Below are 144,179 nucleotides of genomic sequence, written 5' to 3'. Positions count from 1 at the left end.
ACCACTGTAGAGGACCTTGGCTTTAGAGTCAAAGACAGCTGGTTTTGTCTCAGTCTCTTACTGGCTGGGTGACCTGAGACGACTTACTGTCTTAGCTTCCATTTCTTCATTTGTAGAGTAGAGATAAAAATAAAATCAAGTAGGGTTTTTGTAAGGAACTAGTAAGACAATACATGTAAAGTGCTTAGGTTAGTATCTAGCATAATAAATGCTAAAAATTTATAGCCAGAATTTCTGTTACAGGGTCAGCCATCATGGAAAAGGCTTAAGGAGGTTTAGTGATAAAAAGTGTAAAGAGCAAGCATACATCTGTCTTCAAGGTACACCTAATAAAAGGAGTCAGATACGTGTGAAAAACCTACAGCACAATAGACTACTAAACTAATAAGACTTCGGCAAAGCTGCCAGATACAAATTCAACTTACACTATCAATAACCACCAAGAAACTGTAATAGAAATTGAAATGGCATTCACAATATCAGGAATCTCTAAACTTTCCAGGAATAGAAATAACAAGGAATGACAAAATTTTATGGATAAATCTTTCAAATTCTATTAAAAGACATAGAAGACATAAATAATGAATGAAGTGGAATTAGTTGATATTATAAATTTGTCAGTTCTCCCCTAAATTAATGTATATATCTAACATGTTCCAATATAAACTTTAGCTGAAATTTTTGAAAAAGTTGACAAACTGATTTTAAAGTCTATATTGAAGAATTAGGTTTCACAAAGAGTTGTCAATTTTGTGTGTGCATGTGTGGGCACACAAACACATATATACACACACACTCACATACAAAGAGTGGAGAGAGAATAGTATATAACAGCACAGCAGCAGACAAAATATGGAACAGATAAGAATGCCCAGCAACAGAGCACATGTGTAAAGAAATGGAATATAATAGAGGTGGGGAATAGATAAATTGTTTAGTAGATGGTGTTAAGAAAGCTGGCTCATTTATGAGAAATAAATATATACATTCTTATTTCATGCCATGTATACAATGAACTCCAGATGGCTTAAAGCCCAAAATATAAAAGTGAAACTTTAAAGCTAATAGGAGAAAACATGACCTCAGGGTGGAAAAAGTTTTTTTTAAACAAGACTGTATAAACACAAATTATGAGGTAGAAAATTGTTGGATCTGACTACACAAACATTAAAGATTTCTATTCAACTTGGGCCTAATAGGAAGTGTTAACAGATGTGTACCACACCTAGAGAAGAATTTGCAACGTTTAAAATCAATGGGATTTATACATTATAAAAATAATTCCTATTAATCATTGAAAAAATAGAAAATGAGTAAAAGATATGAATACAATGCACAAAAGGAGAAACCTGAATGACAAAGTTAAAGAGATTCTCACCCTTACCTGTAATAAGAGATATAAAAATTAAAACAACAATATTATGTCACTTAATACCCACTTAATTAATGTCACTTATGACATATTAATTATGTCACTTAATAAGAGATATAAAAATTAAAACAACACTTAATTGAAAAAATATTAAAACTTAGAGGACTCCAAGTTTTCAGCAAGTTGGGAGAAACAGGAATCCACATGCCTAGCTGGTGGGAATGGGAACTAACACAGTCTTCTTGGAAAGTTATCTGGCAGCTCTGAGGGGAATTAGAAAGTCTATGCACCCTACAATACAGCAGTCTCTCTCCTGAGAATATGCCTGAGAAAGTCTCACACAAGCCCATGAGGCACCATGTAGAAAAATATACACAGCAGCATTATTTGTAGCAGCAAATAGCTCTCCATGATTAGATGGAATATTATGCAGCCATCAAAAGCAATTAACTAGTGGGTATACATTAGAATATAATATTGAGTAAAAAGGTAAGAAATACAATGAGACACCCTTATGGAAGCTGAAAGCATGTACATACACAAAACATCACCACATATTTTCTGCAGATACATACATATCAAGAACGTATATTAAACATCATAAAGGAGGTGACTTCTCAATGGTAAGGAATAGTAATAGGAAATGGGAGATGCAGGGAAAACTAAAATAAAATAATAAAGGGACCTTGTGGGATCAAACATAATAGTGTGTTCTGAATTAAGAAAGGTGTTTGATTAAATCAAAGCTCTGCACCTAAAATCCAAAAAGTTAACAAGGAGAGGGAAAAAGGTACATGCAACGTGGAACAGAGTGTTACCAAAGGCACGCTTGGTTCCCCGTATGTGCTTTACCTAAGCACATGGAAACACTTGAAACCCTCAGGAGAGAAAAATGAGGATTGAGACTCTGTTTAATCATGAACTGTGGTTCTCCCAGACTGGTCTTCGATCCCTTGACGTTCCTTTCAATTCTGCTATATTTGTGATGATGAGCCAAGTGGGAAGCAGAGGGCTTGGTTTCTCTAACCTGAGAAGCTGGTGACAAAGCTATCTCCTGGTTGAGGTATCCTAGAAACGCTCAACTGTGTTCTTGCCTGAGCAGTGTTTTCCATGTTTCTCCTGTACCGCTGGCAGTAGCAAATGTCTTTACCATGGCTGCCGTCCAGAGAATTTGAAGCCAGAGCTTTGCTCTGGGCTAGCATCCAGAAGAGTAATTTGGATTCCAAGGCTGAAGAGCCCCAAATTTTAAGGAGGACTCAGAGGCTACACTGACTGCCTCTTCAAGCCTTTGTAAGCAAGAGGGGAAAAGGCTGGAAGCGCTCAGTCACTCTCAAGTCTGTGTGCCGGCCTTACTTTGAGTTTTGTTCTTGTGCCAGGAGGCCCAGATATGTGGTGTTTCAAGAGCAAGAGGTGAAGCGTTACCAGGATAGGTATATGTTTGTATTTTAGACCTTGCCTCACCTCCACCCTGGATCTGAAGATCAGTTGGGTAACATTTTCCTTATGGGTGCTGTGTTTGTGAAAAGACTGAAGTGTGATTATCTTTTCAGTGTGTCAACATTCATTGACAAAGCAAGCATGTTCCCACACAGGGTGATAAGAGACATCTGAAAGTTCTTCTAGTCTCACATCAAATGTCTTCCAACAAGCTGAAAGTCTCATTATGTTTATTAATGGTAACTATCATTTAAAATATGTATAGTGTTGTAAGATGTTTATAAACGAAGTCTCATTTTATAATTTTAACAAAACTGCTAATGCTCTTATCATTCCTAGTTTACTAGTAAAAATGGTGTCAGAGAGGCTCCTGCCTCACCCAAAGTGACACAGCTAGGATACAGCAGATCCAAAATGCAACCCAGGTCTACATGGGTCCATGTGTACAGTCTCACACCATCTCAGTATCGGTATTAAAAGCTTCTGTTGAGATATAGATATATTTTATGCAGCAAATTGGAAACTAAGTCATCCTCAACATTCAGTATTATTGATTGGTTAAAATTAGGCAGATGTGGACTCAAAAACAGGACTTTGAAAGAATGAAGCACAGAAAACATAAAAAGCTTCCAAGCTTGGGACCACTCATCACCTAAGGAGAACCAAATAGTGCATCACATAGGAGAGGCCCAATCAACACAAATTCCCTTCCCTTTTTGTCTTGCATGAGGTACACAGTGGAGTGTTAGAGACAGAAGCCTGGACACCAGAGATCCTGGATTATAGGAGAGGGGGTCGACAAAAACTGAGAGTTCTCTGAAAGGGTGATAAGAGATTCTCCAAGGCAAACAGAACCCATTTTTTCCAAACACACCAAAGGTCAGTCCTCTCTAATCACACAAGGGCTGTTCCCTATGCCATCTTCTAGCTAAGGCTGATGGTCCCAAAGCACAGGACAGGTTTTGATTCTTTCTCATTACCTCTAAGTCTACCTGAGGACTCTGCTGATAAGGAGCCTATAGGTTGTCATTGTTATATGTCAGGCTTACTGACTTTCATTTGATAGCCAAAATGCCCAGTGATTACAGGTAATAATAATCATAGCTGCAGTGATAGCAAACTCTAGTTAAGCACTTAGTACGTGTTAGATGCAGTGGCAAATGCTATGTGTGTACATATATATATAATATATATGTATATATGTACAAAATATATGCATATATATTATATATGTATATAGTCTCATTTGATACTCTAACAGTCCTCAAAATTTAATATCATTACTCCTATTTTATATAATTAAAACAGAATGGAAAGGTCAATTAATTTGCCTGTGACCACCCAGCTAGCGCGTGGTGGTGTAGAAACAATTTATTTCAGGCTCCAAATGCCATACTCTTGACCCTTACATTATACTCTTTGCAGCTATTACCCTGATCATCTATGATCTGGGGAAACTGAAACACAGAGTATAAATTCATTAGGGTAACAGTTTGTGATATATTTGTGACCTAAAAACATATTTTACTTCTTAATTGTCCAGCCATTTATTTTACTAATATTTACAGTGAGAAATAATTAATTAATATAATTAACATCTGCAGTAAAGTATAATTGAACGTGGTAAATATATTACTAGTAAATGAAAAAAAGTAAACATTAAATGCCATCATAAGTGTTATTTCCGCCACAATTTATTGTCTTCAACTCAAAAGGCTTCTTTAATTTCCTCTAAACCAGGGATTCTTAATCTTGGGTCCCAAAGGATTCATGGATAGAATTCCGGGGTGGAAAAGGGAGGATGTACAAAGATTTAGAGAGGAAAAAAATGGCATTTTTGTTTCACTGACCTCTAATTGAAATGCAATATGTTTTTCAATGACAAATACTGCCAACAAAGTACTGCAGTATTTATGAATATCTAATTGATGACTGTCATCAATAGAAATTGCATATTTTTAAATATTATTGTACAGGTGTGACAGATACTTGAAATATCATTTGTGCATATCTCTACTTAGAAATTGAAGTAGTTATTAGACCTACTGCTAAATCTAATACTTCCATAAAGATACAAATATAATTACTATATAAAAATATTTTAATATTTTGATAAGTGCATTTCAATATAATTTGTCTCTTTTGTAGTCCAATGTAATTGATATATTTAATAACATTATTGAGAAGAGTACATGGGCTTTACCATAGAAAAGTTTGAGAACCTCTCCTTGAAGCTACACATTAGAGGTAACTTCTCTTGCAAGTGGGACAGAGAAGGTAACTGAACCTGACCTCTGCAGAGAATGGGGGTCCTGAACATAAGGCGCCCTCTGAAAAACTCCTTCTATCCCACCTTGCTCAGACCAGTGAATGTGCAGATAGAGGTCTCTCTTTGGTTAGCTTATTTCTTCACGTTCCTGGAAAGCAGCATGTCCTCATAGACAGAAAGCTCAGCAATTGGTGTCTCTCCAAATATTGACTAGGCAGGGTCTGCAGTGCTGGCGCGTACTTCAGGAGTTTGGTGCTGACACCCGGGTCCTGCTGGACCTTCCTATTTGATTCTGGGCAAGGACTTCAAGACTCTGAACCTCAAGTTTGTCTCATCTAAAGTCAGGATAACAAGGCTTGATATTTGTAAAGCACCTTACAACTTTCAATCTCCCTTTACATTAACACTTCAGCCGTCACAACAGCTTTGAGGTACTGGATAAGCATTATCACCTTTGTGCCACATGTGACAGGACAGGGTAGAGCTGGGACCAGCACCCTTAGCCAACTACCACTTCCTCAACACAGATGCCCCCGCACTGTTTCCCTGCAGAAGTAGCTTCTGGGCACCTCTCGCCTGTGGCTTTCATCTTTAAAGACACTCTTCCTCCAATGACTCATTTCTTCCCATGATGATCCCTCTCTACCCTGCCCTATGTAGCACCTGACAGCCTACCTCTCATGAATCCATCTTAAATAGTAATATTCTTGTGTGCTCAGGTCTGAATCTCATAACAAATGTCAGTCCACAAATTTATGGACTGGATGAGTCATTTAAGCTGCCTGAGCCTTATTTTCTTATCTATAAACAGGGTATTACTGATTTGAGGTTTGTCATGAAAATAAATGATGTATGAAGATACTTTTGTAGAATCATACAATACTTTATAAAATGTCACTTGACGCTATCAACAACCAAAGTAAAGACAGACTGGGTCCCAGCTATCATTTTTCAATGATTAATAGGAATTATTTTTATAATGTATAAATCCCATTGATTTTAAACATTGCAAATTCTTCTCTAGGTGTGGTACATATCTGTTAACACTTCCTATTAGGCCTGCTGCTCTATCTTAAATAAACAATAGCAATCTTCTCTTGACTCATTCATTTAACTTATATATATATTGAAATTCTGCTACTGTACCCAGGAGTTGGGTTTAAAAAAGGAATAATGCTTTATTGGTTCTCTTGGGTGTATTATTTCTTCAAATTTTCCTCCATAGAGAGGGTAAAACTCATCTTGGTCTATAACAAAGGTAAAAGGTCTAAGGAAGGCTTTTCAAGGGAGAGGCTGTCTTAGTTCTCACTAATCCTGGACTGATCTGAGTGGAGAGGGGGCCTCCCAGGAGAGATGGGACATGAGCACTGAGTCACCTGTGGCCAAGCACAGAAGGAATACGGGACAACACATCTTGCATGTAGGAAGGCAGCTAATGTTTTTTAACAAATTTAGAGGACAAGTGTAAGCTACTGTGAAGGAAGGAACCCCTGGGAGCCAGAGACACTAAGTCCGTATTCATCCACTTGGAGATTCTTCCCTCTGGACATCTACTGGGTGCTCATGGTAGGTCTGAAGTTAGGGCTAGGGACCGACCCAAGGGAGCATCCATGGATGGTGCAGGCCAGTTGCACATAAAGCATGAAACATCACCCACACCCTCTCCTCTAATGAACAAAAACCTGCAGTTGCTTGTGAGAAGGCAGCTAACTCTGTCACCCCTGGGTCAAAATTGAAGATCCAGGGCTTCCCTGGTAGCACAGTGGTTGAGAGTCCGCCTGCCGATGCAGGGGACACGGGTTCGTGCCCCGGTCTGGGAGGATCCCACATGCCGCGGAGCGGCTGGGCCTGTGAGCCATGGCCGCTGAGCCTGCGCATCCAGAGCCTGTGCATCCAGAGCCTGTGCTCCGCAACGGGAGAGGCCACAGCAGTGAGAGGTCCACGTACCGCAAAAAAAAAAAAAAAAAAAAAAAAAATTGAAGACCCATTGGGGCTGGGAGAAAGCAAAAGAAAAGAAAAAACACTAGCCCCAGGGTAAGGGGATGGAAATCTCCCTGGGCCAGTTTTTATACGAATTCCACTGCTGAGAGTAGGGCAGGACCAAAGAGAAAGACCCATGCTAGCAACCTGAGACCCAGGGCATGCCTAGAGCAGATTAGCAAGCCCCTAGCAACAATCAGCAACAGTCTAGTGCTGGGAATCAGGAGGAAGCAAGGAATGAGATGCTCTCAATCACAAGGGCACAGGAAAGCAGGTTTGGGTGGTGCAGGAACACTGAGGAAGACTTTCAGGCTGCCAACTGTCACCAAAGATGATGCTAGAAGAATCCGGAGCTGGTGGTGCACTGAAGGTAACAAAAGCTAAAGTCTGATTGGGGTACATTTGGGCTTTCTGAAACTAAAGGTTCATATCAACCGTCAATTCTTTAAAATAGTGTTGCCTTTTCTCCACTTTCATTCCTGAACTCTGATTAGACCTAAGTTAGTCATCTAGTCTCTATGGTCCATACTCCTCATGTTTCCCATCTCATTGTTTCCCTGTGCTACATCCTGGCTTATTTCTGCAAATTGATGCTTTCAGGTCACTTATCGTTTCAGCTGTGTCTAATCTGTTGCTCAGCCTACTCAATGAGTTTGTAAATTTCAAGTATACTTTCTTTTATAGGAGCTATATTTGATCTTATTTGACTCTGCTTTGTCACTTTTGTAGTCTCTTATTTCTTGCTCATACTTTTGGCACTTTTTTTTTTTTTTTTTGCGGTACGCGGGCCTCTCACTGTTGTGGCCTCTCCCGTCGCGGAGCACAGGCTCCGGACGCGCAGGCTCAGCGGCCATAGCTCACGGGCCCAGCCGCACTGCGGTATGTAGGATCTTCCCGGACCGGGGCACGAACCCGTGTCCTCTGCATCGGCAAGCGGACTCTCAACCACTGCGCCACCAGGGAAGACCCTGGCACTTTTTAAAATGTATTTAAACTAGGAATTCTCTGGAGGTCCAGTGGTTAGGACTCCGCACTTTCAATGCCGAGGGGCGAGGTTTAATTCCTGGCCAGGGAACTCAGATCCCACAAGCTGCACAGCGCGGGCAAAATTTTTTAAAATGTATTTAAACATTTTAAATATACACACTTTATATACCACAACTAACAAATCCAATATCTGAAATCCTCATGCATCTGATTCTACAACCTGTTTGCTTCTGCTGGTTCTCATCCATGATACCCTGTTTTTTCCATGCTTTTTGATTATATTCTTGTTTGATTTAACTTTATGTGGAAAAGGGTCCTGGTGAAGCTATATTCTTCCATAAAGAAATTGTGTTTTGTTTAGCCAGATGATAGGGGGCTACAGATGGAATACAATCTAAAAATAAAGTTTTAACTTGCAGTTTTTTTAAACTAAATAGGTAATATGAATTTGGCAAGAAATCCCAAGAGGGCCAATGTTCAGTTAAGATTTCTTATTTCGGGGAATAATACTTTTTTTCCTCTCCATCTGTGGCCAAGTTTAAAGCGGCAATTTTCCTTGTGGGCCCTATTTGTGTGTGTGTGTGTGTGTGTGTGTGTGTGTTTTCTTTCTTGTAACTTAGTCTATTCTTTTGTGAAGAGTAGATGGTCTTTAGGGTTCCGGCTTTCCTTACCCTCTCTGATTTGCATGGACTCCTACAACATGGGTGGTCACCCAGATCACCAAGAATTAGCTGATATCTCCAAGACAGCCAGTGGTTTAACTCTTACTCTCCTTTCGGATTCCTGCTTTTTCTTTGTTTGTATCAAGTTGGAATCACTTATAAAAAATAAAGGAGGGGGGACCTTGAAGATGGCGGAAGAGTAAGACGCGGAGATCGCCTTCCTCCCCACGGATACACCAGAAATACATCCACACGTGGAACAACTCCTACAGAACTCCTACTGAAGGCTGGCAGAAGACCTCAGACCTCCCAAAAGGCAAGAAACTCCCCACGTAACTGGGTAGGGCAAAAGAAAAAAACAGAGACAAAAGAATAAGGACGGCACCTGCACCAGTGGGAGGGAGCTGTGAAGGAGGAAAAGTTTCCACACACTAGGAAGCCCCTCCGCGGGCGGAGACTGCGGGAGGCAGAGGGGGGAGTTTCGGGACCGCGGAGTAGTGCACAGCGACGGGTGCGGAGGGCAAAGCGGGGAGATTCCTGCACAGAAGATCGGTGCCGACCAGCACTCACCAACCCGAGAGGCTTGCTGCTCACCCACCGGGGCGGGCGGGGCTGCGAGCTGAGGCTAGGGTTTTGGTTTTGGACGGAGCTCAGGGAGAGGACTGGGGTTGGCGGCTTGAACATAGCCTGAAGGGGTTAGTGCACCACGACTAGCCGGGAGGGAGTTCGGGGAAAAGCCTGCACCGGCCGAAGAGGCAAGAGACTTTTTCTTCCCTCTTTGTTTCCTGGTGCGCGAGGAGAGGGGTTTAAGAGCGCTGCTTAAAGGAACTCCAGAGACGGGCGCGAGCCGCGGCTGAGGGCGCGAGCCCCCGAGACGGGCGCGAGCCGCGGCTGAAAGCGCAAACCCCAGAGACGGGCGCGAGCCGCGGCTAAAAACCGCGGACCCCAGAGACGGGCAGGAGACGCTAAGGCTGCTGCTGCCGCCACCAAGGGGCCTGTGTGCGAGCACAGGTCACTCTCCACACCCCTCTTCCGCGGAGCCTGTGCAGCCCGCCACTGCCAGGTTCCCGGGATCCAGGGACAACTTCCCCGGGAGTATGCACGGCGGGTCTCAGGCTGGTGCAACATCACGCCGGCCTCTGCCGCAACGTCACGCTGCCTCTGCAGCCGCAGGCCCGCCCCGCACGTAGTGCCCCTCCTACCCCCATCCCCCAACCCCCGGCCTGAGTGAGCCGGAGGCCCCGAATCAGCGGCTCCTTTAACCCCGTCCTGTCTGAGCGAAAAAACAGACGCCCTCCAGCGACCTACACGCAGAGGCAGGGCCAAATCCAAAGCTGAGCTCCTGTGAGCTGTGAGAACAAAGAAGAGAAAGGGAAATCTCTCCCAGCAGCCACAGAAGCAGCGGATTAAAGCTCCACAATCAACTTGATATACCCTGCATCTGTGGAATACCTGAATAGACAAGGAATGATCCCAAATTGAAGAGGTGGAATTTAGGAGCGAGATCTATGATTTTTTTCCCTTTTCCTCTTTTTGTGAATGTGTACGTGTATGCTTCTGTGTGAGATCCTGTCTGTATACTCTTGCTTCCACCATTTGTCCTAGGGCTCTATCCGTCCATGACTTTTTTTTAAAATTCTTTTTCTTAATAATTAAGTTTAATTGTAATAACTTTATTATACTTTACCTTCGTTCTTTCTTTCTTTCCTTCCTTCCTTCCCTCCTTTAGACAACGAATCACCCCAAATTGAGGAGGTGGTCGCAGGGAGCAGGATTTATGATTTTTCCCCCTTTACCTCTTTTTGTGAAGGTGTATGTGTATGCTTCTGTGTAAGATTTTCTCTGTATAGCTTTGCTTCCAACATTTGTCCTAAGGTTCTATCCGTCCCTTTTTTTTTTTTTTTCTAAATATTTTTTAATTCAATAACTATATTATACTTTATTTTATTTTTACTGTATCATCTTTCTTTCTGTCTTTTTTCCTTCTTTCCCTCCTTCCTTCCTTCCTCCCTCCCTCCCTCCCTCCCTCCTTTCTTTCCTTCTTTGCTTCTTTCTTCCTTCCTTCCTTTCCTCCTTTCCTTCTTTCTTACTCATACTTCTACTAATTCTCCCTACTTTTTCTCCCTTTTATTCTGAGCTGTGTGGATGAAAGGCTCTTAGTGCTCCAGCCAGGAGTCAGGGCTCTGCCTCTGAGGTAGGAGAGCCAACTTCAGGACACTGGTCAACAAGAGACCTCCCAGCTCCACATAATATTACATGGTGGAAATATCCCAGAGACCTCCATCTTAACACCAGCACCCAGCTTCACTCAACGACCAGCAAGCCACAGTGCTGGACAACCTATGCCAAACAACTAGCAAAACAGGAACACAACCCCACCCTTTAGCAGAGAGGCTGCCTAAAATCATAATAAGGCCACAGACACCCCAAAACACACCACCAGACGTGAACCTGCCCACTAGAGAGACAAGATCCAGCCTCATCCAGCACAACACAGGCACTAGTCCCCTCCACCAGGAAGCCTACACAACCCACTGAAACAACATTAGCCACTGGAGACAGACATCAAAAACAACGGGAACTACGAAAGTGCAGCCTGCAAAAAGGAGACCCCAAACACAGTAAGATAAGCAAAATGAGAAGACAGAAAAACACACAGCAGATGAAGGAGCAGGATAAAAACCCACCAGACCTAACAAATGAAGAGGAAATAGGCAATCTACCTGAAAAAGAATTCAGAATAATGATAGTAAGGATGATCCGAAATCTTGGAAGTAGAATGGACAAAATGCAAGAAACAGTTAACAAGGACCTACAAGAACTAAAGATGAAACAAGCAACGATGAACAATGCAATAAATGAAATTAAAATCACTCTAGATAGGATCAATAGCAGAATAACTGAGGCAGAAGAACGGATAAGTGACCTGGAAGATAAAGTAGTGGAAATAACTACTGCAGAGCAGAATAAAGGAAAAAGAATGAAAAGAACTGAGGACAGTCTCAGAGACCTCTGGGACAACATGAAACGCACCAACATTCGAATTATAGGGGTTCCAGAAGAAGAAGAAAGAAAGAAAGGGACTGAGAAAATATTTGAAGAGATTATAGTTGAAAACTTCCCTAATATGGGAAAGGAAATAGTTAATCAAGTCCAGGAAGCACAGAGGGTCCCATACAGGATAAATACAAGGAGAAACACGCCAAGACACATATTAATCAAACTGTCAAAAATTAAATACAAAGAAAGCATATTAAAAGCAGCAAGGGAAAAACAACAAATAACACACAAGGGAATCCCCATAAGGTTAACAGCTGATCTCTCAGCAGAAACCCTACAAGCCAGAAGGGAGTGGCAGGACATACTGAAAGTGCTGAAGGAGAATAGCCTGCAACCAAGACTACTCTACCCAGCAAGGATCTCATTCAGATTTGATGGAGAAATTAAAACCTTTACAGACAAGCAAAAGCTGAGAGAGTTCAGCACCACCAAACCAGCTTTACAACAAATGCTAAAGGAACTTCTCTAGACACGAAACACAAGAGAAGGAAATGACCTATAGTAGCGAACCCAAAACAATATATAAAATGGAAATAGGAACATACATATCGATAATTACCTTAAATGTAAATGGACTAAATGCTCCCACCAAAAGACACAGATTGGCTGAATGGATACAAAAAACAAGACCCTTATATATGCTGTCTACAAGAGACCCACTTCAGAACTAGAGACACATACAGACTGAAAGTAAGGGGATGGAAAAAGATATTCCATGCAAATGGAAACCAAAAGAAAGCTGGAGTAGCAATTCTCATATCAGACAAAATAGACTTTAAAATAAGGACTATTAAAAGGGACAAAGAAGGACACTACATAATGATCAAGGGATCGATCCAAGAAGAAGATATAACAATTGTAAATATTTATGCACCCAACATAGGAGCACCTCAATACATAAGGCAAATACTAACAACCATAAAAGGGGAGATCAACAGTAACACATTCATAGTAGGGGACTTTAACACCCCACTTTCACCCATGGACAGATCATCCAAAATGAAAATAAATAAGGAAACACAAGCTTTAAATGATACATTAAACAAGATGGACTTAATTGATATTTATAGGACACTCCATCCAAAAACAACAGAATACACATTTTTCTCAAGTGCTCATGGAACATTCTCCAGGATAGATCATATCTTGGGTCACAAATCAAGCCTTGGTAAATTTAAGAAAACTGAAATTGTATCAAGTATCTTTTCCGACCACAACGCCATGAGACTAGATATCAATTACAGGAAAAGATCTGTAAAAAATACAAACACATGGAGGCTAAACAATACACTACTTAATAACGAAGTGATCACTGAAGAAATCAAAGAGGAAATAAAAAAATACCTAGAAACAAATGACAATGGAGACACAACGACCCAAAACCTATGGGATGCAGCAAAAGCAGTTCTAAGGGGGAAGTTTATAGCAATACAAGCCCACCTTAAGAAGCAGGAAACATCTCGAATAAACAACCTAACCTTGCACCTCAAGCAATTAGAGAAAGAAGAACAAAAAAACCCAAAGCTAGCAGAAGGAAAGAAATCATAAAAATCAGATCAGAAATAAATGAAAAAGAAATGAAGGAAACAATAGCAAAGATCAATAAAACTAAAAGCTGGTTCTTTGAGAAGATAAACAAAATAGATAAACCACTAGCCAGACTCATCAAGAAAAAAAGGGAGAAGACTCAAATCAATAGAATTAGAAATGAAAAAGGAGAAGTAACAACTGACACTGCAGAAATAAAAAAAATCATGAGAGATTACTACAAGCAACTCTATGCCAATAAAATGGACAATCTGGAAGAAATGGACAAATTCTTAGAAATGCACAACCTGCCAAGACTGAATCAGGAAGAAATAGAAAATATGAACAGACCAATCACAAGCACTGAAATTGAAACTGTGATTAAAAACCTTCCAACAAACAAAAGCCCAGGACCAGATGGCTTCACAGGTGAATTCTATCAAACGTTTAGAGAAGAGCTAACACCTATCCTTCTCAAACTCTTCCAAAATATAGCAGAGGGAGGAACACTCCCAAATTCCTTCTACGGAGCCACCATCACCTTGATACCAAAACCAGACAAGGATGTCACAAAGAAAGAAAACTACAGGCCAATATCACTGATGAACATAGATGCAAAAATCCTCAACAAAATACTAGCAAACAGAATCCAACAGCACATTAAAAGGATCATACACCATGATCAAGTGGGGTTTATTCCAGGAATGCAGGGATTCTTCAATATACGCAAATCTATCAATGTGATAAACTATATTAACAAATTGAAGGAGAAAAACCATATGATCATCTCAATAGATGCAGAGAAAGCTTTCGACAAAATTCAACACCCATTTATGATAAAAACCCTCCAGAAAGTAGGCATAGAGGGAACTTTCCTAAACATAATAAAAGCCATATATGACAAACCCACAGCAAACATCATCCTCAATGGTGAAAAACTGAAAGCATTTCCACTAAGATCAGGAACAAGACAAGGTTGCCCACTCAAACCACTCTTTTTTTTTTTTTTTTTTTTTTTAACATCTTTATTGGGGTATAATTGCTTTACAATGGTGTGTTAGTTTCTGCTTTACAACAAAGTGAATCAGCTATACATATACATATGTTCCCATATGTCTTCCCTCTTGCGTCTCCCTCCCTCCCACTCTCCCCATCCCACCCTTCCAGGCTGTCACAAAGCACCGAGCTAATATCCCTGTGCCTTGCGGCTGCTTCCCCCCAGCTATCTACCTTACTACGTTTGTTAGTGTGTATATGTCCATGACTCTCTCTCGCCCTGTCAAAACTCACCCTTCCCCCTCCCCATATCCTTAAGTCCGTTCTCCAGTAGGTCTGCGTCTTTATTCCTATCTTACCCCTAGGTTCTTCATGACATTTTTTTCCCTTAAATTCCATATATATGTGTTAGCATACGGTATTTGTCTTTTTCTTTCTGACTTACTTCACTCTGTATGACAGATTCTAGGTCTATCCATCTCATTACAAATAGCTCAATTTCATTTCTTTTTAAGGCTGAGTAATATTCCATTGTGTATATGTGCCACATCTTCTTTATCCATTCATCCGATGATGGGCGCTTAGGTTGTTTCCATGTCCTGGCTATTGTAAATAGAGCTGCAATGAACATTTTGGTACATGACTCTCTTTGAATTTTGGTTTTCTCAGGGTATATGCCAAGTAGTGGGATTGCTGGGTCATATGGTAATTCTATTTGTAGTTTTTTAAGGAACCTCCATACTGTTCTCCACAGTGGCTGAACCAATTCACATTCCCACCAGCAGTGCAAGAGTGTCCCCTTTTCTCCACACCCTCTCCAGCATTTATTGTTTCTTGATTTTTTGATGATGGCCATTCTGACTGGTGTGAGATGATATCTCATTGTAGTTTTGATTTGCATTTCTCTAATGATTAATGATGTTGAGCATTCTTTCATGTGTTTGTTGGCATTCTGTATATCTTCTTTGGAGAAATGTCTATTTAGGTCTTCTGCCCATTTTTGGATGGGGTTGTTTGTTTTTTGTTATTGAGCTGCATGAGCTGCTTGTAAATTTTGGAGATTAATCCTTTGTCAGTTGCTTCATTTGCAAATGTTTTCTCCCATTCTGAGGGTTGTCTTTTGGTCTTGGTTATGGTTTCCTTTGCTGTGCAAAAGCTTTGAAGTTTCATTAGGTCCCATTTGTTTATTTTTGTTTTTATTTCCATTACTCTAGGAGGTGGGTCAGAAAGGATCTTGCTGTGATTTATGTCATAGAGTGTTCTTCCTATGTTTTCTTCTAAGAGTTTGATAGTTTCTGGCCTTACATTTAGGTCTTTAATCCATTTTGAGCTTATTTTTGTGTATGGTGTTAGGGAGTGATCTAATCTCATACTTTTACATGTACCTGTCCAGTTTTCCCAGCACCATTTATTGAAGAGGCTGTCCTTTCTCCACTGTACATTCCTGCCTCCTTTATCAAAGATAAGGTGTCCATATGTGCGTGGGTTTATCTCTGGGCTTTCTATCCTGTTCCACTGATCTATCTTTCTGTTTTTGTGCCAGTACCATACTGTCTTGATTACTGTTGCTTTGTAATATAGTCTGAAGTCAGGGAGCCTTATTCCTCCAGCTCCTTTTTTCGTTCTAAAGATTGCTTTGGCTATTCGGGGTCTTTTGTGTTTCCATACAAATTGCAAAATTTTTTGTTCTAGTTCTGTGAAAAATGCCAGTGGTAGCTTGATAGGGATTGCATTGAATCTGTAGATTGCTTTGGGTAGTAGAGTCATTTTCACAATGTTGATTCTTCCCATCCAAGAACATGGTATATCTCTCCATCTATTTGTATCATCTTTAATTTCTTTCATCAGTGTCTTATAATTTTCTGCATACAGGTCTTTGGTATCCTTAGGTAGGTTTATTCCTAGATATTTTATTCTTTTTGTTGCAATGGTAAATGGGAGTGTTTTCTTGATTTCACTTTCAGATTTTTCATCATTAGTATATAGGAATGCCAGAGATTTCTGTGCATTAATTTTGTATCCTGCTACTTTACCAAATTCATTGATTAGCTCTAGTAGTTTTCTGGTAGCATCTTTAGGATTCTCTATGTATAGTATCATGTCATCTGCAAACAGTGACAGCTTTACTTCTTCTTTTCCAATTTGGATTCCTTTTATTTCCTTTTCTTCTCTGATTGCTGTGGCTAAAACTTCCAAAACTATGTTGAATAAGAGTGGTGAGAGTGGGCAACCTTGTCGTGTTCCTGATTTTAGTGGAAATGCTTTCAGTTTTTCACCATTGAGGATGATGTTTGCTGTGGGCTTGTCATATATGGCTTTTATTATGTTTAGGAAAGTTCCCTCTATGCCTACTTTCTGGAGGGTTTTTATCATAAATGGGTGTTGAATTTTGTCGAAAGCTTTCTCTGCATCTATTGAGATGATCATATGGTTTTTCTCCTTCAATTTGTTAATATAGTTTATCACATTGATAGATTTGCGTATATTGAAGAATCCTTGCATTCCTGGAATAAACCCCACTTGATCATGGTGTATGACCCTTTTAATGTGCTGTTGGATTCTGTTTGCTAGTATTTTGTTGAGGATTTTGCATCTATGTTCATCAGTGATATTGGCCTGTAGTTTTCTTTCTTTGTGACATCCTTGTCTGGTTTTGGTATCAAGGTGATGGTGGCTTCGTAGAAGGAATTTGGGAGTGTTCCTCCCTCTGCTATATTTTGGAAGAGTTTGAGAAGGATAGGTGTTAGCTCTTCTCTAAACGTTTGATAGAATTCACCTGTGAAGCCATCTGGTCCTGGGCTTTTGTTTGTTGGAAGGTTTTTAATCACAGTTTCAATTTCAGTGCTTGTGATTGGTCTGTTAATATTTTCTATTTCTTCCTGATTCAGTCTTGGCAGGTTGTGCATTTCTAAAAATTTGTCCATTTCTTCCAGATTGTCCATTTTATTGGCATAGAGTTGCTTGTAGTAATCTCTCATGATTTTTTTTATTTCTGCAGTGTCAGTTGTTACTTCTCCTTTTTCATTTCTAATTCTATTGATTTGAGTCTTCTCCCTTTTTTTCTTGATGAGTCTGGCTAGTGGTTTATCTATTTTGTTTATCTTCTCAAAGAACCAGCTTTTAGTTTTATTGATCTTTGCTATTGTTTCCTTCATTTCTTTTTCATTTATTTCTGATCTGATTTTTATGATTTCTTTCCTTCTGCTAGCTTTGGGGTTTTTTTGTTCTTCTTTCTCTAATTGCTTGAGGTGCAAGGTTAGGTTGTTTATTCGAGATGTTTCCTGCTTCTTAAGGTGGGCTTGTATTGCTATAAACTTCCCCCTTAGAACTGCTTTTGCTGCATCCCATAGGTTTTGGGTCGTTGTGTCTCCATTGTCATTTGTTTCTAGGTATTTTTTTATTTCCTCTTTGATTTCTTCAGTGATCACTTCGTTATTAAGTAGTGTATTGTTTAGCCTCCATGTGTTTGTATTTTTTACAGATCTTTTCCTGTAATTGATATCTAGTCTCATGGCGTTGTGGTCGGAAAAGATACTTGATACAATTTCAGTTTTCTTAAATTTACCAAGGCTTGATTTGTGACCCAAGATATGATCTATCCTGGAGAATGTTCCATGAGCACTTGAGAAAAATGTGTATTCTGTTGTTTTTGGATGGAGTGTCCTATAAATATCAATTAAGTCCATCTTGTTTAATGTATCATTTAAAGCTTGTGTTTCCTTATTTATTTTCATTTTGGATGATCTGTCCATGGGTGAAAGTGGGGTGTTAAAGTCCCCTACTATGAATGTGTTACTGTTGATCTCCCCTTTTATGGTTGTTAGTATTTGCCTTATGTATTGAGGTGCTCCTATGTTGGGTGCATAAATATTTACAATTGTTATATCTTCTTCTTGGATCGATCCCTTGATCATTATGTAGTGTCCTTCTTTGTCCCTTTTAATAGTCCTTATTTTAAAGTCTATTTTGTCTGATATGAGAATTGCTACTCCAGCTTTCTTTTGGTTTCCATTTGCATGGAATATCTTTTTCCATCCCCTTACTTTCAGTCTGTATGTGTCTCTAGTTCTGAAGTGGGTCTCTTGTAGACAGCATATATAAGGGTCTTGTTTTTGTATCCATTCAGCCAATCTGTGTCTTTTGGTGGGAGCATTTAGTCCATTTACATTTAAGGTAATTATTGATATGTATGTTCCTATTTCCATTTTATATATTGTTTTGGGTTTGCTACTATAGGTCATTTCCTTCTCTTGTGTTTCGTGTCTAGAGAAGTTCCTTTAGCATTTGTTGTAAAGCTGGTTTGGTGGTGCTGAACTCTCTCAGCTTTTGCTTGTCTGTAAAGGTTTTAATTTCTCCATCAAATGTGAATGAGATCCTTGCTGGGTAGAGTAGTCTTGGTTTCAGGCTATTCTCCTTCATCACTTTCAGTATGTCCTGCCACTCCCTTCTGGCTTGTAGGGTTTCTGCTGAGAGATCAGCTGTTAACCTTATGGGGATTCCCTTGTGTGTTATTTGTTGTTTTTCCCTTGCTGCTTTTAATATGCTTTCTTTGTATTTAATTTTTGACAGTTTGATTAATATGTGTCTTGGCGTGTTTCTCCTTGTATTTATCCTGTATGGGACCCTCTGTGCTTCCTGGACTTGATTAACTATTTCCTTTCCCATATTAGGGAAGTTTTCAACTATGATCTCTTCAAATATTTTCTCAGTCCCTTTCTTTCTTTCTTCTTCTTCTGGAACCCCTATAATTCGAATGTTGGTGCGTTTCATGTTGTCCCAGAGGTCTCTGAGACTGTCCTCAGTTCTTTTCATTCTTTTTTCTTTATTCTGCTCTGCAGTAGTTATTTCCACTACTTTATCTTCCAGGTCACTTATCCGTTCTTCTGCCTCAGTTATTCTGCTATTGATCCTATCTAGAGTGATTTTAATTTCATTTATTGCATTGTTCATCGTTGCTTGTTTCATCTTTAGTTCTTGTAGGTCCTTGTTAACTGTTTCTTGCATTTTGTCCATTCTACTTCCAAGATTTCGGATCATCCTTACTATCATTATTCTGAATTCTTTTTCAGGTAGATTGCCTATTTCCTCTTCATTTGTTAGGTCTGGTGGGTTTTTATCTTGCTCCTTCATCTGCTGTGTGTTTTTCTGTCTTCTCATTTTGCTTATCTTACTGTGTTTGGGGTCTCCTTTTTGCAGGCTGCACTTTCGTAGTTCCCGTTGTTTTTGATGTCTGTCTCCAGTGGCTAAGGTTGTTTCAGTGGGTTGTGTAGGCTTCCTGGTGGAGGGGACTAGTGCCTGTGTTGTGCTGGATGAGGCTGGATCTTGTCTCTCTAGTGGGCAGGTTCACGTCTGGTGGTGTGTTTTGGGGTGTCTGTGGCCTTATTATGATTTTAGGCAGCCTCTCTGCTAATGGGTGGGGTTGTGTTCCTGTTTTGCTAGTTGTTTGGCATAGGTTGTCCAGCACTGTGGCTTGCTGGTCGTTGAGTGAAGCTGGGTGCTGGTGTTAAGATGGAGGTCTCTGGGATATTTCCACCGTTTAATATTATGTGGAGCTGGGAGGTCTCTTGTTGACCAGTGTCCTGAAGTTGGCTCTCCTACCTCAGAGGCAGAGCCCTGACTCCTGGCTGGAGCACCAAGAGCCTTTCATCCACACAGCTCAGAATAAAAGGGAGAAAAAGTAGGGAGAATTAGTAGAAGTATGAGTAAAGAAAGAAGGAAAGGAGGAAAGGAAGGAAGGAAGAAAGAAGCAAAGAAGGAAAGAAAGGAGGGAGGGAGGGAGGGAGGGAGGAAGGAAGGAAGGAGGGAAAGAAGGAAAAAAGACAGAAAGAAAGATGATACAGTAAAAATAAAATAAAGTATAATATAGTTATTGAATTAAAAAATATTTAGAAAAAAAAAAAAAAGGGACGGATAGAACCTTAGGACAAATGTTGGAAGCAAAGCTATACAGAGAAAATCTTACACAGAAGCATACACATACACCTTCACAAAAAGAGGTAAAGGGGGAAAAATCATAAATCCTGCTCCCTGAGACCACCTCCTCAATTTGGGGTGATTCGTTGTCTAAAGGAGGGAGGGAAGGAAGGAAAGAAAGAAAGAACGAAGGTAAAGTATAATAAAGTTATTACAATTAAACTTAATTATTAAGAAAAAGAATTTTTAAAAAAAAGTCATGGACGGATAGAGCCCTAGGACAAATGGTGGAAGCTAGAGTATACAGACTAGATGTCACACAGGAGCATACACGTACACCTTCACAAAAAGAGGAAAAGGGAAAAAAATCATAGATTTCGCTCCTAAATTCCACCTCTTCAATTTGGGATCATTCCTTGTCTATTCAGGTATTCCACAGATGCAGGGTATATCAAGTTGATTGTGGAGCTTTAATCCGCTGCTTCTGTGGCTGCTGGGAGAGATTTCCCTTTCTCTTCTTTGTTTTCACAGCTCACAGGAGCTCAGCTTTGGATTTGGCCCTGCCTCTGCGTGTAGGTCGCTGGAGGGCGTCTGTTTTTTCGCTCAGACAGGACGGGGTTAAAGGAGCCGCTGATTCGGGGCCTCCGGCTCACTCAGGCCGGGGGTTGGGGGATGGGGGAAGGAGGGGCACTGCGTGCGGGGCCGGCCTGCGGCGGCAGAGGCAGCGTGACGTTGCGGCAGAGGCCAGCGTGACGTTGCACCAGCCTGAGACCCGCCGTGCGCTGTCCCGGGGAAGTTGTCCCTGGATCCCGGGAACCTGGCAGTGGCGGGCTGCACAGGCTCCGCGGAAGAGGGGTGTGGAGAGTGACCTGTGCTCGCACACAGGCCCCTTGGTGGCGGCAGCAGCAGCCTTAGCGTCTCCCGCCCGTCTCTGGGGTCCGCGGTTTTAGCCGCGGCTCGCGCCCGTCTCTGGGGTTTGCGCTTTCAGCCGCGGCTTGCGCCCGTCTCGGGGGCTTGCGCCCTCAGCCGCGGCTCGCGCCCGTCTCTGGGGTTTGTGCTTTCAGCCGCGGCTCGCGCCCGTCTCGGGGGCTCGCGCCCTCAGCCGCGGCTCGCGCCCGTCTCTGGGGTTCGCGCTTTTAGCCGCGGCTCGCGCCCGTCTCTGGAGTTCCTTTAAGCAGCGCTCTTAGACCCCTCTCCTCGCGCACCAGGAGACAAAGAGGGAAGAAAAAGTCTCTTGCCTCTTCGGCCGGTGCAGGCTTTTCCCCGAACTCCCTCCCGGCTAGTCGTGGTGCACTAACCCCTTCAGGCTATGTTCAAGCCGCCAACCCCAGTCCTCTCCCTGAGCTCCGTCCAAAACCAAAACCCTAGCCTCAGCTCGCAGCCCCGCCCGCCCCGGTGGGTGAGCAGACAAGCCACTCGGGCTGGTGAGTGCCGGTCAGCACCGATCGTCTGTGCAGGAATCTCCCCGCTTTGCCCTCCGCACCCGTCGCTGTGCACTACTCCGCGGTCCCGAAACTCCCCCCTCTGCCTCCCGCAGTCTCCGCCCGCGGAGGGGCTTCCTAGTGTGTGGAAACTTTTCCTCCTTCACAGCTCCCTCCCACTGGTGCAGGTGCCGTCCTTATTCTTTTGTCTCTGTTTTTTTCTTTTGCCCTACCCAGTTACGTGGGGAGTTTCTTGCCTTTTGGGAGGTCTGAGGTCTTCTGCCAGCCTTCAGTAGGAGTTCTATAGGAGTTGTTCCACGTGTGGATGTATTTCTGGTGTATCCGTGGGGAGGAAGGCGATCTCCGCGTCTTACTCTTCCGCCATCTTCAAGGTCCCCCCCTCACCACTCTTATTCAATATAGTTTTGGAGGTTTTAGCCACAGCAATCAGAGAAGAAAAGGAAATAAAAGGAATCCAAATCGGAAAAGAAGAAGTAAAGCTGTCACTGTTTGCAGATGACATGATACTATACATAGAGAATCCTAAAGATGCTACCAGAAAACTACTAGAGCTAATCAATGAATTTGGTAAAGTAGCAGGATACAAAATTAATGCACAGAAATCTCTGGCATTCCTATATACTAATGATGAAAAATCTGAAAGTGAAATCAAGAAAACACTCCCATTTACCATTGCAACAAAAAGAATAAAATATCTAGGAATAAACCTACCTAAGGATACCAAAGACCTGTATGCAGAAAATTATAAGACACTGATGAAAGAAATTAAAGATGATACAAATAGATGGAGAGATATACCATGTTCTTGGATGGGAAGAATCAACATTGTGAAAATGACTCTACTACCCAAAGCAATCTACAGATTCAATGCAATCCCTATCAAACTACCACTGGCATTTTTCACAGAACTAGAACAAAAAATTTCGCAATTTGTATGGAAACACAAAAGACCCCGAATAGCCAAAGCAATCTTGAGAACGAAAAAAGGAGCTGGAGGAATAAGGCTCCCTGACTTCAGACTATATTACAAAGCAACAGTAATCAAGACAGTATGGTACTGGCACAAAAACAGAAAGATAGATCAGTGGAACAGGATAGAAAGCCCAGAGATAAACCCACGCACATATGGACACCTTATCTTTGATAAAGGAGGCAAGAATGTACAGTGGAGAAAGGACAGCCTCTTCAATAAATGGTGCTGGGAAAACTGGACAGGTACATGTAAAAGTATGAGATTAGATCACTCCCTAACACCATACACAAAAATAAGCTCAAAATGGATTAAAGACCTAAATGTAAGGCCAGAAACTATCAAACTCTTAGAAGAAAACATAGGAAGAACACTCTATGACATAAATCACAGCAAGATCCTTTCTGACCCACCTCCTAGAGTAATGGAAATAAAAACAAAAATAAACAAATGGGACCTAATGAAACTTCAAAGCTTTTGCACAGCAAAGGAAACCATAACCAAGACCAAAAGACAACCCTCAGAATGGGAGAAAACATTTGCAAATGAAGCAACTGACAAAGGATTAATCTCCAAAATTTACAAGCAGCTCATGCAGCTCAATAACAAAAAAACAAACAACCCCATCCAAAAATGGGCAGAAGACCTAAATAGACATTTCTCCAAAGAAGATATACAGAATGCCAACAAACACATGAAAGAATGCTCAACATCATTAATCATTAGAGAAATGCAAATCAAAACTACAATGAGATATCATCTCACACCAGTCAGAATGGCCATCATCAAAAAATCTAGAAACAATAAATGCTGGAGAGGGTGTGGAGAAAAGGGGACACTCTTGCACTGCTGGTGGGAATGTGAATTGGTTCAGCCACTGTGGAGAACAGTATGGAGGTTCCTTAAAAAACTACAAATAGAATTACCATATGACCCAGCAATCCCACTACTTGGCATATACCCTGAGAAAACCAAAATTCAAAAAGAGTCAGGTACCAAAATGTTCATTGCAGCTCTATTTACAATAGCCAGGACATGGAAACAACCTAAGCGCCCATCATCGGATGAATGGATAAAGAAGATGTGGCACATATACACAATGGAATATTACTCAGCCTTAAAAAGAAATGAAATTGAGCTATTTGTAATGAGATGGATAGACCTAGAGTCTGTCATACAGAGTGAAGTAAGTCAGAAAGAAAAAGACAAATACCGTATGCTAACACATATATATGGAATTTAAGGGAAAAAAATGTCATGAAGAACCTAGGGGTAAGATAGGAATAAAGACGCAGACCTACTGGAGAACGGACTTGAGGGTATGGGGAGGGGGAGGGGTGAGTTTTGACAGGGCGAGAGAGAGTCATGGACATATACACACTAACAAACGTAGTAAGGTAGATAGCTGGGGGGAAGCAGCCGCAAGGCACAGGGATATTAGCTCGGTGCTTTGTGACATCCTGGAAGGGTGGGATGGGGAGAATGGGAGGGAGGGAGCCGCAAGAGGGAAGACATATGGGAACATATGTATATGTATAGCTGATTCACTTTGTTATAAAGCAGAAACTAACACACCATTGTAAAGCAATTATACCCCAATAAAGATGTTTTAAAAAAATAAATAAATAAATAAAAAAAAATAAAGGAGCAGAATGTCCTAGTGATGCTTGTTAGTCTATTCTCGGGTTTGAATCCCAGGTCCGCTATCTTAATCTTTATGCAAACTTAGGTAATCTATTTGCTTTTCTGAATTAGTTTTATCATTTTTTAAACATAACTAAGAATACTTATCTACATATCTGACTCTCAATAAGATTCAAGATAATGACTGCAAAGTGCCTAGAACCAAAGACCTTGCCTGTCTATTAAACTGTGGCAACCATTACAAGTTTTATTAGTAGGCTCCCTTGAGATAAATGCCCTGAAATCTTAAAAAACTCCAAATTGGCCACGTCAAGGCACGTCTGCTGCTCACTTAGCCCAGAGTGATAGTAACACAGGAGAGACCCGGTTTGGAGTCCACACACTATTATACTATGGGTGAGGGGAGTCGTAAAGGAAATTTATTTTTTTCTCCATCTGTGTCTCAATAAGAAATGACCTGGCAGCATAAATGGCACATCCATGTATGAATGATTGCCTCTTAAAGAAATAATAAACAGGATAGGACTCTCAATCAAGAGACCAAGTTTTATTATTTATACAGGCTCTTGAAGAGTAACAAGGAGTCTGATTTCAGTGGTATTTGCGCTGTGACGCAAACATTTTCCATCTGCCAGGGTGATGGTCTTAATGATTACATACACAACATCCAAAGGGTAATTTAATTCACAAGTTCCTGATCCACTTACACCAATCTAATTTGAACTTGGCCTGATAGACACCGATAGACATGACAATAAGATTGCCCTCTCTCCTTTTGGTTAATTTGGCCAGAGGAAAATTAATGCTAACTTAACGTCCATTTGAAAATTCTTAGGTCTATTGGATTTTACACATGGCAAAACACCATTACTTTTAAAGGTTTTTAAAAGTCTTTTGATGAAGAGTTATGTGTTTATGGCCGCTTTGGACTTTTTGTTTGCTGTGCTCTGCAGCAATCATTTAAATGTCTGTCTTTCAAAGAAATAATAAATTACGACAGCAACGTTAATTGGAGGCTGTCCTATATCTTAGGAAATGTTTGCCTATAAAACTATAGAAAGTGGCCATGGTTTCCATTCTTTCCCATCTCTGGAGGGATGTTTATACTAAATTGAATTGATTTTACTGGCAGCTCTACCCCCTTCCAGTGTTCACTCAGACTTCCACAAATATTATTTGAACCCTACCATGAGTATCTTTTTGGGTTGGGCTCCCTAGGAAACAGATTTTGCTGGCAGGTCTATTGACAAATGCTTTTGGCTACGACACCTGTAAGTGAGGGAGGAAGGCAGGACTGGGAAAAAGTAGAAGTTGAATTTTGACCCAGTATCAACGAAGGCCTCAGCTAGTCATACAGAGAGTTCTGGAGCTGAGGATGGCCCTTCAGAGTTGTCTTAATTGAGGCAAGGGCCCCAGGCCTTTGTACCACTGTACTGACCAGCCATTGGTCTGCGACCGTAGAGGGGATAAAGCCTTGGGCAAGGAACTTTCTTCTACCAGGGGCAACGCCTGAGAAGGCACTCAGCTGTGAACCATCAGCAGCCAGCATTCCCAGCAGCTAGGGAAAGTCTATGCTTCCATCCTGAAGGTGGGACATGGGCAATGCATTACAGTGTCCCCTAACCTGGGGATACACCGGTGAGCAAATCAAACATAGTTTCCTGCTTCAATGTTTCTCTATTTCCTTTACCTTGACCTCCAAAGGTCACACGCATCCTGTGCTTGGTAGCCCTGCTCCACTCTACCTTCATTTACTTGTTTGGGCTTCCTTTCACTCGAGGACCTTGGAGACAATTATGACCATCGTTAGCAATGTTTGAGTCAGCATTGGGCCCCTTCTTGCTTGAGGAAAGAGTTCTATTAGCCCAGTGCTGTGTTCCCAGTGGTTTAGTTCTATCCATGATCTGAAATCACAGCTATAACATGAAGGCATATTTAGGATTGATCCAGGGAATGGGCACTCTCCAACATCTCCTTTCCTCCAGTGTCTTTTAGATACGGCTCTACACTAGCTGGTCTCAAACTATTGAGCATCAGAACTTCTGGAGGCTGTTTTTAATGATGCAGAGGTATCTGGCCCCAGAGGTTCTGATTTAGCAGGTCCAGGTAGGGTACTGGTACCTGTAATTATAGAAAGATTCTGAATTGGTTCTTATGCATTTCAGATTTGAGAAGCACTTCTCTACTCCATGTGCTTTGTGATTCTGGGAGTCTCTTCCCCTCACCCAGACTTACATTCCTGACTTGAATATTTGTCTCCTCTGGCTAAATTCTGTTCCCCTTTGAAAACTGGGCTCAAGTGTCACCACTGCATTTAAGGGCAAAATAGCACCATGATTGAGTAGGGTTTCTGCAACCAGACAGGTGAAATCAAATCTCAACTTATTTTATTGACAACATACAGAACTAAGTTTGCTTATGTAATCTCCCTGAGCTTCAGTTTCTTCATCTGTTACATGAGAATCATAAACTATTATCTCATACGGCTCTCAGGGTTGTGGTGAGGATTAAATGATATAATATTCAATACATGTAAAGTGTTGAGTACACCACCAGGCACACACTAAGTATGCAACTGTCACTTCCTGGTGGGAAGGTAGCACAGCACCGTACTGCCAAGTGCAGGTTCTTCGTCCGTATGTGGTCAGAAGCGGGACCTTATACAGTGTACTTAATGTCTCTGAGCCTTAGTTTCTTCGTTTTAAAATTGGAGTAATACTAACCTCCATCTCAAAAGATTGTTGTGAGTATTTGAGACAATACTACCTGTAAAGTACTGTGTACTTTCCTGGCACTTAGGAAGGATCTCAGCAAATATCTGTTATCATTATTCTATGAAGATATCCTGTCTTTTCACTCACGTTGCAGAATTTACTTTTCCTCTTTGGCATTTCCATAAAACTGTTCATACCCTTATGAAAGTACTCATATTACTTAACAATTATCCCGGAGAGACCTTCAAGACGGCAGAGGAGTAAGACATGGAGATCACCTTCCTCCCCACAAATACATCAGAAATACATCTACATGTGGAACAACTCCTACGGAACACCTACTGAACACTGGCAGAAGACCTCAGACCTCCCAAAAGGCAAGAAACCCCCCCACGTACCTGGGTAGGGCAAAAGAAAAAACAGAGACAAAAGGAGAGGGACGGGACCTGCACCAGTGGGAGGGAGCTGTGAAGGAGGAAAGGTTTCCACACACTAGGAAACCCTTTCACTGGTTGAAACGGGGGGTGGCGTGGGGGGAAGCTTCGGAGCCATGGAGGAGAGCACAGCAACAGGGGTGCGGAGGGCAAAGCGGAGAGATTCCCACACACAGGATCAGGGCCGACCAGCACTCACCAGCCCGAGAGGCTTGTCTGCTCACTCACCGGGGCGGGCGGGGCTGGGAGCTGAGGCTCGGGCTTCGGTAGGATCCCAGGGAGAGGACTGGGGCTGGCAGCGTGAACACAACCTGCAGGGGTTAGTGTGCCAAGGCTAGCCGGGAGGGAGTCCGGGAAAATGTCTGAACCTGCCTAAGAGGCAAGAGACCATTGTTTCGGGGTGCGCGACTAGAGGGGATTCAGAGTTCCGCCTAAATGAGCTCCAAAGACTGGCACGAGCCACGGCTATCAGCGCAGATATAAGCGTGGACCCCAGAGACGGGCATGAAATGATATGGCTGCTGCTGCCGCCACCAAGAAGCCTGTGTGCGAGCACAGGTCACTATCCACACCTCCCCTCCCGGAAGCCTGTGCAGCCCGCCACTGCCAGGGTTCTGTGATCCAGGGACAACTTTCCCGGGAAAACACAAGGTGTGCCTCAGGCTGTTGCAACGTCACACTGGTCTCTGTGCTGCAGGCTCGCCCCGCATTCTGTACCCCTCCCTCCAGCCTGAGTGAGCCACAGCCCCCTACTCAGCCGCTACTTTAACCGCGTCCTGTCTGAGCAGGGAACAGACGCCCTCAGGCGACGTACAGGAAGAGGCGGGGCCAATCTAAATCTGAACCCCAGGAGCTGTGCAAACAAAGAAGAGAAAGGGAAATTTCTCCCAGCAGCCTCAGGAGCAGTGGATTAAATCTCCACAGTCAACTTGATGTACCCTGCATCTGTGGAATACATGAATAGACAACGAATCATCCCAAATTGAGGAGGTGGACTTTGGGAGCAACAGTAGACTTGGGGTTTGCTTTCTACATCTAATTGGTTTCTGGTCTTATGTTTATCTTAGTTTAGTATTTAGAGTTTATTATCATTGGTAGATTTGTTTATTGATCTGGTTGCTCTCTTCTTTCTTTTTTAATTTTTAATATTTTTTATTTTTAATAATTTCTTAATTTTAATAACTTTTCTCTTCCTTCTTCCTTCCTTCCTTCCTTCTTCCTTCCTTTCTTTCTTTCTTTCTTTCTTTCTTCCTTTCTTCCTTTTTTTCTCCCTTTTCTTCTGAGCTGTGTGACTGACAGGGTCTTGGTGATCCGAATGAGTGTGAGGCCGGTGCCTCTGAGGTGGGAAAGCTGAGTTCAGATATTGGTCGACCAGAGACCTCCCAGGTCCATGTAATATCAAACAGCGAAAGCTCTCCCAGAGATCTCCATCTCAGCGCTAAGACCGAGCTCCACTCAATGACAGGCAATCTACAGTGCTGGACACCCTATGCCAAACAACTAGCAAGACAGAAACACAACCCCACCCATTAGCAGAGAGGCTACTTAAAATCATAATAAGGTCACAGAGACCCCAAAACACACCACTGGACATGGTCCTGCCCACCAGAAAGACAAGATCCAGCCTCATCCATCAGAACATAGGCACTAGTTGCCTCCACCAGGAAGCCTACACAATCCACTGAAACAACCTTAGCCACTGGGGACAGACACCAAAAACAATGGGATTTATGAACACGCAGCCTGTGAAAAGTAGATCCCAAACAAAGTAAGTTAAGCAAAATGAGAGGACATAGAAACACACAGCAGATGAAGGAGCAAGGTAAAAACCCACCAGACCAAACAAACGAAGAGGAAATAGGCAGTCTAGCTGAAAAAGAATTCAGAGTCATGATAGTAAAGATGATCCAAAATCTTGGAAACAGAATGGAGAAAATACAAGAAACGTTTAACAAGGACTTAAAAGAAACAAAGAGCAAACAAACAATGATGAACAACACAATAAATGAAATTAAAAATTCTCTAGAAGGAATCAATCACAGAATAACTGAGGCAGAAGAACAGATAAGTGACCTGGAAGATAAACTAGTGGAAATAACTACTGCAGAGCAGAATAAAGAAAAAAGAATGAAAAGAATTGAGGACAGTCTCAGAGACCTCTGGGACACATTAAATGCACCAACATTCGAATTATAGGGGTCCCAGAAGAAGAAGAGAAAAAGAAAGGGACTGAGAAAATATTTGAAGAATTTATAGTTGAAAACTTCCATAATATGAGAAAGGAAACAGTCAATCAAGTCCAGGAAGCGCAGAGAGTCCCATACAGGATAAATCTAAGGAGAAACACACCAAGACACATATTAATCAAGCTACCAAAAATTAAATACAAAGAAAAAATATTAAAAGCAGCAAGGGAAAAACAACAAATAACATACAAGGGAATCCCCATAAGGTTAACAGCTGATATTTCAGCAGAAACTCTGCAAGACAGAAGGTAGTGGCAGGACATATTTAAAGTGATGAAAGGGAAATAACTACAACCAAGATTACTCTACCCAGCAAGGGTATCATTCAGATTCGACAGAGAATTTAAAACCTTTAGAGACAAGCAAAAGCTAAGAGAATTCAGCACCACCAAACCAGCTTTACAAAAAACACTAAAGGAACTTCTCTTAGCAGGAAACACAAGAGGAGGAAAAGACTTACAATAACAAACCCAAAACAGTTAAGAAAATGGTAATATGAGCATACATATCAATAACTACCTTAAATGTAAATAGATTAAATGCTCCAAAAAAAAGACATACTTTGGCTGAGTGGATACAAAAACAAGACCCATATATATGTTGTCTAAAGGAAACCACTTCAGACCTAGGGACACATACAGATTGAAAGTGAGGGGATGGAAAAAGATATTCCATGCAAATGGAAATCAAAAGAAAACTGGTGTAGCAATTCTTATATCAGACAAAATAGACTTTAAAATAAAGTCTCTTACAAGAGACAAAGGAGGAAACTACATAATGATCAAGGGATCAATCCAAGAAGAAGATGTAACAATTGTAAATATTTATACACCCAACATAGGAGCACCTCAATACATAAGGCAAACACTAACAGTAATAAAAGGGGAAATCAGGAGAGTGGCACAGAGAGAGAAGACTCAAATCAACAGAATTAGAAATGAAAGGAGAAGTAACAACTGAGACCATAGAAATAGAAAGGATCACGAGAGATTACTACAAGCAACTATATGCTAATAAAATGGACAACCTAGAAGAAATGTACAAATTCTTAGAAAAGCACAACCTTCTGAGACTGAACCAGGAAGAAATAGAAAATATAAACAGACCAATCACAAGCACTGAAATTGAGACTGTGATCAAAAATCTTCCAACAAACAAAAACCCAGGACCAGATGGCTTCACAGGCAAATTCTATCAAACGTTTAGAGAAGAGATAACACTTATCCTTCTCAAACTCTTCCAAAATATAGCAGAGGAATGAATACTCCTAAACTCATTCTGTGAGGCCACCATCACCCTGATACCAAAACCAGACAAAGATGTTACAAAGAAAGAAAACTACAGGCCAATATCACTGATGAACATAGATGCAAAAATCCTCAACAAAATACTAGCAAACAGAATCCAACAGCACATTAAAAGGATCATACACCATGATCAAGTGGGGTTTATCCCAGGAATGTAAGGATTCTTCAATATACACAAATGAAATCAATCAATGTGATAAACCATATAAAAAATTGAAGGAGAAAAACCATAAGATCATCTCAATAGATGCAGAAAAACTTTTGACAAAATTCAACACCAATTCATGATAAGAACCCTCCAGAAAGTAGGCATAGAGGGAACTTACCTCAACATAATAAAGGTCATGTAACACAAACCCACAGCCAACATCATTCTCAATGGTGAAAAACTGAAACCATTTCCTCTAACATCAGGAGCAAGACAAGGTTGTCCACTCTCATCATTATTATTCGACATAGTTTTGGAAGTTTTAGCCCCAGAAATCAGAGAAGAAAAAGAAATAAGAGGAATCCAAATCAGAAAAGAAGAAATAAAGCTGTCACTCTTTGCAAATGACATGATACTATACAAAGAGAATCCTAAAGATGCTACCAGAAAGCTACCAGAGCTAATCAATGAATGTGGTAAAGTAGCACGATACAAAAGTAATGCACAGAAATCTCTTGCATTCCTATACACTAATGATGAAAAATTTGAAAGAGAAATTAAGGAAACACTCCCATTTACAACTGCAACAAAAAGAATAAAATACCTAGGAATAAACCTACCTAAGGAGACAAAAGAGCTGTATACAGAAAACTATGAGACACTGATGAAAGAAATTAAAGATGATACAAAAAGATGGAGAGATATACCATGTTCTTGGATTGGAAGAATCAACATTGTGAAAATGACTCTACTACCCAAAGCAGTCTACAGATTCAATGCAATCACTATCAAACAACCACTGGCATTTCTCACAGAACTAGAACAAAAAATATCACAATTTGTATGGAAACACAAAAGACCCCAAATTGCCAAAGCAATCTTGAGAACGAAAAACAGAGCTGGAGGAATCAGGCTCCTGGACTTCAGACTATACTACAAAGCTACAGTAATCAAGACAGTATGGTACTGGCACAGAAACAGAAATATAGCTCAATGGGACAGGATAGAAATCCCAGAGATAAACCCACACACATGTGGTCACCTTATCTTTGATAAAGAAGGCAAGAATATAAAATGGAGAAAAGACAGTCTCTTCAATAAGTGGTACTGGGAAAACTGGACAGCTACATGTAGAAGAATGAAATTAGAACACTCCCTAACACCATACACAAAAATAAACTCAAAATGGATTAAAGACCTAAATGTAAGGCCAGTCACTATAAAACTCTTAGAGGAAAACATAGGCAGAACACTCTGTGACATACATCGCAGCAAGATCCTTTTTGACCCACCTCCTAGAGAAATGGAAATAAAAACAAAAATAAACAAATGGGACCTAATGAAAGTCAAAAGCTTTTGCACAGCAAAGGAAACCATAAACAAGACAAAAAGACAACCCTCAGAATGGGAGAAAATATTTGCAAATGAAGCAACTGACAGAGGATTAATCTTCAAAATTTACAAGCAGCTCGTGCAGTTCAATATCAAAAAAACAAACAACCCAATCCAAAAATGGGCATAATACCTAAATAGACATTTCTCCAAAGATGATATACAGATTGCCAACAAACACATGAAAGTATGTTCAACATCACTAATCATTAGAGAAATGCAAATCAAAACTACAATGAGGTATCTCCTCACACCAGTCAGAATGGCCATCATCAAAATATCTACAAACAATAAATGCTGGAGAGGGTGCAGAGGAAAGGGAACCCTCTTGCACTGTTGGTGGGAATGTAAATTGATACAGCCACTATGGAGAACTGTATGGAGCTTCCTTAAAAAACTAAAAATAGAACTATCATACGACCTAGGAATCCCACTACTGGGCATATACCCTGAGAAAACTGTAATTCAAAAAGAGTCATGTACCACAATGTTCATTACAGCTCTATTTACAATAGTCAGGATATGGAAGAAACCTAAATGTCCATCAACAGATGAATGGATAAAGAAGATGTGGCACATATATACAATGGAATATTAGCCATAAAAAGGAACGAAATTGAGTTATTTGTAGTGAGGTAGACAGAGTTTGTCATACAGAGTGAAGTAAGTCAGAAAAAGAAAAACAAATACCGTATGCTAACATATATATATATATATATATATATATATGGCATCTAAAAAAAAAAGGTTCTGAAGAACCTAGGGGCAGGACAGGAATAAAGGCGCAGACATAGAGAATGGACTTGAGGACACAGGGAGGGGGAAGTGTAAGCTGGGATGAAGTGACAGAGTGGCATGGACATATATACACTACCAAATGTAAAATAAATAAGTAGTGGGAAGCAGCTGCATAACACAGGGAGATCACTCAGCGCTTTATGACCACCTAGAGGGGTGGGATAGGAAGGATGGGAGGGAGGTGCAAGATGGAGGAGATATGAGGATATATGTATATGTATAGCTGATTCACTTTGTTATAAAGCAGAAAATAACACACTATTGTAAAGCAATTTTACCCCAATAAAATTTTTTAAAAATTATCCCCATGTTTCTTCATTAGGCCTTGTTATATTATATTATATCAATTATATTATATTATATTTACTTTATATTATATATATATACACATATAAAACTACCACCACCTCATAGGTGTTCAATAAATGTTAATGAATCCCTGAAGCAACCCAAAATCATTAGGTAAGTTTTTTTATTAGATCAACAAGAGGTTCTTTGAATTGGTCCTTAAAATGGCCAGAAAATCTGGCTTATATGTGACCTGATTTATTTCTGGATAACTAACAACATCCCAGACTCATCATGTGTTTAATGAGAGGCAGGAAGTGCGTTGCTTTCCTGGAACAGCTTAATAAAGTCCTCAGTGTATGATGCTAAAAGGGAAGATGAGAAAACGAATAAATAAATGCTTGCCAAGTGCAAGAAGCTCTGGAGAAAAAAGAAGTTGCATAATAATATAATGGCTGTGGGTCATGCATGGACAGAATTTTTCTCCTTTAGTCATTGAGGGAACTCAATCTTTGCCAGTAAACAGGTACACTATCTCTACAGCTTTTGTGAGATTGAATTAGGCAGGAGACTCAGATTATTTCCATTCTGCAGATGGGGAAACTGAGCCATGACATAGGCATAGATTTTTCCCTATGCCACATACCAATGAAGTGGTGCATATAATAAAAATAGCTACTGGTTGTGAAGAATCTACTGTGTCCCCTCACTCTTAGGTTTATTATAAACATTATCGCTAATTTTCACATCTACCCTGGGAGGTAAATATTAGCAAATTGAAGTTCAGAGGGGTTAAGTGACTCGCCTAAGGTCACAGAGTGATTAAGATTTGGGATCATCCTGTATGATTCCAGAGACCACGCTATTTGCACTACATCAAGACCAGGCATTCTGATCTCTAGCCTAGAAGATTGCACTGTGGGATAGGGAAAAGGTACTGGCTTTTGAAAAACCTGTGATTAAGTTTCAGGATTTCAGAGAGCAGTGCACAGGACATGGTTGAAGGTGAATTTAGCCTCAGGTGAAAGCTGCTGCAAAGCCAGGTGTTCCTGGTTTAACGAATGTGATTAAGTTGCAGTGGGAAGTGGGTTCGAGAGGAAGAGTTTCAGGACCCTGCTCTGGCTCAGTGGAATAAATAGTGCAGGGATCCAGCCCTCAGCTGGAAAGAGGAGCCTCTCGCTTGAGTGTCCTGCAGAGAGGAGCAGGAGAGAGAGGCTGTAAGCTAGTGTGGTCTCGGGGAAAGCGTGGACTGCACAGCCAGACCGGCTAGGTTTCAGCCTTCTTTTTCTGACATTCTCTAGGGTGTGCCTCGGGTATGTTCCTTCACCTAGCTGAGCCACTGCTTCCCAGTTGGGAAATCAGAGACGTTCTGATCATTTTCACAGCAAGGTGATGATGATTACAAGAACTTACGATTAAGAGGCCAATCTCAGAGCAGGTAGTTTGACCTTCCAGCTCTGGGATGGCTGGGACTCAGAAAGCAATCAGAAAGCCAAGCTGCTTCACTGGGGGATGAGGTGACCCAGGGCAGCCCAGGCTGGTCTGTAGTTACCAGCATAGGCCAGACCTTGCCTTTACTGCCCTACAGGAAGGAATAGGTCATGGTTCCGGTTCACTAGCTGGTACGAGGTAGTTTCTACCAGGCTAGCGTAGAAGAATGAAGCAGTGAGAACAGGAATTGCTCAAGGCGAGATTATGTCCCGGGAAAACAGCACCAGGCCGCCTTGCTCAGCCCAGAAAGCAGCAACCTGCAAGTTGGAGCTACAGAGTCCCCGGGTATGGGAAGGGGTAGGAGAGAAATTGTCTACTTCTCAAGGCCACTTTCGGGCCTCTGATACATCACCCACACCTTTGAGCAGAGTGTGAAAATGGCACCCAGCCCTGCCAGATCCCCCTTCTTGTATTTTGACTGCTGAACAGCAGGCTCTCAGGGGCACAGCTTTAGAAGAGTGAGAGTTTTCCAAGTCCAGACTAAATGGAGCCGACATGGCACCAGGGCCTTGGCATTTATTATTCCTGGGGAGACTTGAGCTCTCCTGTAATTTGCAGTTAATATGGTGAACTGTTTCTCACTTGTCAGCAACCTTGACTGAGTGCCTGCTCTCTGCAGAGCACAGCTGCACAGACGGACTTAGAGTCCTGACTTTGAAGCACACAGTAGGGAATGGGAGCCTGAGCCAGGGCTTACTAACTGAAGGGCTTTGAACTCCCTGAATTTCAATTGCCCCATCTGTAAAATGGGAATAGTGTTAATATAACCTGATGCAAATGAACAAATGCATTTTCAGATACTTTCTCTAATGCCTGGCACTTGTTAGATGCTCCATAAATGCTACCAATACAGTGAATAGTAGAATAGTTGTATTCTCAATGTGGTCACACTGAAAAGCAAAGGAAATAATGATAGAATGAAATGCACAGATTGCATGACTAGAAAGAAACATGGGCTGCAGAATTATGGAGAATGACCTTAAAAGCATTTTTTTCAGACAGATGGCCACACTGTCACTGATGAAAGTCAGTCAGCTCTAAGGGGGCCTCGGCTTTAGAACTGCATTTTATATGAGAAGGATTTTTAACTTAGTTATCATATGGCTCAGGGGTGTGGGTGATAATTTCGTTCATTCCACAGATATTTTTACTGCCTCCCATGTACAAAGTTTTCAAAGTAAAACAACTGCCACATCCAGACTAGAGTGATTGGAATTATTTGGGTCAAAACTGAAAAGAAGGTAGTTTTCCCTGTGCATTTTCAACTGGTTCTTTCAGCATTCCCTTTCCGCCGGGTGTCTTCTCCCCCAGCACATCCCATCTCAGCACAAGTGTCCTTAGTCATCTCTTAGGGTCTCCCTCTCTTCCGGATGTCAGTCAGAACTTACCTGTCCTTGCTCACTGTCTTTGGTTTTTTCGGACCCAGCCTCGGCTAACTATGAGAAATTGAACTGGGAGACCACATTTCACATCATATTAATGATTACAATCCCATTATAGTCTTAACCATCTGAGAAATATTTACAGCATAAACAGGGACGGGTTGGGGACTGTACACACTGGCCCAAGGAACAGAATCTAATAGGACTTCAGACACTGCAACAGGAAGAGGAGGTATGTACAGATATTTTTGCTTCCTACTCTGTCATTTTTTTTGCCAAAAGATGGGAAGAAGGAAGCAAAACATTTGCAGAAAGAACAATGGGCCAGATGCTGACTTGGGCTTTGGAAATATGTAAATGAATAAGACAGTCTGAACACGTTTTAAGTAGAAAAAAGGATGTGATTTGGAAGGTGCTAAGATACCTTATACTTTTTTCCTCCCAATAGAGCTTTTAGCCATTGTTATGCTTGTCACCTCTCACCACCCAGCTAACTCATTTCCTGTTTGACCTCTTGGATCAATCCTTAAAATGCTCCAGGTCACAAAGTAGACATTTAAAAGGGAATTTGTGATTGTACTGACACAGTGCTTCTGCTAAGTGGTCAACCCTTAAGTTTGTTTTCCTGGCATTTTAATAAAATGGTCACATCAGGGTGGTTCCTTCAATCAGGACTATAATAAGGCTTCACAGGTGAATATTAGTTCTTATCAAAATGTGATTATTTGTTTATATTTACAGTCTAGGGTCAATTATTTTTTCCTGGGGAAATACCTTTGAAATAATAATTCAAGTAGAAAGTCTGGTTCATTAAGAAAATTTACTTCTATTTACAAATAGACAGAAAGGAACCTAAGGCTTATTTGAAGTTGTTTGATTAAAATGTTATAATACTGTATGGGTTAAAATTCAGAAAATATCAGATTTAAAAATTTTTAACCTGATACTCTCTAGAATATTGAATTTAAAATTAGGTCTTTGAAGGCAGAAGCAGTGCCCTGTGGTTTATCCTCTCTTGGTAGCAATTCATAGTCATAAAATATTAGGAAAGAATCCTTTGGAGCAGGGACCCATGGTCTGTGGTTGGATTCAAGGTGTCCATAACGTCCCTGAAAATGTATGTTAAAAGTCTAATGTATGCACTTTCTTCTGGAAGGAAGGTTTAGTGTTTTCATCAGATTCTCAAAGTTGTCTATGATCTTTAGAATGCTAAGAATCACAATCTTGGAGATAAGCTACGCCGACCTCCTCATTTTACCGGTTGGGAAACTGCCCACTCCCTCCCAAACTTGTACGGTTAAGCAACTTGCCTGACAGTCTGCATGAGCGCAAGGCAGATCCCAGGCATAGACGAAAGTCTGTGGACTTCAGGAGCATAAGAATTAGAACCATCTGCACTAACACCAGTATCTTCTGGACCTTTTAGGCAAACGAAAGATACTAAGTTTAGTTTTCAAAAATATTATTTTTCACCGTAATTGTAAATGGCTCATTAACATTGAGGAGCTGGAATTGTATCAGTGAAACCCTGCATCACTTAGGTTTACTGGCATCCAGTTTGGCTCTGATTTAGGACAGGGGCTGCATGTGTGCTGGAATAAACACCCCCTCCCTCCCTTTCTCCTGCACTGCATCCTGCTCGCATGTTTGGTGCCGGTGGCAAGTATTTGATCTCTTCTGATGAAGCCCTGGAGTTGAGGGATGCTGTCTGCTTTTGTTCCATGGAAAATTACTGCCATATCTTGCCCTGATATCTGAAACCTCATACCATGGTTCTCATCCAACAGGTCTGTCAGGTGTGAGGTGTTTGCACAACAGTTTCTTGGACTATAAGGAGAAGATAAAATTTCCCAGACGAGGAGGAAGTGATATGAGTGGAAACCTGCAGAGCTTTAATTCCCATCTCTCCTCTCCTCACCTCGTCCCCACCTCTCTCAGAGTCTGTCAGTACAATGCTATCTGCATACATACTACAAGCTGTACAGGGTCCATAAATCGTAGCTGTAAGTGATCCACCATTTAATATTTATTCTACTCAGTGTGTCAACTGATTTGTCTTTAGCTGAGTGAGAGTAAATAAAGTTGAATTTGAAAAGTTAAACTGTCAGGAGTTGGGCTTCCCTGGTGGCGCAGTGGTTGAGAGTCCGCCTGCCGATGCAGGGGACGCGGGTTCGTGCCCCGGTCCGGGAAGATCTCCACGTGCTGCGGAGAGGCTGGGCCCGTGAGCCATGGCTGCTGAGTCTGCGGGTCGTGCTCCGCAACGGGAGAGGCCACAACAGTGAGAGGCCCGTGTACAGAAGGAAAAAAATTAAAAAACTGTCAGGAGTTGAGTGACCTTGATTCCCTTTCCTGGCCAACCTGGGAAAAATTGCCCAATTCATCGATCTCGATGCTCTCCAAATAAGTTGTTTAATATCATTACTCATATTTTTCTCAGTGATTTTTCCTGTAAAATGGAATTTTTACTTGTGTGTTTCAATCACTTCTCACCCTCAATCAATTTCCTGACCACCCATGTCAGGGCGACTGTTAAGTTTGGTTTGTTTCTTACCGTTTTAGTTGTTGCTGGGGAGACACGGCACCTCTCTTCCTAGGTACCATGTTTGGCAGAAGGAGTTTTCTGTTTTAATTCATCATTTCAGTTCAGCTCAACAATGGCTTTTGAGCCTTTACTACGTACCCACACTGACTCTGAGGAACTCATGGCTGAAACAAGCAGTCCTTGTCTTCAAGAAGCACACAACTTTGTGTGGGAGTCTCGTGTAAGCTGCTAATTTTAACACATGGCAGCATGACAATTTCATGCTAAAAAGAAATACGGGCAATGTGTTATGGCAGCTCAAAGCAATGACATCTGAGTTGTGTGATCAGAAAACTCTTCAGAGAGGAGGCTGCATGTGAGTTGAGCTTTTTTTTTGCCTAAAATAGTCAACGGGTTATCTTTTGTTGAATGCTTACTATGAAGCATTGTGCATTTTCTCCTTTCATACTCACAACAACCTATGAAGTAGATACTATTATCCCTACATTACAACTGGGCAAACACAAACGTAGAGTTCAAATAACCAACTGCCAAAGGCAGTTCTCCTTGCTGACTCCAGAATCCCTCACCTCACCACTCTACCATGCACCTGCTTATTTGTGTAAGTTCTCTAATCAGCAGGAGTTGAAAGCATCCCAGGCTGCACCTCTATGTCTACTGGGTGAGCAGTGGAAATGGAGTGTCAGAAGACAGGACTGTGCAGCCTCGAAAAGAGGATAGGGATTGTCCTCAACTCCTGAGTGGTTCCTCTGAGCCAGGCACTGCCTGAGCACTTCACAGACTCAATTATCATCTCATCCTCATAATATATTTGAGAACTGGATATTATTATGCCAATTTTTATAACTGAGGAGACTCAGAGAGTTATGTTTACTTACTTGAGGCTTCAAGGAATACTGGAGGGCAGAGATTTGATCTCAAGTCCTGATGATTCCTTTCCAACCTCTCTAATCCACTAGGGGAAGAGTAGGCTCCACAAAACTGATCAGAGACTCCTGGGCTTTTGACCATAAGTATACCTTCACCTACCTTTCTCCAACCCAGGACTAGAAAGCAAGTGAAAAAAAAAAAAAAAAAAAGCCTAGATTCCTTTCATCAAATTGCCTTCCTTTTGTGAGCTGGATTATAAATTGGCAATTAGGAAGAAAAAGGAGTAGATTAATTCTCACCATAATCTCCCAAGATGAATACTGATTACCTTATTTTACAATGAAAGAATTTGTACTCAGAGAGTGAAGAAACTTTGTCATGTCGATGAAAATTCAATTGGCTATCAAGAAGAAAAAGAGAGAATTTTATTCCAGTCAAACTGAGGATTATAACCGGGGAGGCAAATTCTCAGAAAGCTCTGAGAACTGTCCCGCTTGTTAGAAGTCAAAGGCATAGTCATGTACATTTTTGAGACGAAGGATCATACATCAAAATGACATACTGACATTTTACATAAAGTTTACCAAGGATATACAGTCCAGGTAAGTACGTACAAAGCAAGCGGCAAGTCACCATGACCCCCTACAGAGCTGGGAAAGAACACTATTCTTTGGAGAAGTTCCATTGCTAGTGTGAGAAGAAAGAAAAAAAAAATTGATCTTTATGGCTGAACAGGCACTCCTATCTTTGAGGAGCTGTGGTTAAGGTGTAATGCAGATCCACACTCTACATCAGGGAGGGAGGAGGCCCAAATAAACACACAGAGAGAATTTTATGTTTAATTTTCTCTTGTCCTGCCTTAAAATGGAAACTTTATTTCATCAGTCAAAATTAGATAGCAATTATTAGAAGCAGGAGGGATGAATGCATCATTGTTTGATATTTATGGAGATTATCAAGATGTAAAACAATTTGTATTCAGATATTTATCCCTGGCCTTTTCTGGACTATTCTTTTAAAGGACTCAAAGTCAAAATTTGTAGATGGATCTCCTTCCTCAAAGTTTGTATTTGGGGTATTCTAGTCCTTGTGGGGTTTGAGGAGCTTTGCACTGGTTTACCATAAATGTTGACAAATTCTCCTTCGCCTTTCTCTCATGAAGTCTTCTTGGAGCAGACCCCATCAGAGGCCACTTTCACAGATCTGGATTATCTCTCCAAAGGAGGTAAGGGAGAATCCCAAGATTCCAGCATCCTAGGGAGACTGTGAAATGTACTTCCCATTCCAGAAAAGTAAAAATAGCGTGTTTCTCAGATGGTCATAGGGTAAGTACTCAAATGCCTTTGGGTAGCCTAACCATGCTGGTGATTTATGGAGCAGCTCTCCATGATAATGGGCACTTAGAAGAGCTGACTGACAATGACAAATGTGAAAATGTTACTCAGAGGTACTAAATTGTTACTAAACTGTTGAAGATTGTAGATGGCTCAGAGTTTACAATTCTATCATAGCAGCAATAAATATTTATCAAGCATCGATTATGGGCCAGAAACTCCATTAGAAATAGGATGTAAGGGTGAACAACATAGAATTTCTATCTTCAGGGATCTTACAATCTAGAGAAAGTTTCTAAAAAATAAATAGGTAAGCACACCAGTTTGGGAGGTGGTATAATAGGGGCACTTAAACAGGAATGCACAGGTGAACACTAGCCAGATGGGAGGGTCAGGGAAGGCTTCCCAGGAGAGGTACTGTCTCAGTGGAAGTCTGCATGTGGGTTGAGGTGAGCCCAGTGAAAGGGGAAGAGGCCCTGGAAAGTGTCCTGCACTGTTGGAAGATCACGCAAAGGCCAGGAAGTAAGAAAATCATGATATTTCTAGACATCTGAAGGTAATATGGCTCTGGTGAAGAAGCAGGGGGTAGACTATGAGAGGACAGCTCCTAAACTTTCTCAATGATCGATTCTTTTCCAGAACCAATAATTTAATAGTGACTTTGAGGTTTCAGAGACAGAAGCTTTGACAACACTAAAAAGAGTATCTTTTTTCAAGAATATATTTTAAATATAGAATTACTAAATGTTAGAGATGGAAAGGGCCCCTCATCTGATGCAATCCCCTTGTTTTAACAAATGAGGCTCAGAGAGGTTTGATGACTTATCCAAGGTCTCAGCAAGCTTTAATAAATGATTTTGCTTTAATAAATGCACAAGTATATTACATTCCTGGATGGGAAGAAAGTACTGTCAAAGTGAAGTTTTCCCAATTCAGATATGTCATTCATACAGCTCCAATTAGAGTGGCAAAAGGATTATTGACAAACAATCCAACAAAATCATTCTAGAAATCAGTGACACTTAAATGTTCAAGCCTTTCAGGGTAATTGTCTATTCCATAGTACAGTCTACACAGAAGGGTAGAATGGAAGAGATAAGAACCCTTTCCTTCTAACACACAAGGTACTTTCATATGTTATACCCTCTTTCAATGAGTCCAAGTACATTTTAAGAGAACACTTCCAGGGGAAACGTTCTTGTCCTTACTACTGTCCTGCAACCTGACAGCTAGCCAGCAAGCTGATGCACAGGTAAGCCCTGTGATGACGCCTTCAACGAAAGGGGCAGCAAAGGCATCATAAGTCATCCCTGAGTCAAAGCCTTCCATTCCAGCCCTTAAAAATATTTACTGTATTAGTTCTTCTTCCTTCCAACTGCAATAAGAATTAACGCTTATATAATGTCTCTCATCCCAGGAGCTTTAAGGGATTGACTAACATAATGGTGCTTAGTACCTTTCTGATTAGCCATGGGAAAATGTCAGTTTTCATTGCTCAGGAAAATTATTGCTCTTCCTTGTAACTGCCCCCCACCCCCGACAGCCTAATTCATCATTCTCAGGCCAGGAGAGCAGAGTCCCTGCACTGGAAGAGCAGACTGAGACCGGAACAAGGGAGGGACTTGCCTCAGGGATTGGGAGGCTGTTTCTGAGGGGTGGTGTTTACACAGGGCTCCAACTCCCAACGTGAGCAGTGCTTTGGGAGTTCCATGGTTTAGGGAGCCTCACCCTCCCTGCTGCTCTCCGTGGCTCACGGCAGCGCGCCTCACTACTGTGGTTTAAAACCATGCGCTTCCTGTAAGCCACCTTTTTGTCTCATGGATTTGTTTCTGATGCCAAAAGCTCTGTGTGTGTGTGTATGTGTGTGTGTGTGTGTGTGTGTATGTGTGTGTGGTTCCTAATTAACAGGGCAAAGGTTGCAGCATATGGACGACCTCCTTTCAGAACTATGCAATCTCACTTGCCCAGTATCCAAGTACTTAGAAGAAACACATTACTCCTATGGGGATACTAGTACTTTACACTCTACTCCTTCAGTACTTTTCCATCATTGTACTACAGATGTATTATATGTATATGTAACAATCCACATAATCTAGCAGATAGAAAGAAAAAAATTCATTCAGAAAACACTTAAGTGGTGTCATTCCAAGTCAAATTTCCTAATTTGAAATCGGCCTTTTAAATGCTTAAAGCTATGTATATAATCCACATGATCTAGCAGGTAGTAGGCACTCAGTAAATATTTAGTCTCTTCCATTGGCAGGGCTATAGCATGAATAAGTTCATCCTTGAGTTGATTGGAGGAGGTAAAGCTGGCCTTATTATTTCCACTTTACCAGTTTGGAAATATGGAAAGAAAAATGTTCCTTTCAGTTGTGTCATATTCCCATATTTCATACCAGTTTGGAAATATGGAAAGAAAAATGTTCCTTTCAGTTGTGTCAAATTCCCACCTTTGCAACTTGTTCCATTCAGGAAGTCAAAGGTAAATCTTGTCCAGAAAACAGATTGGGAATCCCTTTGACTTGTCCTGATGTATGTGAGTCAGGCTTCTCCACTAGGCCATGCAATCTCTGTCCCTGGAGATCTTCCTGAGCAAAGAAAACTGACGTCTCACAGACCTGCACACTTACATCAGTAGGTCTGACTGTGGCACACACTTTTATACTCATGATTTTGAATGTCATGTTTACATTCTTTGAAGGACAACTTTTCCCAGTTTTTCAAAGGGGGTGACTGATGCTGAGAAAGAAACTTGCCCGAGGTCACTCAGCCGGTGCAGATAATCTGTTTTAAAGTCTGGTGGAACACAAAGCTTTGCTCTCTCCACAAATGGAACAAGTTGCAGCCGTGGGCATTTGGATGGAGTGATATGAGCGCTGAGGGTAGAAGGTTGGTGGGGAGAAGTGGGGCTGGCTTCACATTGAAGAAGGAACCACATTGACGCTTCCCAACATCCCGCAACTGAAAGGAACATTTTTCTCCCACTGGGTAGCTAAGGGCCACAAGCAACTGGAGACAGATGTCCAGTGCTGAGGACAGTCACCATGTTTCAAAGTTGCCCTTGTATTGAATCCAGGCGCTTATCATTTATATCAGCCAGGTCCCGGCAAGAAACAGGTACATATTCAAGAGGGATGACTGGAGAGAATAAATGAAAGAACCATGTGCAAAGGTGTGAGCAGGATTAAAGGTGAACACCCAGGTCAGCTACACTAGAAACAGTTGAAATACTGCCCCCAGGCCTGAAGGGGCAGGGAAAGGGTGATGTTACTGGAACCTAGTCTTAGAAGAGGGGACAACCAACAGAAGCTGAGGCTTCATGGAGAGAAACCCAGTCACTGCCTACCAGGGCTTGGCAGGGAAATTACTATTTTGCCCCTTTCTTCTCATCCTTTAATATTCCCCTGGTGCCTCCCACTGGCCAAGCCTAATGAGGACCTGAGGGCGGAGGGCACTTTCACGCAGTGCATTACGCTTCTCAGGGCCCAGGGCAGGAAAGAGAAGTACTCTGGAAAGTAAAATGAAGAATAGCCGTCACATCACCTTGCAAAACCATAACTCATTATTTTTTTTAATACCAGCCTCTCTTCAAGCACTTTCTACACACTGTCTCATTTAATTTTGTGTAGATTAAAAGTAAAGTATGTGCATATATGTATGAGTGCATGAATGTGGGCACACCCGTGCATATGCACACAGATACACACACGCGCACACACACTCACACACACACACACACACAGCCTGCATGGCTTTGGCAACTCGATCAGTGCTTCTGCTTAGGTGAAGCAACCCCACTGTCCAAGAGGGTTGAATTATTTTGGTAGATGTTAATATTGCAGCATTTTAAAAAGCTGGGTTAGAAAATAGCAGTCATTAGCGTCCAGCGTGCTTGGCTCCAGGCTGTTGACAGGGAGGGGAGGAAGGTTGGGCTGCAGCCTTTGCTGTGGTTCTCAGTTCTTCTCTGTCACTGTCTGCACGAGCGGTGTGTGAGCAGGAAGCCAGGGTGGGCTCCGTGAAAACAGGATTATAGTGCAAAGCCCTCACCGCAGCCCGCGTGCCACGGAGCCAGGGACACACCTGGACCCGGACCAGCAGCTGGGTAGTTGGCAGAGGAGCCTTGCGTGGTTCTGCCTCACTCACTCGGGGAACGATATGAAATCAGATTCATTCTCAGTGAATGAACATGCACCTAACCCTGTGGTTCTAGACTTTGTTATGCATGAAAGTCACAGTGGGAGTGGGGGTGGGGGAGCTCATTAAAAACACAGATTCCAGGGCCCCGTCCCCAGGGATTGCACTTCAGTAGGGTTGGTGGGGCCCCAGGAATCTGCCTTTAGCACATTTTTCTGTGAATATGATGCAGGTGGTCTGTGGACCTCACTTTGAGAAATGCTGATTTGGAGTGGTCATGTGTTTTTAGAGTTGGGAGAGACAATAGGCTTCCTAGGTGACCAAGTCCATCATTGAAGGCCAGAAAGGTTAAGTGAGTGTACAACCCCAAAGGAAGTACCAGTGCGTCCCTGCGGGAATGGGAGCAAGAGGGTGAATCTTAGTTAAGGTAGTCAGGCAAGATCAGAGGAAGCGGCAGACAGACAGCACTGGGGAAGCAACTGGCAGAGACAATGGAAATACTGTCTCCCTGGAGAGGAAAGTCATCTTCAGGGAGGCTCCTGCCCCTGCCTGCTGCAGAATGGTCAGAGGCAAGGGATTGTTAAATGTGCATGAGCTACAGGACACATTCGTCGAGTCTCACGATGCCAAGTCCTCCACACCCCTGAGAAACCCGGCAGGGGTGATGGGACCGACTGTCAGAGCAATGTGGGGTGCTTCAGACCCTCAATTTGGAAGTGGGAGACATGGGTTGATATCCAGACCCTGTCACCCAATATGTCTGTAAGTTGGGCCATTACTTCTCAAGGCCTCCATTTCCAAACTGGTAAAGTGGAAATAATAAGGCCAGCTTTCCCGCCTCCAATCAACGCAAGGATGAACTGTTTCATGCTACAGCCCTGCCAATGGAAGAGACTAAATATTTACTGAGTGCTTACTAGCTGCTAGATCATGTGGATTATATACATAGCTTTAAGCATTTAAAAGGCCGATTTCAAATTAGAAAATTTGACTTGGAATGACACCACTTCAGTGCTTTCTGAATGAATTATTTTCTTTTTTTCCTCATCTGTATCCATATCTTTCCAACGGGACATTCCTTTCAGCAGTGTTCTCTAGCAGATCATAAGCTCTTGATTACATGTATTCTGATTTCAACATGTTGTTTCACTTACAAGCACATAATCTATTTACTGAAGTGATATTTCCAACAGCCTCCATGTCTCTGGGCTTCATTCATCCTCACAGATCCTCAAATACTAATTCGGCACTTAGACCTACCAGCTTCCTTCCATGAGCGTCTCAGAACAAACATGGCTTGGCTCTCCCTTCACAATCTTGGTTCCAGTGCACGTGAAGGCCTCCTTCTCCACCACGAAGGCACTTCCTCCTGCCTGCTGCTTCCGGAACTCCTAAATTCTCCTCCCTCACTCTCTGCCTTCATTGCTCAGCCCTGAAACTCACCCTCAGTGACCTCTGCCATCCACACTCATCACAATGGACTAACGGAGCCCCTGAGGGTGGTGAAATAACACCCTCCCGGTTTTGCTCATTCCCAGGCTAATTCCGCCAGTCACATCTCTGCACAAGGATACTCAGCTGCCTGCAGAGCCCTGGGCTGCTCATCACACCGATTTGCCTAAGGATCCCCTCCACTCCAGTGTCTAGTGTTTCTCTGAGGTGATAATGACAACCTACGTTTGTGTCCAGCATTGTAATTTACAAAGGTTTACAAAGGCTTTGCCAGACCACAATTGGATATGATTCCCGCAGTCATCTCACGGTGGCTATTATCTCTCATTTCACAGATAATAACACAGGTTTGTCTAACTCAGTGGTTCTCAACCAGAGATGATTTGATTCCCCAGGGAATGTGTGGCAATGTCTGGAGGTATTTTTGGTTATCACATTTTGGAGAGGGGAGACCTACTGGCATCTAGTGGATAGAGGCCAGGGATGCTGTTAAACATCCTATAATGTACAGGACAGTCTCCACAACAAGGAATTATCTGGCTCAAAGTATCAATAGTGCCAAGCAAGATATTCTGGTCTAATGTCATTTCATTTACTTGTTGAACCAGGATTCTAACCCAGATATTTGGAGTCCAGGAGCCCCTGCTCTTTTTAGCGTCATGTGCCACGGCTTTCAGGTCCTGCCACTACCTTGGTTAATATCATCTCCTCATTAAGAGAAAAAGACTGATGAGCTCCATGAAGTTCCCTTGGTGATTTGTGCTAGCTTTGAAAATTATGGTTGTTATTAATTCTCTCTGAACCTAATTTTCCTCAACCATAAAATGGTTAGCCTAGAACTATTGGAAGATGAACTGGTCTGTCACACGTAAAGCACATGGTTGAGTATCCAGCACACAGTAGGTGCACTTTATTCTCCCCCTCCCAATCTTCTCTCCTCTCTCTTCTTAACTTCAGCTCTTCCTGAACTTCTTTAACTTTCTCTGCTGCCCGCAGTGTGAGCATTTTTAACATTTAACATTTTAGCTCTCAAGCTCTCATTTAGCTTCAAATGGCAAAAATGTGGGTTCCATCATAGGAAAGAAAAGGATCACACAAAGAGAGGCAAGCTTGAGGAAGAGGAGGACAGACTGGGTATACCAGGGCTATTCAAGATGTTCCTCAGCTAAACGGTGAAGCTGGCAAATATTCTTGTTTGGGGGAAAATATGAACAGTTCAGCAGACACTTGCCATCTTTCCTGAGAGTACATATATAAAGACCCTGTATTTTGGCCACATAGCTCTGCAGCCAAATCCTAATTATACACAGAAGTTAAAAGGGAAAAAAGAAAGTGCCCCCAAATGGAATCCTCCAATAATTTCCAGTCAATATTTTAGGTTAAGTATCTGTTCATCTGGGGCTACCACCTTCTCCCAGGCACCAGGATGAGCCATGCCTTCTGCCTTTCCAATAGCTTGTCCACGGAGCCAACAGGTCTTATCCAGGTTGCTCTAGTAGATGTAGATCTGCTCTAGAGTGACATCGTGAGTATATACTGTTTTAACTAGCAATGTACAACAGGATCTGCCCCAATCCTAAAGTAACTCGCTCAGAGGGATGTGTTGATTCGAAGGCCTTTGTGGAGGCTCCCCATTGAAATCAGGCCAAACAGCATATTCAGAATTTCTCAAGAAGGGATTATATGCCTGAGGAGGCTTCCAGGTAGGAGTGGATCCAGGTTCTAAAAAGTCTCACCAGAGCAGCTGTGGCTTTCCATAGCTTTCCGAAGAACTTAGGCCTAATAGCAAGTATGGGTGAGGATGTAGAGAAATTGAAACACTCACACCCAGCTGGTAGGAATGTAGAACGGTGCAGCTGCTTTGGAAAGCAGCCTAGCAGTTCCTCAAAAAGTTAAAAACAGAGTTACCATATAGGTCCAAAACTCCACTCTTAGGTACACATCCAAGGGCAATGAAAACATAAGGCCACACAAAAACTTGCATGTAAATGTTCATAGCAACATTGTTCATAGCCAAAAGGTGGAAACAACTCAAATGTCCATCAGTTTATGATGGATAAATATCATGCAGTATGTCCATACAGTGGAATATTGTTTGGCAATAAAATAAATGAAGTACTGACACCTGCTATAACATGGAAGAACCTTGAAAAAATGCTAACTAAAAAAACCATCACAAAAGGCCACATACTGAATGATTCCTTTTGTATGAAATATCCAGAATAGACAAATCCATAGAGACAGAAAGTAATTTTGTGGTTACCTAGGGCTAAAGGTTGAGGGAAAATGGAGAGTGATTGCTAATGGGTACAGAATTTCTTGTTGGATGATAAAAATGTTCTAAAATTGATTGTGGTGATGCCGGTAGAACTCTATGAATATAGCAAAAGTCATCGAATTATATACCTTCAATGGTGAATTGTATGGTGTATGAAGTATATCTCAATAAAGCTATTAGAAGGAGGAGAAGGAGAAGAAAGAAAAGGAGACAAAAAGGAAAAGGAAGAAGAATCATCAAGGCATTGGGATACTCATTGGCAGAGTCTCTCCAAAACATCTCAAGTTCATTACTACTAGGAAGTGAGACAGTCCAGTGATTATGCTGTGGGCTCTGGAATAAGTATGATTGAGCTGGGGTCAGTTAGGCGTTAGCATGACTGTGTTACTCCTTACCAAGTGACTCCTGAAATTTAGGTAGAGTTTTCTGATATAACTTGTGTGTAGTGGTTCTACAGCATGCATCAGGTCACCTGGAGGGCTTGTAAAAATGAATATTGCTGGGCGGCACCCCAGAATGCCTGATTCAGTAGGTCTGGGGTCGGGCCAGAGAATTTGAGTTTCTAACAAGTTCTCAGGTGATGCTGATGCTGCGGGCCCTAGAACCACACTTTGAAAACTACTGATCTAATACTGAGTTCTTGACGTTCCCCAGGGCCTACTGAGCATACTTTGCCAACAACAGCAGAAATTCATAGTGCAAATTAATTAGTATGTGTGATTTAATATTAATAACTTTATCAATATTTTATTTGGCGATTATTATTATATCTTTTTTTTGGCAGTACACGGGCCTCTCACTGTGTGACCTCTTCCGTTGCGGAGCACAGGCTCCGGACGCACAGGCTCAGCGGCCATGGCTTACAGGCCCAGCCGCTCCGCGGCATGTGGGACCTTCCCAGACCAGGGCACGAACCCGTGTCCCCTGCATCGGCAGGCGGACTCTCAACCACTGTGCCACCAGGGAAGCCCGGCAATTATTTCTAAATGTTGATATATAATTAGTGGACTGCAGTTTTGATGAAATGATGAAAGGAATCACAGTCTAGGAATCAGAAGACCTGGGGGTCATGCCCTTCCGGCCCTAGGAATTTGAACCAAAAAAGTTCCTGACCACAGTTTCCTCACCTGTGAAAAACAAATCCCAATAATGCCTCACTAATATATACAAGGCTGTGGGAAAGATAATATGATAACCCAGTTGAAAATGCATGGCAAATTGCATATGCGTTAAACGTACATTCTTAATGTCTGTTCAGGACAACCAGTCTCTGGGAAACCTCCAGCAATGGGCTGCAAGTCCTCAGTTTCTAGAATCCCCTGAGACACTGGATGAGTTAGGATGCTATCAACTCTAAGTAACAAGAATCTATACCCAAACTAGACTAAGCTCTAAAGATGTTTACTTTAGGGGGTCTAGCCATGGAAGCTGTAAACTGTAAGATAAAAGAGGTCTGCAGAGAATGGGGAAGAGGAAGGGCCTGGAAATTGTTGGGAAATGAGTGTGTGATAAAGATGAGTGCTTACAATGATTTGCATTGTCTCTTGGAGCTCTTTAAATCTTAAGACATATCCAGAATGCAGGATATAACTCATGAGCATCAGAACGATCCGTTTTAAAACCTCTACAGTAGTGGTTCTCAACCTTGGCTGTACATGCAAATCATACAGGAAGGTTTTAAAGGATACTCTTGTCTGGGCCTGGTTCAAAAGCTTCTGATCTGATGGATCTGGGGTGAGGTTCAGACACTGGTGTCTTTCAAAAGTTCCCCAGGTAATTCTTAAGTGCTGACAGGGTTGAGAATAATTGCTCCAGCGTATCATAAACCCAAGTGGTTGCCCTGAGCTTAGAGGACTCCAGTTGCCAGCACTGGGGAGTTACTTAGGGATAGGAGTGATAGGACAGTGGTCCCTAATCTTTTTGGCACCAGGGACCGGTTTCAAGGAAGGCAGGTTTTCCACGGACCGGCGGGGGAGGGGAGCGGGGGAGCTGGGAATGGTTTCGGGATGATTCAAGTGCTTTATATTTATTGTGTACTTTATTTCTATTATTATTACATTGTAATATATAATGAAATAAGTATACAACTCACCATAATGCTGACAGGAGGTGGAGCTCAGGTGGTAATGAGAGCAATGAGAAGCAGCTGTAAACACAGATGAATCTTCGCTCACTCACCCGCCATTCACCTCCTGCTGTGTGGCCAGGTTCCTAACAGGCTGCAGACCAGTACAGTCCGCAGCCCAGGGGTTGGGGACCCCTGTTATTGGAGAAGGTGGTACTAAAACAAACTGGGACTCATGCCTATTCAGCCCAGAGCCTCTTCCCCTCCCTTTGATAACTACATCCTCAGAGCAAATTACACGCTCGACACACACACAAATATACACACATGTTTGCTTTCCTCCCATGTGTAACTTTCTCCTTCAAGGTTACCTTAATTTAGCCTGAATGCCATCTGGTAAATATGCTATAAATTGACAAGGGGTGGACTCTATAGTGTGATTTTTTTCCCCTGGATCCACATTCCTTTAGGAAAGTGGTGCTTAAACTTTGGTGTGAATAAGAATCACGTGGAAGCATTTTTTAGTGTAGATACCTGGGCATCACCTGTGAGGTTATGATTTAATAGGTCTGGAGCCCAGGAATCTGCATTTTAACAATCTTCACAGGAGCTTGAGAAATCATTGGTCTACAACCACAATTTTAAGAAACTTCCTGAGGGACAGCCCTGATGAAAAATGGGAAATACTACCCACTTAGGAGATGCCCAAAGGACTCAAGAAATTTGAACAGCTAAATCACCAAAGAAAACAGACAGATGACCAATAAACACATGAAAAGATGTTCAAAATCATTAGTCATTATGGAAATGCAAATCAAAACCTCACTGAAATACTACTGGAAACCTAGTAACTTGTTAAAATGGTTAAAATAAAAGAAACTGCAATTTTTCTGGGAGGGATGCACTATAGTTCAGCACTTGAGAAATCAGGTAGTTTCTTACAAAGTTAAATATACACTTAATCCAGTACTCTCACTCCTAGGTATTTGCCCAAATGAAATAAAAATTTCTTCTCACAAAAACCTATTCATGGACGTTTATAGTAGTTTTATTCATAACTACCAAACACTGGGAAAAAAAAACAAATGTCTTTCAACTGGTAAATGTATAAGCAGTCTGTAGTAGAGTCATACCATAGAATACCACTCAACAGTGTAAAGGAATGAACTATTGACACTAACACACAACAATATGGATGGATCCAGAAAGCATTTTTCCTAGTGAAAGGAGTCAGACAAAAGGCAACATATTGTATGATTCCATCCATTTGACATCCTGGAAAAGGCAAAACTACAGTGACGGAAAGTAGATCAGTGGTTACCAGGGGCTGGGTATTGGGAAGGATTTGACTACCAAAGGGCATAAGGGGACTAGAGGGTTGAGGGAACTGTTCTGTGTCTTGATTATGGTACTGGTTGAACGACTGTATGCTGAACATTAGAAGAGATGAATTTTATTATATGTAAGTTATACCTCATTAAAAAGAAAACTCAACACAGAGGGGAAAACCACCAAAGGATAAAAAGTGGCTTTATTCAAATTAAACTCATGACGTATTTGTCAGCCCAGCACGGTTTCTAGGTGTAGATGGGTCCAATTTCAGCAGCTCAGAAGGATGTTTAAATGTAGCGATAATGCCCAACTTTTCTCTCCAGGGGCCCATAGTACTTCCCTATGTGACTTAAAAATTCTCAGAGTAGCCTGCAAACTGGCGTTCCATGCTCATAACTCAGGGTTAAAAGATGTTGGGCTGAGAACTTAAAGTAGGTATCTAGCCTTGCAGAAATGTGAATAACTCTGACCCTTCAACCTATTATTTTGGTGTTTTGAAATCACTTTCTGCGTATTTGTGTGGTCCTGGAAGGCTGGTTTGGAGAACAAATACAGGGGTTTGCTAGTGGTGGGGTTGGGGGGGGGTAGGGAAGAGAGAAGTGAAGTGCCAAGAGATGAGGGACAAATTTGCTCCTTTTTTCAAGTGAATGTTTCTGAGGTGTGTGAAGCCATTTGCTTTTATAATCTATCTGCTAAGTTGTTCCTCCTCTAGGGAGTTTCTTCCATTTGCATGTTCCTTACGTTTTCTTAGAATTCCACCTTAAAACAAACTGAATGTACTTATGGCCAATATCTCGGCGCTGAAAAGTTTTGCTTAAACGATGACACACTGCAGTTGGAGCCTGCTTGCTCGCCCACATCTGGAAGCCACATGTCAGCAGCAGCTGTATAAAACCAGCAGCCCAGCAGACATAGGGTGACATTTTTTGCCAGAAACCCAGACAGCATGGACCTCACTCTTCTGTGGGTGCTTCTGCCACTGGTCACTGTGACCTGGGGACAGTATGGAGACTACGGGTACCCATATCAGCAGTACCAAGATTATAGTGATGATGGGTGGGTGAATTTGAACCGGCAGGGCTTCAGCTACCAGTGTCCCCATGGGCAGGTGGTGGTGGCCGTGAGGAGCATCTTCAACAAGAAGGAAGGTTCTGACAGACAGTGGAACTACGCCTGCATGCCCACGCCTCAGAGCCTGGGGGAGCCTACAGAATGCTGGTGGGAGGAGATCAACAGGGCTGGAATGGAATGGTAAGAGCCAGCGGGCAGCACATGGCCGGTATTATTGCAGCATATCCCTCTCACTGGGGGATGCTTGATGCTCAGGGAATAGCACTTACTAGAGTCTGGGCAAGTTCTACCAGGAACCTTTCCATTGCATGCTCCGGGTGGGGCAGGGTCACTGCTGAGCAGACCGCATTACAGGACAAAAACCCAGAATGGGAGGGTGTCCATGGCAGATGGACTCTTCTGTGGTTCTGTTCCTTCCAGAAGCAGCCCTACTCTCAGTTTGGTCCAGGACTAGTAGGGGTCTGCGAAACGTTTACCAGTTCGCCAAAAGTTAAGTACAGAAATTCAAAGTATTTATGGAACTTTATAGCAATTTAACATTATTGTGACATCCAAGTGACATTTTAGTTTGGTAATAATTTATTTTGACTGTTTTACAAAAGTATTGGTACCCAATAGTTTGGGGAAAATAAACAATGGGACGTTCACCACAGACAGTTTGAGAAATATTGATATAGAGCAAACGAATGGGGAGAGGGGTCAAAGAAGCTTAGGCAAAGAGAAGTGAAATTAAATAGCTCTCTCCTGCCCCGATTAAATGTGCTCTCTCAGTTTTGAGTACCAAGGTCCTTCTCTCTGTCTGAATTTAAAATGGGTTTCACTGCTGGGAAATAGTTTACTAAAGTCTTTTGGGGAGAAGCACTGTTCTCTTCTGACTGGACTCTGCCATGGTTAATGACATGGAAATGGTCTGAGCCTGTGTCTTCACTGTGGGGTGTGACTGTCTCACCCTAGTACTTGGTCAGAACCCATCCTAGGAGCTATGGTCTGTGAGGCCAGTTAATCACAGCAGCCAGGATGAAAGCAGCACCACTGGGTGGGTCGGGGGAATGGGTGGAAGCAGACCCTGTGGAAGGCTGGCCTGGGGAAGAGGAAGCCCAACTGGCAGGCTGCTGTTATGGTAACTGTAGAGAGAAGATTCTTTGAGGACTCCCAGCATGCATGTGGTGTAATGGGGGTTAGGGATGGTCAAGCACAAAACTCTGAGGATCACTCCAGCAGCACACAGAACAATGATGGGAGATCAAGAGGAAAAGACTGATGGGTGGAGGGGACCTCTCAGTAATAAAAACAGCGGCCATTGATTGAGTGCTTACCCTGAGCAAGCACCATGCTGGGTGATTTCTATGGACTATCTCATTTAATGCTCAAAACAAATCTCTAAGTCATTTTATAGGTAGATAGAATGCAGTCTAGAGATCAGGGGTTTCCTCAGCTGGGAAGTGGTAGAGCAAGGATTTGGATTCAGTGAGTCTCAGCTCCAAAGTGTATGTGCTTAGCCCTGGTGATGGGTGAGACAGACTTGAGAGTCTGCTCCCTCTGCCCATTGTGGGCTCAGTCAGCACAGCCAGGGCCACAGGACTGGACTCAGGGCAGTTCTTCATCCTGAGGATGGAGGGCTCTGCAAATCACAGCAGAAGCCAGCCCTGGAGGGATTGGACGAACTTGTTTACTACCATGACTGAGGAGGGGCTCAGCCAGCCTGTGGAAGGGATGGGGATAGGGTCACACAGGCAGCTTCAGGTCAGGGGTCCCATTATTGGACCTTTCTCATCCCCCTCACTGCCTCTAGTGAGCAGATTTAATTATCCAAACCCCCTTCTGACAGATGGCTGACTCCGAATCCAGCCTCACCTCAATGACTGACAGTCTCCAGTGGTTCTCTGTAGCCAGGCCAGTTGCCTGGCACAGAGCATGGGGATGCCCAAATTACAACTGTCTGTCTAGTCCTCCAACTCAGGGGGCTATTATATGGGTGGGGCCCCTTTCTAATGTTCCCCTTGTAGAGCCACAGCAAAACACACTCAGATGATTTCTTAAGCCCCAAAGGAAGAGCCCTGGGCTCTGAATCAGGAGGCCTGGATTTAGATCCTGGTTCTAAAGACAACTTGCTGGGTGACCTTGAACCACGGGTTCAGCTCTCTAGGCTCCCACCACATTTGGAAAGCGAGCAGTCAGACTGCATGATCTCACAAGGTTCCATGGCTCCAGTTCTCTTTCCTCTGCTTGGCTCTGAAAAGACAGTTGGATTTTTCTTTCATTCTGTTGATTCTTGTGTTTACCCCTGCTAGGGAGAGAAGGCAAATTATGTTTAGTTTCAAACTTGCCAGAGTGTGACTGGTTTGTCATTAACTCCCAAACTGTTTGAAGAAAAGTATGAGAGGGAGTAGAAAGTATATGATTTTGTTTGACCAATGCAAGTCAAATGAGAAACTGACAGGCACGATCTCTCTTCCACCTTCTCTTCTTCCACATTTTTGAGTATGCAGAGTCAAGTAATATTTTTTTCTTTCTCCCTTTCCACCCTCTGTTTTCTCATCTCCTCCTCCATTAATCACAGAGTAAAAAATGTACAAACATGAAAAACAGTAGGACTCAGCTGTCCCAGGACTGATCTCAATTATTCCAGAGGCATTTTTGTTGGATGATTATTGCTTTGAGTTTAGACTCCAGTCTCAGTGAAAAATCTGGAAGGAAAGAAATGGCTCATAAACTGGGGAACAGTTATATCTTCCCGTTGGCTGCAGGGTCTTAATCTGTTCCGGAGGAAGAGTTGACAGTTTTGTGCAATTTGGCTGCCTTGTATAACTACATTAGTTGCAGGCTTATTTTAAAAGGGGACGAGGAATCTTGAACACTGATGTGACAACAGTACATAGGGTCTGCTAAAGACACTTGCTAATTGGAGCACAGTCTTTAAAAAGTGCTTCCGCCGTGGCTGAGTGACTTGTAACACTGCTGTTTGGCTAGGGTTTCTCTGTTGAAAATCACTTCTTCAGTTGGCAGATTCTGAAGTGTGCATGCTTGTCCCTCACTAACAACTGCTTGGAGGCTTTACCTGGGTTCCATGAGTGGCATTTTGCCATCTCAGAGCATGCCTCAGTTTTTCTTGGGGAGTCTTCTCAAACCTGGGTTGGCCCAGGCTGCAGGACATGTGGGTCCTGTGTGGAATAGGATGAAACTGGAATTTTGTAGTGAGGCTGAGCTGGAGTGTGGTGGAAGGGGCTCTGGTCTTAGAATCAGGAAACTTTGACTTGCAGCTCCTGTTTCTATCATATCTGAGCTCTGTGGTCTTGGGCATTCAGTTTCTCATTCTGGAAAAAAAGAAAAGAGTGTGACACCCACCTCACAAGCTGTTAGAGGGTGTTACCGTGATGCTTACAGGAGAAAGTGTAGGAGAACTCTAAAACAAATCTAAATCTAAAACAAATTCTTGGCACATCATGGACAGTCAATAAAGATTTTGTGAATCTGAAATTTGACGAGGCTAATTTGAGGCAAACCAGCTTTACATGGAGTCTGAATTCAGAAGAAGAGCATTCAGTATATTGGCATCTGCTTTTTCCCCAGGGCTTCAAAGAATTCCCAAGAAGATATTTCAAAATGGTAGCTTGTTTTAGAGCTAATTATTTGAATTTATGAATTTACCAAAGATAAGTCACATGATAGAGAAGAGGAAGCCATGTTACTTCCACAACATTCCAAAATCATGAGCTACTCCAAATTTTGGCAGTTTTATCCTTGGCTAAGGTGCAAGCCCACATAAGAGCATATAATTCAGCCTGTTAGGCTGAAGTAGCCATAGATGAAGGTACTGCCTCAACAATATCAAAAGAAGTTGCAATAGCATACTCGGCACAACATTTGCCATTGTCACCTTTTAAATAAGAACTACTAGTGAACCATGAATAGTCAACATGCCCCAAAGAATTTCCTACAGATCATTTACAAGGAGTCAGTAGGTGATCCATCAGTGTTAAGCAGTCAAGAGGAACTTCATCAGTGACAGAGGGGAGAAGAGTAGCAGAATTAAGATTATTACAGCATAAAAGAGTGATGTGAGGAACAGCTAACAAGAGGACTTCTTATGAAGTGAGGCAGCTGAGAAATGTTGAGTGTGATGAGAATTTTCAGGAGAGCTTCTACTGAAATGGTGAAATGGTCCTGGACAAACCTCAACTCTAAGTCCTTAGGTTTTCTCACCAGTAAAATAAGAGCATTACAGGGACTAGTTAAGGGACAGTGAGGCCTTGAGCCTTGTAATCTTCTAAGATGGTTTTTATGCCTTGAAGGGCTTCTTTACTTACAGGATGTTGATTAATTCTGGGAAAAGGTTTTAAGAGATCTATCTGAGTCTTGATGGGAGGTGGCCTGTGAATTTTGCCAATATCAGCTGTAGATTTTGCCCATGAGGAGGGTGGTAGTTGATTCAATAGGGGTAGATGATCAGTGTTTCCAGAATAAACTCTAGTACCATCAAAAACAAAGCAAATAAAAGATGTCAAAGAGTCATTTAACTCACCTGGTTGGCTGCTTGGATAACTACTGTCAATTCTAGAATTGCTTTCTCCTTTTGGGAGAAAGAAAGTTCTATATACTTCTCTAAGAAGTCTTGACCTAATAAATGGATGGGCAGAGAAACTAAGGAGAAAGGGGTATGTGTCTTTCAAAGGGCCTAAACAAAAGGGAATACGTCCAAGGACAGAAACCTCTTGAGGTTTATTAGAGATCCCTACTATTTGAATTGTTTTAGCGCTACAAGGCAAGGGGTGATTGACAGTAGAGGGGTTGAGTAGCAGGAGTGTGGCTCCAGTGTCAGTGAGGTCTGGAAGAGATTTATCCCCGATCTGGAGAAACGTTCTTCAAGTCGGTTAAGAGGGAGGATTGGGAAGAGCTCCTATAGTTCCCAGGAGCTTAGTCACTGAGAACCGGGCGGATGTTGGAAAAGGCTGATTAGAGGGCTGAAGGCACCTAAAGCACTTAAATTTGTAGCAAATTCTTTTCCAATGTCCTGGCTTTTTGCAATAATAGCAGAAACTCGGGGCGGGTGGAGGATCATTTAGGGGCCTTCACTTGCTGGAGTTGAAGGTTAAGAATTTTGTCAGTCTTCCTTTTAGGTGACTCATTTAAAGTATGAGAGACCTGGTTTATCAGATTAACTAAACCTGGAGTGGACAAATTTTCCTGTTCTGTCCTGGTCCTTTTTACCAGAAGGGAGATGTTCTGGGTCAGCCTATGACTAAACATATAGTTACAAGCTATATGGGTGGAATCAACATCTGAAGAAAGACCAGAATTTGCTTTAAAAATAATATGAAATCTATTGTAATAGTCATAAACAGGTTCATCAGATTTTTGTGTGCAAGCCTGAATTTTGTTCCATTCAACGCAACAGTCTTTGGAAAAGCCCTAGGAATTCCTCAACGAAGTCACTTATTGATTGCCTGAGTCTGATCATATAATAAGTTAGTGGGCTGGTCTCATGATTGTAATTCTAGAGAACTGTCGGGCTTTCCTCTACTAACAGTTTTCATTCAATGCTGGGCCTGGCCTTCATCTACAAGCATATGAACAAGCTGATGTTAAGTCTTAGAAACCAGGTTGATAAATCTGAATGACTATATTAATTCAGCAAATCTGTGAGGATCTCCAGTTACTTTGGGAGAATCTCTGACCTTGACTCGCAGTTCAGCACTCGTCCAGGAAATATAAGAAGTTAAGGGTTTGTCCTCTGGATCCCCCAAAGGCTTAATTTTAAAGGGATAGGTTCTGATAAGTTCAGAGGAAAAGGGAGTGGGGAGAGTTTCAGAGAAAAGGGGAAGTCTGGCAAGAGAATTAGTATTGGGGAACTGGGGATGTAAGGGAGCTGTAGGCAGGCAAAAAGAAGGGAAGGGGGAAGCTGGCACTGGAGGTGGGACTTGAGCAGGAGGAGGAGTGAGACAAGATGGTGCTGGAGATGGAGCCTGAGACAGAGAAGCCAAGGAAGAAGAGCCTGAGACTTTGGGAGCCATGTTACCTTTCTTTAATTGTTTACCTTAGTTCATCTTAAAATCTTATTTTGCAAAGATCCAATTTTAGGCTGCTGATAATGTTTGGAAGCCTAAAAATACCAATCGAAATAGGCATTCCATTTAGTTTTGGAAATTTTAGAGCTATGGTTGTCCAATTTGGTTTTAAGAAAAGAACGTTTAGGGATTTCAAAATTCCTCATAATGGTCATTGATATTCTAAATTGCTGTCAGTTAGGTCAGTCCAGTTTGGTTAGACATGCACATGAAGAAGGACCTTGGTTTTCAAACATAAAATGGGCCAGGATCCCTGTAGGAAAGGGGTACCCTCAAAATATTTAGATAACTGGGATCCTATTTCTCAGAGCTTTTTCTGTAGAGTAAAATAATTCTTTTCAAACAACTTAAGCAGCTCAAATAGCTCAAACAGCCTGCAGGCCTAATAGCAGCCAGTTCTAAGGGAACAGTCTAGTCCTGGAAGAGCCAGGCAGGAAGCTGCTCAGCACAGTTCCAATAGAACAGCCCCTATTCCTGAAGGAATGGGCTGGTGGCTAGCCAGTTCAAGCTGGATAAGTCTGATTTCAAAAATCAGGCCAAAGTGCCAAATGAGTAGACGCATACAGAACAAGGTCTTAACCAAAAAAGATGAAACCTTAAAACAGATCCCAAATAAAACCTGGAGAGCTTCAAAATGCAAAGAGGATGAAGCTCAGATCCAGGAGAAAGACTTGCCCTCAAACCCCAGGGTAAGTTAGAAAAGCAGTGAGCAACAATGAGCTCAATGTAGTACCACACCTGTTTGCTTACAAGCCTCAGAGTAATCAGGGGTCTTCACTGGACCCACATATGGAACAACAAAATGTTGACCTAAAACAAATAGACAGCCAGTTATAACTCCAGAAAAAAATGGGTTTATTTGGAGGAGCAAAGAATTGCAATTTAGGTTCTACAACTATAGTGAGGCATGCACAAATCCCCCACAAAATGGAGAGGAGAAAACTCTTTTATAGAGGGGAAAAGGAAGTTGGGGGGCCTATATTAAACAAAGTTCATGGCTTTTCATTGGTTGCGTTATGACGATCTCTCATGGGCTGAGCGCTTGCCAGGCAAGAAGAGGAAATCTTTCTCTTCTATTGGGCTCTGCTATGTTTGAAGGGTATGAGAGCACCCCTTTCTGGTCTCCTGACTCTAATTGAGGTTTCTGCTTATTAATTTTTTACAGTAGGAACTCAGTTTTCCATAATCTGATTCTAACTGAGACCAAGGTTCTGTCTAGAGCAATCCGTCCTGATTCATTATTCTGATCATTCAGTAAACACAGTGCTCACCTCTTCAGAGAAGTTTTCCCAGACCACCTCCTCTAAACCAACGTCTCTCACACTCTACTCCCCAAACTGCGTTACGTTTCCCGCAGTGCTCTTCTCATTACATGATTTGTATTTATAGTTTGTCCCCTTCAGATTATAAGCTTCATGAATGTAGGGACTTTGTCTCATTCACCACTGTATAGAATATTGCCCAGCACTAGAATAATGCTGGCACATAGTGGGCCCCACTAAATATGTAGCAAAAGACCAAGTAAGACTAGTTAGTGCATCGAGCAGCTCACGGTGCCCTCAACAAAGAAGCCTGAGATCTTCCTGCAAGGGAAACCATTTTGCTTACATTTTTTAATTTAATTTTTTTATTTTATATTGGAGTACAGTTGATTTACAATATTGTGTTAGTCTCAGGTGTACAGCAAAGTGATTCAATTATACATATACATATACATATATCCATTCTTTTTCAAATTCTTTTCCTATATAGGTTATTACAGAATGTTGAGTAGAGTTCCTTGTGCTGTATAGTAAGTCCTTGTTGATTATTTTCCATATAGTAGTGTGTATATGTTAATCCCAAACTCCTAATTTATCCCTCTCCCCCAGTACATATATACAGGGGAATACTACTGAGTCATAAAAATGAATGAAATAATGCCATTGGCAGCAACATGGATGGACCTAGAGATTATCATACTAAGTGAAATAAGACAGAGAAAGACAAATACCATATGATATCACTGATATGTGGAATCTATTGATACAAATGAATTTATTTACAAACAGACTCACAGACTTCAAAAACAAACTTATGCTTACATTTTTGATTCTCAATATTCCAGTGTCTATAATATGGGGCTCAATTTTATTGTACACATCTCATTTTGGCTTCTTGCATTCACCACCATGCAGGATGGTCTTTTTTGACTTCCTGAAGTTCTCTAAACCATGTGCAGAGGATGGCTGACACACTTGTTAGCTCAGGATAAATTCTTTATTAGGTTTCCATTATCCCACAAATCTTAATGTCCCAATATGCTTTTAAAAATACAATAGCAAAACTTTTTATTGCAAAAGCCACACAGGCTAAATGCTACATGGTATCCTGGTTTGGATCCTGTAACAGAAAAAGTACATTAATGGAAAACCTGGTAAAACCTAAATGAAGTCTGGAGTTTAGTGATGTACAATGTTAATTTCTTAGTGTTCATAAAGGCACCAGAGTGATGAAAGGTAACTTTAGGGTAATCTAGGTGAAGGGCATACATGAATCCTATGTATTATCTTTACAAATCTTCTGTATCTCAAAAATTATTTCAGAATTAAAAGATTAAAAAATAAGGGTGCAGGCTGGTAGAGTACATATTGGGAGTTTAAAAGGCAGAGTGTAACCGAATCACAAAATCTCAGCACTGGGAGGGATCTCATGTAAAATCCAGAACAACCTCCCTACATCATAGATTAGGAATTAAAGCCAAGAGTGAAGCAATTGAAAAAGCAGTGAAACAAGTACATTAAGTATAAGTGCTATTATCTTAATCCTAATTGATATGGTGCTTTATAGTTTATAAAGTATTCCTCAGTCATACATTCATTTGCTTATTCATTCACTACCAATGTTTATTATCACAAACTTTGCCAGACTCCAAGATTATGAAGATAAATAACATACAGTCTATGCCCTTGTGCTACTCATGGTCTAATCTTATTTGATCTTCACAATAATACTGCAAGGCAGCATTACTATTTCCCCCATTTTATACATGAAGGAACGTGGTTCAGAAGCATTAGGAGACTTGCCTGTTCATAGCTAGTGCAGAGGTGGAACCCAAGCCACAGTGCTGATGCCACAGTGCTGCTGGTGAATATTAAATGTTGGTGGTATTTTTGGTCTTGAATAAAGTTGTAGTCAGTTCTGGGCTAAAGAAGATATCACACCTATGTAAGATTGACCTCTGAGGGAAACAAGGTTGAGTGTGGGAGAATAGAGTTATAGCAGATCTAGGATTCTTGCCAACTTTCCATCTTGGTCATTGTCCTGAGATCTAGGAATCAGTTGTCTGAGGGAACTTGGGCTTTGCAAAATGGCTCTTGGCTGTGCTCATAGGATGGTAAACGTTCACTCCTCCCAGATTTGCTTCTGTCTGCATACCTGTCAGACATAATATTCCTAATGAATAAGAGGTTTCCACAGAATTAGGATACCTTTCTCTCTCCTCTCTCTCTCTGTGTATGTGTGTGTTTCTTCAAGGTATCTTGAAGTAATTGAAAGAATATGGACTTTGGAGACAAACAGAACAGTTCTCAAAATGCAGCCCCACTACTAACTTTAGGCAAGTCATGTCAACTTTCTAAGCCTCAGCTTCTACTTCTACAAAGACAATGCCCCAGAATTGTTGTGAGAATTAAATGAGATAATATATATGTATTATTGGCTGTGTGTCCTTTGGGGAATTACTTAACCTCTCTAAACCTGAGTTTCCTTATCCATCAAATGGCGGTGGTGGTGGGGAACTGATTATCCAAGCCCATTTCACGGGATTGTTTTCATGATTAAAATAAATAATGCAGGTATAGTGCTTAACACAATGGCTGGCACATGGTAAGTCCTATATAAGAGTTATTTATCCTTACTATAATGACTACTCCCTGGAAACTGAAACTCAAAGAGATAAACGTCACACAGTTGGTAAATTATAAAGCTGGAGTTGAAATATACAAATTGCTAGATTACAAAGACCACTGATAGGTAACATTTCGTTTTGGGAACATATAATTCAGTATACATATTAAGTGTACAATATGAGTGTCAAATATTTTTCACATTTCAGATAACACAGTGGTAGTATTAGATCTCTTGGTTAACAAATATTGTAAATAATTGACTTCAGGAGCTCCTGTGGTTAATTAAGCCTGAAATCCCTGCGTGACCTGGAACTGTTCTCAGGCCAAAAGTGATCTCAGGACACAAATGCATCTCATAATATAACCTGGATCTTCTCAGAGGCCTTTGGGTTAGCCTCTACTGCTTGTATTTTTCTAAAACAGGGCAGGAGTTTGTGTTTTGGGAAGAATTTCTATTTCTCCCTTGTCCTGTCCTATGGCTTTCTATCCAGAGAAGCTGTTCAGCAGTTCATTTCTGATTCACCATCTTGAAACCTGCTATATACTAGCAGAATTAAAACCCGACATGGAGAAGATAGCAGAACTCTTACCCAGATGTGGGCAGGAAGAGAGCAGACAGCATATAACTCAGCATTATTTAAAGAGACTGTTCATATCCCCATCATTGTGGCAGGGGGACCAGTAATCAGTGGTACAGTGTTTACCTTCAAAACCCGTGCACTATCCCACGATGAGATGGTTCAGAGATAGTACATGTTAGGTGAAATGTGTGATGGTGACATCAATGTATCATGAGGAAGAAAAATCAGCAAGAGTTACAATTGTCAAGAAAGGAAGATTTCTTGGAGCAGGTGAGCTTCAAATTATGTTTTATCATCTACTTTCTGAGGCTAATCTTACTGCCCCACTGGAAGGGTTCAACCTTGATAATTCCTAATGTAGGCTCCAACAGAAAGTGTTTTGTGGAGACTAAAATGTAGCTTCTTTCCATTTAATTGCAAATATTTATGATAATAGTGATAATAACAACTACTACCTTTCCTGCCTTCCTGCATTTTTTTTCAAACATCTTTATTAGAGTATAATTGCTTTACACTGTTGTGTTAGTTTCTGCTGTATAACAAAGTGAACCAGCTATATGTATATGTATACCCAATATCCCCTCCCTCTTGTATCTCCCTCCCACCATTCCTATCCCACCCCTCTAGGTAGTCACAAAGCACCGAGCTGATCTCCCTGTGCTATGATAGCTTCCCACTGGCTATCTATTTTACATTTGGTAGTGTATATACGTCCATGCCACTCTCTCACTTTGTCCCAGCTTACCATCCCCCTCTCCGTGTCCTCAAGTCCATTTTCTACATCGAATCTTTATTCCTGTCCTGCCCCTAGGTTCATCAGAACCAATTTTTTAAAGATTCCATATATATGTGTTAGCATACAGTATTTCTTTTCTCTTTCTGACTTACTTCACTCTGTATGACAGGCTCCATCCACCTCACTACAAATAACTCAATTTCGGTTCTTTTTATGGCTGAGTAATATTTCTTTGTATATATGTGTCACGTCATATTTATCCATTCATCTGTCGATGGACACTAAGGTTGGGTCCATGTCCTGGCTATTGTAAATAGTGCTAAAATGAACATTGTGGTACATGACTCTTTTTGAATTATGGTTTTCTCAGGGTATATGCCCACTAGTGGAATTTCTGGACCAAAGAGTAGTTCTATTTTTAGTTTTTTAAGGAAACTCCATACTGTTCTCCATAGTGGCTGTACCAATTTACATTCCCACCAACAATGCAACAGGGTTGCCTTTTCTCCACACCCTCTCCAGCATTTATTGTTTGTAGGTTTTTTGATCATGGCCATTCTGACCACTGTGAGGTGATACCTCATTGTAGTTTTGATTTGCATTTCTCTAATGATTAGTGATGTTGAACATACTTTCATGTGTTTGTTGGCAATCTGTATATCATCTTTGGAGAAATGTCTATTTAGGTATTATGCCCATTTTTGGATTGGGTTGTTTGTTTTTTTGATATTGAACTGCACGAGCTGCTTGTAAATTTTGAAGATTAATCCTCTGTCAGTTGCTTCATTTGCAAATATTTTCTCCCATTCTGAGGGTTGTCTTTTTGTCTTGTTTATGGTTTCCTTTGCTGTGCAAAAGCTTTTGACTTTCATTAGGTCCCATTTGTTTATTTTTGTTTTTATTTCCATTACTCTAGGAGGTGGGTCAAAAAGGATCTTGCTGTGATGTATGTCACAGAGTGTTCTGCCTATGTTTTCCTCTAAGAGTTTTATAGTGTCTGGCTTTATATTTTGGACTTTAACCCATTTTGAGTTTATTTTTGTGTATGGTGTTAGGAAGTGTTCTAATTTCATTCTTTTACATGTAGCTGTCCAGTTTTCCCAGCACCACTTATTGAAGAGGCTGTCATTTCTCCATTGTATATACTTGCCTCCTTTATCAAAGATAAGGTGACCATATGTGCGTGGGTTTATCTCTGGGCTTTCTATCCTGTTCCATTGATCTATATTTCTGTTTTTATGCCAGTACCATACTGTCTTGATTACTGTAGCTTTGTAGTATAGTCTGAAGTCAGGGAACCTGACTCTTCCAGCTGCATTTTTCTTTCTCAAGATTGCTTTGGCTATCCAGGGTCTTTTGTATCTCCATACAAATTTTAACATTTTTGGTTCTAGTTCTGTAAAAAATGCCAGTGGTTGTTTGGTAGGGATTGCATTGAATCTGTAGATTGCTTTGGGTAGTATAGTCATTTTCACAATGTTGATTCTTCCAATCCAAGAACATGGTATATCACTCCATCTGTTTGTATCATCTTTAATTTCTTTCATCAGTGTCTTATAGTTTTCTGCATACAAGTCTTTTGTCTCCTTACGTAGGTTTATTCCTAGGTATTTTATTCTTTTTGTTGCAATAGTAAATGGGAGTGTTTCCTTAATTTCTCTTTCACATTTTTCAACATTAGTGTATAGGAATATAAGAGATTTCTGTGCATTAATTTTGTATCATGCTACTTTACCAAATTCATTGCTTAGCTCTAGTAGTTTTCTGGTAGCATCTTTAGGATTATCTACGTATAGTGTCATGTCATCTGCAAACAGTGACAGCTTTACTTCATCTTTTCTGATTTTGATTCCTTTTATTTCTTTTTCTTCCCTGATTGCTGTGGCTAAAACTTCCAAAACATGTGGAATAATAGTGGGGAGAGTGGGCAACTATGTCTTGTTCCTGATCTTAGAGAAAATGGTTTCAGTTTTTCACCATTGAGAATGATGTTGGCTGTGGGTTTGTCATATATGGCCTTTATTATGTTGAGGTAGGTTCCCTCTCTGCCTCCTATCTAGAGAGTTTTTATCATAAATGGGTGTTGAATTTTGTTGAAAGCTTTTTCTGCATCTATTGAGATTATCATATGGTTTTTACCTTTCAGTTTGTTAATATGGTTTATTACATTGTTGATTTGCATATATTGAAGAATCCTTGCATTCCTGGGATAAACCTCACTTGACAATGGAGTATGATCCTGTTAATGTACTATTGGATTCTGTTTGCTAGTATTTTGTTGAGGATTATTGCATCTATGTTCATCAGTGATATTGGCCTGTAGTTTTCTTTTATTGTGACAACTTTGTCTGGTTTTGGTATCAGGGTGATGGTGGCCTCATAGAATGAGTTTGGGAGTCTTCCTCCCTCCTCTATATTTTGGAAGAGTTTGAGAAGGATAGGTGTTAGCTTTTCTCTAAATGTCTGATAGAATCGCCTGTGAAGCCAGCTGGTCCCGGGCTTTTGTTTGTTGGAAGATTTTTAATCACAGTTTCAATTTCAGTGCTTGTGACTGGTCTGTTTATATTTTCTAGCTCTTCCTGGTTCAGTCTCAGAAGGTTGTGCTTTTCTAAGAATTTGTCCATTTCTTCCAGGTTGTCCATTTTATTAGCATATAGTTGCATTTACTAATCTCTCATGATCCTTTCTATTTCTGCAGTGTCAGTTGTTACTTCTTTTTCATTTCTAAATCTGTTGATTTGAGCCTTCTCCCTCTTTTTCATGATGAGTCTGGCTAATGGTTTATCAATTTTGTTTATCTTCTCAAAGAACCAGCTTTCAGTTTTATTGATCTTTGCTATTGCTTCCTTCATTTAGTTTTCATTTATTTCTTATCTGGTCTTTATGATTTCTTTACTTCTGCTAACTTTGGGGAGTTCTTTGCTCTTCTTTCTCTAATTGCTTTAGGTGAAAGGTTACATTGTTTATTTGAGATTTTTATTGTTTCTTGAGGTAGGATTGTATTGCTAAAAACTTCCCTCTTAGAACTGCTTTTGCTGCATCCCATAGGTTTTGGGTTGCCGTGTTTTCATTGTCATTTGTTTCTAAGTATTTTTTTATTTCCTCTTTCCTTTCTTCAGTGATTTCTTGGTTATTTAGTATTGTATTTTTTAGCTTATATCTGTTTGTATTTTTTTACATTTTTTTTCCCTGTAATTGATATCTAGTCTCATAGCATTGTGGTCAGAAAAAATGCTTGATACAATTTCAGTTTTCTTACATTTACTGAGGCTTGATTTGTGATCCAATATATGATCTATCCTGGAGAATGTTCCATGAGCACTTGAGAAGAAAGTGTATTCTGTTGTTTCTGGATGGAATACCCTATAAATATTAATTAAGTCCATCTTGTTTAATGTATGATTTAAAGCGTGTGTTTCCATATTTATTTTCATTTTGGATGATCTGTCCATTTGTGAAAGTGGGGTGTTAAAGTCCCCTACTATTATTGTGTTACTGTTGATTTTCCCTTTTATGGCTGTTAGCATTTGCCTTATGCATTGAGATGCTCCTATATTGGGTGCATAAATATTTACAATTTTATATCTTCTTCTTGGATTGACCCCTTGATCATTATGTAGAGTCCTTCTTTGTCTCTTGTAATAGTCTTTTTTTTTAAGTCTATTTTGTCTGATATGAGAATTGCTATGCCAGCTTACTTTAGATTTCCATTTGCATGGAATATCTTTTTCCATCCCATCACTTTCAGTCTGTATGTGTCCCTAGGTCTGAAGTGGGTCTCTTGTAAACAGCATATATACAGGTCTTATTTTTGTATCCATTCAGCCAGTCTATGTCTTTTTGTTGGAGCATTTAATCCATTTACATTTAAGGTAATTATCAATATGTATGTTCCTATTACCATTTTCTTAATTGTTTTAGGTTTGTTTTTGTAGGTCTGTTCCTTCTCTTGTGTTTCCTGTCTAGAGAAGTTCCTTTAGCATTTGTTGTAAAGCTGGTTTGATGGTGCTGAATTCTCTTAGCTTTTGCTTGTCTCTAAACGTTTTATTTTCTCTGTTGAATCTGAATGAGATCCTTGCTGGGTAGAGTAATCTTGGTTGTAGGTATTTCCCTTTCATCACTTTAAATATGTCCTGCCATTCCCTTCTGGCTTGCAGAGTTTCTGCTGAAAGGTCAGCTGTTAACCTTATGGGGATTCCCCTGTATGTTATTTGTTTCTTTTCCCTTGGTGCCTTTACTATTTTTTCTTTGTATTTAATTTTTGATAGTTTGATTTTATGTGTCTTGGCATGTTTCTCCTTGGATTTATCCTGTATGGGAACTCTCTGTGCTTCCTGGACTTGGGTGACTATTTCCTTTCCTATGTTAGGGAAGTTTTCAACTATGATCTCTTCAAATATTTTCTCAGACACCCTCTTTTTCTCTTCTTCTTCTGGGACCCCTATAATTTGAATGTTGGTGTGTTTAATATTGTCCCCAAGGTCTCTGAGACTGTCCTTAATTCTTTTCATTCTTTTTTCTTTATTCTGCTCTGCAGTAGTTATTTCCACTATTTTATCTTCCAGGTCCCTTATCCATTGATCTGCCTCAGTTATTCTGCTATTGATTCCTTCTAGAGATTTTTAAATTTCATTTGTTGTGTTGTTCATCATTGTTTGTTTGCTCTTTAGTTCTTCTAGGTCCTTGTTCAACATGTCTTGTATTTTCTCCATTCTATTTCCAAGATTTTGGAGCATGTCTACTATCATTACTCTGAAATCTTTTTCAGGTAGACTGCCTATTTCCTCTTCGTTTATTTGGTCTGGTGGATTTTTATCTTGCTCCTTCATCTGCTGCATATTTCTCTTTCTTCTCATTTTGTTTAACCTAATGTATTTGGGGTCTCCTTTTCACAGGCTGTAGGTTCATAGTTCCTGTTGTTTTTGGTGTCTGCCCCTAGTGGGCAAGGTTGGTTCAGTAGGTTGTGTAGGCTTGCTGGTGGAGGGGACTGGTGCCTGTGTTCTTGTGGATGAGGCTGGATCTTGTCTTTCTGGTGGGCAAGACTGTGTCTTGTGGTGTGTTTTGGGGAGTCTGTGACCTTATTGTGATTTTAGGCAGCCTCTCTGCTAATGGGTGGGGTTGTGCTTCCGTCTTGCTAATTGTTCGGCATTGGGCTTCCAGCACTGGAGTTTGCTTGCTGTTGGGTGGAGCTCAGTCTTAACGTTCAGATGGAGATCTCTGGGAGAGCTCCTTTCCTGCCCTTTCATAATAAACTTTGTGCTATGCTCTGGGGTAGACACTTGAAATATAGCTTCTTTTTTTTTTTTTTTTTTTTTTTTTTTTTTTTGCGGTACGCGGGCCTCTCACCGCTGTGGCCTCTCCCGTTGCGGAGCACAGGCTCCGGATGCGCAGGCTCAGCAGCCATGGCTCACGGGCCCAGCCGCTCCACGGCATGTGGGATCCTCCCACACCGGGGCGCGAACCCTCATCCCCTGCATCAGCAGGCGGACTCTCAACCACCGCGCCACCAGGGAAGCCCCATATAGCTTCTTTTTAATCTTCATGTAATACTATCAGGGTAGAAATTGTCATACCCATTTTGTGGAAGTAGGTATAAATGTCAGCAGAAAGGACAAGATGGGGAATAGAGTCATTCTGTTGGGGTTTAAGAGAGAAATCCAGAACTTTTAAAGCTCCTTTAAGTAGGTAAACGTGCTCCCAAATTGGTTTGCCTCTGCCCCTTGCCATTTCACTGCCCCACCATCCCAAGCCAGTCTCTTGTTTCTCTTTTCTGTCTTTAGTACAAATCTACTTCTTCTCTCCAATATCTGTATTGTTGTGGTATCTCTTATTAGCACAGTTGTCTGGAAAGGATTGCAGACCAAGTACAGCACCTGACATAGAGTAGGTTCTAATGACTATTTGTTGAAAAACTTAACAAACATTCTGAAACTCTGTGACCCATGTTATAAATGTCTGATAGCAACTCAAAGGATTATTCTGGGGAAAATAGAACTTACAGGAGTCAAACTTTACTCTAAAAGAATGAGTCCCCCTTGGTGGAATTTAAACCCTCATCAAGCTGGGTTGGGAGAGAAACACTGGGGAGTAAGAGCTTTGCCACATGGTCTCCCGGTCACATGGAGTGGCCACCAGCCTGGATGATGATCAAAGCTGCTCTTATTTCATATTTGCCGTGGAGCTGTAGACTGGATAGCAGTCCTGGAAACACGTCTGTATGTTTATAGAGCTGGAAAAAAGCTACCAGCACAACCAGCCCACCCATTCGATGGGACTGTAAAAGCTCTTAACCAAGATAGTGCTGTTTTCCTTTACCCTGTTCTCCACTCAACCCAATGCCACCCCCAAGTTGCTAAGAGTTTGGACTTTCTTTGAGTTGGGACTGAGACCAGCAGAGACTGGAAGGAGAGACTAAAACTTCACAGAGGAGTTCACCAGCAAAACCAGATATGTGCACACCTTCCAGTCCTGGCCTCCATCATTGGGCCTGACCAACAGCCCTGGATCCAATGAAGAACACAAAAAAACAGTGAGAAAGCCTGGCCGGAGATTGGACCAGAAGCAGAATGACAATCCCGGAGCAGCAGTTTGTGCTCCCTGAAAGTTCATGACCAGGAGCTTTGGCCTCAGAAAAATCTGAGTTTGGATCCTGGATCTTCCTGTTTCTATCTTCGCCAAGATTTTTGCAGGCATCATTTTATTTCATCCTCACAGTGACTTAGATGAGGCTCCACACAGCATGTGAAGGTCAGGGCTAGGACCAGAACTCATGCTGCTGATTCCTCAACAAGGGCTCTTTCCCCTGCATCCTATCACTTCCATGTTGTGTTATTGTGGACACAGGAGAAGGTTTTGTCTTTGCTTTTAGGGTGAAGGCCCTGAGAGAAACCACTTTCAGAAAGACCACTTTCTCAGAAAAGGTCCATGACTATTGTCAGAGGAGGAGTAACTGCCTGCTGATTTTCCTTCTAGAAAGTTTCTAGTGTCAGATGGAGCACAGCTAACAGTGCTCCAGTTTGTGAAACTGAGCCTCCAGGCATCAAAGAGATGATAAGAAAGAAAATATGGCTTTTCAAATGGAGAGGAGAGAGTCCTGAATGAGGGCACCCCAGGGTCCTGAGACTCTGAGGGAATGTTCTCAGGGAGTCTGTGCCTAGGGCTCAGCTGGGGTCCTATCACTGTACACCAGGAAAACTACAGTCTTGGGCTCAAACTCTTTTCTGTGGACCATTCAGGAGCAACAACCAAGTTCTGGGAAGTAAAGCAGATCCTCAAGAATGTCTTTTCACCATCAACCTTTTTAAAAAATTGAATCTGGGGCTTCCCTGGTGGCGCAGTGGTTGAAAGTCCGCCTGCCGATGCAGGGGACATGGGTTCGTGCCCCGGTCCGGGAGGATCCCACATGCCGCAGAGCGGCTGGGCCTGTCAGCCATGGCCGCTGAGCCTGCGCGTCCGGAGCCTGTGCTCCGCAACGGGAGAGGCCACAACAGTGAAAGGCCCCCAACCCCCAAAAAAAAAAAAAAAAAAAAAAAAAAAAAAAGCATCTTGATTAGTTGCTAATAAAACTCTTTAAAAAAAAATTGAATCTGAATCACTTTAATGATTCAAGTTTTCTCCAACTTCCCCCGCCACTCCCATTGACAGGCTGCCCTCACTCCCTTTCTCACCTGCCTGGTTCCTGTGTTTGCAATCCTGCAGTTTGTGGCCAAATGTATAACTGAGTCTTATTAAATAAGGTACTTTTTAAAAAGGTGATTGAAAGGGAGAGAAACGCCTAAAGCTATATTCATTTTTCACCCTCATCCTGGAGTAGGCTTTGTTCCTGAAAGAGAAGGTGGAAGTGGGAAGATGGATTGCTCAATGTGAGTTCCTGAGAACTACTTGGAGGGAGTTTCAGGGCCCTTCCTGGATTTGAATGACAGGCTTTTTAAAGTCCATTCTGCCTCTGATAATGGAAGATGCCCTGATCATTCATTTGTTCATCATTCTTCCATCAAACATTTGTTAGACCCCATTGTCAGGCACTGTGGGGAATTCAAATTGAAGATTAAGTGATCTTTCTCCTTCAAGGACTTTACCATCTATTGGGGGCAATAAGTCATACTCAATTATCTATGCTGCAAAGTGGGTGTGTCAGTGACTAAGACAGTCAACTGCTGTGAGCTTTGTTTTAGGGAAACAGCAGCTCAAGGAACACATATGAGTCCACCAGCTTTCCACTGATGGAGACTGGGAAGCCAAGGGCAGATTTCACAGAGTATACTCACAAGTGCCGTGTGGACTAAATGAAAGTATGATGACAATAGTAAGTAATTTATTAATCATTAATAGACACTATCCCCAGAGTTGTATATACATCGCCTTATTTGGTCTTCACAATAATTTTAATAAGTACATACTGTTATTATGCCCATTTTACAGATGAGGAAACTGAGACCATTAGAGGGTCTGAAGCCTGTCAAAGGTGACACAGTCAGAAGTGGTTGGAGCACCAGTCCAGCAACATAGCCTATGCTCTTAACCACCTTGCTATACTGCTCCCACATGAGTGTGAAAATGTACCCTTACAAAACTCCAATTCTAGAAGGAATAATTTCATTGTGTTGGCCTCATGTACTGCCAAACTCCAGTGCAGGCTCACTCTACTAAAATGTGAGTGCAATGGGACAGAAGCTGGGGGAGGTGAGCTCTCTTTGGTTGTCTAACTTTCATCATATGTTCTTAGGCCCTGGGCCTGTAATGTCCAAATAATCTTCACAGGGCAGTGTTATCTGAGGTGGTGTGTGAAAGAGTGACACACACACACTTCCCATACAGGACTATGGGGTCAGCTGCCTGGCTGGCAGCCGGCAGAGAATTCATGGAACTTGGATAGCCTTCAGAACTGGTACCCTGTGAAACCATTCAGCTTATCTTGCTACATTTATTTTTGCTTATGGGAACTCACCACCCTGGGAATGCTATCCCCGTGATAGTCTGAGTGCACAGGACAAACCAAGACAATGGAACAACAGCCCCAGGGAAACCACAGCCTGGCTCAGTTCTGAAAGGGCTGTTTTAGAGGAAGGCAGAATTTTAGTGATGGTAAGGAGGAAGCTCACAGAGAGCACCAGTTTGCTGCACCGTCTCTCTTTGGACACATATGAGCTTTGTTTACAACTCTTAGAGCTTTCTGTTGAAGTTGGCTTTCACTCGCATTGCTAGGATTAGGATAGAATAAGACCATGCTGGAAGATCAGCCCCCAAGGCTACCCTTCAGACCTTGGTTGTCCATTCCAAGTGTGTGGCTTCCTGATACATACCAGGTGTTTTCCAAGGCGGTAATACTCCTGATGAGATGCGAGTACTGGGAGAGCAAAGAAGACTAGATCATCAAAGAGCACAGGTCTCAATTTACGTCATAAATTGCACTATTGATCTCCTACAGTTGAGCTTTCTAAGGTCTCCCAGAACTTCTTACAGGTCCTGGGAACAGGGAATTCAAGCCAGTTTGTATGGTGACCGAGTACCAAGCCCATCTCTCAATTCTTCTTTCCACACAGAAGCACTGTGATTGAAACAGAATAGTGAGGGAGTACAAGTTTGTTGAATGAATGAATGAATGAATGAATGGATAAATAAACACATGTTTGAATATATATAAGCATAAATGAATAAATGAATAATAAATGATGAAAAGTACAGATGCTTTCTGACCAGACACGAAATATATTTAATATCTACTTTTGTCAGACCCAGAAGATCATTTCCAATAATTAAAAAGAATGAAATGAAATCCAGTCACTGATGGTTTTATAGTTTGTGTGTCAGCAAGGTCCCTCTCACCTATCAGCATCAGGTACTTATTCTTACCTTATCTATTATATTTTCTGGAAACTTACCTTTCCTTGAAAAGCAGGGTTGTATTCCAGCAGCTGTCAGGTTGTGACACAGAGACAACTGCCTTCTCTGCTTACTCATAGAGGGAACATGATCAATGGCCAGGTGGGTAAAAATACAAAGAAGCAGAGGTAGCTAAAGACCTCCTTTGGAAGGTTTTATGAAAGCTCTCACTCTGCGCAAGGTGGGAGCCCACTGTGGCCAGGTGGAGAACAGCAACCTCATCAACACAGCAAAAGGAGCAAGCCTTAAGGCACCGGTGGGATATGGGGAAGGAGTGGGAGAAAGTGGGACAGGAGATGGAACAAAGGGAGAAATGATTACACTGTTCTAAGCCAACGCTTAGCTAGCAAGGTGCTGTGAAGATGAAACAGGCTGATTCCTAGACCAACAGCAGCCCAGATAGAATGAAACAGTGAAAATTCATGTGACTGCAGGGAGGGTCTGTAGACTAGAAGAATTAGAACTGAGCAGCTTAGACAGGAAAGGGACCCTTAGAGGATGTTTGAGGAGTTCAGGTGGCCCGTCACCACTCTGTAAGGACTGCCTCCATATGCCAGGACCCACAGTGGGCACTGGGGATAGAATTTTGACCAAACACTCCCTGACCACGTAGAGCTTGCTGTCTAGTGGGCAATAGAAAGATTCCTGGATAAGTTGTGAAAACTTGGGGTTGTGGTCCCAGCTCCCCACAGCTTGTACTGGGTCACCCTGTACAAATCGCTGTGCCCATCTGGGCTTTGCCTGCAGAGTATCCTTGTGCTCAGTCTCCAGGCTTATGCTTCTAAGAAGGTCTTGTGAAAGCTTCTCTTTGTATTCTTTTTATTTTAATTCAAGTAATGTGAATTATATTATCTTTTATTTTAAATGGCATGAACAATATAATATTGCATTTGTAAAAATTCTAGATGCCTCTATATCCATTCATTTATGCATTCTTCCATCTAACAATATATTCATAGAGGTCTAACAAGAGCAGAGTTTCCCAATTTTCCTTCGGTTGAAAGACTGTGAATCATTTGAATTTTAATGGCGAGTATACATCATTCCTACCAGTAAAACAAAGGTTTTTTATGATTTGCATAAAAGTAGAATAAATTGTAAGGAATCTAGGTCATTGAAAGAGTGTCATGACTCAATAACTGAGGGAGCTGGGATCTTGGAAAGGGGGGCTCTACTTGTGCATCATTGTGGTTGGTTTACTTGGACTTGTTCTCTTCTCTTCAGGTACCAGACGTGCTCCAACAATGGACTGGTGGCAGGGTTCCAGAGCCGCTACTTCGAGTCAGTGCTGGATCGGGAGTGGCAATTTTACTGTTGTCGCTACAGCAAGAGATGCCCATATTCCTGCTGGTGAGTTTAGCAGCCAAACGCAACTCCTCACTGCTTCTGGGGCTGGAGGGGAGCTTGCGGGGTGGTGGGGGGCGGTGCTCTGGTCCAGGCTTCTGGCTTCAAATAAGCCTGGGCTGTCACAAACAAGTTTTAATTATAGCATCTAGCCTATAGAAGGGGATGGATGGATGGATGGATAGATGAGTGGAAGAAAATGTCAGAATAATACTCACACTGGGAGAGAACTTACAGGTCATCAACCCACTGCTCCTATATCCCTCTTTTGGCAGAAAAGGAAACAAACAGAATAGAGCAAGGATGTGACTTGCCAGAAGCCACCCAGCTATTTCATGGGGGTTCACTTCTAAGCTGAAGCGTACTGACTCCTGTTTTAGTGCTCTTTTCCCTCTATCACAATAACTACTCATCACATCCAAGGCTGCTGAACCCATCTGGGAACTTATGTTTTCCCACGGGACTTCTTTGGAAGAAGCCAACCCTGTTCCAGGTCAGAGTGGCAAACATAGTATATAATTACAGACTGAAAAAGGAGGCTAGTGCTTTCTAGATAACTATGTAATTCCAGTCTGTGAAATTTTGTTCCTTTCCGGCTCCCTGGGCTGATGCCAAATATCCCCTGACCTAGACTTTGGGTTGACTAGGAGAATGTGTGTATATTTATTTATCCTGATAACTTACACTGGATGTTGACAACGTAACTTGTCCCAAGTTCTTCAGTCTGCAAACAAGTCAGACATTTCTGCTTTGGACAAAGGAATCCAAAAGTCAACATTTGAAGGTTGGCTGACTCAAATGATGTATCTCTCCACTGTGTGAGGCTTGGAAGAACAGCCTTGTGGGTTATGCTTATTCTCTGCAACCAGAGAGCATTATTCCACAGATGCCCACGTGGGGCACAATGTCTCTAGGGATATGCATCTCAAAACTCTTAACATTTTTCTGTTTGAAGAAATGATAAATGGTAACTTCAGAGATCAAGGTCAGCTGATATCAGTAGCTAGCTGATGGGGCAGGGACCTCGTCCAGCTTTCCAAAATGCCTCCATAAAGCTGTTCTGACTCCACCACAGCAGGCAAACAGGCATGGCTAGGGTGTAGAATATAACTGTGAAAGGTCCTGAATCCAAGGCCAAAGGGGCTTCACATTCTGGGGTAGAGAAGAAGGAGCCCACCAATCATTAAGATGCTAGGAAATTAATGAACATGGAACTATGTAGGTAGGCACAAAGTCTTGATATCAAAGACTGACAAATAGAGATGTGCAACTTTTCTTAAGTTGCCCAAGACATTCAAATCTCTGGTAGCAGCATTTATCCTTGGCTTTGGTTTACAACGGTCTGCCCATCTTCCTTCACCACCCTACCCTGCCCCTTCCTCATCCCACTACATCACCCAGACATGTCACTGATGGTTGGTAGAACCAAAGGGTGGGGGGAGAGAGGAGAGAATTACTCAGACACAGCAAGTCAACTTAGAAGCGGTCCCTCTAAGGAAGGCTTCACTTGGCTGCACCTCTTTCTGGTTGCATGGTGTTAGAGCTGAGAGCTACCACAGTTGTCAAGGAAATGGCACTTTTTCAAAGGGACCCTTGGAGCAGCAGCAGAATGAGACTGCCATATCACCATGGTAAGCAGTTCATGACTCACTATCCCACTGGTGTGTCTAGACATTTTAGTGGCATCTTTAAATTTCCGGAGTCATGACGGTATATGTTTTTCTAAATTGAATGAAACCTCTAGGGCACGAATTAGGTCATAGTTCTTCAGGATCTAAGCATATTGCCTGGCACAAAGTGGGCCCTTAATAAATTTCTCGGATGAATAACAAAACACCACAGGTGCATAGGAACTGTAACAGTGGTGAAACCTGACATTGATAGGATGATGTTTTATAGTGGAAAAAGACTTCATTCACGAGCATCATTTTATGTGATCCTTTTAACAGCTCTTTGGAGTGAGAACTGTTTTCCCACACCTTCCCACAGTGAAAACTCCTGATAACTCTCTTATTTGAAACCTTCCCTTACATCACTTTAACTAGCTTGAATCACCTCCCAGGGAACTGGACATGTGTAGGTGGGGACATTTTTCTCTTCCCACTTTGAAGTCCATTCTGCAGCATTGAGCCTGACACTGAGAAGTGAGCATCTATCCTCTCTGTGCTTGCAAGCTTTTAGGGATTCAGGAATAGCACCACTCTGCACAGGAAAAAAAAAATCATCCAACCAACTCCCACATAAGTGCGCGATTTATTTGTTTGGTGGGAACCAAGGTGCTGCTCCCATTTCAGCCTCTGCAGTTTCTCATGAGATAATACAGCATCACTGAACTCTGGCAAGAAAGCGAATTCCTGACAGATGCAGACATGGCGTCACTCACCGGTCCCCACTGGGATTGGATACATATGTAAACGTTACACATATTTATTTATATGTGAGAATTAATTCTTAGTCCATTCATCTGCAAACCACAAACACGTCACTGAGGAAGCCACAACCTTTCACAGACTGTTTGAAATAATTCCTCAGTCTCCAAACAGCTCCAGCGGCTGCATGCCATGCACCAGGCTGTCCCCCATCAGCATGCTAAGGCTGTCCATGTGGAGAATATGTCCCACGAACCGACAGTTTTGAATTGAGCATGTGTTTCCTTTCCTAAATGGTTCTTCTCCAGATTCGTGACCTTACATCAGGTTCACTGGATAATATGTTTTGACCAAAAAAATAATGGCCTTCCTCAGAATTAACATAGATAACCCATTAGTTTTCCTTCAGCCTTGAGTTTCTATGACTCTCAGATGTTGCATTCTATTTTCCGCTGCCTGGTCCCCCTCTCCCCTGCTCAAGTCATAGCCACAGAATTTTTCTTCTTAATTCCTAGATAGCTCTAGCTAACAACAACAAGAAAATCAGTTCATCATAATATTCTCCTCTGTCTACCCCAAAGTACTCCATCAAAGCTAATCTTTAACTTCTACTCTCATTATTCAGATTTTAATACAAGATGGATAGTCTCTGCATGACTGTTCCCCATGAAATCGTGGCAGACACAAGAATGACCTCATAGGCACCTCCACTGTGGCGTCTGTCACCCCCACCCCAGCTCAAATGCCTGCTGCGGCACTGTTCCCAGAGGTCTGGTGGGAAGGGCAGCTTCTACACTGGTTCTTCTGAGCAGGTGGGAAGCTGTTATTATAGAGATGGAGACACCCACACTTTGAGAAATAGGACTGAACGTTAATATTTAAAGCAGCTTGCATTGAGTTTAGATGCTTCGGTGCCCTGGACCAACCGTTGCCTGGCATTGCATGATGCACAAAGCACTCATTCGGGAGACAATGGCCCCTCTGAGCTTGAGCAAAATCAGTCATACCTTTCATCAGTTGGGGTGGCCATCGTAATTACTCTGCCATATTTATAATACAGAAATGTGTTTGCTGCATGCATATCAGTGCTGCCTCCCTTCTTATGCACAAACTTCAAGAGCAGAAATTTCAGAGATGTCGCTGGTTGTCTAGTAAGTATTGAGTAACGGAGGCCAGGCCCTACTTGCTACCTTAGAACAAAGTGAACCTCGCAATTTGAGACCAAATGTGTCATTTTGTTCTCCCTAGTCTGCTCTCCTTTACTGTTTTCTAGAAATAATCATTCATTCTTCTATTCACGAATTCATTTAATCAGACTGAATATAAATGAATATAAAATAAGTACAACTCATAGACTTTGACTCAGTTCTTATTGATCACGATGATGATGATAATGATGATTGTTATTTATTGAGCACTTACCATGTGAACCCATTTACTTTTTTTTAAATTATATTTTATTTTTTACTACAGAAGGCTTTTATCAGTTATCTGTTTTATAAATATTAGTGTATATATGTCAATCCCAATCTCCCAATTCATCCCGCCACCGCCACCACCCCCGCTTTCCACCTTGGTGTCCATACATTTGTTCTCTACATCTTTGTCTCTATACCCTGCAAACTGGTTCATCTGTATCATTTTTCTAGGTTCCACATATATGCGTTAATATACGATATTTGTTTTTCTCTTTCTGACTTACTTCACTCTGTATGACAGTCTATAGGTCCATTCACGTCTCTGCAAATGACCCAATTTCGTTCCTGTTTATGGCTGAGTAATATTCCATTGTATATATGTACCACTTCTTCTTTATCCATTCATCTGTAGATGGGGATTTAGGTTGTTTTCATGACCTAGCTATTGTAAATAGAGCTGCAATGAAGTGTAGGGTGCATGTGTCTTTTTGAATTATGGTTTTCACTGGGTATATGCCCAGTAGTGGGATTGCTGGATCATGTGGTAATTCTATTTTTAGTTTTTTAGGGAACCTCCATACTGTTTTCCATAGTGACTGTATCAATTTACATTCCCACCAATAGTGGAAGAGGGTTCCCTTTTCTCCACACCCTCTCCAGCATTTGTTGTTTGTAGATTTTCTGATGATGCCCATTCTAACTGGTGTGAGGTGATACCTCATTGTAGTTTTGATTTGCATTTCTCTAATAATTAGTGATGTTGAGCAGCTTGTCATGTGCCTCTTGGCCATTTTATTGTCATACCGCTGCTTATAGTAGTCTCTTAGGATGCTTTGTATTTCTGCGGTGTCTGTTGTAACTTCTCCTTTTTCATTTCTAATTTTATTGATTTGAGTCCTCTCCCTCTTTTTCTTGATGAGTCTGGCTAAAGGTTTATCAATTTTCTTTATCTTTTCAAAGAACCAGTTTTTAGTTTTATTGATCTTTGCTACTGTTTTCTTTGTTTCTGTTTCATTTATTTTTGCTCTGATCTTTATGATTTCTTTCCTTCTACTAACTTTGGGTTTTGTTTGTTCTTCTACCTCTATTTCTATTAGGTATAAGAGTAGGCTTTTTATTTGAGATTTTTCTTGTTTCTTGAGGTAGGATGGGATTGCTATAAACTTCCCTCTTAGAACTGCTTTTGCTGCATCCCATAGGTTTTGGATCGTCGTGTTTCTGTTGTCATTTGTCTCTAGGTATTTTTTAATTTTCTTTTTGATATATTCAGTGATCTCTTGGTTATTTAGTAACGTATTGTTTAGCCTCCATGTGTTTGTGGGGGTTTTCCTTTTTTTCCCTGTAATTTGTATCTAATCTCATAGTGTGCTGGTCGGAAAAAATGCTTGATATGATTTCAATTAATTTACCGAAGCTTGATTTGTGACCCAAGATGTGATCTCTCCTGGAGAATGTTCCATTTGCACTTGAGAAGAAAGTATAATCTGCTGTTTTTGGATGGAATGTCCTATAAATATCAATTAAATATATCTGGTCTATTGTGTCATTTAAAGCCTGTGTTTCCTTATTAATTTTCTGTCTGGATGATCTGTCCGTTGGTGTAAGTGAGGTGTTAAAGTCCCCCACTATTATTGTATTACTGTTGATTTCCTCTTTTATAGCTGTTAGCAGTTGCCTTATGTATTGAGGTGCTCCTATGTTGGGTGCATATATATTTATAATTGTTATATCTTCTTGGATTGATCCCTTGGTCATTCTGTTGTGTCCTTCCTTGTCTCTTGTGACATTCTTTACTTTAAAGTCTATTTTATCTGATATGAGTATTGCTACTCCAGCTTTCTTTTGATTTCCATTTGCATGGAATATCTTTTCCATCCCTTCACTTTCAGTCTGTATGTGTCCCTAGGTCTGAAGTGGGACTCTTGTAGACAGCATATATATGGGTCTTGTTTTTGTATCCATTCAGTGAGCCTGTGTCTTTTGGTTGGAGCAGTTAATCCATTCATGTTTAAGGTAATTATTGATATGTATATGCCTATTACCATTTTCTTAATTGTTATGGGTTTGTTTTTGTAGGTCCTTTTCTTCTCCTTGTTTCCCACTTAGAGAAGTTCCTTTATCATTTGTTGTAGAGCTGGTTTCATGGTGCTGAATTCTCATAGCTTTTGCTTGTCTTTAACGCTTTTGACTTCTCTGTTGAATCTGAATGTGATCCTTGCCAAGTAGAGTAATCTTGGTTGTAGGTTCTTCCTTTTCATCACTTTAAATATATCGTGGCACCCCCCTCTGGCTTGTAGAGTTTCTGCTGAAAAATCAGCTATTAACCTTATGGGAGTTCCCTTGTATGTTATTTGCCGTTTTTCCCTTGTTGCTTTCAATAATTTTTCTTTGTCTTTAATTTTTGTCAATTTGATTACCATGTGTCTTGGCATGTTTCTGCTTGGGTTTATCCTGCCTGGGACTCTCTGCACTACCTGGACTTGGGTGGCTATTTCCTTTCTCCTGTTAGGGAAGTTTTTGACTATAATCCCTTCAAATATTTCCTCAGGTCCTTTCTCTCTTTCTTGTCTTTCTGGGACCCCTATAATGCAAATGTTGGTGTGTTTAATGTTGTCCCAGAGGTCTCTTATTCTGTCTTCATTTCTTTTCATTCTTTTTTCTTTATTCTGTTCCATGGCAGTGAATTCCACCATTCTGTCTTCCAGGTTACTTATCCGTTCTTCTGCCTCAGTTATTCTGCTATTGATTCATTAGAGTGTATTTTTCATTTCAGTTATTGGATTGTTCATCTCTGCTTGTTTGTTCTTTAATTCTTTCTAGGTGTTTATTCTTTAATCCTTCTAGGTCTTTTTTAAACACACCTTGCATCTTCTCTATCTTTGCCTCCATTCTTTTTCCGAGGTCCTGGATAATCTTTACTATCATTATTCTGAATTTTTTTTCTGGAAGGTCGCTTGTCTCCACTTCATTTAGTTGTTTTTCTGGGGTTTTATCTTGTTCCTTCCTCTGGTACATAGTCCCCTGCCTTTTAACTTTGTGTATCTTTTGTGAATGTGGTTTTCCTTCCACAGGCTGCAGGAATGTAATTCTCCTTGCTTCTGCTGGCTGCCCTCTGGTGGATGAGGCTATCTAAGAGGCTTGTGCCTCGTTTACTTCTTATACATGTGACTCATGATACTATGACACAGATCAGAGAATAGAGGTGCAGAAATTGCGACTTGTTCAAAGCACTGAACTCAATTCCAACAGGTCTATCTGCTTCCCAATCCCATGTTCTTTGCAGAGAACTGAGCTCTCTGAGTGTTGATAAGGAAATAAGACCTGGACAGGTGAAGTATTAGGTAACAATAGAGTAGGCACCCAGTAGTGAAAACAGAGAAGAAAGTGGTTATTTTTGCTGAAGGGGAGATGTTGCAGATGGAGTTGCCCCCACTGATTGCAGGACCATGGCAACCATGATGTAAGTTGGCCAGTGAAAGGCAGCATGAATCAAAACAAATGTGTTTGCTGACCAGCCCTGAGCTTGGACAGCAAGCTGGAAACTCAGTTCTAAGAGAATAATTTGGAAAATACTTAGGGACTTTCCTCTTCTAATTTAAGTCACAGATATCTCTGGAACTGTGTTCCCCATGTTGTGATACATACTTGAACTGTTTGATATATAGATCTCCAAAATCCACCACAAGCGGACAGACATGAACATACTGCATTCTTTCTCATACCCCCAGAGTTCAGGGTCTCTCTGCAGAGAAGGGCACTTTGGTGACTACAGAGTCATTTAGTCTCACTTGACCACTTTCCCCAGCTCTTTGCAGTAGAAGCCAGGGTGACTGTTCCCTTGAGGTTGCTTTCCTTTATGCATAAGTGCAACTGGGTTTTACTTTTCGCATTTTTGCAAAAATAATTCAAACAGGTTCTGGTACAGCACCTATTGGGGGTGCTAGACCACTGGCAAATTAGCCTAACCTAAAGTTTTCTCATTTCTTGTAGCTTACCTAGAAAAGCATTTATTATGCAAGAGGATTGATCACAAAGAGATTCTGTTTATTTAAGACATTTCTCAATGATTTTCCTGTCAGAAAGGGGCATCCTCTTTTTGGCTGAATGCAGAATGTAGGCCAGCTTCAACACATCAAGTCTATAAATGTTGAATTTCTCCTCCATGCCAACTGCTGAACTAGATCACAAAGGTGTATATGACTTCCATGTACCAATGACCCCTCAAAGAGTTCACTGTATTTGATCATCATCGTGAAACAAGATGCTATACAGTATTCTGTTTTTAATCAGATGCTAAATATGTGGTGCTAACAAGTAATAGAACATTAGAATATGATATTTTAAATAAGGTGTTAATTGGGAAGTGGAGAAAATAGGAGCAAAACAGAACTAGAGATTGGACTGACCAGAAGAAGCTTCTCTGAAATGCTGTTTGAGCATGGGCTGAGCTCTTAAAAATGGGATGGAAAACATTGTTTACTCTTGTCTTTAAAAATGCTGAAGTATGGCTTCCTCAGGTACCCCCTTTTGGTTTGTTAACTTGTAAGTGCTGAGTTTTCTTCCAGTTTTTACAGTAGAAGTCTGTAGTGTGTGCCTCTCTGGCATTTCACAAAGTGGGATAAGGTTAAGGATGTGACACTAGCTGACTTTGGGTCATGAGACATGGCCCCATTTGTTCATGTGCACTACAGTGGGGTGCATGGCCTGAAAGTGGAGCCTCTAGGATGACCCCAAATAATCCAGCTGTCCTACCTACCAGCAGGTCAGACATGTAACAGATAGATGCTGGTGCTATGAAGTCTGACTTTATGTTCAAGTCTCAGTAATCAATAATAAAGGTGACGTTTGTTAAAATCTTATACTGAGTCACTTTCTGTTAAAGAATAGAGTCAAAACCCTTTAACTATTAAAAACTGCATAATTTCTTAAGCAAACCCCCGACAAAAAGTAAAATTGTCCTCTTTATCTAACTAAATTCTATCTCTATTCCCCTTTTTAAAATGAATGTGATAACATATATCTGAGTAAGCTCTATGATATGTCCTAGTCTCACAGCAAAGGAGAAGGCCATCTATCAGCTGCAGTTCAGTTTGTGGTAACGTATTGGAGAGAAATCATTTATTGATTCTAGTTGGATCTACTGATAATTTCAGAGCTTTAATAACCTTAGACGAGAAAATCCTATATCAGTCTTAAAAATCCTTTCCATTTGTATGGGCTCTCTTCAGTTCATAACTAATTTCTTTCCATCTCCTTCAACCTTATCTAATACAAGAAGCTGTACAAGTGGTTCTATGTTATCAAGTTCTCACTTAGCTTTGGAACAACTTTCTGTCTGTCTCATCTTGCCTGCATAGGGCATAAAAAGTAATGTAAAGCGAGGAATTGTACCCCAATAGTCACTCATCTAAAAGCGATAGGAGGAACACATACACACACATACGTACTTCTTTGTAAAGGGGTATGTAAGGCTCCTGATAGAAGAGCTTCGGTAATAGACTCATTTCAGTAAATTGAATAAAGACACGTTTCTGACTGAACTTTCCTTTCATTTTGCCAAGCTGAAGGCTTGTTTGATTGTTGTAATTGGCCTAGGAATGTATGGCAATGCTCAGTATGAAGTGTGCTTTGCCAAAAAGCTGCCTGAAGTGACCTGGTAATTCACAAGGAATCTGGAACCACACTGAACTCTCCCCTTCTCTCCCTCTGGAAGCTCATTGCCATAGCTTATGAAACCCTGATCTTCTGCTTCCCTGTAGTCTCTTAATTTCCTGACAAGTCCCTATGCCCTTGTCCCAATACCTAGTTCTGAAAGTTTAAATTCTTTTTTTCTTCTGAGGAGCCATACTAGGGTTTTCATTTATTAGAATATTTTGTGTGTGCATGATGTCATCACAAACTAAACGGAGACACATCTATCTGGTTCTAAAATTCAGAATCCTGGACCGTATTGAAACAGCAGCTCCCTCTATGAATGGTGTTTGGGAGGTTCACTTTCCTCCCAAAGGTGAGGAAAGGGGCCTTTCTCCTTCTGTATTTTCAGTTTCATAAAGTAGGGATAATTTCTATCAATATCCAAACTCCTTCCCTAGCCCCTTTAATCTAGGATTCTGTAAGACAGTCTAAACTTTATCTCATGATTTTATAACAAAAACAAAACAACACAAAACCCCAGAAATCAAGCAAAAACAAAAACTTGCCTGGGATCAAGATGGAAATACACAAATAAGCATGCATAATACCTTCGCCAGGGCATTCTAGAAATTCACTGAACAGCAGTCCCCCACAGAGAAATCTCCCAGTTGAACAGCAGGCCCTTTGGTCTGATCACCTCCAAAAATGAAGCAATAGGGAATGCTCGTTGAAGAAAGCGTTGGATGACTTTTGTCCCCCTTTGAAGCTTAAAATGTCATGATTTTTTTAAAATGCAAGCCTCTTTCCCACTTATTCCAAATGTATTTAACTATCCAAATCATCTGAAGGTAGATCAGTAAAGACTTAAATAAAAGTCTAGCCTAATTATTTCCAATAGTTTTGGCAATTGGATTTAACCTAATGCAGTATTACCTTATGTAGATTTTGCCTCAGCAGGTATTAAAATGTTTGGCAATTAACTTTTATACACTGTATCTAAAGAATGCTCTAAAAGTTCTGGAAAATACTTTGTGCTTCCTGATGCAAGAAAAACACCTCCTACTCCATCTCTTTTAATCCTAATTTGCATTATCCACATTCTCAACCAATCCCTCTTTCTTTGGGTAAACTTGAATCTAGCACTTGTTAGGATCCTCAGGGATCATAAACCAATGGAATCCAAATGACAACCTATTAGGTCCACTTATGAGTCATTTAACATTTTCATTAGAAAGATAAAGCCCCTGTTCTGGGTCTCTTTAGAAGCACAAAATAGACTTCTGCATTAGCCTTATTTCCTTTCATATACATGTTGGGTCTGGCATCCTGATAGAGCATACTCATGTCTTAAGAAGAGAAAAATCAGAGAACAAGGACAACTGCATAATGTGGGAAAAGGGATGGTTATGAACAAAGACAGTGAATTTTTAGGGCTCTGGCTAACCCAGGTTACCCTGAGCTAACCATTGATCTTGTTGCATCTAAGCACTGAGATTCTCTTGGGAGACCTTCCAGTTTACAAATCAATATTTTTAAGATTTCATGACAATCTTGCAGTATCATGACTACACAGGGAGAGATCTTTCTATCATCAACATACAATGATCTGTGACCCCAAATCACATTAAATTACTAACACTCACTATTTGTTTCCCAAGCAGCCTTGGGGGTGCAGATGAAGACTTTGGGGAACCTGTATCATACTGAAAGGACTATTTTGGTCCTGAAGAGCCCCAGTGGTTTAGCCTTATAAGAACCAGGAAATTCTAGATTTATTCCAGGGTGGACCACAACGAACCTCTTCAGAGAGAGGCCCAGGATTGACGTAATTTTGGAGAAAGAAGGAAAGGAGAAGGAGGAAGAAGAAACAAAATTTCTCCTAATAATTCAACTCCTACCACGTGTCACACATATTTGTATTAGTGCCAATGACAAACCTATAAGGTAGCTTTCGTTCTTCTATAGACCAGGAAACTGAGATTAAATGACTCTCCCAAGGCTATTTATTTATTCAGCAAATACTTACTAGGTACCAGGAACTGTTTTAGGTGCCAAAGAAACAATGGCAGACTAGGTAAAGACTACCCTTGTACAGCTTACCGTTTACTTTAATATTTTTCAAATACCTTTTTGATCATGACTCACAATAAACAATGCATATTAAACTATTACACAATACAAACATCATATAAATACAAACATGCATATATACTTGAAACAAAGTTTTTACACACACACCCAAGAACTTTTCTTTAGTGTGTACAATGCAGTCTCTGATATTTTCTATTCTATTTCTCCTTTTTTTAAAGTTCATCTGGTACTAACCAATTAAAGTGATTTCATGATCTGCAACTAAGTCACAATCCACAGTTTGAAAACATGGTTCTAGTGGACTTGAATGGAATGGATTAATATTGATATTAATCAATATTTCCTCGAGGCCTGAGGAGTTATCTACATCTTTTTCAGTGTACAGTTTAACGGCAAGAAGGAATATGAGAAGTGCAAGGAAGCTGTCCATCATTTTGCAGCCTGGAATAGCTTGGTGGAGGCCATCCAACTCTGGTTTGGGTCTCCCATAATGTTCAGACTCCATCTCTCCTTTATAGTGTGTCTCTTGTTTGCTCCTGTTTGCCCCCAGCAATAATAGTTTTACCTTTTCCCTCTAACCTTTTGTTCTTCCCACATAGGCTGACAACAGAATATCCAGGCCACTATGGTGAGGAAATGGACATGATTTCCTACAATTACGATTACTATATACGAGGAGCAACAACCACTTTCTCTCCAGTGGAAAGGTGAGCCTTCACCATGGGCTAGGGTTAGCGAGGTCAGGAATTAGCTCCACACAAGGATCATGCCTGCAGGAACCTGGATCTGGGGTTTTCCCTATTTGAGTTTCCTACCTGGTCTAAGATTAACTGAGAGATTGATGGGACAGTGGAAAGCAATGGGAATTGAACACATTTCATGGAGCAGCTCACCCTTGGAGATGAGGTTGTGTTCCACCTTGCTCAGAGCAGGAAATTCCCAACTTGGTATTCCATGATGTTCTAAGCTCTTCCCTTTATTCAATTTCAAAGAGCATTTTTCCTTACCAAACGTTAGGAAGAGAGCACAAAAATGGTTGAAAGAGTACCCACTGTCAAAATGAACCCTCTCCAATGCTATTTCTCCATATGGTACCCACTTTGGGTTGTGGGAAGGGAGAGAGAAAAGAAGGAGTGGGGGCTGGAGGGGAGAAACACACAAAGCTTACCAACCTTATTTAGAAATAAAAAAGGAGAATTTAAATAACGGAAAAGAAAACGACACTAAGTTTTAAAATCTGTTTGCTCTCACGATCAGCTCCCAATCTTATCACAAATATTGAATACATCAAAACAAAACAAGAAGAGAATAAAAATTCTCCTCCCTACTAATAAAGAGATATGAATAAATTCAGGTGTTAAAAGTTTGATCTGTCTACTTTTAGTCAGGTGATCATCACTTTACACAGCAAATGAATTCCTAAAAAGTTAGCAATAAATATTTTTCAAATAGGACAAAACCTAACTCATTAACTCATTAAATAATAGATTGACAAATTTGAGTGTGACTTATCTTTTGTGTATATTTATGCTTTTGAGTGCAATGATATCACACCTAACTGAAGTAACTTATTTAATACAATCCTTAATTTAAAAAAAGAAAAATAAAACAGAAAAAAAATCCCATGAAGTAGCTCTGAAAAGACACAATACGTGTTGCCGGCTCCATGAACAAAAACCCTTACATTTGCTCATAGGAGAGCTTCTTAGTTCTCACACATTAATTATTTGTATTTTAGATATGTTTTTATCTAGCTTAGTTACTATTTTCTAGAAGGGGCAAATTAAAAAATAAAGAGGGAAGATATTACTTAGAATGAGACTCACTTCACCAGTGAGAAGAAATAGCTGAATGATGTGACACACATAAAAACATACTTAAGAAAAAGAAAGAAAGAAAAGGAAAGACCTAAGAACTCAAAGACTACGGAAGCCTGGTGACATTTAGCAGGAGTGTGTATCCCCAACGGGCAGCACTGGATAACGTTATAGCAGAGAGCTCAATATTCCTAATGATGTCTCCAAGTCATCATGTAAATTAGTTCTGCATTTCCTCCTTAAGAAGGCAGGAAGGAATACAGTAAAGAAAGCATGCCATCCAAAATTTCCACCAAATAAATACATTTTGGCAGTTAAAATGTCCAACTGCTTGGCTTGGAAATTTTCAGTTATGTGGTTTAACTCAAAATCTTGGAAAACTGAGATACCATGTCATGCATTTGTTTAAAATGAATATACCCATGCGATTTTGCTGCTGTCACTAACAATCAGTGGCTTAAAGGTCCACAACTTGGATTTCTTCCACTCTGCTAAAAGAGGCTGAGGCCACTACCTTGGATAAATATTGTCAGTGCACAGGACTCACTGGGCAGGAGCTTTTCCTCTACATGCAAATCATAGTGGTTTCCTCCTGGAATGGAGTTGCTCATCTGGGGCACTCCCGACAGCTGGGGCCAGATACTTCTTTGTTGCAGGAGCCTTTCCTGTGCAGTCTAGATGTTCAGCAGCATCTGGCCCCTACACACTACCTGGCAGTAGCAACCCCCGCCCATAGTTGTGACAACAGCAACAACGAACCCTGGGGAGCAAAACTGCCCCTGCTTGAGTACCACTGTCCAGGAAAGAAATCAGCGACTAAGCCTGATTTGAGTACCTTGATTCTTTTACAACCAAGTAGTCTACATTTTGCTTAGCATCAATTAAAAGCTACAAGAGTAGTGTGAGTGCCTGGCTGAAGATCTTATTTACCTGTGTCCGTTGGCACAGAGATAAATAAGACTTGTCTACAGTAATAAAATTCATTTGATAAATATGCATGCTACCAATTTTCTAACCTCCATCTAAAACAAGCCATGTCCTCTGTTGACAACTGCAGGAATAAATACTAATAAATAGTTGGTTATCCAGGCTCTTAAAGATCTGTACTGGAGGACCCTATGCCCAGTAACTCTAAACAAACAGGCTGGAGCAGCAGACTCAAATTATAAAGCCTGCCTTAGGCTGTTTGAGCAGCATGTACCATAGCTGCTGTTATCTCCCAGAACTGAGAGTAGTCAGCCCCACCTTCCAGATGGATGAAGATCTTACCACTGTTGGTGTTTTAGAGAAACTGATCTGGGAAGAGGCCTTTCAGATTGAAAAGGAAGAAGGATATTCTAAGGTTGAGTGACCTCACTGTGCTTGGGAAGCATTTGTGTGATCATGTATGGAATGACTCTTTCTTTTTGCCCTTCATCAAGACTTTGCAAAGGATGTGACAGCCCAAGTCCTCGATGGGATTATGGGTATCAAGTTATGGAGGCATTCTGATATAAGATAAAGAGGAAGATTTGAGTTCAACAAACTTGGAACCTGAAATTGCCACCTAATTATGTTAATGAAGGTCACTTATTTCTCTGAGTCTGCTTCTTCACCTTAACAATGACTTATCACGAGAATTAAATGAAAAAATACGTAAAGCATCTAGTGCAATGCTGGATATATTGGAGGACTCAGCAAATAGCAGTTACAATGGTCAATACCATCACCGTTATCATTGTTAAACAAAATCAGACCAGAAAAGTGCTGTGCAGAGTAGGATCTCAAAAATTTTTTGTTAAATGGGTGAACAAAGAACTTAGGCTAGCCCTTAGCAAAGAACATTCCTTGAAATGTATCCACACCATGCTTTTTCAAAATTGAGCAATTCTATGTCCTCTCATACCCATGCCTGACCATTTAAACAAATACTCAATTCAATTTGTTATACAAGAATGGCAGGCATTTTCTTTTTCACTTTATGGGTTTTAGAGTTGTTTCCCCTGCCTTCATTTCCCTATGATAGTGTCTTCTGAAGGGGAACACACAGGGTATAGCATGGAGCCTAGCACATGATAGGTATTTAGGAAAAGAAAGAATGAGCAGATGGATGGCCTAGGTAAGAGAAGATTCTTTACCATGAAATGGAGACAATGTTGAATAAATGCTTTTATTACAAGTTGTTAACCTATATGTCCAAGAGGTCCCTTTGAGACAGAGCAGTGGTGAACTGATCACTGGTGATAAACAGGACCTCAACATGCCAGTGACCTAGCTAGTCCCCTCCTAGGTGCAACTTGAACTAGGTGAGGCGGTGTCCGGGACTCCTGACCTCATAGACGATTACTTGTAGGTTTTCTAGTGACTTCATAGATGTGTCTTCTGAGAGGAAAGTGAAACTAGTTGGCCCTAAATTCTCCAAAGGTTTTTCACTCCTTTTCTCTTAGCAGTGATTTTTCCTAAGGTGTCCTTTCTCACTGACGTTAGCTCTCTGACTCTCTCCCCACAGGGATCGCCAGTGGAAGTTCATAATGTGCCGGATGACTGACTACGACTGCGAATTTGCAAATGTTTAGATTTGCAACCTACCAATCTGGGTGAAGGGAAAGGGGCCAGGAGACCTGAGGATGTCCACTTATGTTGACATCAGTTGGGACTCCTAAATGGTTTCTACTGCTCTCTTTTCTTCTCCCTGAGCTGGTTGATAGTTGCTATGCCAGCTATCTGGGCCCTTCTGACTAGTATCACACATATAATAAAATCCAGTTTCTCACTTTCAACATGTTCCATAGCAACCATTTTATATGAGTGACAATGGCTCTGTAGCACACCGTATATTCTGTGTGCATGTTCACAGCCTGAAAAAATGCCTGGCTGCTGGAGCACCTGTCACAGGCTTGCTGCTGCTTTTACTACCCAATAAGCTGCCTGTTGCTGAGCAGTGTCTGTGAACAGGTTCAGTAGTGGAGTGAAGGGGCAGAAATTGAGGAAGGGGGAGGAAGGTCTGCAGCTATGACTGTCTGAAGGAAACCTAGGGTCCTCACCTAGAACAGACCTTCTGCCTTCAGGGGACATGCTTCCACTCTCCCCCACCACGTGAGCCATGGTTGCCTAGAAGTTCACCTGCAGAGCTCTGTGCTCCAGGACGGAGGAGACTGTGAGGTGAAACGGGGAGGTGGAAGAGTTTGGGGGCTGAAAGACTGAGGATTAGAAGAATTTCCTAAATTGGAAGAAGACTACTAGCACACCCAGTAATGAAAATGAGCATCGGAACCAGAGGAACCTGTGGGAATCAGTCTCAAGTAAGACAAAAACAAGAAAGAAGAGAGAGGTCAGAGAATGGAACTCAAATTAGGAACTTGGAAAGGGAGTGTGGTCAGGGTGCTTTGGAAAACTGAAAAAGGGGTTTGACTCACTGGCACCTGGAAAGGCTGGCATATGCCCTGTAGCTGTGAGAGCTCTGGAAAACTCACTTGGATTGGTCTCAATATTCTGGATGGGAAGGCCTGTCCTGGGGGGTCTACTTCTCTGCTATGTGTAGTTTAGGAGTGTCTTTTGCAGAGGTGGCATTATCTTTCCTCCTCCTGTGATATCTCCGTCCCCAGCCCTTTTCACTCTCTTCGTCACAAAAGGAATAAAAATATTAACATTTACTATGCTACAAATGTTAAGGGTCAGCTTTTTTCTCTCTTCACGTCCCCTTTCTGATTATTCATCCTTCCATTCAGAAAATATAGCTTAGCATTGTGATTTGTGCCAAGTACCATGCATGGCACCAGGAATACAATAACGATAATGACAGAATATGGTTAAGAAATCCAATACATAAAATATAAAGTGCTAAGTGCTTCCATTAAGGATTGGACAAAGGGTGGAATCACATTTCTTTGCCTTTAAATCCTCCTCACACCAATGCTTTTTAACCACAGGGAGCCCCTATTTCCTTTACCCGTACAGTTGGCCTTTTCTTTTCAGTTCTATGCTGCCCTTCCCTTCTTTTCTCTCTTAGGGGACCCAGGAGAGCAGGCAGCCAAGCAAAACCACAGGGGTCACCCACCTTGTCATGCAAGCCATCTAGGTGGCCAAGATAGTGAATCTCAGCCAGTGATGCTGCATTTCCCACAGTGAGATCCTGGTATTAGGAAGAGGAAGGCAGAGCTAAGGATATGTCCTCCTTCGCCTTAATGCTGAGGCCCTTTTTCATATTATGGTTTTGCTTTATTTCTTCCATTTCATTGTTTCCACCTCTCTGGCAATTTTACTTTACAGCAAGCTTCACAGTGTTGTTTCACAATGGGCATCATTAATACTTTAGCAATTGCAGCTCTGGGTCAGGATGGCAGCCAGGAAATGGACTTAGTTGGGTGTGTGGAACACAGCTGGAAGGGAGGCAAGCAACACAGATGGGCTGACTTAGCAGCTATGATGAAAACCAAAGGTGTGTAGGGGGTGTTGCACCTCACCAGGGCTGAGGTTGGAGAGATGCAGCTGGGAGAAGCAGTCCAGAAGACTGCCAGACAGCACTAGTCGAGGAAAAAAAATAATAAAGCAATCCAATAAGTGTCTGTGCCAAGTAGAATACATGGAGAGAAACACTATGAGAGAAGCTGTTTTTGCATATAGGCCAAGGACAATAACAGTAAAAACATTATCAACTTGGTTCAAACCTGAATAATTTATACTTTCTATCATGTCAGTCAGTAAGAACTGGGTGTCAGACTGGGGCTAAATCCCAGATCTTTTGACTGCAAGTTCTCTCTCTGTGCTCTCATTACTCCAATCTTTCTACTTATTTGTCCACAACCTTGGATGAGCTACCTCTCCACTCTAGGAGGACATTTATCTAGGTAATCATTGTGTTTTCTTGCAATCCTAGAATTCCGTAAATGCTATCATCTGCCCCAAATTGTTTACAAAGGGCTTTGCTAAGGCATTTTCTTCCAGAGAAGAAGCCTGGGATGAGAGTTGAAAACCTAGGTCCTACCCTTGGCTCTGACAGAAAGTGGCTGTGCGATGCTAGACAAATCCCCGGGCCCACCTTTTCTTCATCTGCCTGGTACGAACAGGGATCCCTTTTCCAATAAGTTCACAAGATGGTGATCACATAAAATGGGAAGAAAAGAGACATGATTCCTGCCTCACAGGGTCTACAGTCTGGTAGGGAGAGATGAGAAAATAGACAATGGAGACACAAGTGCAGCAAAGTTTCCTGAGGAAGCCAAGCCTATGGTTAGCCCTGAAGGACCAGGAGAACTTGTGAGGTGAGTGGGAAAAGTGTGGGCTCTGGAGTCCAACTGTTTGGGCACAAATCCTGGTTCTGTCCCTTATCAGCTGCATGACCTTGGCTCAGTCACCTACCTTCCCTGAGACTCTATTTCCTTACCAGTAAAGACAATAATAGTACCCACATCATGGGGTTGTTGTAAGGATTAAATGCAATCTCACAGTGTCTTATTATATTTATTATATGTACTTACTCATTATACATAATAAGTACCCAATAAATGTAGTAAGAGGAATGGAATATTATTAGTATATATTAGAAAAAATGTTCCTCAGGTAAGCTGGATATTAGTAGAGATAAAGAATAGGAAAATTCACAAAAGAGGTGGGACTTAAGTTTTGCTCTCATTCATTTATTTATTTGTTTATTCATATTCAGTCACTGAATCAATAAATTATTAAGTTCTTATTATATATTAACCCCTGTACTAGGCACAGTTCCTACATTCCAGAGAATTATAAACTAAGGGAGTCAGACAAGCAAACAAATCATTACAGTCCAGATTGATAAGTCAAGAATAGGTATCATTTCAATAGAGAGTGGTGAAAGATTAGGGTGGGAAAAGGGAAAGTGGCATTTCAGGCAATAGAAACAACATCATGGAAGGCATAAAAAGATGTATACGCTTAGGAAAGGTTCCCTGGGAAACACTGATGTCACCAAGGTGTCTGGGAGGCACACATGCAGTCATAATGCCCTAAGGATGTACTGTACACCCTAAGGATGTGCTCACATCAGCACCATAAACTATTTATGCATATTAACTGCAATTTTTATATCTATCTAGAACTCAGATTGCAGCTGGAGCCTCCTAGAAATCTAGGGAGAGGGAATTTATCAACTCCCGTCTCTGCTCCTCCATTCTTCTCATATGCACAATACCAGGGCCTGGGAAGTTTTCTCTCCATCCTGGGTGTTCATCCACATATATTATCTTTACCATCAACGGCTTTGACCCAGACCAGAAACTCAACATTTTTTTTTAGTCCCTTCAGAGGAATGTATTCTCATAAAAGCATTAATGAATGTACAAACTCAAACAAAACAAAAAAAACTTAAAAATTTAGACATTTCCTTCTGCCATGTTTTTTTTTTTTTTATTGCCCATCATGTAGTCAGGGGTTTTCCCTCTCTCTAGCTGGTCCTCCATCTAGCTTCCAACCTACTTGATTCTCTTCTTACACTTCCAGATTCTTCTCCCCCTATTAATGAAGGAAAAGGTTGCTCAATACCGCATCCAAACAGGGATGCATATCAAGGTGGCCAACACGAGCAAAGGCCATAGAGTCAATAGAGACCACTCTTACAAAGAAAATCAAAGAAAAGAACAAAAGAAAATCTTACAAAGCTTCCATCAATTTTAATTAAACCTGTTTAGCGCTTCTGTTTAGCTCTCTGAAGTTAAACCACTGTGTTAAGAAGTAGTACCAGAGCCTAGTTACTGTTCTGGAAGCCAGAGTCATTTAGGTAAGTGAAATGAATATATTTTATCAACTAATTCCTTTGTAAAGCAAGGATAAGAAAACACACCTACCTCAAAAAGTCATTTTACGCAAGAGGGAAGACATATGGGAACATATGTATATGTATAGCTGATTCACTTTGTTATAAAGCAGAAACTAACACACCATTGTAAAGCAATTATGCCCCAATAAAGATGTTTAAAAAAAAAAAAAAAGTCATTTTAAATAATAATGTATTCAGGCATAGCACAGATTTTCATGGAACTTAAACTTTTCGCAGGCTGAAATAACCACAATCTCCTAAAAACTAAAAACCAACCAACACTACCTATGTATTTTAAAACCTATTTATTAGATTCTGCTGTGCCTTGCTAAGTACTGGAAATGTACCATTTGTGACCTCCTTCTTCTCCTCTCCCCAATGCACCCAGAAGGAGCCCAGGTGTCTGTGTGAATGAATGAGTATCTGTATCAGTGAAAAATGTTGAATAGAAATATCTTTTAAAAAATGTAAATTCCTATATTCTCTGAATTCTCCAAATTGTAGCATTACTGTTTATTTCTCTGTTCTTTTTTATACGTTTCTGCTTTTCCCAACTTTAAAAAACAATTACCATTGATTGTGTTTATAATTTTTTTAAAAAAGTATTTTAATCTTATGGAACAAAAACGGTCACCAGCTGCCAAGCATTTCAGCCCCAGGACCGTGTTCCAGCTGAAAGGTGAGCATATGGTGACTTCATGGAAAGAAAGATTATAAAACCAGACTCTTTCATCTAACCGGCCACCTAGTGAATTATAATTTAATATGAAGAATTACCTGCTCTTTCCAACGTCTCTCACCATCCCCAGAGACAATGGAACAGATGTTCATTCTGTCATACGGCCAATGAGAAACGAATATTTTAAACTCCTCCACTCGCCAAAGTCTAACTTGCCCTTCAGGGCCAAGCATGGGCTCAGCTTCCCCAGAAAACTTCCAGTGCTTTCTAAGACTGGTTCAGGGTCCCTCCCTGGCTCCCCCAGTACTCCACGTCTTTGTTTTCACTCTCATGAAGGCAGGGGTCCTGCCTCTCTGGTTCATTTGTAGGTTTTTAGCGCCTGGCAAGATGTTTTACACATAGTGGGCATCCAAGACATATGTTTTAAAATTAATCTGGATTTCTAGTTGGTTTTCAGTTTTTATTGGGAAAACCTACCAAAGCTCTAAGCAATCAGTAATTGAAAACATGAGTAAAGGTACTTTGAAAATTGTGTAGTTCTATTAAGAGGCGTGGTGGTATATGTTGCTGCTGTGGTTTTGCGGGGGGTTAATGCCATCTCCTGCTCTTTCCCCAGCATCACTAGGTAATCACTAATTTCATCCTTTGCAGACCTACTCACTAATGATGAGGGAGTTGGCAAACACACCAGTCACAATTGTCACATGTTCAGAAAGTGTGTTACCACACTAATGACCAGAATGTGAATTTTGGTGTTTTTATGACCTTTTCAACTATATTGAAATCAATATCTGAGCAGCAAGGACAGGGCTAGGTATTTGTTGCACATGAGATAGAGCCTAGTTAACTAAGACCTGAAGAGACTTGGGGCTGAGGGGCAAAGGGGCTCAGGTTGGTAAACTGGTGTAACTCTGTATGAATTTGGATGCTTTTTGAGTCTTATAACAGCATATGAGTTCCAGGGGGGTGGGAGGGCAGTGAATTTTGTTTGATGCATCCCCGATACAACAAATATTTGATGAATAAATAAAGGTAGAGCCCTAAGACTAACGCTAACACAGATTAAAATTTCATGAATACAGACGTTATGACCCTTGTTTTTCCTGGTTATTCCCACTAAGAGTTACTTGTGGGATTAGCTGATGATAAACTGGACTGAAGCAGTGAAGCTAGCTTCTCAGAGTCAGGGTTTCCTGTTTATAAGGTTGCCTGGCAGGCATTCATAAGCCATGCTGGTGTGCCACATCTTCCCTCTCTGAGACTGGTGGATTTCAACTGACCTGGGTGTCTCCTTGGGCCTCTTTTGTTGGCAGACTCAAAGGTGAGCTCATTAGCCCTAACCCCTTGGAAAGACGTTTTGGAAATCAAACAGGCTCTGAGTCATACCTGCCTGTCCCCTACCGAGACAGTAGAATGTCATGCAAATTAGTTCTGCCCATTGCTCCCAGGAAAAAGGAATTGAAAATCTCTCACAGTGTAAAACAGCACAGTTCAAGTTGGAGAAGGACTTCCCAGAAATTCAGAGAGAAGGCAGGCTTAGTTCTCCACATGCGTAGGTAAGCCTTGATAAAAGTCCTTGCAGACGGATAGAAAAAGATGGAAAGATGTGGATGAGTGGATTATTGGGGCAGGGCATCAGGCTCAGCCCTTCCCAGAATGGCGCCATTGCTTGTTCTAAATCCATAATCTCACACATCTGTGCTGTTGTACATTTAATGTTGACTGTTACTTCAACAAGGTATCATTAATCACCTACTTTGTTCCTGGAACAAACTGAAGGAAGCCACAAAGCATAAAACACACTCCTGACTTACTTCCGCGATCGCCGGCGTTCCGGAGCCCAGACGCAGCCTCTGCGTCGCCCGGCACCTTCTGTTCGGTCAGCGGCGTGAGGGTCTCGCCGCAGCGTGTAGTCCGCGCGGCTCGGCCGGTTGTGAGCCCGTGTGCTCGCCGGGCCGGCCGGCCGGCGCAGCTCCAGCCCGTATCCCCCGGCTGGTCCGGCGGGTCCGGGCACCGCCTCGACGGCGGCGCCGCCGAACGCGCGGACTGGACCGCAGCCCGCACCCCGAGCGGACGACGTCATGAGGCACCTGCCATACTTCTGCAGCGGCCAAGTGGTGCGGGGCTTCGGTCGCGGCTCCAAGCAGCCGGGCATCCCTACAGCTAAGTTTCCTGAACAAGTAGTAGATAATATTCCAGCTGATGTATCCACTGGCATTTATTATGGTTGGGCCAGTGTTGGAAGTGGAGACGTCCGTAAGACGGTGGTGAGCATAGGATGGAACCCATACTACAAGAATACAAAAAAGTCCAGGGAAACTCATATCATGCATACTTTCTAAGAGGACTTCTATGGGGAAATTCTTAATGTGGCCGTTTTTGGCTACCTCAGACCAGAAAAGAACTTTGATTCTTTAGAGTCACTTATTTCAGCAATTCAAGGTGATAGTGAGGAAGCCAAGAAATGACTAGTTACCAGAACGTTTGAAACTCAAAGAAGACAATTTCTTCCCGGTTCCTAAAAGCAAAATAATGAATGGCCACTAATGGAAAAGCATTTTATTTATTCATTCACTATTCTCTAATATTTTACTGCTCATAACTCTACAGTCTCATCTTGGTTATATTTTAAAAATCAAACATTTTCCTACAGCTGTGAATTAGTTTAAACAGTTTAATGTAGTTACCATACTATGTTCCAACTGTTCAATTAAACCCATCATGTTACAGTACTAAAAAGCTTCATTTTAAAAATTAAGATTCTATTTTATGTATGTTGATTAAAATGTACCACTAGAAAGGTCTTAAGTGTTTTATAATGGAAATGAAATATATATAAATATGGGTAACAGGCAAGTCATTAGTTTGAGATGAGAACTATAATTCTCATGGTAAAATTCTAGCATGCATGTACCTGCATAGCATGCTTTGCTAATCAGAAGGCTTATAAAAGCAACTATATTAAGCAGAAGTTTGACAGTTTATTACAAACCTAAGGGGAAAAATCCAGACTTCGTATTTTTGATATTTTGTGCATTTATATATTATTATAGACACGAAGACTTGCGAAATTTCATTTTAATTAGTCATTTCCTTTAAGGGCTCAAATCACTGTACTGTGTTCCATCTTTGTTACAGCTGCCTCAGTTTTAATTGGTCTACAGTCTGTGCCTATTATTTTTTTGTTTTTCTTTTAAAACAGTAAAACGAGCGTTTTTCGAATCTCTAGATCTCATTTTTGTGTTGTATAACACTTCTCTCTTTTTAAGAGTAGATATTCTTCAACATTTTTCTTAACCTTTGCTTCCGGTAAACGATTGTCAGTGTTAGTTTTTCCATTTAGAATATCCTACAACTCTACATTTACAAAATGTAGTTTCATCTGAGTCTGTATGTGCCATCCCATCCCTTCACTATATAAACAGCGATTAAATGCATATCTCTCTTTTTTGTAGATTTCACATCCATTTTTATTAATTAATTACTTTGAGAATCATAATTTATTTAGCCATTAAGGGATTGAGTCCTGTCCCATTCTCAGAATCTTTTCACTTTTTTTGTGTGTGAATTTTATTTTTTTTTATACAGCAAGTTCTTATTAGTTATCTATTTTATATATATTAGTGTATATATGTCAGTCCCAAACTCCCAGTTTATCCCACCACCACCCCCCCTCCACTTTCCCCCCTTGGTGTCCTTATGTTTGTTTTCTACATCTGTGTCTCTATTTCTACCCTGCAAACCGGTTCATCTGTATCATTTTTCTAAGTTCCACATATATGCGTTAATATACGGTATTTGTTTTTCTCTTTCTGACTTACTTCACTCTGTATGACAGTCTCTAGATGCATCCATGTCTCTACAAATGACCCAATTTCATTCCTTTTTATGTCTGAGTAATATTCCATTGTATGTACATACCACATCTTCTTTATCCATTCGTCTGTTGATAGGCATTTAGGTTGCTTCCATGACCTGGTTGTTGTAAATAGTGCTGCAATGAACATTGGGGTGCATGTGTCTTTTTGTTTTTTTTGTTATTGTTGTTTTTAACATCTTTGTTGGAGTATAATTGCTTTACAATGGCATGTTAGTTTCTGCTTTATAACAAACTGAATCAGTTATATGTTCCAATATCTCTTCCCTCTTGCGTCTCCCTCCCTCCCCCACTTCCTATCCCACCCCTCTAAGTGGTCACAAACCACCTAGCTGATCTTCCTGTGCTTTGCGGCTGCTTCCCACTAGCTATCTATTTTACGTTTGGTAGTGTGTATATGTCCATGCCACTCTCTCACTTCGTCCCAGCTTACCCTTCCCCCTCCCCATATCCTCAAGTCCATGCTCCAGTAGGTCTCTGTCTTTATTCCCGTCTTACCCCTAGGTACTTCATAACCTTTTTTTTTTTCCTTAGATTCTATATATATGTGTCAGCATATGGTATTTGTTTTTCTCTTTCTGACTTACTTCACTCTGTATGACAGACTCTAGGTCCATCCACCTCACTACAAATAACTCAATTTTGTTTCTTTTTATGGCTGAGTAATATTCCATTGTATATAGGTGCCACATCTTCTTTATCCATTCATCCAATGATGAACACTTAGGTTGCTTCCATGTCCTGGCTATTGTAAATAGAGCTGCAATGAACATTTTGGTACATGACTCTTTTTGAATTATGCTTTTCTCAGGGTATATGCCCAGTAGTGGGATTGCTGGATCATATGGTAGTTCTATTTTTAGTTTTTAAGGAACCTCCATACTGTTCTCCATAGTGGCTGTATCAATTTACATTCCCACCAACAGTGCAAGAGGGTTCCCTTTTCTCCACACCCTCTCCAGCATTTGTTGTTTGTAGATTTTCTGATGCTGCCCATTCTGCCTGGTGTGAGGTGATACCTCATTGTCGTTTTGATTTGAATTTCTCTAATAATTAGTGATGTTGAGCAGTTTTTCATGTGCTTCTTGGCCATCTGTATGTCTTCTTTGGAGAAACGTCTATTTAGGTCTTCTGCCCATTTTTGGATTGGGTTGTTTGTTTTTTTAATATTGAGCTGCATGAGCTGTTTATATATTTTGGAGATTAACCATTCTCCATTGATTCATTTGCAAATATTTTCTCCTATTATGAGGGTTGTCTTTTCATCTTGTTTATAGTTGCCTTTGCTTTCCAAAAGCTTTTAAGTTTCATTAGGTCCCGTTTGTTTATTATTGCTTTTATTTCCATTACTCTAGGAGGTGGGTCAAAAAAGATCTTGCTGTGATTTATGACAAAATGTCTCCTTCCTATGTTTTCCTCTAAGAGTTTTATAGTGTCCGGTGTTACATTTAGGTCTCTAATCCATTTTGAGTTTATTTTTGTGTATGGTGTTAAGGAGTGTTCTAATTTCATTCTTGTACATGTAGCTGTCCTGTTCTCCCAGCACCACTTATTGAAGAAACTGTCTTTTCTCCATTGTATATCCTTGCCTCCTTTGTCATAGATTAGTTGACGAGAGGTGTGTGGGTTTATCGTTGGGCTTTCTATCCTGTTCCAATGATCTATATTTCTGTTTTTGTGCCAGTGCCATATTGTCTTGATTACTGTAGCTTTGTAGTATAATCTAAAGTCAGGGAGTCTGATTCTTCCAGCTCTGTTCTTTTCCCTCAAGGCAGCTTTTGCTATTCGGGGTCTTTTGTGTCTCCATACAAATTTTAAGATTTTTTTGTTCTATTCTGTAAAAAATGCCACTGACAATTTGATAGGGATTGCATTGAATCTGTAGATTGCTTTGAGTAGTAGAGTCATTTTCACAATATTGATTCTTCCAATCCAAGAACATGGTATATCTCTCCATCTGTTTGTGTCATCTTTGATTTCTTTCATCAGTGTCTTATATTTTTCTGAGTACAGGTCGTTTACCTTCTTAGCTAGGTTTATTCCTAGGTATTTTATTCTTTTAGTTGCAATGGTGAATGGGACTGTTTCCTTAATTTCTCTTTCTGATCTTTTGTTGTTAGTGTATAGGAATGCAAGAGATTTCTGTGCATTAATTTTGTTTCCTGATACTTTACCAAATTCATTGATTAGCTCTAGTAGTTTTCTGGGGCATCTTTAGGTTTCTCTATGTATAGTATCATATCATTGGAAAACAGTGACAGTTTTACTTCTTCTTTTCCAGTTTGTATTCCTTTTATTTATTTTTCTTCTCTGTTTTCCATGGCTAAGACTTCCAAAACTATGTTGAATAATAGTGGTGAGAGTGGACATCCTTGTCTCATTCCTGATCTTAGAGGAAATGCTTTCAGTTTTTCACCATTGAGAATGATGTTTGCTGGTGGTTTGTCATATATGGCTTTTATTATGTTGAGGTAGGTTCCCTCTATGCCCACTTTCTGAAGAGTTTTTTTCATAAATCGGTGTTGAATTTTGTCAAAAGCTTTTTCTGCATCTATTGAGATGATCATATAGTTTTTATTCTTCAATTTGTTAATATGGTGTATCACATTGATTGATTTGCATATATTGAAGAATCCTTGCATTCCTAGGATAAACCCCATTTGATCATAATTTATGATCCTTTAAATGTGTTGTTGGATTATGTTTGCTAGTATTTTGTTGAGGATTTTTGCATCTATACTCATCAGCGTCATTGGTCTGTAATTTTCTTTTTTTGTAGTATCTTTCTCTGGTATTGGTATCAAGGTGATGGTGGCCTCATAGAAGGAGTTTGGGAGTGTTATTCCCTCTGCAGTTTTTGGGAAGATTTTGAGAAGGATGGGTGTTAGCTCTTCTCTAAATGTTTGATATAATTCACCTGTGAAGCCATCTGGTCCTTGACTTTTGTTTCTTGGAAGATTTTAAATCACAGTTTCAATTTCATTACTTGTGATTCTTCTGTTCATATTTTCTATTTCTTCCTGGTTCAGTCTTGAAAGATTATACCTCTCTAAGAATTTGTCCATTTCTTCCAGATTATCCATTTTATTGGCAGAGAGTTGCTTGTAGTAGTCTCTTATGATGCTTTGTATTTCTGTGGTATCCGTTGTAACTTCTCCTTTTTATTTCTAGTTTTATTGACTTGAGTCCTGTCCCTCTTTTCCTTGATGAGTCTGGCTAAAGGTTTATCAATTTTGTTTATCTTCTCAAAGAACCAGCTTTTAGTTTCATTGATCTTTGCCATTGCTTCTGTTTCATTTATTTCTGCTCTGATCTGTATGATTTCTTTCCTTCTACTAACTCTGGGTTTTGTTTGTTCTTCTTTCTCTAATTCTGTTAGGTGCAAGTTTAGACTGTTTATTTGAGATTTTTCTTGTTTCTTGAGGTAGGATTGTATTGCTCTAAACTTCTCTCGTAGAAGTGCTTTTGCTGTATCCCATAGATTTTGGATCATCATGTTTTCATTGTCATTTGTCTGTAAGTATTTTTTGATTTCCTCTTTGATTTCTTCAGTGATCTCTTGGTTATTTAGTAATGTATTGTTTATCCTCCATGTGTTTGTGCTTTTTACATTTTTTTCCCTGTAATTGATTTCTAATCTCATAGTGTTGCATTTAGAAAAGATGCTTGATATGATTTCACATTTCTTAAATTTACCGAGGCCTGATTTGTGACCCAACATGTGATCTATCCTGGAGAATGATCTGTGTGCCCTTGAGAAGGAGGTGTAATCTGTTGTTTTTGGATGGAATGTCCTATAAATACCAATTAAATCTATCTGGTCTGTTGTATCATTTAAAGCCTGTGTTTCCTTATTAATTTTCTGTCTGGATGATCTGTCCATAGGTATAAGTGAGGTGTTAAAGTCCCCCACTATTATTGTGTTATCTTTAATTTCCTCTTTTATAGCTGTTAGCATTTGCCTTATATATTGAGGTGCTCCTATGTTGGGTGCATATGTATTTATAATTGTTATATCTTCTTCTTGGATTGATCCCTTGATCATTATGTAGTGTCCTTCCTTGACTCTTGTAACATTCTTTATTTTAAAGTCATTTTGTCTGATATGAGTATTGCTACTCCAGCCTTCTTTTGATTTCCATTTGCATAGAATATCTTTTTCCATCCCCTCACTTTCAATCTGTATGTGTCCCTAGGTTTGAAGTGGGTCTCTTGTAGACAGCATATATATGGGTCTTGTTTTTGCATTCATTCAGTGAGCCTTTGTCTTTTGGTTGGAGCATTTAATCCATTCACGTTTAAGGTAGTTATCAATACGTATGTACCTATTCCCATTTTCTTAATTGTTATGGGTTTGTTTTTGTATTTCCTTTTCTTCTCTTGTGTTTCCCACTTAGAGAAGTTCCTTTAGCATTTGTTGTAGAGCTAGTTTGGTGGTGCTGAATTCTCTTAGCTTTTGCTTGTCTGTAAAGCTTTTGATTTCTACATCTAATCTGAATGAGATCCTTGCCGAGTAGAGTAATCTTGGTTGTAGGTTCTTCCCTTTCATCACTTTAAATATATGGTGCCTCTCCCTTCTGGCTTTCTGCTGAGAAATCATCTATTAACCTTATGGGAGTTCCCTGGTCTGTTATTTGTCGTTTTTCCCTTGTTGCTTTCAATAATTTTTCTTTGTCTTTAATTTTTGTTAATTTGGTTACTATCAACATGCGTTTATAGTAATCAGCATGTTTATCCTTGGGTTTATCCTGCCTGGGACTCTCTGTGCTTCCTGGACTTGTGTGGGTATTTTGTTTCCCATGTTCAGGAAGTTTTCGACTATAAACTCTTTATATATTTTCTCAGGTCCTTTCTCTCCCTTCTCCTTCTGGGACCCCTATAATGCGAATTTTTTTTTCATTTAATATTGTCCCAGAGGTCTCTTATTCTGTTTTCATTTCTTTTCATTCTTTTCTGTTTGTTCTGTTCTGCAGCAGTGAATTCCACCATCCTGTATTCCAAGTCACTTATCCTTCTTCTGCCTCAGTTATTCTGCTATTGATTACTTCTAGTGTATTTTTCTTTTCAGTTATTGTATTGTTCATCTCTGTTTGTTTGTTCTTTAATTCTTCTAGGTGTTTGTTCTTTAATCCTCTAGGTCTTTGTTAAACATTTATTGCATCTTCTCAATCTTTGTGTCCATTCTTTTTCCAAGGTCCTGGATCATCTTCACTATCATTATTCTGAATTATTTTTCTGGAAGGTTGCCTATCTCCACTTCATTTAGTTATTTTTTCTGGGGTTTTATCTTGTTCCTTCATCTGGTACATAGTCCTCCACCTTTTCATTTTGTCTATCTTTCTATGCATGTGGTTGTCATTCCCTTCACCTCCACACAGCAGCATCTTTCTCTCCGCAGACCTCTGGCAGCACTCAAGTGCATATCTCTTACATTTTAGAAAAAACACCTAAAACTTCATGTTTAGGTTTCCTCAAAGTTTAAACGAGCACCTAGCAGTTCATTTATATATACCAGTTTCTTAAACAACACAAAATACTTGTTTCCCCCTTAGGAAAACTATTGAAGAGCCAACGAGACTCTGAAATACAAAGTTATTTGTTTTTAATGTGGTTATATGTTCCTGAGCAAATGCGAACTGTTGTAGTTGTGTGTACACAATTAATTTAAGGCTAAAGAGTGCTATCTAGAAGCTAATTTTAAAGGTAACTCTTTATAAAACCATTTTCCCCTAATCCATATAAATGAGAGAACTGATTTTAACAAAACAGTTTATATAATAATTAGAAAACCATCTAAAGCTAATGTTGGAGAAGGGGGAAGCAGCAATAAATTCAGCTGGATTACTTTGAATTTTTGGTGTGTGAATTTACAGCAAACAATGTAGTTTGTGTTCTTTTCATTTATCCCCTATAGAAATACTTAGAAAATGTAATTTAATGTTAGAAATCCTATACTTGAAAGAAGCCTCAATTATCAGTGGCTCTATGAAACAAAGTTAAAAACGAACATGGAAAGTGTAAAACATATCTGTGTTTGTTCGAGTACCTTGCTGCTGATCCTGTCCTCATTAAGTGTGAAAATTCTTTGATATTGTGTTGTCACCTTACATTTTGTTAAATTACTATTGCTTTTTGAAAAACCTATAGTGTGTGGTTTAGGAATTAGTTAATAGTGTCTACATTTTTTTAAGTTTTTTATTAAGTATTTATATATTATAAGAAATTGCAGTAGGGCCATTTTTGATTAGTCAATATTTTCAGGCCTTGAAGTTAATCTTGACCAAATGATGTTATTAAAAAAACAAAAAAGCAAAACACACACACACACACAGGCTCCTTTCATCAGGAAGATTTTTGTTCTAGATAAGGAGCCAAGATCTAAAATTCAAGAAAGGTTAAAAATTAAAAGAAGGCTGCTTATGATCAAGTGTCCAGTGAGTGACAATCAAAGGTGCGGTGAGTGATACACCCAGGAAATCTCATGCTATTGCAGAGGTAGGAGGATCACTATGGGCTGATGAAATAGAAGACATTGGGACAAGTGAAAAAAGAATAAGAGTCATGCCAGTAGTGGAGATTGTCTGGGCATACCTATGGAAGTGAGGTGCTTCTCAAGGAGCTGAGGGAAACCCTGGGGCCCATTAGTCCAATTCTTACCTCTTACCCATGGAAGGCTGGAACCCACTGAGGTAAACGACTTGCTCAAGGACACCCCATGAATAAGTGGCAAAGTTGGATCTAGAATTCAAGGCTCTGGGATATTAGCTTGGTTATGTACACTCCCAGGTCCCTGTTCAGTAGTTTAGTGAGGTTAAATGAAAGGGTGATTCAGGCCCTTGAACTCTGTGCTCTAACAGGCTTTCCTATTTAACACTTGCAGCTACTCTAGGTAGGCTTGCTTACTGTCATTTTTTAGATGGGTTCAAGGGTTTCTGAAATAGAATGTAACTTGCCCAAGGTCACACAGCTAGTGAGAGTGGACTTGGAACCCAAGTCAGGCTGTTTGCAAAACCCAGTTTCTCTCTGCTGTATCAACTTGGAGTCAAGGGTTTCCAGTGAGAGTAAGGAGACAGAAAGTTTTTAGACTCTGTGTTTTATTTTTCCATAGCTGAATGTTGTACAATATAAAGAAAAGATTTAGAGATGTATTCCAATATTTTACATATTACCCTTGGACAGAGAGATACATTGTACAGTAAGTGGAAGAATGTTGTTGGAGGTCTAAAAAGCCAGATGAGTGGTCTGAAAATCATAGCATTACTACTCTACTTTTTCATATTACTGTAGACTTTACGCATCATAGTAAAATCAGGAACAGATTCAACATCTCCTGTAGTTACAATAACTCTTTGTTGCCTGCCTTCTAAAATGACTCCTACATCACAAACCTTCAATTCCATAAGCTGAATCTAACCCAAGTAAGCAGGATTATTCTGACAACTGAGACAATAATTATCTTTGCTCGGTCCCCCAGCCTCCCCAATTATTTCAGCTCCACACAGAGTCACAGCCTCATTTTTCTTTACCACATGTGCCCTGGGAAGATTTCTGCCTAGAGAATCATCATGCCTAATAAGTACTACTGTTCTCTTCAGTTGATTAAACCCCAGGATACCCAGTGTGTTAGCAGACTGATAACTGTGTTGGGCTGATATCAAAGCTCTTCTCATGAGGCTCTTTTTCCATGAGAAGAGAGGTTCTTTCCAACATTATCATGAGGCTCTTTTCCAACATTATCTTGAGGGATGAAGGTTACCTGCATCATAAACCAAATTGATCACTAGAATTTGGTAATCACAACCTATTCAATAAAAATATAAATTATTTTCTTTATTAGCTTTAATCCCAGTGAAGGAATTTGGACCCCTAATCTAAACAAGTAGAATAAAGTGTCCCAGCTCCATCAAACATTGTAAAGATCTCACTTGCTAAAAGAAAAGCAGAAAACAAGCAAGTTAACAGTAGTGGCAATTTTGAGGTCCTTGCACATGAAGTCAGTCGTCCTTAAAGAAGCTGCCTTTGACCTTACGTGTCACTTCAGCCCACACAGGCCTCAGTGAATTCAACGTCCGTCTCCATGTCCTGAGGTAACCAGGTCTTTGATTTACATGTGGCTCTAAATATAGGTACCAAATTGTGATGATGATAAAATTATTTTGTACATACTCTGAGCCGGGTACTTAGCCCTTAAATGCACCTCATTTGAATACTTATAGTAGACTTACAAGGTGACTATCATTATTCTCATTCTATAAACAAGAAAAACAACAGAGAAATTGAATTACTTTTTCAAGGCCACATACCCTACACAGCAGAGCTGACTCAGACCTGACTGAGTCCAGTGCATGAGTATTGTAATGTAGACTGCACTATGCTGCTCTTTGTAGGTGATGCTGTGGACCGCTAATTTCATTCTTTCTCTCCCCACTTGAGGCCTCAGCCAGCAGGAGTACCAAATCAACTCAACATCTGAAACTATAAAGCCAGTCAGTCTTCCCCTGGTAAACATGGCCCATTACTGTATTCCCAACACCTAGCAGAGTACTTAGTACATTATAGGAGATCAAAACGTATTTGTTGAGTGAATGAATGGCTTACTCAGTTGATTATTCTTGGCTAATGCCCTCAGTGGCAGCCCCTTTATTTATACCTTCTCTCCCATACTCTTTATTCATATTCTTCCAATCATATTATCTCACTATTGCTTTCATTCTCACATCCCCAAATGTTTTTACTACCTAAGCTCTTAGAACTTCTATCCCATGGCTCAAAAAAATAAAATAAATAAACATACATTTTCCATCATTTTCATAGACTCATACCTCGCCTCCTCCTTGTTTTCAGTAACTCCTGGTTTTCCCTGCATTCCTCTTGAATGGGGGCCATACATTCACATTTGCTCCCAGTACTATGGAATCATCAGTTATAATTTTTGCCTCCTGAGCAATTCTTGGATTTGACCTATTTTATTTAATCTCCAACTACTACATTTATTTAAACCCTTATCATTGCCTCACAGTCTCCTTAGCTACAGTTTTCTTTTGAAATCTACCCATCTGCTGGAAGAAGATTTTTCTAAACATAAATCTAATATGTTTTGTCCTTGCTTAAAATCTTCACATGATTCCTAAACATATTCCTACCAGTGACATATATTCTATGACACTGTGCCCCTCAGGTATAATTCTGCTCCAGCCATGCAGAATTATTCACATTTCCCTGAAGAGAACATGACATGTCCCTCTATGACTTTGTGTCTTTTATATATTATTTCCCATTCCTATATTTCCCGGATGCCTCTGTACCTGCACCTTCTTTCCCTGGCTGTCTCACAGTGCTGTACCCCTGATTCCCCAGGGTGAATCAGTAGTCCTTCACTGGTGCTGCCATAATACCTAACTATACCGACTTCACAGCATTTGTCATACTTTTGCATTTTTCCTATTTTGACAAAGACTAAATGTTCTCTTTGTCCCTTTGTACCCACTGTCCCACATACAGTAGGTATTTATTAACTATTAACTATATAAATATTTAAACTATGAAAGAAGTACCTTCCGACACCAGACAGTCTACAGTTCCATGAAAAATAACTACAAGTAGAACTCATCATCTCTTTTCCAAGCTACTGCAACATTTTTCTATTTGGTCTCCTTATCTCCATTCTGACTTGCCTCCTTCAAATTCCACTTACTCATGGCTGGGAGAGTGATCTATAGTGATCTTTAACTCTTACTTTCTATGCTCCCTATAGTTCATGGGTTTAAGTTCCATTTCCTAATAAAGCATCACTGTCTTCCATGGGATTGTCCTCTGCTTCTTGTCTCCCCATTCCTTGCCTTCCTTGATCTCTCCCAGGCTGGTTAGGAGGCCTTCATGGGGCATCATACAATACTGTGTACAGAACCATCACTGCCTTTGCCACTATGCTTTATGGTAACTATTTAAAATGATATTCCCACCCTCAGACAGTAAAATCCTTGAGGACAGGGATTGTGTCATATTTATCTCTGAATCCTTGGTAGCTACTACAGTTTATGACCTATAGCAGGTGTTCACCAATGGGTGTTGAATTAATATTATCTGACAAGAGACAGAGTAGTTAGAAGGCAGGAAAAGTGTTGCAAAAGAAAGCAAACTTTTGAACAAAGATCAGGCCTTCCAGGAGACTTTAAATTTAATGTATCCCAGAATGGTAGGGGACTTGTATTTCTCACCAAAGTTTTCAACTGAAGACAATACTCTGGTACAAATTGAAATTTGATCATACCATAAAAGTACAGGTAATCTTCATAAAATTCAATGAATTTTATAAAGCAAGAAGTTTTTAATATGCATTTTCAAAATAACCACATGTAACATTAACATCATTGCACTTATCAGTTAGTATGCACAGCAGTGGATTGCATTCCATTACATGCTCTGTGCCACTGTTTGCCACCACACAATGTCCCCCATCATCAGGTAAGCTTCCAGTCAATTGGTCAGCACGTATTTATTAAAAACATCTTGTGGGGACAGCACCTTTTTGGTTGCAGTGGGGGAATAATGAAATAACAGCACTCAAGCAGTATTTCGATAGAAAAAAGATACCCAATAGCAATAAAAGATAATATATAAATTCAAAATGCAGAAGCTGACCACTGCAGATCTGATGAAAGGAGGCAATCACTGAAAGCTTAAGGAGGAAATGGAAAGGATTTGGATAATTTGGAATAGAAAAAACAGCTCTTACAGGATTTGAGAGTCAATATATGCTTCATTGGTTTCTCTCTTTATTCATCTATCAAGTATGCATTGAAACTAAGAGTCCAGTGCAAATTCATCTCCAGATCCAAGGGCTAGTTCAGTCCCAGTCATGTCTATTCTATTCATGCTTATTACCAAAGAATGCAAACATAACAAATAACCTGGACAGCTACATGTAAATCAATGAAATTAGAACATTCTCTCCCACCATATACAAAGATAAACTCAAAATGATTTAAAGACCTATATATAAGACATGACACCATAAAACTTCTAGAAGAGAGCATAGGCAAAATATTCTCTGACATAAATCATAGCAATATTTACTTAGATCAGCCTCCCAAGGCAAAAGAAATAAAAGCAAAAATAAACAAATGGGACATAATCAAACTTAAAAGCTTTTGGACAGCAAAGGAAACCATCAACAAAACGAAAAGACAATCTATGGAATGGGAGAAAATATTTGCAAATGATGCAGCCAACAAGGGATTAATCTCCAAAATATACAAACACATCATATAACTCAATATCAAAAAAACAAAGAACCCAATCAAAAAATGGTCAGAAGACCTAAATAGACACTTTTCCAAAGAAGACATACAGATGGCCAACAGGTACATGAAAAGATGCTCAACATCACTAATTATTAGAGAAATGCAAATCAAAACCACAATGAGGTGTCACCTCACACCTGTCAGAATGGCCATCATCAAAAAGTCTACAAACAATAAATTCTGGGGAGGGTGTGGAGAAAAGTGAACCCTCCTACACTGCTAGTAGGAATGTGAATTGGTGCAGCCACTATGGAAAACAGGAGGGAGGTTCCTTTAAAAACTAAAAATAGACCTATCATATGATCCAGCAATTCCACTCCTGGGTATATACCCAGAAGAAAACAAAAACTTTAATTCAAAAATGTACATGTACCCCAGTGTTCATAGCAGCACTATTTGCCATAGTCAAGACACGGAAACAACCCAAGTGTTCATCAAAAGACAATTGGCTTAAGAAGATATGTGTGTGTATATATATATATATATATATATATAATTGAATATTATTCAGCCATAAAAAGGAATGAAATATTGCCTTTTGCAGCAGCATGAATGGACCTAGGGAATATTATACTTAGTGAAGTAAGTCAGACAGAAAAAGATAAATACTAAATCATTTAGTGATATGTATCACTAATACATATCATTTCTAAATGATATTATTTATATGTGGAATCTAAAAATAATACAAATGAAAAAAATAACAACCATATAGCTCTTCTACAGACCTGTGTGGTAGGTATTATTGCCCCTATTTTACAAATGAGGAAGTAGACACCCAGAGATTGTGACTTGACTGAGTTTACATAGTTACATGAGATAGGACTAAGACTTGAACTCAAGACTTCTGATTCCAAAGCCCAAGCTCTTTCCAGCATTGTGCAAGAGGCAAATGTCAAATTTTTCCCAAAAGTATCATTGGTCCTTCCAAATTCCTTCCAGCATGAGATTTTATAGATGATACTTGTAAAAGTAGAGTTGATTACAAACATTGGACAAGGAAATCTATACTGTGTTTTCCAATCTAAAAAGTATATAATCCTCTCTAGACCGTATTTATGGGCACCAATTCTGCCATAATTCAGCCATTATGACTGAACTGTTCCATCAAGCAACCAATCAGGGCAATGAAGAAACAAACGATATATCTGATTTATTTAACTGGGTGATTTAAGCACAATGGTTAAACCATTTAAGAGTGAAACAAAACCATAGTTTTTGGCCAAGCTTTGTATTACCTCATTCTTTCAGTGTTATGACATACAATACGCTGGATTCCTGTTTGTAAACAGCACCATGCCCTCATTAAAACTGAATTTTGGTGATTAGAGGTTCTAAAAAAATTCACTTTGGCTACTCAAAAATATTCACATTAGTCTCTTCTGGTTTCTTTCATATCTCTATACTCTCACACAATACCCTATTATTTGTTTAATTTTTAATACACTGCTGAATGTGTTATTATTGCTATGACTTGAGCATTACATAATTACTAAATGTTCACAGAATTCTCCACTTCTCTGTGACATTATAAGTGTGTCTTAAACTATTAATCTGAATTGCTATGAAGAGAATCTTCTGGGACTTCCAGTTTCACATTTTTTTTCTTGATGGGAAGACAGTGTCAAATGTTTGAGGCAAATGTTCAGCTTTCATCCAACTCCTGTATGTATGGGCATTCTTTTTCCCTAGGGTGTATCCCTGCTTCCTCAAGGAACCAGCATTATTAGGAATGATTTTGAAATAGCACAACAAGAGAGACCTCCTAAGTGTACCTCATGAGTAACAACCTCTTCGTCTTCAACAGCTTTGTGCTGGACTACAGCTACTAAGATGCCCCCTGGGCACCTGTTGGCTGCATTCTACCTTGCCCTGACTTCCAAGCTTGGACACTTGGTGTAGGTGCTAAATTCAAAGACAACCATTTTCTCTAAAGGGCAATATTTTAACTTAAAATGAAAACAATCCACCCCTAGCCACGACCACGAGTCTTACGTAAATTTAGTTCAGAAAAGAAAAGCAGAAAAAGAATTTCTTTACAATGAGAGCTCTTGTTTCTAGGGCAAAGTATGACTCCTCATGCCTTGGTTCAGATGTACAGATATAGAAGAGATTTTGTAGGGAAATATTTCATCAATTGGGTTGGGAAGATAACAGCTCAGCACCATTGGGAGAGTATGGGATACAGAGTCAGGTTACCTGGTTCTCATTCTGCCTCTGCAATGTTCAATCTGCACAACTTTGGAAAAGTAACTCAATACTCATGAGTTAAAGTCTTTCTCTGTAAGATGAAGGTAACTATAATAATTCCTCCCTGCCTCAATGAGCTGTTGTGAGGGTCCACTTTGATATAATAAAACATGCTATAAATACCAAATGCTGATTTTGTTATTAGTATTAATTTTACATTCTGACCTGACATTCAAGATTGCCTGAGGAAATCCTTCTTTTCAGACCCCCTAAATGCTTTCAGTTTTGAATAGGAAAGAGTTTGAAAGCAAGTATTTGTTGAGTACCAAGTGTGGGTCCCACACTCTGCTAGGAGCTACAAGGATTAACAATAAATAAATAAATATATAGTAATCCTAACCTTAAGAATCTCATAATCTGGTCATAGAGAAGGTATGTATACAAAAGATAACTGAAAAAATCAGGATAATGTAGATTTAGAGCCAATTAGGTGAGACCTATTGGATGGAGTCATACATAGCAGAGGTGGAGGGTAGACAGTGCTGAGGCAAAAATTTGTGAAAGAGGCACACGAGCTGGGTGCAGATATGGGCATCTGGAGAGATTAAACAAAGGGAAAACTCACCTCTTAGTTGAGCCACTCCTGAGCTGAGACCAGTGTTAAAAGATAAACTGAGGCATATTTAAAATGTTTGAGTTTATTGAGCAAAAATTGATTCATATTGGGCAGTATCCAATCTAGCAGATAGAAAGGAGCTCTGATAAGTTGTACGAAATGAAAGGCTTTCATAGGCAGAATGCAACAAGGAAGTTACACTAGGAAAAAAGTGCATTGCTTATTGCAAAGTTACTTTCCTTTAGAGGATGGTAGAGGTCTATCAGGCAGTTTACCTAACTAGTGCTGATCAGGAAATTTTTGATTGACAGGTTTCAGATTTCATCCCTGGAAAATCTGAAACTATAATTAAGTCTCAGTCTGGTGACATGGAACTTAGCATGAACAACTCCACTTTGGGCTGGTTTTCTCTTTTTTAACACCAGAAAGGAATGACAAAATAATTGAAGAGAAACAAAAAGTTGGAATCCAAAATTAAGATCTTAGCACGGGATTTCTATCTTCCTAGAAAAAGGTGGAAACGTTGGCAAATGTATAAGAAAACATATTCAGTGAAGTTGACTGCAAGGTTGAATAGAAAATTCAGTGAAACCAAACACAATGAAATTCTCACCCAAGTACTAATTCTATCACACAAACTAGGAAAAAATATCTTACTAGATGATTACATTTCATATTTTCAAGTATCCATATCTCTTTTTAAAATGATGAATATTTTTTGAGTCTGTAACTTGTCCAAGATAACTATACTAAGGTCTTTACAGATATTATCTAACATTATCTAGTTTAATATAACTACCCAGTGAGCTAAGTTTTATATCCCCATTTTACTGATGGTAAAACTAACTGAAGTTTTAGAGCAGTGGATTAACTTGCCCACATGAGTGAGGATTTCAAGAGATGTTTTCAATCATCTTAACAAATATTACTTTTTCTTTTTCATGAGCTACTTGTCCATTCAGATGTTGAAAGGTCACCAAACATTTATGAGAGAAACAGCTAAAATTGGATAGCTATTCTGTAATTTTGTTTTCTCTGTGAATTGGGATGTAACCTCCATTATTCTATTTTAGTGACAGAACACTTCAGCACTAAACATTTCAGACAAGGAACGTGGAATGTTCCCTGTAGGAGCTTGGTTTGAAAACCACTGCTAAGCAAATTAAAAAAGCTGAGAAAGGCAGAAGCAAGAATCCTTGCCTGGCACCAAGAACATCCCTGGCAGCAAATTAATTGGCCTTCTTTAGCATTTTTGCAATGCCAGGGACTGGGATTCCAGGCAGCACCAAGAAAAGCACTGCTGGGCTTTGTGAGATCTCGTCTCCATTACCGACATCTGGATAAAATATGGTTTTAATAACCCCAACATTTTTTTTTCTACATTGTCCTGAGTTCTAGCTGGCAGCTCTGGATATTTCCACCTCTTTTGCCACTACTAAACTGAAAATCTCCCAATATCAAAGGAAAACCATTCCACCTAGCCACAGCAGCTCTTCCTCTCTGTGAAAGTTGCATGCATGCTGCATTAGCCTGAGCAGCCTCGTATCATGGGGATGAGGGAGGTCACAACCTTCGAGCCTTACTAGACAGCATCTTCTCTTTCCATTTGACCCAGACTCCATTTGCCATCTCTGCAGGTACTTTTGTGTTCCACAAACATTCTCATAGGTCACGGTGTAATTCAGTGTGGCTGAAATATTATTCAGGGAATAGATTGCTTTTTGTTGTTGTTTTAGATTGCTTTGTTTTGTTTTCATAGAAGTGTTCGAAGTTTTGGAGAAACATTTTTATAGCCAACCAGGTGTCTCATAACACACTCCATCCTGACTCAGGCCCCTGAGTGGAGAGATGGGATTGGGACCTCATCAGTAACGAAATAAGGGTAACTTCATTTCTGGAGATGAGTGGTGAGGACCACTTGTAGGCAGACCCTTAAGAAATAAAGAAATCCATGAAAGGTACAGGGAAGTGAAGAACAAAGATGATTCTTAAGAGGTCTAGCCAGAGCTTCATATATTGAATAACACTCCTGAGGGAGAGAGCCTGTTTTCCTTGTTGGGCCTCGATTGGAGCATTTCACAGACAGCTCTAGCTCAGGACAAACTCCTTCTTTTGCATGTATCCAAATATATGGAAGACGGCAATGATCAGATTATTCACAGCCCATGCGCACCTCTGCCTAGTTTCAAGTTGCCAACACTAACAAACCTCTTTGTCTAGATTGTCCAGACAACTGCCTCAATTTCTCCTTTCTGTTGTGAAGCTCACTAACACATCTTTAATTTGCTTCTAAGTGCATGGCCAGCTTAAAGTGTGCTGCGAGGGAAAAGGAGAAACAGAGTGGATAGAGAAAGGTATCCTTTGGGAAACCTGTGGCAGAATCTTGGTGAGCAGAGGTAGTTATGCCAAATTGGAAAAAGGGTCTCACAGTGTGTATTTATCAACCAGGCAATAGCTTTGATATTTTTTTTTTGGAGTATAGGGACTTCTTTATAATGCAGGATGACCAACCATCCCAGTTTGCCCAGGATTATCCAGTTTTAACGTTGAAAGTCTCCTGTCTGGAGAAACTCTTCCCCGGTAAGCAGAAAGTCCAAATGGCCATGGGTGTGGAAAGTTAGGGAAAAAGTACAAAACCCATACAGTGACCAAAAACACAGGGCTGAAGGTAACACTGTTTTGTGTGTCAATTGAAAGCAACACATTATGTGCCTTCTATAGCGACTGTTGCTGCTTTTTGCCATGATCTCTCTTAGTCTGTGCTGCTCTAATAAAATACCATAGATTGGGTAGCTTATAAACAACAGAAATTAATTTCTCACAGTTCTGGAGGCCAGAATTCCAGGATCAAGGCAGGGGCAGATTCAGTGTCTGTTGAGATCCAACTTTCTCATAGACGATGCATTTTGGCTGTGTCCTCACATAGCAGAAAATTGCAAAAGAACTCTCTTGGACATCTTTTTTTTTTTTTTTTTTTTGCAGCACGTGGGCCTCTCACTGTTGTGGCCTCTCCCGTTGCAGAGCACAGGCTCCAGACGGGCAGGCTCAGCGACCATGGCTCACGGGCCCACCCGCTCCGTGGCACGTGGGATCTTCCCGGACCGGGGCACGAACCCGTGTCCCCTGCATCGGCAGGTGGACTCTCAACCACTGCACCACCAGGGAAGCCCCTCTTGGACATCTTTTAAAGGGCACTAATCCCATTCAAGAGGCAGGACCCTTGTGTTCTAATTGCCTCCCAATGGCTGAACCCTACCTTCACCTTCGAGGTTAGGTTACATATTTGGAGTTCACAATAATAGGTGATCCTCTGTTACATTGCTCCAGGTAGTAACATTTAAGTGTGCAACTTAAGAGCATGGTAATCATAAGAATTAACAGTCCATTTTTTACTTTGCCTATGGATCAACAATTGTGCTTTGTATCAATATAGAGCTAGTTAAATTTTTTCACATTGTGACTGTTGTGACCCTGTTTCCTGAGTACAGATAATGAAAATAAGAATGATTACAATACCTTTTGAATTATGGTTTTCTCAAGGTATATGCCCAGTAGTGGGATTGCTGGGTCACGTGGTAGTTCTGTTTTTAGTTTTTTAAGGAACCCCCATACTGTTCTCCATAGTGGCTACACCAATTTACATTCCCACCAACAGGGCAAGAGGGTTCCCTTTTCCCCACACCCTCTCCAGCATTTGTTGTTTGTAGATTTTTTTCATCATGGCCATTCTGAACAGTGTGAGGTAATACCTTACTGTAGTTTTGATTTGCATTTCTCTAATAATTAGTCATATGTACCCCAATGTTCATGGCAGCACTATTTACAATAGCCAGGACACAGAAACAACCTAATGTCTAATGATAGATGAACGGATAAAGAAGATGTGGTACATATATACAATGGACTATTACTCAGCCATAAAAAGGAATGAAACTGGGTCATTTGTAGAGATGTGGATGGACCTAGAATCTGTCATACAGAGTGAAGTAAGCCAGAAAGAGAAAAACAAATATCGTATATTAACGTATATATGTGGAATCTAGAATATATATGTGGAATCTAGAATCTAGAATACAGGAATCTGTTCCTTCTCTGGGGCATGTGGGATCTTCCCAGACCGGGGCACGAACCCGCGTCCCCTGAATCGGCAGGCAGACTCTCAACCACTGCGCCACCAGGGAAGCCTGCATGTGTCTTTTTGAATTATGTAAACCACAGAAAAATTTTTTAAAAAAAGATTGTTGATATCTTATCAAACACAAACTAGACTTTGCTCATGTACCTGCATGTTTGGAAGACTGTGAAAATGTAAACTTTACTTCTTACCAAAGAAAATGGGAAGATCTTCCTACTAAATGTATATACCTTGTACAAAACACTGCTAGAAGAAGTAATGATTTCCTATCTGTGAAACTGTGGCTTTTATAATGAAAGTTTTTCATCAATTTTCTCTTTTCTCTAAATATGCAGAAGCACTTAAAGAGATATTTTACTTTATGGAAATGAAAGAAGATAGCTCTCTTACACATGTCTTGAAAAGATGACTATTACTGTTGTGGGCCATAGAAAAATATTTTATGTCAGCCCAATATTTTAACATCTTTGTATGGTCTCCTTTCAGCATATTATGTGAATGTGGTAGTTTAAAAAACAAGTGCAGAAAATTGTTGATAACCTTCCTTTTAAGAAGTGGAGGTTGAATACCTTCCCCTTGAGTGTGGACTGGACTCACTTCTAATGAGTAAAATATTGCAGTACTGGTAGTGTGTTAATCCTGAGAATTAGGTTATAAAAAGATTGTGGCTTTCGGCTTGAGTATTTTGTCTTGCTTTCTCCCTCTTGAATCATTCATTCAGAAGGAACACATAAGCCATGTCAGAAGGATTTGAAGGTGAATATAGAGAGGATCAAGTAATGAGACACTGAGGCCAGACAGCAACCATGTGACTAAACTTGGAAGTTAATCCTCCATGATTTGAGCCATTTTTTATGGTGCATCATATGACTAATCGTAATTCATTTAATTATTCCCCTCTTTGTACCTATTTGTATATGAATGGGTTTTTCCCCAGCTTTACTGAGATAGAATTGACAAATATCATTGTGTAAATTTAAGGTAAGCAATGTGTTAATTGAATATATTTATATTATGCAAAATGAGTACAAAATAGCATTGGGTAACATCTCAATCATATCACATAGTTATGTTTTTTTTGTGGCAAGAACATTCAAGATCTATGTCTTAGCAACTTTTAAGTATATAATACAGTATTATTAACTATAACCATCATGCTGTACATTAGGTCCCCAGAATGTATCCAATTTATAACTGAAAGTTTAAACCCTTTGATCAACAACTCCCCATTTCTTCCACCCCAGCAACCATAAAACATCTTATAGATAAAACAGTTTATTTTACCCTGATAAAAACTGAATTTGATCACATACAAGTACTCTACCCTCTTATTCCCCTGCCCTTTTATGTTTTTGATGTCACAATTTACCTCTTTTATAGTTTTTGTCCATTAACAAATTATCATAGCTTAATAGTTAGTTTTTAATAGTATAGTTATTTTTGTCTTGTTTTTTAACCTTTATACTGGAGTTATGTGGCTAGTACTCCATCATATTACAGTATTAGAGTATTCTGAATTTGACTATATATTTACCTTTACCAATGTGTCATATATTTTCATATGATTCATGTTACTAAGTAGTGTCTTTTTATTTCAGCCTGAAGAACTCCTTTCAACATTTCTTGTTAGGAAGCTCTAGTGATGAAAATCCTCATCTTTTGTTTTTCTGGAAAAGTCCTTCTCTCTCCTTCATTTCTGAAGGATAGCTTTACAAGTTAAAGTATTTTTAATGGCAATTATTTTTCTTTCAGCACTTTGAATATACCATCCCACTCTCTGACAACTTGTAAAACCTCTGCTGAGAAATCCACTGATAGCTTATGGGAGTTCCCTTGTAAGTTACAAGCTTTTTTATTTTTTTTTCTTTCTGCGTTTAAGATTCCCTTTTTGCCTTTGAGTTTGGAAATTTATTATAATGTGTCTTGGAGACGATCTTTTAAAGTTCATTTTATTTCTGTCGTATGTGCTTCATGAACTTTGATATTCAAATCTCTCCCCAGATTTGGGAAGTTCTCAGCCATTATTTCTTTTCTTTAATATTTTTAATTTTTTTAACATCTTTATTGGAGTATAATTGCTTTACAAGGGTGTGTTAGCTTCTGCTGTATAACAAAGTATTTCAACTATACATATACATATAACCCCATATCTCCTCCCACCTGAGTCTCGCTCGCATCCTCCCTAACCCACACCTCTAGGTGGACACAAAGCACCAAGCTCATCTCCCTGTGCTATGCGGCTGCTTCCCACTAGCTATCGGTTTTACATTTGGTAGTGTATATATGTCCATGCCGCTCTCTCACTTCGTCTCAGCTTACCCTTCTCCCTCCAGGTGTCCTCAAGTCCATTCTCTATGCCTACATTTTTATTCTTGTCCAGTCCCTAGGTACTTCAGAATCTTTTTTTTTTTTACTTTAGATTCCATGTATATGTGTTAGCATATGGTATTTGTTTTTCTCTTTCTGACTTAACTTCACTCTGTATGACAGTCTCTAGGTCCATCCACCTAACTACATATAACTCAGTTTCATTTCTTTTTATGGCTGAGTAATATTCCACTGTATATATGTGTCATATCTTCTTTATCCATTCATCTGTCAATGGAGACTTAGGTTGCTTCCATGTCCTGGCTATTGTAAATAGAGCTGCAATAAACATTGTGGTACATGACCCTTTTTGAATTGTGGTTTTCCCAGGGTATATGCCCAGTAGTGGGATTGCTGGGTCGTATGGTAGTTCTATTTTTAGTCTTTTAAGGAACCTCCATACTGTCCTCCCTAGTGGCTGTATCAATTTACATTCCCACCAACAGTGCAAGAGGGTTCCCTTTTCTCCACACCCTCTCCAGCATTTATTGTTTGTAGATATTTTGATGATGGCCATTCTGACTGGTGTAAGGTGATACCTCATAGTAGTTTTGATTTGCATTTCTCTAATTATTAGTGACATTGAGCATCCTTTCATGTGTTTGTTGGAAATCTGTATATCTTCTTTGGAGAAATGTCTATTTAGGCCTTCTGCCCATTTTTAGATTCGGTTGTTTGTTTTATTGATATTGAGCTGCATGAACTGCTTGTATATTTTGGAGATTAATCCATTGTCAGTTGCTTCGTTTACAAATATTTTCTCCCATTCTGAGGGTTGTCTTTTTGTCTTGTTTATGGCTTCCTTTGCTGTGCAAAAGCTTCTAAGTTTCATTAGGAACCATTTGTTTATTTTTGTTTCTATTTCCGTTTCTCTAGGATATGGGTCAAAAAGGATCTTCCTGTGATTTATGTCATGGAGTGTTTTGCAAATGTTTTCCTCTAAGAGTTTTATAGTGTTTGGCCTTACATTTAGGTCTTTAATCCATTTTGAGTTTATTTTTGTGTATGGTGTTAGGAAGTGTTCTACTTTCATTCTTTTACATGTAGCTGTCCAGTTTTCCCAGCACCACTTATTGAAGAGGCTGTCTTTTCTCCATTGTATATTCTTTCCTCCTTTATCAAAAATAAAGTGACCATATGTGCATGGGTTTATCTCTGGGCTTTCTATCCTGTTCCATTGATCTATATTTCTGTTTTTATGCCAGTACCATACTGTCTTGATTACTGTAGCTTTGTAGTATAGTCTGAAGTCAGGAAGCCTGATTCCTTCAGCTCTGTTTTTCTTTCTCAAGATTGCTTTGGCTATTTGGGGTCTTTTGTGTTTCCATACAAATTGTGAACTTTTTGGTTCTAGTTCTGTGAAAAATGTCATTGGTAGTTTGATAAGGATTGCAGTTAATCTGTAGATTACTTTGGTTAGTATAGTCATTTTCAGAATATTGATTCCTCCAATCCAAGAACATGGTATATTTCTCCATCTGTTGATGTCACCTTTGATTTTTTCATCAGTGTTTTATAGTCTTCTGAGTACACATCTTTCACCTCCTTAGGCAGGTTTATTCCTATGTATTTTATTCTTTTTGTTGCAATGGTAAATGGGAGTGTTTCCATAATTTCTCTTTCAGACTTTTCATCATTACAGTATGGGAATGCAAGAGATTTTTGTGCAGTAATTTTGTATCCTGCTACTGTACCAAATTCATTGAGTAGCTCTCATAGTTTTCTGGTTGCATCATTAGGATTCTCTGTGTATAGTATCATGTCATCTGCAAACAGTGACCATTTTACTTCCTCTTTTCTGATTTTGATTCCTTTCATTTCTTTTTCTTCTTTGATTGCTGGAGCTAAAACATCCGAATCTGTGTTGAATAATAGTGGTGAGAGTGGAAAACCTTGTCTTGTTCCTGATCTTAGTGAAAATGGTTTCAGTTTTTCACCATTGAGAATGATGTTGACTGTGGGTTTGTCATATATGGTCTTTATTATATTGAGGTAAGCTCCCTCTATGCCTACTTTCTGGAGGATTTTTATCATAAGTGGGTGTTGAATTTTGTTGGAAGCTCTTCTGCATCTTTTGAGATTATCATATGATTTTTCTCCTTCAATTTGTTAATATGGTTTATCACATTGATTGATTTGCATATATTGAAGAATACTTGCATTCCTGGGATAAACCCCACTTGATCATGGTGTATGATCCTTTTAATGTGCTGTTGGATTCTGTTTGCTAGTTTTTTGTGTTTTTTTTTGGTATGCGGGCCTCTCACTGCTGCGGCCTCTCCCGCTGTGGAGCACAGGCTCCGGACGTGCAGGCTTAGCGGCCATGGCTCACGGGCCCAGCCGCTCCGCGGCACGTGGGATCCCCCCAGACCGGGACACGAACCCGTGTCCCCGGCATCGGCAGGCGGACTCTCAACCACTGCACCACCAGGGAAGCCCAGTTTGCTAGTTTTTTATTGAGGATTTTTGCATCTATGTTCATCAGTGATATTGGCCTGTAGTTTTCTTTTTTTTCTGGCATGTTTATCTGGTTTTGGTATGAGGGTGATGGTGGCCTTGTAGAATGAGCTTGAGAGTGTTCCTCCCTTTGCTATATTTTGGAAGAGTTTAAGAAGGATAGGTGTTAGCTCTTCTCTAAATGTTTGATAGCATTCATCTCTGAAGCCATCTGGTCCTGGACTTTTGTTTGTTGGAAGATTTTTAATCACAGTTTCAATTTCAGTGCATGTGATTAGTCTGTTTATATTTCTATTTCTTCCTGGTTCAGCCTCCGAAGATTGTGCTTTTCTAAGAATTTGTCCATTTCTTCCAGGTTGTCCATTTTATTGGCATATAGTTGCTTATAGTAATCTCTCATGATCCTTTGTATTTCTGCAGTGTCAGTTGTCACTTCTCCTTTTTCAATTCTAATTCTGTTGATTTGAGTCTTCTCCCTTTTTTTCTTGATGAGTCTGGCCAATGGTTTATCAATTTTCTATATCTTCTCAAAGAACCAACTTTTAGTTTTATTGATCTTTGCTATTGTTTCCTTCATTTCCTTTTCATTTTTTTCTGATCTAATCATTATGATTTCTTTTCTTCTGATAAATTTGGGGTTTTTTTGTTCTTCTTTCTTTAATTGCTTTAGGTGTAAGGTTAGGTTGTTTGTATGAGATGTTTCTTGTTTCTTCAGGTAGGATTGTATTGCTATAAACTTCCCTCTTAGAACTGCTTTATCTGCAGCCCAGAGGTTTTGGGTCATTGTGTTTTCATTGTCATTTGTTTCTAGGTATTTTTGATTTCCTCTTTGATTTCTTCAGTGATCTCTTGGCTATTTAGTAGTGTATTGTTTAGCGTCCATGTGTTTGTATTTTTTACAGATTTCTTCCTGCAATTGACATCTATTCTCATAGCGTTGTTGTCAAAAAAGATACTTGATACGATTTCAATTTTCTTAAATTTGCCAAGGCTTGATTTGTGACCCAAGATATGATCTATCCTGCAGAATATCCCATGAGCACTTGAAAAATGTGTGATCTGCTGTTTTTGGATGGAATGTCTTCTAAATATCAATTATCCATGTTGTTTAATGTACCATTTAAAGGCTGTGTTCCTTTTATATTTTCGTTTTCGATGATCTGTCCATTGTTAGAAGTGGGGTGTTAAAGTTCCCTAGTATGATTGGATTACTGTCAATTTCCCCTTTGATGGCTGTTAGCATTTGCCTTATGTATCGAGGTGCTCCTATGTTGGTACATAAATATTTACAATTGTTATATCTTCTTCTTGGATTGATCCCTTGGTCATTATGTAATGTCCTTCTTTGTCTCTTGTAATAGACTTTATTTTAAAGTCTATTTTGTCTGATATGAGAATTGCTACTCCAGCTTTCTTTTGATTTCCATTTGCATGGAATAGCTTTTTCCATCCCTACACTTTCAGTCTGTATGTGTCCCTAGGTCTGAAGTGGGTTTCTTGTAGACAACATATGTACAGGTCTTGTTTTTGTATCCATTCAGCAAGCCTGTGTCTTTTCGTTGGAGCATTTAATCCATTTACATTTAAGGTAGTTATCGATATGTATGTTCCTATACCACTTTCTTAATTGTTTTGGGTTTGTTATTGTAGGTCTTTTCCTTCTCTTGTGTTTCCTGCCCAGATATGTTCCTTTAGCATTTGTTGTAGAGCTGATTTGGTGGTGCTGAATTCTCTTAGCTTTGGCTTGTCTGTAAAGGTTTTAATTTCTCCGTCAAATCTGAATGAGATCCTTGCCAGGTAGAGTAATCTTGGTTGTAGGTTTTTCCCTTTCATCACTTTACAGATGTCTTGCCACTCCCTTATGGCTTGCAGAATTTCTGCTGAAAGATCAGCTGTTAACCTTATGGGGATTCCCTCGTATGTTAATTGTTGTTTTTCCCTTGTTACTTTTAATATATTTTCTTTGTATTTAATTTTTGATAGTTAGATAGATAGATAGATAGATAGTTTGATAGTTAGATAGAAAATTTGATAGATTAATATTTCTTGGCATGTTTCGCTTTGGTTTTATCCTGTATGGGACTCTGTGCTTCCTGGACTTGATTGACTATTTCCTTTCCCATATTAGGGAAGTTTTCAACTATTATCCTTTCAAATATTTTCTCAGTCCCTTTTTTTTTCTCTTCTTCTGTGACCCTTATAATTCTAATGTTGGTGCATTTAATGTTATCCCAGAGATCTCTGAGATTGTCCTCAATTCTTTACATTCTTTTTTCTTTATTCTGCCCTGTGCTAGTTATTTCCACTATTTTATCTTCTAGGTGAAGGTCACTTATCCATTCTTCTGCCTCAGTTATTCTGCTCTTGATTCTTTTTAGAGAATTTTTAAATTTCATTTGTTGTGCTGTTCATCATTGTTTGTTTGCTTTTTAGTTCTTCTAGATCCTTGTTAAACATTTCATGTATTTTCTCCATTCTATTTCCAAGATTTTGGATCATCTTTACTATCATTACTCTGAATTTTTTTCAGCTAGACTGCCTATTTCCTCTTCATTTGTTTGGTCTGGTGAGTTTTTACCTTGCTCCTTCATCTTCTGTGTATTTCTCTGTCTTCTTATTTTGCTTAACTTACTTTGTTTGGGGTCTCCTTTCGCAGTCTTCAGGTTCATAGTTCCCATTGTTTTTGGTGTCTGCTCCCAGTGGGTAAGGTTGGTTCAGTGGGCTGTGTAGGCTTCGTGGTGGAGGGGACTGGTGCCTGTGTTCTGGTGGATGAGGCTGGATCTTGTCTTTCTGGTGTGCAGGACCACATCCAGTGGTGTGTTTTGGGGTGTCTGTGAACTTATTATGATTTTATCAGCCATTATTTCTTTAAATAAGATTTCTACCCTTTTCTCTCTGTCTTCTTCTGTAAGTGTGATCATTTGCAAATGGTTCTTTTGATGGTATCCTATTGATTATGTAGGCTTTCTTCCCCATTTTCCATTTATTTTTTCATTTTGCTTCTCTAGTTGGATAATTTTAATTAATCTGTTCAAGCTAACTTACTCTTTCTTCTGCCTCATCTAGCCTGCTCTTGAAATGCTCTATAAAATTCTTCAGTTCAGTCATATATCCCTCAGCTCCAAAATTTTTAATTCTTTTTTATATTTTCTATTCCTTTTTTTTAACTTCTCATTTTGTTCTTGTATCATTTTCCTGATATCATTAAATTGTTGTGTTCTCTGAGCCTCTTTAGGACAATTATTTTGAGTTCCTTTTCAGGCAATATTTGGCTCCCCATGTCTTTGGAGAAACTATTGGAGATTTACTGTACTATTTTCGTGGAGTTATATTTCCCTGATTTTTCATGATTCCTATAGCCTGTGTAGGTGTCTTCACATTTGAAGAATCAGTCACCTCTTCTAGACTTTATGGACTAACTTCATTATCAGAAGATTTTCACGTACAGATAGAGCATACTGAGGTATGCTGTGACCCTGTGTCTAGTGGTACAAGGTACCAGCTGTGAGAGAACATAGTGGCACCAGGTTCAGAGAGATGTGATATTTCTTCAGCTAAGGTTCCTGGGGTCCACAGCATTGACAACTATGTGGTCCTTGGCAAGCACAGCAGAGGATCTACAGTGGCTGCAAGGGCTATTGTGATCTTCAGTGTTGTCTCCAGGCCCATTGGCTAGGGACCATGACAGGAAATGATGGTGGCTAGAGCTGGTGGTTTGCACACATTCAGCTGTGGGGGTCAGCTGCAGGTGCCTGTGCAGTAGCAGAGGCCAGTTTCAGACACACTTAGGGTGGGGGCTAATGTGGGCAACAAGAACCAAAGCCACATACAGGCACACTCTTAGCTGCAGGGACCCTGGATGTCAACTACCATGGTTTCTGGGTCTTCTCATGGGTACATGGAAGTGGAGGCCATTGACAAGAGTCAGGCTGGGAGCATGCAGGTGCATAGCTAGAGATGAGTGCAGTGGTGCAGGCCAGTGACCAAAGACAAGACTTGATCCAGGCCTGTAAGCAGCTACAGGGGCCTTGGCTTTTGGCATGCTTTCTCATGGCTACACAGTCTCCACTCAGGCATGCACACTGCACTGGAGGCCAGTGAAGGACATCAGATTAGGAACATGCAAGTGCACAGCTGGAGGGTCTCCCCCCAAGTGTGTGCACAGTGGTGTGGATGAAACATAGGTTTCTTTGGCTCATGTCTTGCTGCAGAGTCTGTGTTGGCAGCCATTGCTCTGCCCATGTTATGTTGAGGGCAGGAAGGAAAGTTCAGGAATGGACACAGGCAGCTGGTGTCATGAACATGAAAGCCTATGGGGCAAAACTGGTCAAATCTGCAGGGTTCTGCAGAGGCTGTTCTGTTTCAGCAGTGAAATCTGCTGGGTTTGTCTACAGAGCAGGTCACGGGGAACCACAGTAGGTTCTGCAGCATGGCTGCTTTTGGTAGTACCTGCTTTTCCCCTTGTTCCTAGCTTCTCTCGTATGGGTGGGGTAAAACCAAAGCAGTATCTTCGTGTGGCACCCAGAAAGGCTGGGGAAGCTGGTCACTCACCCCATTCTTCCTTTCCTGGTAAGGGGACCTCTTTCTAGCTGAGGTTCCCTCTTGACACTGAACAATGCTGGCTTGGGGGATGGGATAAGAGGCAAAATGTAGCTGTCTTTCTTCTCTTTTGGTGCAGTAATTTTCAGGGCTTTTTTCCCCACTGTGTTGCTAAAGTTTATTAAGTGGACCCTTGAGCTCCTCCAGAGCTATTTTTGTTCATGGGTAGCTGACTAATTGTTGACCTTTGTGGGGGGACAGAAGCTGGGCTCTCCTTTATCACCATTCTTCCAGACTTGAGCTTTGAGATTACTGCAGCCCTGACTGACAGCTTGTTGACAGTGCTCTGAGAGACCCTAAGCTAGAGGTGCTCAGCTCAGCTAAGCTGTGCTGGATTCCTGACCCACATAAACTGTGAAACCATAAATATTCATTGTTTTAAGTTGCTAAATTTTGAGTAATTTGTTACGTAGCAATAAACAACTAATACCGTGCAGGACTTTCTATAAGTCAGCCAGCCACTTGACTTACTTTGTAGCTCATCCTTTCCCTCTCCACTCTTGCCACTTTTCTAATTCAAATCACCAACCAACGCTCTGAACTCATCTCCCTCTGCTTCCTTGGGGGATCTCACCTTACCTATTAGTTACTGCCTCTGTCCTGAATATTTAGCACCTCTCTCTCTGCTTCTATGATCACAATATTTAACAGGTGTTCAAAACTTTCTCACAATAAACCCATCCTCAGCTGACATTTCCCCCCAAGTGACTTTTCTATCCTATCTCTTTTTTCAGTGTTGACCTTCCTAAAACAATGACCTTCATTTCTTTAAGTTGCATTTACAAACATCACACCCACTCTATTTGAGAGATTTCAGTTCAGATCTTATTCCTGAATTCCAGAAACGTAACCCCACTGGCTTATTATACATCTTCCATTGGATGTCCTACATTTGCCTCAAACTCAGTATAGGCAAAACTGAAATCATCTTCCTTTACAAACTTGGGATTTCTCTTGTTTCTATCTCAAGAACAGCCTTAAGTTTCAAGGCCTGAGTATAGTCTTCTGTGGCTCAATGCTTCACCCTCTGGACCCGCAGCTTCATCACCCCCTGCACCCTTGGTATCAGCTTCACTGCCTGCTCTACCCTCAGCAGCTACTCCATTACCCCCATTCTCTGGACCCACAACTCCACCCACTAAGGCAGTCTTCCTTTTTCTTGAAGGGTAGAACATGCTTGCAGCCTAGTATCTCTATTGGCTCATTTCCTGTCTATCGAATTTGGGGAATCTGACCACCAATTTTAATTTTGTCCATTCACTGTCCTTTACAGTCCAAGGTGAAAGTGTTTCTGCTAGTATCTCCCAAAACCACATGGGTCTCCAATGTATGTTAAAGGGATCCATGCATTAGACAATAGAGGTCTCCACAGATTCTTCCTGGATAACTCCTTTTCTACTCCTAGCTTCTTCTGGGATGATTGATTAAATCCATGCATCTCATACCTAATCTGTTTAACAAAAGTATGTCCAGCAATACCCTTGATCTTCTCTCTATAATATGTTTTATCAAAAGTAAATTTCCTAATTTTTGCGTACTTTGCAATCTGGATAGGTTTAGAACCTCCCAAATTGTCTAATACTGGGGCAGGAAAGGGCTGCTTAATATGTTTGACTTCAATTTATCTCTTTTTCATTTTACTATAAGCAACAACAACAACAAAAAAAACCAGGCTACACCTTCCATACTTTGCTTGGAAATCACCTCAGCTAAATATAAAATTTCATCATTTACACATTCTGCTTCTCATTCAGCACTAGACTACCATTCAGACAAATTTTCTGCTATTTTATAAAAAGGATTGTCTTTCCTCCAATTTTAAATAACATGTTCTTCATATCGTTGAGACCTCACCAGAAGCACATGTGACTTTCTTTTTTTTTTTTTGAGGTACGTGAGCCTCTCACTGCTGTGCCTTTCGCGTTGCGGAGCACAGGCTCCGGACATGCAGGCTCAGCGGCCATGGCTCACAGGCCCAGCCGCTCCGTGGCATGTGGGATCTTCCCAAACCGGGGCACGAACCCATGTCCCCTGCATCAGCAGGCGGACTCTCAACGACTGCCCCACCAGGGAAGCCTGTTTTTGATTTTTTTTTTTAATGCAGGTTCTTATTATTCATCAATTTCATTCACATCACTGTATACATGTCAATCCCAAATCCCAATCGCCCAATTCAGCACACCACCATCCCCACCCCACCACGGTTTTCCCCCCTTGGTGTCCACACGTTTGTTCTCTACATCTGTGTCTCAACTTCTGCCTGCAAACCAGTTCATTTGTACCAATTTTATAGATTCCATATACATGCGTTAATATAAGATATTTGTTTTTCTCTTTCTGACTTACTTCACTCCGTATGACAGTCTTTAGATCCATCCACGTCTCAATAAAAGACTCAATTTCGTTCCTTTTTATGGCTAAGTAATATTCCATTGTATATACATACCACAACTTCTTTATCCATTTGTTTGTTGATGGGCATTTAGGTTGTTTCAATGACCTGGCTATTGCAAATAGTGCTGCAATGAACATTGGGGTGCATGTGTCATTTTGAATTATGGTTTTCTCTGGGTATACGCCCAGTAGTGGGATTGCTGGGTAATATGTATGGTAATTCTATTTTTAGTTCTTAAGGAACCTCCATACTGTTCTCCATAGTGGCTGTATCAATTTACATTCCCAACAACAATACAAGAGGGTTCCCTTTGCTCCACACCCTCTCCAGTATTTGTTGTTTGTACATTTTCTGTTGCTGCCCATTCTAACTAGTGTGAGGTGATACCTCATTGTAGTTTTGATTTCAATTTCTCCAATAATTAGTGATGTTGAGCAGTTTTTTATGTGCTTCTTGACCATCTGTATGTCTTCTTTGGAGAAATGTCTATTTAGGTCTTCTGCCCACTTTTGGATTTGGTTGTTTGTTTCTTTAATATTGAGCTGCATGTGCTGTTTATATATTTTGGAGATTAATCCATTGTTGATTCATTTGCAAATATTTTCTCCGATTCTGAGGGTTGTCTTTTTGCCTTGTTTGTGGTTTCCTTTGCTGTGCAAAAGCTTTGAAGTTTCATTAGGTCCCGTTTGTTTATTTTTGTCTTTATTTCCATTACTCTAGGAGGTGGATCAAAAAAGATCTTGCTGTACTTTATGTCAAAGAGTGTTCTTCCTATATTTTCCTCTAAGAGTTTTATAGTGTCCAGTCTTACATTTAGGTCTCAAATACATTTTGAGTTTATTTTTATGTATGGTGTTACAGAGTGTTCTAATTTCATTCTTTTACATGTAGCTGTCCAGTTTTCTCAGCACCATTTATCAAAGAGACTGTCCTTTCACCATTGTATATCTTTCCCTCCTTCGGCATAGATTAGATGACCATAGGTGCATGAGTTTATCTCTGAGCTTTTGATCTTGTTCCATTGATCTATGTATCTGTTTTTGTGCCAGTACCATATTGTCTTGACTACTGTAGCTTTGTAGTATAGTCTGAAGTCAGGGAGTCTGATTCCTCCAGCTCCAATTTTTTCCTTCAAGATTGCTTTGGCTATTCGGGGTCTTTTTTGTCTCCATACAAATTTTAAGATGTTTTGTTCTAGTTCTGTGAAAAATGCCATTGGTAATTTGATAGAGATTGCATTGAATCTGTAGATTGCTTTGGATAGTATAGTCATTTTCACAATATTGATTCTTCCAATCCAAGAACATGGTATATCACTAAATCTGTTGGTATCATCTTTAATTTCTTTCATCAGTGTCATAGTTTTTTCATACAGGTCTTTTGTATCCCTAGGTAGGTTTATTCCTAGGTATTTTATTCTTTTTGTTGCAATGGTAAATGGGAGTGTTTCCATAATTCCTCTTTCAGAATTTACATCATTAGTGTATAGGAATGCAACAGATTTCTGTGCATTAATTTTGTATCCTGAAACTTTACCAAATTCATTAATTAGCTCTAGTAGTTTTCTGGTGGCATCTTTAGGATTCTCTATGTATAGTATCATGTCATCTGCAAACAGTGACAGTTTGACTTCTTCTTTTCCAATTTGCATTCCTTTTATTTCTTTTTCTTCTCTAATTGCCATGGCTAGGACTTCCAAAACTATGTTGAATAAGAGTGGTGAGAGTGGACATCCTTGTCTAGTTCCTGATCTTAGAGGAAATGCTTTTAGTTTTTCACTATTGAGAATGATGTTTGCTGTGGGTTTGTCATATATGGCCTTTATTATGTTGAGGTAGGTTCCCTTTATGCCCACTTTCTGAAGAGTTTTTTTCATAAATCGGTGTTGAATTTTGTCAAAAGCTTTTTCTGCATCTATTGAGATGATCATATGGTTTTTATTCTTCAATTTGTTAATATGGTGTATCACATTGATTGATTTGCATATATTGAAGAATCCTTGCATCCCTGGGATAAATCGCACTTGATCATGGTGTATGATCCTTGTAATGTGTTGTTGGATTCTGTTTGCTAGTATTTTGCCCAGGTTTTTTGTGTCTATATTCACCAGTGATATTGGTCTGTAATTTTCCTTTTTTGTAGTATATTTGTCTGGTTTTGGTATCAGGGTGATGGTGGCCTCATAGAATGAGTGCGTTTGGAAGTGTTCCTTCCTCTACAATTTTTTGGAAGAGGTTGAGAAGGATGGGTGTTAGCTCTTCTCTAAATGTTTGATAGAATTCACCTGTGAAGCCATCTTGTCCTGGACTTTTGTTTGTTGGAAGATTTTTAATCACAGTTTCAATTTCAAGACTTGTGATTGGTCACTTCATATTTTCTGTTTCTTCCTGGTTCAGTCTAGGAAGGTTATACCTTTCTTAGAATTTGTCCATTTCTTCCAGGTTGTCCATTTTATTGGCATAGCATTGCTTGCAGTAGTTTCTTAAGATGCTTTGTATTTCTGTGGTGGCTGTTGTAATTTCTCCTTTTTCATTTCTAATTTTATTGATTTGAGTCCTCTCTTTTTCTTGATGAGTCTGGCTAATGGTGTATCAATTTTGTTTATCTTCTCAAAGAACCAGCTTTTAGTTTTGTTGATCTTTGCTATTGTTTTCTTTGTTTCTATTTCACTTATTTCAGCTCTATCTTTATGATTTCTTTCCTTCTGCTAACTTGATAACTTTGGATTTTGTTTGTTCTTCTTTCTCTAGTTCCTTTAGCTGTAGGGTTAGATTGTTTACTTGAGATGTTTCTTGTTTCTTGAGGTAGGCTTGTATAGCTATAAACTTCCCTCTTAGAACAGCTTTTGCTGCATCCCATAGGTTTTGGATCATCGTTTTTTCATTGTCATTTGTCTCTAGGTATTTGTTGATTTCCTCTTTGATTTCTTCAGTGATCTCTTGGTTATTTAGTAACGTATTGTTTATCCTCCATGTGTTTGTGTTTTTTACGTTTTTTTCCCGGTAATTCATTTCTATTCTCATAGCGTTGTGGCCAGAAAAGATGCTTGATATGATTTCAATTTTCTTAAATTTACTGAGGCTTGATTTGTGACCCAAGATGTGATCTATCCTGGAGAATGTTCCATGTGCACTTGAGAAGAAAGTGTAATCTGCTGGTTTTGGATGGAATGTCCTATAAATATCAATTAAATCTATCTGGTCTATTGTGTCATTTAAAGCTTCTCTTTCTTTACTTATTTTCATTTTGGATGATTTGTCCATTGGTGTAAGTGAGGTGTTAAAGTCCCCCACTATTTTTGTGTTACTGTAGATTTCCTCTTTTATAGCTATTAGCAGTTGCTTTGTGTATTGAGGTGCTCCTATGTTGGGTTCATATATATTTATAATTGTTATATCTTCTCTTTGAATTGATCCCTTGATCATTATGTCATGTTCTTCCTTGTTTCTTGTAACTTTTCTTATTTTAAAGTCTATTTTATCTGATATAAGTATAGCTACTCCAGCTTTCTTTTGATTTTCCATTTGCATGGAATACCTTTTTCCATCCCCTCACTTTCAGTCTGTATGTGTCCCTAGGTCTGAAGTGGGTCTCTTGTCAACAGCATATATATGGGTCTTGTTTTTGTATCTATTCAGCAAGCCTGTGTCTTTTGTTTGGAGCATTTAATCCACTTATGTTTAAGGTAATTATGTATGTTCCTATGACCATTTTCTTAATTGTTTTGGGTTTGGTTTTGTAGGTCCTTTTCTTCCTTTGTGTTTCCCACTTAGAGAAGTTCCTTTAACATTTGTTGTAGAGCTGGTTTTGTGGTGCTGAATTCTCGTAGCTTTTGCTTGTCTGTAAAGCTTTAGATTTCTCTATTGTATCTGAATGAGATCCTTGCTGGGTAGAGTAATCTTGGTTGTAGGTTCTTCCCTTTCATCACTTTAAGTATATCATGCCACTCCCTTCTGGCTTGTAGAGTTTCTGCTGAGAAATCAGTTGTTAACCTTATGGGAGTTCCCTTGTATGTTACTTGTTATTTTTCCCTTGTTGCTTTCAATAATTTTTCTTGGTCTTTCATTTTTGGCAATTTGATTACTGTGTGTCTTGGCGTGTTTCTCCTTAGATTTATCCTGTATGGGTCTCACTGTGCTTCCTGAACTTGGGTGGCTATTTCCTTTCCCACGTTAGGGAAGTTTTTTACTATAATCTCTTCAAATATTTTCTTGGGTCCTTTCTCTCTCTCTTCTCCTTCTGGGACCCCTGTAATGCAAATGTTGTTGTATTTAATGTTGTCCCAGAAGTCTCTTAGGCTGTCTTCATTTCTTTTCATTCTTTTTTCTTTAATCTGTTCCACAGCATTGAATTCCACCATTCTGTCTTCCTGGTCAGTTGTCCATTCTTCTGCCTCAGTTATTCTGCTATTGATTCTTTGTAGTGTAGTTTTCACTTCGGTTACTGTATTGTTCATCTCTGTTTGTTTGTTCTTTAATTCTTCTAGGTGTTTGTTAAACATTTCTTGCATCTTCTCGATCTTTGCCTCCATTCTTTTTGCGAGGTCCTGGATCATCTTCACTATCATTATTCTGAATTATTTTTCTGGAAGGTTGCTTATCTGCACTTCATTTAGTTGTTTTTCTGGGGTTTTATCTTGTTCCTTCATCTGGTACATAGCCCTCTGCCTTTTCATTTTGTCTATCTTTCTGTGAATGTGGTTTTTGTTCCACAGGCTGCAGAATTGTGGTTCTTCTTGCTTTGCTCTGTGCCCTCTGCTCTTGACTTTCATATTTCTGCTAATTGTCTCTTCAAGGCAGTCTAAATATTTTCTATCATGCTTCTCAATATTCTTCTAGTTTCTATTCATTACCCAATTCCAAAGCCACTTCCATATTTGTAGGTATTTGTTAAAGCAACACCCCACTTCCCAGTATCCAAAAGATCTGTATCAGTAAGGGTTCTAGCAGAAAGACAGAACCAGAAGAGAGAGAATGAGAGAAAGACATGGGGAGGGAGAGAGAGAGAAAGAAAGAAAGAAAGAAAGAAAGAAAGAAAGAAAGAAAGAAAGAAAGAAAGAAAGAAAGAAAGAAAGAAAGAAAGACATTTCAAGAAATGGTTTCTGTGATAGTAGTGTCAGGCAAGTCCAGTCTGTAGGTCAGGCCAGCTGATTGGAGACTCTAAGGCAGAAACTGACATTGCAGTTTGCAGGCAGAATTTCTTCTACTTCATGGAAATCTCAGTTTTGCACATGAGGGCTTTCGACTGATTAGATGAGGCCCACCAGATTATCAAGGACAATCTTCTTTATTTATTTATTTTTAAGTGAATGGTGTTTTTTTGTTATGTTGTTTTTAATTTATTTTATTTTTGGCTGCATTGGGTCTTTGTTGCTGCATGTGGGCTTTTCTCTAGTTGTGTCAAGGGTGGGCTACTGTTCCTTGCAGTGTGTGGGCTTCTCATTGCAGTGGCTTCTCTTGTTGCAGAGCACAGGCTCTAGGCTCACAGGCTCAGTAGTTTTGGTGCATGGGCTTTGTTGCTCTGTGGCATGTGGGATCTTCCCGGACCAGGGCTCAAACCCACCCATGTCCCCTGCATTGGTCGGTGGATTCTTACCCACTGCACCACCAGGGAAGCCCTGACAGTCTTCTTTAAAGTCAATTGATTGTAGATGTTAATCACATCTACAAAATACTTCTACAACACCTAGATAAGTGTTTAATTAAATAACTTTTTACTCTATCCTATGCAAGTTGACCCATAAAACAGATTATATCATAGTGAAGTATGAATCTGAATGAAGTATTTAATTCTCCCCGGCTTTTTCAGCCCTTTATATGGTAAAACTATTGACTTTCAAAATGAATATATTTGACTGCCAAATTTCATAGAAAATATATCTGCATAAAGCCATGTACAGAAATGCACATTTTATGATTCTGTTCATAAAAGAAGATAGTGAACAGCAAAGAAGTATCACTTACATTATTTTGGCCACTTTTCACTGCTTCCCCTGACTGATAAATTAAAAGAACTTGAGTTGAGGAGTAAGTTCGTGTCTTGTCCCTTGGTTCCTTGAAATGACACTCAAGTTGAAATGTTACAATCCTTTGCATTACTGCCCAGAACACTACAGCTAAAGCATTCCTTTAAATTCTAATGTACCACATAGAGGGAGTTCTTCCATATTTCTCAAATTATGGTTGAAAGTACTAAAAAAATTAATAATTGTACTTACTAAAGCATTGTCTTCAAACATTTCCTGTGCTGCTTTGCGAAGAAGGCTTCAAGAACTGGGCTGGCATTTGTATATACCTTTATTAAGGTGATTTTTGCCTAAAAACTTTCCTATAAATTCTTTGATTTTAGTTTGATTATCAAGTCAATTTAAAACATATGGACAACAATCTGAGAAAGAATGGATATATGTATATGTATAACTGAACCACTTTGCTGTACATCTGAAACTAACACAATATTGTAAATCAGCTATACCCCAATATAAAATAAAATATATGGGCTACATATGTGTTCCTGTTATATTTAAATAAGCATAGTCAAAGACTACATAGAAAGGGATTTTGGCAAATTTAGGGGAGGCCACTTGTCGCACAAATTAAGATAGCACTGTCCTCACAAATATTGAAAAAATACTTCATTTGGTGAGTTTGCTATAGTTCAGTGTCTGACCTTCAGCTACACAGGTTCAAAGACTCCATTTCTTCAGTGCCCTGGAGTTTATTTAACTTGGGAGGCTGATTTAAGCTAAGTTCACAAGAAAACAGTTTATAAAACCATAATATCGATGTATTAATTTAAAATAAAATTATACTAAGTGAACTAGATGCTTGCATCCACCTGACCATCCTTTTCTTTCTTTGTAGAAAAGCCTCATTAGAAAGCCTCATTCTTAAGGGATTGCTTGGGGATCATAAAATGAGATCAAGGGAAACTGAAATAATCAAATACTGAGTGAACATCGGGATTTGCTAACTGATGCTTCCATTTCTACAGTAGGGATTTACCTGTCAGAATAACTAAATGCTTGTTTCTATCTAAATCTCTCTTCTTTAGAAAGGGCTTGAATGCACATTGCCAATATCTAAATCCATGACTCTATTTCTATGTTACTAAGGCAGATGACCTTCATGTACAATGTGATTGACACCTTGTTCAGATATGTTAACTTTTTCAACCTGGTTATAGTCAATAGTCATGTTGGCCTCTGAACCAATCACTTTCTTTAAGATGTAGTCATTATAAAGAGCCCTTCTGAGCACCTGTGCTTCAGAGTCTCCTTGAGTTTGGTGGGACCATGTGACTAATACGTTTGATCAATACTTTTCAAGTGGAAGAATATAAGTCACTTCTGACTGGAACATTTAAATACCAGTGCAAAACTCTCCTGAGTTCTCTTTATCTGCCAAGGTACCCAACAGCAGCCAGTGCTCCAGATAGGATCTGCTCTGGGTCCCAAGGGCAAGAAAATATGGAACATAGGCCTCCAGATATCTTGTGAAGGACACATGTTATGAACAAGAAACAAACCTTGATGTTTTAACCTTGGAGATCTTGGGACTGTTTTTCACTATAAAAAAAAAAAATCTTGCCTATCCTAAATAATAAAAAATGGCATTACATATTTTGTCTTTGATATTAGGTTATTTTTGATGGCAATTTTATTTCCTTTTTTTTCAAAGTTTTTGGCAAACACTTCACTATTGTTTATGTCCACATATTACCTATGAAGTCATAAATAAATAAATTCTATATATGTAGTGTTTATGAAGCTAAAGGATACTTACCCAACAAATCCTATCTCTGTATATATATCCTGAACTGCCACAGAAGACCCAATATTTCAAACATTTTCATCCAATTATGATTGCCAAATAATTTGAAATTTTCAAATAGAACTTCATTTACCATGTTCTATCAAAATAACTAAGAAGGGACTGGGAATTATGACCAATTAGTATTTTATTTTTGTCTAACTTTTGGTTAGAGAGATCTATAAAGATGTTAGGTTAGTTCTTCCTATCTTTTAAATGACATATTTCACCTTCTCCAACCACTAGACTTTAGTTTTTATATTGGAGTAGAGCCAATTAACAATATTGTGATAGTTTCAGGTGCACAGCAAAGCGACTCAGCCATATGTATATATGTATCCATTCTCCCCCAGACTCCACTACTATTCAGGCTGCCACATAACATTGAGCAGAGCTCCCTGTGCTATATAGTAGGTCCTTGTCCAGCCACTAGACTTGACCATGAACCCTGATGGTTGTCCAAAACTATAGGAAATGTGTCTCAAGTGCTGATCATATCAAGACTCAGCCTGCCATGAAGGAGAACTCTGTGTATATGCAGATAACTAAGAAAGGATACTTGAATCTTTTTATCTCTTCCCTTCCCCTGATGGAAGCTTCAGCATCACGATCTTTTTCTCTTGTCTGTTTGTGGAAGAAAAGGGAATGGGGAAGAGACCTTGAAAGGAACTTCCCAAATCAAAGACTCTAGTTTGCTACAATTGAATCAGCATTTTATCTGAACACCTCTCTCTTTTTTTTAAAGGAAACTTTAACTCTGTGAAGATACAGAAGGAGAATTCTGTATCCTTTTGGATAAAGGACTTAAAACATGTGAGTACTATATAAATGTTATTTCTTATTTTGGGGGACTAAAAATTCATATGTCAGAAATATAATCAAGGTATACATTATCTTCCATGTGTAATTTTCAACGTGATTATATTCAAAGTCATAATTATATAAAGGAAATTAACTTCTCCTTGTAGCTTCTTACTTTTCTTTGATAAGTTCCTTTGAGGTGACTTGCTTAAATGCTCCAGAAATTAAGGCTATAAATAACAATCACTGCAGAAGAGAAGAATGCTGGGCTTAAAGCCTTGGAAATGTTGCCACCAAATCACCAAGTCCTTCATCTCAGTGTCTCTGGGCAGCATCCAGCAGATGTTGGCAGCATGCAGACAGTTCATCCCTTGCCCCATTACCAAGTTATGGCCATTAAGGGAGGAATCAATAATTATTTTAACCAATTCTCAGGGATTTATATACTAAACACTACTCTTTCGCGATTATAATACAAATTTAGGGTTAGAATGGGCCAAGGATCCAGGAAAATCTTTAATAACAAGTGACTAAAAATCATTTGGACTACTCTATTAGCTAGTGAGAAATCTGTCCCACAGTATATCTGATAAGTAATGTGTTAAAGGAATTGAGTCTTATATGCAATAGTTAATAGCTATAATGACTATCGTTTATTGAGTTATTATAAACTAGGGAATGGGTCCTCACCAAAATCCTATAAGGCAAGTAATTTTAGTGCTTTCATTTTACAAGTGAAGACCTTGAGGTTTAGAAGAATGCCAAATAATTTATCTGAGATCTCAGGTTACATGAAGCCAACTCTGGCAGTTTCTAAATTTCATGCTTATAACCTAATTTACATTGCTTCTATCAAGTAATCATTAAAGACTTTGAAGTCAAGAGTGACATAACAAGGCTTTTTTGTTTTTAAAGAAGATGACTTTAATACCACAGAAACAGGAGCATTTATAAAAAGCCAGAGAAAGTCCTAATTTCAAAAGGGGAGAGGAAACAAAACTAGTGCATCATATTAATGTCTAGGTGAGAAATCAACTGGAAAATAAAATTTGCACAAAATCTTGAGATTTTAACAAAGGGAGTTTTATCTTAAGATTTTAACAAAAGGAGTTTAACAATGGGTAAAATGAGATCTAACTGAAACATACATATATAATTGATTTTTGTAATTCATATGATTGTGTATTTCCCATTGACCTCATTTCCTTACCTCTTACAATTCTTGTTCACCACTGTAAGCTCAATGACTGGCATATACCCAAGTGAGATAGACGGTAAAAAGTTGTTAGTTAACAAAGGATTCAGAGTGACATTTAGTTCTCTATTGTTCTTTGGTCATTTGATTTTATTTTAACCACAATTTCACTTGCTTCAAGCAACCCTATATTGAAGTCTTACTTCGAGTAAATACTACTTTCACTTGCATTTTTAATTGGCATAATTATATTTTAATCTCACAAATGCCAAAGTTGCTATGTTGAAGATAGATTTTTTTTTTTTTTTTTTTTTTTTTGCGGTACTTGGGCCTCTCTCTGTTGTGGCCTCTCCCGTTGCGGGGCACAGGCTCCGGACGCGCAGGCTCAGCGGCCATGGCTGACGGGCCCAGTCACTCCGCGGCATGTGGGATCTTCCCAGACCAGGGCACGAACCCGTGTCCCCTGCATCTCAACCACTGCGCCACCAGGGAAGCCGTAGATAGATATTTTTTAAATTCTGATTTAAGCCCTTCTTATTGATGGCAATGAATAAGTTAGGAACATTTATAGAGAAAAGGAGACACTGAAACTTTCATCCATGCCTTTGGGCAACCTTAAGCCCAGAGTCCTCCAAAGACTTTACTGTGTTCCTTTAAAGCAATCATTATCCTTCAAACTCTAAACAGTTGACCAAGTCAGATTCTAAAGGGTTTGTTGTACATGTCTCTAAATATATATATGTATATGTATATATATATCAAAGGAAAAGAAGCAATAGTAAATAGCTCTGATCAGAGAAACCATTTAGAAACAAATAATAAAATTCAAGGCGTATGTCATTTTGGCAAGTGGTAGGTACTGTCATCTCAGTTTTAAGAAAGAAAATATGGTAGGCATAAGTCCTCCCTTTGATGCAAGATGCATGTCCTATGAAGAGTGAGCCAGCAAGGTTACCTTCATTAATTAGGTATGGAAATCGTTTTTCATGGTGTTACATCTACTTTTTGGAAAAAAAGGATTGGATAAATGCAAACTCTCAAGAGAGAAGTTAGCCAGCACTTCTAGAATCACTACTAAGTGTGAGTTATTCAATTAATCTCTGAGTAATAGTCTTGATATTGCAGGCTGCCATGATACCAGAGAAAAGAGTAGAAAATTATTCCTTGGCTGGGACATAAAATATTAAGAGACACCAAAATTCAATATGGTAACTGACGCCTTTTGAGACCCTCAGCACCCTAGGAAATAAAAAATCGCCTCTCCAATTCTCTTTCCACTGATAGGTCAGTTGTATAAAAGACCTTCTAAAACTATGTTAGCTCAGCTAGAAAACATTTGACCTTGTCCTCTTGAATTGCTTGTTCTGTTATCTTCATATTTTAAAGGAAATGTTTGCTATTCTAAATGAGTCCAAAAATAAATGGTTGATTTGACCTACTCAACTAACTAGCAAATTTAGTGAGGAAATAAAACAAACAAATAAGCAAAAATCATTTGAACAAGTAGTGAAGATACCTATGCAGGAATTGCTCCTTCAAAACTCTTGCCCCATTCACATGAGTATGGAGGAAGTCACCACCTACATACAAAGAAATCACATTCCCTTGCAAGCACAGGGTCATTACCCTCATCACATGAACGCAAGGCCATCACACTCTCCATGTGTACAATGTAACCACACTGCAACCACAGCTGATTGGTTCAAGAGTAGATAAGTGGCCCACATTAATTAGTCAATTTCTTTAGATTTCCTTGTGTACTGGGGACAAAGTTAACCCAGTCCTTTTCAGGTGACCAAAACCATACGGTATAAAATTTAAAAACTGACCACAACCATATTTTCTCATCTGTGGAAAGGATGACCTGTGGTAGAAGAGGAGAAAAAAGCTGACATTTGGAAAAAAGCAGAATTGAAAGACAGAAAGATCCCTGAGCACATTTCAGTCTTTGACTCATTTGCCCCTAAGAGTCTGATGCATCCAAGCCCTTTAATGGTTTTGGTTGTTCAACTTTCCCTTAATCTATTAGATAAATCCAGCATGTTTTCAATAAAATCTCCTTTTATATTAAGATACTTGGAACTTGGTTCTTCTAGCCTCTAATAACAGTTTCAATTTCTATATCAGTTAATAAGTATAAATTTTACTGAAGTAACAAAGAAACTTCGAATGGCTTTCAAAGTTTAGATTTTTGTTCTCACCTCTTTACTGTAGAATCCAAGCAGCCACCATCTCAAATGCTGCTCACTGTGGAAAGAAAAGAAAATTCTGAGGGTCTCACTTTGTTTAGAACTTATGGGTCGGAAATAGCCACAGACCTACCCAACCACAAAGAGGCCTGGAAGTACAGTTCCACAGAATAACTAGGATATGAAGAGCTAGAAATAATGGGGAAATATCTCTAATCACCATCACACTCACGTTTCAATGTTAACAGAATTGAAGCTGATATTATATTGATCAAATATAATAAGTATTGAAGCCAGAAGAAATCACTGTCCTACTCATTTTGTTGTGGACCTCAAATATTCAGCTCTTTAGCAATTAGGTAAGCTTTGCTGAATAATACTGATATATTGGCACCATTACACTCAGGACTAGAGTTTGCTAATTTAAGAAATGAGATAGTTTCAGCTGTGAGTTTTTTTCTATTTGTTTGAGTGAAAATAATGAGAAGGTTAAAAGTGAAAATAAATTGTTTAATTAATATTTTAGTTTTGAGGCCAAAGTACCTAACATACAGACAACACAATTGGTACTAAGGTTGAAAATTGTGTAAGGTACACAATAACCATTATCTATTGCATTAATATTTGCATGGGGAGTGGGTGCAGAAGATGAGAAGCAAAGCTCCCCCACCCCAGCCAATCTACATTAGACATATAGTGTGAGCAGAAAATAAAACTTTGCATTTAAAAACCATTTGAAGTTTCTTTGTTACTTCAGCAAAATCTATACTATCTAACTGGTACAGAAATTGAAACTTTTATTGGAGGCTGGAACAATGTTGACAGGGACAAAACATTTGATAAAACTCCTGTCTGTAATAACTTAGAAGGCAAATTAGGTCCCTAATGAATTTTCACATATCAGAGAAGATGCTGTAAAAAAGATATTAGTACCAAGTTTTTTTTAAGACGGCTGAATCTGACAAGGCACAAGAAGTAAAAGGGGGAGAAAAAGGAATAGAGAATATTCAGGAATCAGGGTATGTATAGGGATAGAAAAGGCAACATTTTATCATGTTAAGCAGTGACAGATAAAACTGAGAGGACCTTTGAGCCAATTAAAATTCAGCCTTGAGTTAAAGATCAAATCAGGGGCACAGCCATGGCTATAACACACATTTTTTTTTTTTTTTTTTTTTATTTATTTATGGCTGTGTTGGGTCTTCGTTTCTGTGTGAGGGCTTTCTCCAGTTGTGGCAAGCGGGGGCCACTCTTCATCGCGGTGCGCGGGCCTCTCACTATTGCGGCCTCTCTTGTTGCGGAGCACAGGCTCCAGACGCGCAGGCTCAGTAGCTGTGGCTCACGGGCCCAGTTGCTCCGCGGCATGTGGGATCTTCCCAGACCGGGCTCGAACCCGTGTCCCCTGCATTGGCAGGCAGATTCTCAA

The 144,179-nt window shown here is 40.1% G+C and overlaps 1 protein-coding gene and 1 pseudogene across 1 annotated transcript; both read left to right on the top strand.

Annotated features, from left to right (window-relative positions):
• Nucleotides 1-52,723: 52,723 nt before the first annotated feature.
• On the top strand, nt 52,724-93,009 carry DPT (dermatopontin). Its single transcript, XM_032602336.1, has 4 exons — nt 52,724-53,723; nt 75,922-76,047; nt 88,153-88,260; nt 91,859-93,009. The coding sequence occupies exons 1-4, from the start codon at nt 53,419-53,421 to the stop codon at nt 91,923-91,925; spliced, it is 606 nt and encodes a 201-aa protein (XP_032458227.1). The 5' UTR covers nt 52,724-53,418; the 3' UTR covers nt 91,926-93,009.
• Nucleotides 93,010-96,754: 3,745 nt separating this feature from the next.
• On the top strand, nt 96,755-99,365 carry LOC116764869 (annotated as a pseudogene).
• The last annotated feature ends 44,814 nt before the right edge of the window (nt 99,366-144,179 follow it).

The sequence above is a fragment of the Phocoena sinus genome, chromosome 1 (genome assembly GCF_008692025.1).
Source record: "Phocoena sinus isolate mPhoSin1 chromosome 1, mPhoSin1.pri, whole genome shotgun sequence".
Classification (NCBI taxonomy): domain Eukaryota; kingdom Metazoa; phylum Chordata; class Mammalia; order Artiodactyla; family Phocoenidae; genus Phocoena; species Phocoena sinus.
Note: the sequence above shows the minus strand (reverse complement) of the source record. Positions and strands in the feature narration are given on the sequence as shown.

Coding starts and splice junctions, on each gene's coding strand:
- DPT (XM_032602336.1), top strand. CDS start 53,419: ATGGACCTCACTCTTCTGTGGGTGCTTCTGCCACTGGTCACTGTGACC. Junction 76,048..88,152: donor AGATGCCCATATTCCTGCTG/GTGAGTTTAGCA, acceptor CTTCCCACATAG/GCTGACAACAGAATATCCAG. Junction 88,261..91,858: donor ACTTTCTCTCCAGTGGAAAG/GTGAGCCTTCAC, acceptor CTCTCCCCACAG/GGATCGCCAGTGGAAGTTCA.